The sequence below is a fragment of the Hermetia illucens genome, chromosome 1, assembly GCF_905115235.1.
Source record: "Hermetia illucens chromosome 1, iHerIll2.2.curated.20191125, whole genome shotgun sequence".
Taxonomy (NCBI): Eukaryota; Metazoa; Arthropoda; class Insecta; order Diptera; family Stratiomyidae; genus Hermetia; species Hermetia illucens.
In genome coordinates this window covers 113175664-113291183 of record NC_051849.1, presented here as the reverse complement: position 1 = coordinate 113291183, position 115520 = coordinate 113175664, and the positions used below count along the sequence as shown (strand labels likewise).

At 38.8% G+C, this 115520-nt stretch overlaps 5 protein-coding genes across 9 annotated transcripts; 2 read left to right on the top strand and 3 right to left on the bottom strand.

Moving 5' to 3' along the window:
• Positions 1 to 204: 204 nt before the first annotated feature.
• Positions 205 to 1192, bottom strand: LOC119655232 (esterase B1-like). Its single transcript, XM_038061017.1, has 2 exons — positions 1035 to 1192; positions 205 to 967 (listed from the first exon to the last, which is right to left on the bottom strand). The coding sequence occupies exons 1-2, from the start codon at positions 1064 to 1066 to the stop codon at positions 517 to 519; spliced, it is 483 nt and encodes a 160-aa protein (XP_037916945.1). The 5' UTR covers positions 1067 to 1192; the 3' UTR covers positions 205 to 516.
• A 1493-nt stretch (positions 1193 to 2685) lies between these two features.
• On the bottom strand, positions 2686 to 4266 carry LOC119658988 (esterase B1-like). Its single transcript, XM_038066905.1, has 5 exons — positions 4207 to 4266; positions 3765 to 3902; positions 3487 to 3637; positions 2867 to 3427; positions 2686 to 2756 (listed from the first exon to the last, which is right to left on the bottom strand). The coding sequence occupies exons 1-5, from the start codon at positions 4264 to 4266 to the stop codon at positions 2686 to 2688; spliced, it is 981 nt and encodes a 326-aa protein (XP_037922833.1).
• LOC119655185 (esterase B1-like) lies at positions 4213 to 82084 on the bottom strand. Of its 4 annotated transcripts, none has more exons than XM_038060960.1 (7): positions 81695 to 82068; positions 54471 to 54645; positions 6485 to 6622; positions 6143 to 6293; positions 5514 to 6074; positions 4872 to 5035; positions 4213 to 4813 (listed from the first exon to the last, which is right to left on the bottom strand). In XM_038060960.1, exons 1-7 carry the CDS (start codon positions 81712 to 81714, stop codon positions 4364 to 4366), a joined length of 1659 nt encoding a protein of 552 aa, XP_037916888.1. In that variant the 5' UTR covers positions 81715 to 82068; the 3' UTR covers positions 4213 to 4363. The 4 variants fall into 4 exon arrangements, with proteins under 4 accessions (XP_037916888.1, XP_037916897.1, XP_037916904.1 ...); XM_038060969.1 differs by lacking the exons at positions 4213 to 4813; positions 4872 to 5035; positions 5514 to 6074; positions 6143 to 6293; positions 6485 to 6622 and adding exons at positions 7073 to 7538; positions 7599 to 7759; positions 21706 to 22266; positions 33799 to 33949; positions 34024 to 34161 and having other exon boundaries at positions 81695 to 82084; XM_038060976.1 differs by lacking the exons at positions 4213 to 4813; positions 4872 to 5035; positions 5514 to 6074; positions 6143 to 6293; positions 6485 to 6622 and adding exons at positions 35926 to 36433; positions 36488 to 36645; positions 37129 to 37689; positions 39198 to 39348; positions 39435 to 39572 and having other exon boundaries at positions 81695 to 82081.
• On the top strand, positions 58385 to 71214 carry LOC119655223 (charged multivesicular body protein 6-A). The gene is made up of 3 exons (XM_038061006.1): positions 58385 to 58596; positions 70381 to 70490; positions 70556 to 71214. Exons 1-3 carry the CDS (start codon positions 58528 to 58530, stop codon positions 71028 to 71030), a joined length of 654 nt encoding a protein of 217 aa, XP_037916934.1. The 5' UTR covers positions 58385 to 58527; the 3' UTR covers positions 71031 to 71214.
• LOC119655209 (CTD nuclear envelope phosphatase 1 homolog) lies at positions 74559 to 103003 on the top strand. 2 transcript variants are annotated; one of them, XM_038060994.1, is made up of 5 exons: positions 74559 to 75656; positions 97683 to 97931; positions 98000 to 98182; positions 98237 to 98431; positions 101322 to 103003. In XM_038060994.1, exons 1-4 carry the CDS (start codon positions 75552 to 75554, stop codon positions 98426 to 98428), a joined length of 729 nt encoding a protein of 242 aa, XP_037916922.1. In that variant the 5' UTR covers positions 74559 to 75551; the 3' UTR covers positions 98429 to 98431; positions 101322 to 103003. The 2 variants fall into 2 exon arrangements, with proteins under 2 accessions (XP_037916922.1, XP_037916915.1); XM_038060987.1 differs by having other exon boundaries at positions 97674 to 97931.
• Positions 103004 to 115520: the final 12517 nt, after the last annotated feature.

Below are 115520 nucleotides of genomic sequence, written 5' to 3'. Positions count from 1 at the left end.
GAGCACTTCATTCAAGACCGTAACGGTACACTACAGTAGACTGTAGGAGGCAATGTGGTCAGCATTGCGCTCGCCCGAGATTATTACCCTGATTTGACTCAGGTACTCATTCACAGCTGAGTCGACTGGTATTCGACGTCAAATCACGATATAAATACCACTGTCGCCAGCGAGATTTGAACCGCGACCTTCCGTACGACAGCCTTGTGCTCTAACCACTCAGCTATCCGGACAATTACTATAATAGAATATAAAAATTAATGTAAAAAAACAAAAAAAAAAATCCTTTATATCCTAAAGCAATATCGTATTCAATTGAGTGGTGTCAAACGATAGGGATTTTTTGAACTTGCTAACGGCAATGTACAGTTTTTCCTAAAATTTTGCACCGTTATAACCCCGAGTCACAAAAAACCACTTCACTTTCAAATCTCTGGGATTACAAAGTACCGTTATGCAAAATGCCACTGTTATCAGTTTGGCCCCCTTATCGGAAGAACATCTACGGTGAATTTCTTAAAACAGCTTATCCTCATCATATAAGTCATCCCAAAATTGCAAAATATTGGCGAATGGATTTTGCTCGAAGATTAGTTCATGGCCTATCCTCAAACAACCATGCGATTTTTCGTTTGACTGTACTGGTTTCCAAGTGCAGGGTCCAATTCCATCGCAGTTTGGGACGCCATTTCGAGAGAAGTGGAACCACAAGCCGATAAGTTCCTCAATTTTATTCCTTTCAGAAGAACCAGCCTGTGTTTCTGGAGTAAGGAAATTAAGAAATAGGTACGCCAAATCATCCCCATGTGATACACCAGCAGTTTTTACTGACGCCAAAGTTTTCAGAAAGGGCATTTTTCGGGGAATCAAATTCAAAGACATACAAATATGTAGCAGCCTTTGCATATTTTTGTCGAGATAGAACCATACGATGCACGCCATGCCAGAAGAGTTTATAAGACAAAAACTGAAAAGACGATTTAAGTTTTTAAGTCAATATTTTAGAAATATTGAAATTAAAGAAAATCTCTTACATCAATGAATGTGTCCTCAGTCCATTTTCCATCTTTGAAATGGTATTCTTTTAGAATTCGCCCAAGCTCCTCACATTCTTCGCCACTTCGACCAGTCTTCAAATCAAATGGGAGGATCAAGGAAGGATTACTTTCCCATTCTTTGAACGCCCCAGAGGGTTTAGCTGAAAAAAAATAAATAAAAAAAGAAACAATTTTAAGAATATGAGCAATAAGGAGCCTAACAAACGAGATTAACAACTTTAAAGGTCACGTATTTACGTGGCACTCTCCCTTTCTCTCTCTCTGGAAAAACAGCTCTGAATCAACTCGTAGAGGATAGCCACTTGAAAGTCATTGGCCTCTTTCATACCAGTTTTAGTTTTTCTTGAAGAACTGTGTGCCATGTTAATGTTTCGGAAGTACAATATATTAACGTAGCAAAAATGTTGCGTTGCTTTTTTGTCTTCCCGGGATCAAAATTACTAATCAAAATGATCGCAGTTACGATTTTCACAATTGTAGAGAGTACCCACGGTGCCAGCGGAATAGAAGGATAGAAGAATAGAAGGATTCGAAGTCAGGCAACAGAAGATAAAACAAAGTTGTTTTTAAGCTTTTTGTGAAATCAAACAAACAATCTTATTAAAAGTTACTATATTCTTCTATTAATACAAAATTTGGTGAAAACTGTAAACTCCTTCGCATTACAGTAAGTAAAAACATGCAACAGGGATGTGTAAATTTTTGTTCAGTGAATATGTAGGGCATCAAATGAAAGGTCTCAATTAATACTTTCCAAAGCTGGCCGCAGTTTTGACATTTGATGCAAGAAAGGTAAAGGCAGAGATTAATAATTTCAGGTCCGCTGCCCAACTAAAAATTCTGAAAAAAAAATAAGTAGCTGCCATTATATGGTGTCTAGGCCTCAAAATACCCTCCATACCAATATGAAATTAAATAAAGTTAATAATAGTATACTACTATATTTTTTAGAAATTGACTTAAAACCCCCGTAAGTTTTTCATAGACTCATAAAGTTCTTCAGTGATATAAGCTATAATATTGATCATGATACTACTAAACTTGCGGAAATTATAGTAGATCAAAGTTAGCTCTTTTGGCAAATCTACTGCAATCTAAGATTAAATATGAGAAGCACACTAAAGTAAATAGTCTAAGATAGTAAATACATGAGCATGTTGAACTAGGGACAAATGGGGCAAATGTAGCCTCAGATATACGGGTACACAAAGTGGCGGGTATTTTGAGGCCTGGAGCAATACTATATAGCGTCATACTATATTAGCCAGATACTATATAGTGTTACTTCGCGATTTTTGCGATGCAGTATTTTCTGAGACCGGGATCGTGAGATCAAGTATTTCTTTCCAATCTGCGGCTTTCCCTCTCTTGCATCAAATGTCATGTTTTGATCCCCCTTAAAGTCAACGTAGAACGATGTTACTCAATGCATGCGTGCAGTTTCCACCTTTCTACCGAATTTCATATAAATAGAAGTAACCGTTTTTGAAAAAAATGGGTGTAACGGACAGACAAATAGAAAGTAAACCGATTTGAAAAAGAGCTTGGTTTCATACAAAATACTCTAGGAAAAAAGATTTGGATCAAATGAAGAAATAATCGCTGTAACTTTTTTTTGAATATCACTCTATCGTTCTATCCAGAAAGTGTAGGAACGTGAAAGAAGGGTTAGCCCCCTTGCATCACTCTTCAAGAAAACTACATTGAAGGATAAATTGAATAAATTTGAGCAAAAAACTTGTTTCTACCCCAGGCGAAGGACTTTTTGAGACCGTATAGTCATAAAGTGCACTCACTCCAATACTTACAATTAACGAAAAAAATTCCTTCCCTAGAAGTACCACCAACTATCACAGGAATATCATTACTCCAAGCATCACGCGCCAAGATTAGTGGTTGTTCGGGAAGTACACAATCATCGGATTTATAAGGCTCGACCACCGGATATGAGCACCACAAATATCCTTCAAGCATTTCCTGCTTAGTGAGGATATTGGCTTCCGATATTGCTATCTTCTTACAGTCGGCTTTACGCAAAAAGTGTAGAACGGCACTATCATTATCTTCACCTTTATAACCAAGATCTTTGGCAATACGTAATGACCAATTTTTAGGTGGAGGTAGCGCCCAGTTACAGAATGCTGACCCGGACATGCAAATCATTTGATGGAATAATCCTCTCGCCTTCTCTGTCAACCCTAAAAAGTGAACTGAAGCTCCGCCCGCACTTTCGCCAAATATCGTCACGTTATTTGGGTCTCCGCCGAACCTGGATATATTCTGCTGCACCCACTTCAAACCCAAAATTTGGTCCTTTAGTCCTGCATTTCCAGGTATCTTCAGGGAAGGGTCTTTCATAGATAGAAATCCTGAAATGTTTTTTTTCATAAATCAATGAAAATTTCAATATATTTTTTCGTAGCATTACCAAATATGCCAACTCTATATGCAATTGAAACGAAAACCACGTCCTTGCTTAAGAAATAATCGGGACTGTAAACATCTTTGGAAGTTGAGCCACGTACGAATCCGCCACCATAAATCCATACAAAAACAGGCTTTAGCTTTGACGGGTTAATCTAATAACGTGAATTCAAGTCAAAGTGTTGTAATTTTTAGTTCGAAGTTTGATTTCATATAAATTATATTATGTAGTGTTTAAAAGGACACATACATATGTACTGCATACATATTTCCCTCGGTTACCTCTTTTGTGAACACGTTCAAAAATAAGCAATCTTCAGCACCAATCACTGTTTCTATTACATATTCTCTTTGAATTGGTTTTGATGCTTCGCTGGTTCCATCCAGTACTGTAGTCCAAGGCTCATGCGGTTGAGGACTCTTCCAATGAAACAAAGAGCGTTATTGATATTATTTGTCACTTAGTAATAAGTTTTCTTTTAACTTAAATAAATTTTCATGTGCAACTTACATTATGAAGGGACAACAACAAATATGAATCCCAAGGTGAATGTATATGGCGTTGACGGGATGGGATGGGATGATTTCACTGCAAAAAAATCGAAATGGGACAAGCACGTTCCCACGGAAACAAAACAGCAGAGCCCACTGAAAAATTTAGCATGCAAATGGAAACCGCTATGAGTGAATTTTCCCTACGCAGTTTTCCAATTAATTAAAATACACAGGATTCATTATTACAAATATTATTATTTGAAATAACTTTGGATATGGATTTATTCATATTTCTGGTTATAAAATATAAAAGTATAATTTCCTGAATTTAAAAGAAAAGTTTTGCTATTGCCTTTAATTGGCAACAACAGCAAAGAACCTGCACACTAAGCCAATTTATTTTCATCGTACAATCCGTCCCAAAACTTTAAAATTTTGGCGAAGGGGTTTTCCTTGAAAGACGGTTCTAAATTGATTATTAAAGTTCTATGAGGGGTTTCATTAGATTCCACCGGTTCCCATTTAACAGGTGCAATTTCCTCACAATTAGGATCACCATTTCGGGCAAATTGTGTCCATAAAGCAATAAATTTCTGAATTACTTTCCGCTCAGGAGAATCAGGTTGTGTTTCCGGGAGCGCCATATTCAAAAATAAATAGCCCAAATCATCGCCATGTGAAACGCCAGGTAAATTGATTGAGCTCAATGTCTTGATAAGGCCGTAATTGGGAGAATCGAAATCGAAAACATATAAATAAGTAGGGGCCGTCGCGTACTTCTGACGAGATAGAACCGTTCGTTGCGCCGGATGCCAAAAGAATTTGTTGGATATAAACTGAAATGGAAAACGAGTTATTTCATCTCATTTCCATGTAGAATGAGAAATTTGTTACATTAATGTAATTATCGTCAGTTATCTTCTCGGTCCCAAAGGATTCCTTTTTAAGACGTTCGCCCAGTTCTTTAAATCTTTCGCTGTTAGGATCAGACTTCAAGTCGAATGGAAGCATCAATGTGGGATCGCTTTCCCATTGCTCATAAATACCTGGAGGGGTAACTGAAAAGATATGTTAAAGAAATTGTTAAGCCAATAAAAATAAGTTGTAAACCGGAAGTTCAGTGATTCAGGTATGAAATGCTTTTTGTCTTTCATATGTAAGAATATTTTGTTACACAACGATTCCAACTGTACACAACTAGCAAGTTACAGTATGTAAGAATTTAGTATGTCATGCTATTCACGTTAATGGAATGCTAGCATTCTACGTAATTTTAAGACATAATAAACTCACACCAAATGAACAACTTTGACCTACTACAACTTTTTAACTGTACTGTGCTGTACTACACAGTTATGTTCGGAGGAAAAAACTTACATTCCATCTTTGCTCATAGCCCACATAAAATCATATCTTTCGCTGCACATATGTATCTCCTAAATTTAATCTCAAGAAAGGGCAAACAGACAGACAAACCATTTTTAATAAAGTCTTGCTTTTACCCAAAACCTTAAAACAAGCGGATAAAAAACTTACGATTTCGAAAGAATATTCCCTCCCTCGAAGTACAACCGATAATCATTGGAATGCTGTTGCTCCACGAATCATGTGCCATCAATATCGGCTCCCGAGGAATTACACATTGATCGGTCACATATGGCTCAACGACCGGATATGAGCACCATATATATCCTGCATATGATTCTTCTTTACTTACTGCTCTGTCTTCGGCTGCAGCTAATTTCCTACTATCCACGCTACGCAGAAAATTCAAAATCTCCAATTCATTATCTTCACCTTTGAAACCTAAATCTTTAGCAATGCGGAAAGACCAATTTCTCACAGGTGGTGTAGCCCAGAAAGCAAAAGCTGATCCGGACATACAAATCACGCGATGGAACAATCCCTTGGTCTTTTCAGTCAATGCCAGCAGATGGACAGACGCTCCACCAGCGCTTTCACCGAAGATTGTCACATTATTGGGATCGCCTCCGAATTTCGAGATATTCTGCTGAACCCACTTTAAACCCAAGATCTGATCCTTTAATCCAGCGTTACCTGGAACCTTCAAAGATGGGTCTTTCATGGATAAGAAACCTGGAATATTTTCAACCAAGTTACGTAAAAATCTTTTTCAAACGAATATGTGGAAAATATTAATGTACCAAACAATCCCAAGCGATATGCTACTGATACAAGTACGACATCTCTACTCAGGAAATAGTCTGGACTGTAAAGGTCACGGGATGTTGATCCACCTACAAACCCTCCGCCGTGGATCCACACCATAACCGGCTTAGGTACCGAGGGATTTACCTGAAAAATCACATAAAATCAATTAGAATAAGCGAACGATGGCTACATAAAATTCAAACAGTCTCTGCTTTCATCAAGTGTGAGATTATTCCTATGGGTACGAAACAATACCACACTCATCTTCTCTTACATGAACGAATAAATCACTGAATTCAATATTTTATTTCAGAATGCGAATTTAACACACTTACCTCCTTAGTAAATACATTAACAAATAAACAATCCTCTGCTCCAGCTATTCTTTTCGAACCAAATTCAGCTTGGACCGGTTTGGGCCCTTCTCCAGTACCATCCAATATTTCAATCCAGGGCTCCGGTGGGATAGGTTCCTTTTGACAAATAGTTAAGTGAAATTCCTGAAATCTTCACAATTTTGGACATTCACAATGAATAAAAGTCGAGGCTCATTGGCAGTGCGTCTGCATATGAATTGATGAAAAGAGTGAAACTTTGCTGGTGGTACCCCGGGTATTACAAAGTCCACCACCAACGTTCAAATATACATACTATACGTTGATTCCATCACCTGTGAATGCAAAAATTTCGGTCAGTAAACAAAAGCGAAGCTATCAAACAAATCCAACTGTTCAACATTTCGAGTTCTGCTTCTTGAGTCATTCATAACAAATTGCTATGAACCTCACTTATATTCTCACAAATGGCATCACCTGTCACTTCTAACCGATATTGAAAATTTACTTAAAAACCAACTTTCCAGTTGAACCCAAAAGAAACATGCTTTTGCTTCTCCCGATAACCATTTATTAAAACAATCGTACTATGGTCAAATAAATTTTATATTAACGAATCTTTCGGGTAAAAGCTGTCCCAAACTTCCAACTTCTTCTGACCTGGCAGGTCTATCATGGTGATACTCTCACTTATATTCAAACACTTACTGGGGACATCGTCCTTACGGGCCGGTTCCCAAATTGTAGGCTCGATTTCCGGAATATTCGGATTACCAGTTTTTGCAAATTGGGTGAACATACCAACAAATCGCTGAATTGTCCTATATTCCATACTATCCTTGTCTGTATTGGATGTCAAAAGACTGAAAAACAAATAGAGCAGATCATCCGCATGACATGTTCCTTTCACATTTTCTCCAGCTGCAATTCGCCGTAACGTATTAAAGTGAGAATCAACAGCAAACTGGTACACATAGTTATCAGCACTACCGTAAGTCAATCGTGAAAGTAAGGTCCTTCGGATCGGATGCCAGAAGTCCCTATCGCCAAGGAGCTAATAGAGGGAAGAATTTCTCGGTTAGTAGAACATGTTCACCCCCTTGAGTCGGCATACCTCTAGCAACGGAAAAATAGTTGGTTCCTTGGTACCAAAATATAGATGTTTGAGGATTATGTGATCATTTCCTTTCGCAATGCCGCTTTCATCTTTCGCAATGTCCGGAACTAAAGTTTCACAATCCCTTACTATTTTCTTAATATTGCGTTTTCTCATAACTATAAATAGCAATTTGTAAGTGTATACTCAAAAAAATAGAAACCAGCGATAAATTCTGTTATTGCTCCCCAATTGTAATTATAGGCGATTATGTTCTAAATTATTCCATACTATTAAGAACTCTAGAACACTCTTGTAAATGCAGTAAACAGGTTAGAATTCCGGTTTTTAATTAAGCATTTACTAGGAAGACCTTCGACGAACTCGTTTTAAACTATTCGTGTCGATTTTCGAAACTGTTAATGTTAATTGAGAAGACTGAAAAGACCAACAAAATCTGGTCACTACAGAGAACGTCATCATAGGCCTAACAACGAAATTCTACAATATAATAAGGATTATTATGAGCGGAGAGTACATTCTTTTGATTCAAATCGAACATCTACTCTTGTTTGCGAAATAACTCCCGAGAAATTATTTAATACTAAGAAAGGTTTTCAATGAAATTAGCCAAAAATCCTCATTTTTAAATTCTATGAGACCTAAAACTGCAGTGCAATAATAATCATTGCATCCTTATTTTGATAACTCACTAAATACTTGATTCCATGGAAGCGCCAAATCCGAACGGTAAGTAATACCATAAATGTATGTGCAAAAGCCTCCAATAACACAAATTTGAGGGTCCTATCCAGCTTCTCTCAATTGTTATTTTAAAGGTTTTATGGAAAACGAAATCTTGGTTTATTTTCTGTCTCTGTCGCACCCAATTTTCTTGGAAATGGCTGCACCTATTGGGACGAAATTTGGTGGAAGGTTGGACCACCATACACGTGGGGAATCAAATGATAGGTCGCGATTACTTTCCGAAGCCGACATTAATTTTAACATCAATTGTAAAGTGTGGATCCCTCTTTTAGAAAATGATGACTTATTTTAAAGTCCACTCTTGCCAATATCTGCTCGAATAGAATTAATTATGATATATTATTATATTTTTTTAATGAAAAATCCCCTTAAGTTCATCCAATCATAAAATGCAGCAATATAGGCTTTAATATACTGCATTGTACTACCAAATTTGGTTAAATTCCTAGTATTATTGACAAATTTATAGTAGATCAAAGTTGCCTTTTTTGCGCAAATTTATTCCAGCCCGAAGTATTAAACACCAACATCCACCATTATCATATTCGTTACCATGAAGGCTAATACCAGGCCAGATTGTTGTCAAATATATAAGAAATTACAGACCCTGCGTGACACGTAAACAAACAAGACATAAAAGGTAATTTTCAAAATCACTTTAGGAAAATTATGTGTGACGTCACGTAAATCGTAGTAATGACAATTAGCCAGGACACACAAATTGTATAACAGTAGAACGAATATTAAATTGTTAACAGATGACTCTAATGGCAGTAAGGAGACCTTGTCGAAGGCGCAAAGTAGTTTTCTAGCAAAGTCTTTGCATTCGTTTCTGAAATGCACCGCCGGGTATAAAAGGACCGGAAGTCCGCCCACGGAGATGGTTTAGTTGCAGAGTTAGAACTGATTGCATCGGTTGTAAATACCCCTCGAATTGTACTAGTTGAAGCAATTGTTAAAATTAATTATGCAATATGGTTGAATAATTTAGTGTAAAATAATAAGCTTATATTAAAGTTATAGAACGGGTTTTTGTCTAGCGCTACAGAAACCAAGGGCTTGAAAGTGGAGCATATTAAAAGGGAGTTGACAGCATTAGAGCTTCCTACGACAGGAATCGCCAGGCATTAATATCGTGGAACGTGAATTTCAATGTGAGCCTGCACTGTTTATCAAAGGTCGCGAGAAAACAGCTGCAACGTCCACGGTAAACAACAACGACTAATGCAAGCTATATAAAGAATGGAAGAGTTTACTACAAAGCAACAAGAAGAATCTACAAGTCACCAAAGGGAAAAGGAAGCACCACAAGAAGAAACACAGGCAAAATTTATGGAAGAGAAGACAGTACGCCAAGACAAAAAACAGGAACAATTTATGGAAGAAATGACAGCACGACAAGACAAGACAAGGCTAGCAAAAATTACGGAAGTGGTAAAAGAACAGAACGAAGGTATGAAGAAAATCATGGGAGTAATCCAGACATGTAATGAACAATTGATTTTCCAACTGTTTGTGAGTTTAAAAGAATTATAGGAAAATATAAAGGAATTTATGAGAAAGTTGAAGGTAACTATAGAACAAAATGGCATTCGAGAAGTAACAAAGCAGCAAACGAAAGGTTCAGAGTACTTGAAGAATGGTCTCATGAAGAAGTAACTGTAAACCGGCAGGATGAAAAGCCGATGTATCAAGAAATGAGTATACAGAAGGAAGTGATACAGGGTGAAAATGCCAATAACATTCCAAAGCCGATGGAAGAGATGGTCCAAGAAGTAGAAAAATGGCAGGAACAAGTTGACAAATTGCATGAGAGTACCAGTCAGAATATCCGAAAATGGCCGAGAAGGAGGTCGTAAGTGAAGATGAATGGCAGGAGGAGGCCATACGAAAAGGTACGAAACAGCAAGAAGAAATGTATAAGCAGGGTGAGAATACCTGGCAGCATAGTGCAAAGCCGGCGGAAATGAGTATTCAAAAGGTGATAAATCGGCAGATGGAAAGTGTGAAGAGGCAAGAAGTGTTTGACAAGAAGAACTTGAGACCGTTCAGGACAAAGGTAGCAACAGGCATACGCTGGACGACAAAGAATCAGCAACAGTGTACAACTCACTTAGTGAGTTGAAAGCAATGATTCGCCAAGTTATAAAAGCAATGAACCCAACACTTATAAGGATTTTTAGAAGCGAGTATTATAACTGGAGTGGAGGAAGAAACATAACACGGAATTATAAAAAGCGTCAGAGGAAGCAGAGGAAATGATCAAAATGCATAGATAAATGGACACGGAAAAGTAAAAAGTTTTAGGATAATTACTGTGAAGAAAGCGAAGTGATAGATGATAGAAGATCGGTAAAATTGAAAATTAATGAGGATACAGTGAGCATCACAGGGTGATTCAGTAATGTTTATCGTTTGAGTGCTACGGCAGAGAAAGAGCTGACTTTCGAGCAAGTATGGCAAAACTCTGGAAAAATGGTAAAAGTAAAGGAAACAATTAATTTGGAGAAGCAGAATCGAAGAGGAAGTTGGAGTGATTTAACTGGTCAAAAGTTGCTTTGCTAAGATTTATGTGGCACGACAACAGGATCTTCTTCAAGTAGATTTCAAAAGTAAGGTCGTGGAGTCGTACAAATTTTTAAGATTGTTTTACGAACAATGACACGAGGCATCATTTTGAAGCATCATGAAGAAGTAGCAGTAAGAATTTGAATGTCAGCGAAAGTATAACGAAGAGCAGACGGTTTTATTGGACTTGATGTTTAGGATCATATTGCATAAGATTATGTGAACAGCATAACTTTGCAAAAAGGACCGAAGAAACTTAGATGGAAGTACATGCTCCTGTGTGAAATTGGAACTTCATTCGGAAGGAGTTTTATTGTCGAAATAAAGGTCGTCATCAGAGAGCAGTAAGAAAAAATTGCACCCTTCAAGTAATAGGAGAGAAGCAAGATTTGATGTAAGAACCCTTTTTGTTGGCTCGGCCAAAGTTCAATTGGTATTGCACCAGAGTTTTCAGTACAAAAAGAGGAAAATACTAAATTTGCAATCGAAATTGGAAGTACCTCGTTTCAAAACAATGAAATTTAGTTACGACGTTAACAACGTCAATTGGACAAAGCTGGACGATAATAATGATAATAATAATTTCGTGTAAAATAAAAGCTTAATCCAGTGATACAAGGTACGGAAAGCAAGAACGTAACAATATTATTTCTTCTTTTTATCAGCGAAGTTGGCTTGTGCGCAGAACGTGGAGAACTTCAATGTACCATAAAATCTAACCTCAAACGCCCCAACCACGCGAGTAATATCTGCTTGCCGTTTCACCGAGTCAAAAACCTTGGCTAAATGGCACTGTATTTGGAGAAGAAAGTAAGCAGAGTCGAGCTGAAATGCCATTATTTCAACGTCAGTATCAATTTGTGACTGATCCGTGCTTATACTTATTCTGTGTTGCTATATGGAAGTAGATCATGGAAACGAACTTCCCCTCCACTCAAACGCTGCAAACTTGGAGAAGCTGAACGTCAACGATGGCGCATAGACATGATCGACGTGCTATGCCCCATTCATGGGTAACTTGCAATTTGCCAACGAATTGTGTGTGTGTAAAAAAAGTCAAGCGACGACGGCTTTACGGTTTCTTACCAGGGCAGAGGCAATCGTCAGACGCTGCCTCACCTCTGCCCTGGGAGCAGCGTGACCGTAGCGGCTCGCAGATGTTGAATGCTCCTTTATATAATTCGTAGAACACGACATGCCTACGAATTATATTGTGTGTGTGTAGTTTCCTTGCTTCAACATCTTCAAAAGTCTGAAACATTAAAATGGCTGCCGTGTCTTCTTTCTCTAACATGGATATTGCCCTCATAGACTTTCCGATCTGGATCCGCCCACAGTGACCTAGTGAGCCGGATTTTATCTACAGTCACACCGTCACTGTTCACTTTTGACCATTCAGACTGTGGCAGTAGACTATTGCGAATCCAACGAAAACGACAACGCGTGACATTACACGAAGCTAAAAATACAAAAATAAAAAAGCGAAAACAAAGCAACTTGGGAAACCGGAAGCTGAACGTTTCAGGTATGAAAAGCTTTGTGTATTTCTTTTATAAAAACATTTAAGTGTGCATTTGTCCCATTAGTATGTAGCACGTAATAATAATAATAATCATTGGCACAAGAATCCATATTGGATCAGGGCCTTGAAGTGTGTTAGAGGACTTCATTCAAGACCGTAACGGTACACTACAGTACACTGTAGGAGACAATGTGGTCAGCATTGCGCTCGCCCGCGATTATTACCCTGATTTGATTCAGGTACTCATTCGCAGCTGAGTCGACTGATATCCGACGTCAAGTCACGATACAAATCTCACTGCACAAGTGAGATTTGAACAGTAGCACGTAATATATGCATATATTATGTGAGAATATCCACATTCAGTCTTGAATTTGCAAAGAAGGGACAACTTTGACCTATTATAACTTTGTTAATAATAGTGCAATTTCCACCAAACTGGTAGAATCATATACCCTACATGGGCTAGTGTTTGCCCACCTGTGGTGTGTAGACCGAAATGGCTATGTGGAAAATACCCAGGACATAAAACCACCACGGAAGACGAGAAAAAGGGAAAACTAACGGTGCAGGAACCCCAGTACTGGCGGCTTTTTGGAGTGAGTAAGCGTGCTCCCGGTAGTCGATTTCCGTCGACTAAAAACATGAGATCTACATGCAATGTAAGGATCTCGATGAAGTGACATCGAAAGGAGAAATTTGTACTACTTTGAAGGAGCAATTCAAGTTGGAAGAAATTGAGGAAGAGTCTATTGTGAGTTTACGAAAAGCCTATGGCTGTACTGAAACGGCCACAATACAAGCACCAGCAGAGGCAGCGCAGAAGTTGTTGGCGGCGGAGAAGTTCGGATTAGATGGGTAGTCTACCATTAGTGTAGGCACTTCGCGAAGACATGCACCAGCGGCATTTATTGATCCGATCGATGCAGCTGATGTAGGCAGAAAGGCCATATTGCCAGGGAGTTCATTAGGAACCCCAAATACCTATTGTGCGAATTGAAGGAGGGACAGGATAACCGATAATCGAAGCATACATGTCCGAGGGGATATTTACAGCGGTATGGAAGCGGCAGAAGTTGATACCTCTGCCTAAGTTTTGTAATCCTCCAAGTGAACCATCATATAAATCCATATGTCTTCTGAACATAAGGAACTCCAGACGTCCGATTTTGCCGGTTTTGCGCCGAGGTCCACCAATTCAATATCTCTAAAAGCTGTCTGGCGTCTTAACCTATGCCATCGCTCCATCTCAGGCAGGGTCTGCGTCGTCTTCTTTTTCTTCCATAGATATGCCCTTATAGACTTTCCGGGCTGGATCATCCTCATCCATACGGATTAAGTGACCCGCCCACCGTAACCTATTGAGCCGGATTTTATCCACAACCTGACGGTCATGGTATCCCTCATAGATTTCGTCGTTATGTAGGCTACGGAAGCGTCCATCCTCATGTAGGGGGCCAAAAATTCTTCGGAGGATTCTTCTCTCGAACGCGGCCAATTCTTCTTGCTAACAACCCAAGTTTCCGAGGAAATACATGAGGACTGGCAAGATCATAGTCTTGTACAGTAAGAGCTTTGATCCTATAGTGAGACGTTTCGAGCGGAACAGTCTCTGTAAGCGGAAATAGGCTCTGTTGGCTGACAACAACCGTGCAGTAGCTGTTATCGGTCGTGATTTTCGACCGTAGATAGGAGAAATGATCAACGGTCTCAAAGTTGTCCTATCTTTATTTTGTCTTCTGAACGCTGCTGCGAAAATGTTAGAGCGGGTAATTTAGGTATTCGCAGTTGTTGAGAGCCAAGGAGACCTTTCAGATCGGCAGAATAGGTTCCGTAAATCTAGATCAACCATTGATACCATCAAATTAAGTACTGACTTGGCGGAAGATGCAATTCACGGAAAGAGCAGTACCCGCAACTATTGCGTAGTAGTAACCCTGGACGTGAAAAATGCATTCAATTCGACTAATTGGAGTCTTATATGAAATCCCTAGCGAAGATTGGTGTTCCCGACTATCCAACTGCTATTATCAATAGTTATTTAGCTAAAAGGAGGTTCTGGTATGGCACAAGGAGCACGGCGTTTTGGCAGGTATTCCGTAGGGCTCCGTATTGGGCCCACTACTGTGGAACATCGTGTACAATGATGTACTTAATCTTCCCCTTCCGGAGAAAGCCCCGGTGATGGGTTACGACGACATAGCGTGCACTGGTTGTTTTTCGTAAAGCATCTCAAAGACGCTGAGTTATACACATGTGAGACAATCAGTGCTTTTAAGGATTGGCTAGAGAGGTCTGGGCTGATACTTGCGGAGGAAAAAACGGGAACGACCCTCATCACTAAGTGGCAGGAGAGAAATTACGCCTGTATTAGAATCGGAAATCATGCCATCATGATAGACGGGAAGCTCAGTCATAACCAACAGATACAGTATGTTCGCGACAAAGCATCCACTGCAAGTATCGCCCTGGCAAGGATCATGCCGATCATGCGAGGACCACGATATACCTCAAGGTTACTGAAAGCCACTGTGGTGGACTCAATCATGCTCTATGTGACCCCAGTTTATAGAGAGGCGTTACGAATGTGAGTTAACTCTAACAGACTGAGAGAAGTCTATGGGAGGTCAGCCCTGCGAGTATGCTCTACCTTTAGGACTGTCTCAGAGGATGCAGCGGTCATCATTTCGGGAATGATTTCGTAATGGTTGTAGAGACGACACGGTGAAATTAATTATAATCTTACCCAGATTCTGACAGGGCACGGAGGATATCGTCAGCACCTGCACAGATTTAAACAAGGCACCACACCGGACTATTCAAATTACGATCGAGTCCCAAAAGACCAAGAGCATGTATTCTTCAACTGTCCAAGATTTGTGAACGAAAGGACGAATCGAGAGAAGGCTCTAAGAGAGGATCTTGTACCAGAAAAACTGGTACCGAGGACGGTCACGTCAGAAGGATTGGGCTGCGGCTAACTCCATGATCGCATCTATCCAGAACAAACTGCGAAAAGCAGAGGAGACGAGAAAAGCGCGATTATGTACGCCGCGTAGAGATGAAAGGTGTCCAAGGTAGAGTGAGCGAACTCTGCCCCGTGATGTGCCATCTTATGGTGGTTCCGCGGAGCAAGGGGGGAGTCGGCCTTAGTGGGTAAAGATCCCATCAGCTGATGTGCCCAGGCCAGTGCCTTTTGAAGATTTTCGCCACCTCAAAAAAAGACTGGCTGACGGACAGACAGACATGGAATCGATTCTAATAATGTTTTGTTTTACACCAAGCCTTAAAAATAAGGGCTCGATCGCGCGCGAGGATTTCGTCCCTGATCGTGAAGTTTTATACAAGAGGCTAAAGTCTCCTAACGGACCTAAAGGACTAATTCCCTTTTCTCGAGTACAGAAGCGTGCAAGACTACACCCTTCAATGATGTTTCAATATTTGCAGATGGACTTTTACGAGCGATTGCGCCATCTTTTTAGATTTTTAAGATAGCTCCTCCCTATTAGTCAACTCTATGTCTTCTCGGGTTGGTCTATCTGATATGGCCATTAACCTGCGAAATTGTTTAAAAAACCATCTCCAAATTTTGTCTGCCAGGTTCATTGGCCATTCGTAACCACGATTTAATGTCATAAATGGTTTCATTTCCCTATAATTTACAAACTCGAAGTACTGTGCAATAACAACCACCGTCAAATCAGCAAGAGATCAGATTTTCTCTCAGTGGCAAGCAATGGAAAATCTATTGACATATGGGCATCAATTGCACCATCTATTCATCGTGTTCAAGGCCACCTATGATAGCATAACCAGTGTAAAACTCTACACGGCCATAAAAGAAATCAGTATCAGTATTGCTGACCCAGACTAATGTGCGAAACCAATTAAAAGTTGCAGAATCACTTCGAAACCAATCAACATCAATAATAGCCTGAGACAAGGAGATACCCTATCGTGCACCCTTTTTAACCAGTCCCTAGATGCAGAGGTAAATGCAAGAGGCACCAACCTCTTTAAGTCCATCAAATACTGGCCTGTGCTGTCGGTATCGACATCATGGGAAGAGCGACCCGAAACGTACAAACTGCTTTCATTAAGATCGAACAGGCAGCGCAAGATATTGGGCTGCACATCAATGAAGGCAAGACGAAATATATGGTGGCAATGTCAGCCCCGAAAACCAAACCATCAACAACATCAAATCGTACTAGGCAAACAAGAACAAAAAAGATAGGAGATAGGAGACAATTTTGAGACCGTTGGTAATTTCTCCTATCTAGGATCGAAAACCATAACCGATCGATGAAATCCCCGCCCGGTTGTTGGCAGTCAACAGAGCCTATTTCAGCTTCCAAAAACTCTTCCACTCGAAACGTCTTACCATAGCGTCAAGTTTCTTATTGTACAAGACAATCCATCCAATCCATCTTGCCAGTCCTCATATACTCCTCGGAGACTTGGGTTCTTAGCAAAGTTCCGTATATAATATTCCACATAGCAGCCCCAATATAAAACGAATTAAAAGCATTCCTGACATCTACCAATACACCTGAGCAGAACTGAGCAAAATGCTGATTGCATTGATTCGAGATACTTGAATCGTTCAATTTCCAATAGGTCGCACCCGTTTCGTTGGAGTCGTAAAATACTCTGTTGTCTTCATAATGCGTGATGCGGTTATTTCATGTTTAGAAAATCGTCTTTGTTGTAAAATGCTAAGAAAACTGCATCTGTATAGCAACGGCGGAGGACGTTGAGTGCCCCACGTTACAGAGAATCAATCAGGCATCACTGACCGTCAGAACAAGAAGACTGTATACAGAGGGAGCAAATCTAGCGGTAAAGGGGCACGGCTCATTGTTTTTCGGGTAGGAACCAGATAGGTAAGTGGCCAATGTGGTTAATTTCTTATGTGTTTCCCCATCCTATCCTAGCAGAAAACAGATACGACCGAAAAATTGATCTTGGATGCATCTACTTATTTACTCTTCACACACATGAGAGCAAAGATGGATCAATTAACGAGAATGTTGCACGTGTTTGCTTCCACCAAGCTTCCTATAGAAAAATTTTGAAGCATCATTCGCTCAGGGATTCCATTAAGATCCATTATCATTAATACTAAGTAGATTTTTCAGAAAGCTCTAACTTTGGTTCCCGCTGGAATGGGGGAAGTCATAAACAGCTGTGCAATGTAGCAAAGTGACATGATATTGATAGGTAGAATGGATTTTGGTTATGGACAAATAAGTACTTTTCTGCCGACAAGCTTTTTTTCCATTTGAGTGATGAAAATTTTTATTTAATAGAACTTCACAATTCGCTTGCTTCTACTGTTCTTACAGATGCTGCCAACTCGCAGCCATGTGCTCGCAACCAGTGGGCCCAAACTAACGCATTGGATCATATACACGGCGCTAACATCAGCCCTATGCGCGGAATATTTGTTGCGCAACTCCCATCGTGATCGAAGATATGCGATAATTTTACATCACCAAAAAAAAGCTGGATCTCCTGTTCTTGAGTCAGAGATACGGAGGTTTTGACATACACTTCCAACTTTATTATTTGGATCGCAATAGAGCGATTATTCCCACCACACCCACCACATTTCTCAGGCACTAGATGTTGTCGCATTGCATACAGTCCAGTCAAGCGGTCGTGCCATTTTGCACAATGCAAAATTATTCTGAATTTACATTGCCATTGACACGAACAAATTTTTCTTTGCCCATTTTCAAAATATACTGAAGACGTGATTAACTCCATTGAAAAGACTCACGCTAAACATTAGATCGAATTGTGAAGAAGTATCTAGATTAAAAACTCCCGAAATGTAAACGTATGGAAATTGATAACAGTCGAGGAAGCATTTTTTATCGGTGGATGCATTGATGTATGTTTGCAGTCAGCAAATTTGAAATTTTTTCAATTCTTTAAAGAGAATGGGGTATTAACACAGTTTCTCTTTTGATTTTGTTATTTTTTTTATATTTGATTATTATTATAATTTTTCAGTTTCCTTATCACCACACTTCACACTACAGTAACGGAATTGGGCAAATACAAACACAAACGTCTAGGTCAAGGCGGGATTCGTATCAGACGCACAGTTCATCTAATGAGAATTATCCATACTCAATGGGTCGGACTTTCGAATGTATTGAGGAAACTTATCCGTACACCATAGGCACTAAACCACCTGTCGATATTGCTATGATGTGTTCGGGACCAGTGAGTGTGGATACTGTCTAGTAGGTATACTGTGCCAAAGGTATGGGGATCGAAAGGCTGATTTTCTAAAACAAACCTATAGTTCAGTCAGTAAAGCTTTTAATCTCCGAATTCTTTCAGTGAAGACCGATTGACACGAAAATCGGGGTGGGGATAGAAACTTACCTTGAAACTTGTCTTATATTATCGCTTATACTGATGCCATATTTCGTGAAGAATGAACTTAAGAGAGTTTTCAGGTAAATTTCCAAAATATAATAATTTGCTATTATTAACTTTATTGGAGCAGATATCGGAATAGAATGTATTTTAATACCGGAAAGTCCCCTTAAGTTCATCCCAGGAGTACAAAATTTGACCTCAGCATAGACGATGATAGAGGACATATTTTTTAATTTCCGTACCTAACATATATATGTATGCTTTTATGCAGGGAGTAAAGTGGAAATGCGTGAAACTGCGCATATATACACAATGTTTGTTTATATAAATTGAACACAGTATCTATGTCGTTGATTTGTATGTACAGATGTTTATCTTAGGGTTTGGCAAAATATGACGGAATATTTTGTATTTTTAGCAATGGAAAACCATACATAGCGAGTTTCTCACATAAGATGAACACAAAGTCTTTATATCCGAAGCGCCCGGCTTCCGGTATCCCAACTTGTTTTAAGTTTGATCCAACTTCTCCTGCAGTTTTGAATAAATGGTGAACCCAAAGATAAAAATATCAATGCAGCTTCGCTTGGAACACACGGTTAAAAACACAAAACCTTATTAAAATCGGTTTACTGTCTGTCTGTCTGTCTGTCCGTCTGTCTTTCTGTCTGTCTGCCTGTATGTCTGTCTGTCTGTCCGCCACACGCATTTTTCTCGGAGATGGTTATAGCGATTGAGACCAAATTTGGTAGAAAGGTGGGAACTGTGAACGCTCACGCATATAGTGAGTTACATCCCTTTACGACGAATTTAAGGGGGGGTCCCCACACATGTAAAAGGGGGGTGTACATTTTTTTTTCATCAAATATAGTCATGTGGGGTATCAAATTAAAGCTCTCGATTAGTACTTTTCGAAGCCGGCCTTAGTTTTGGGTGGGGAGTGCGGGGGGTTGAAAGTGGTCATTTTTTTAACGAACCCATTCTCAGGAACTGCCAAATCGAAAAATCTGAAAAAAATCAGGGGACTGCTACTATATGGTGCCTAGGCTCCGAAATACCCTCCATACCGATACCTGTCCAAATAAAGTTAATAATAATATATTACTATAAATTTTAGTAATTGACAGGAAAACCCCCCTTAAGTTCACCTCAGAATCACAAAATTTTGCAGCAATGTAGGCTAGAGCATGATCTTACCAAATTTGGTGAAAATCGCACTATTACTAACAAAGTTATACTAGGTCAAAGCCGTCGCTCCTCTGCAAATTCAAGACTATGAATGTCAATATCACTTGAAAGTGGCTATTTTCACATAATATATGCATATTTTACGTGCTACATGCTAATGGGACAAATGCAGACTCAAATCTCTGTATAAAGAAATACACAAAACCTTTCATACCTGAAGCGTCTAGCTTCCGGTGTCCCGACTTGTTTCTACTAAGCCATCGGAAAGGGGGACTCAATATCAACAATTCGGACCACGTTTTCGAGGTAAACGCATTCAAAGTTCCAGAAGATGTTTGCGACGATTCGGAATATAAAACCTTGTTAAGTTTATAAGCAGCTTTTCGGAGCAAGTCTAACGAATAAAACAAACGAAACCGGAAGCAGGACGCTTCCGGTATGAAAGGTGTTGTGTACTTTTTATATAAAAATATTCGAGTGGACATTTATCCCATTTGTACCTAGTACGTAATGCATATGCATATATTATATCAGAATGTTAACTTCTGCGTGCTACGGACACTCAAAATATTCGAATTTTGCACTGCTGCGACAACTTTGAGTTATTATAGCTTTGTTAGTAATGGCGAAATTTCCACTAAACTTGGTGGGATCATGCTTTAATTCGTGATTCTAGGATAAACTTAAAGGCTGTTGGGTAGATTCTGAGAATAGATCCGTGAAAAAATTACCAATTTTCAGCCTCCACCCTTCTTCTCTGCGTATTAGATATCAGAACTGAGACTAGCTTTGAAAAGTACTGATCGATACCTTTCATTTGACATCCCTCATGACTATATTCGGTGAGAAAAATTGGTAACCGCTTTTCGATAGGCCTGCTGATGAGCTTCTGATAAATGCGCTCCATTCTCAAATGTTTAGGCCACAGTATATCTAATAGGAAGTACCCACACTAAAAAACCCGACAAAGCATAACCTTCGTCAAATCGTATTGGTAAGAGAAAGATGAAAAGAATATGTCAGCCATGGCACTAATGCGTGCTCACCCATATAACCAAAAGTAGTTTAACGTATTCACTTATCCATAGACAAAAACGTGCCAATCTCACCAACACATTGACAAGTCCCGACGAGATGTTAAACAAGGGTAGAGCAATTGGAAATCGTGCGTACTCGCACTGATTTCCCTTCTTGAGGGGCAAGGGGAAGTGCGATAGCTGTGTAATATCTACCTGTGGTTTAGACAGCATCATATTTTTCTAAAGTTTATCTTTTTCTATACACGCCATCATTAAACATTAACATAGATATTTCTAGCTTTGTTTCTTTTTACAGAGAGACATTATCGATTCGTTAGTTAGAATACGTTTGATAAATATATAAGTTTTACCTCAGATTTCTCAAATTAAGAGCCAGGATTTTACGCAAACTAGTTCGAGTACGGAAGTACACACCTACGTAAACCAATTACGTCACAATATTATGACGAATGTAAAATACCTGAATGACGAAAAAATAAATATTTTCCGAAATTTTTAATTTGTCGCCTCCATACCTAAACACTCCCCTGTCGCTAATGCCGTTTAGAGAGTCTCTAAAATGCAGAAAATTCGCCGCCCGAAAAATACCCTACTTCAATTGGTTGCAATAACAATATTTATCACCGTACAAACGTTTTACTTGGGTTGTATATATATCCTTCATTAGCACAGCCACCGATTATTACTGGTATATCATTACTCCACGTCTCTCGAGCCATCAAGACTGGATCCTTTGGTATAACGCATTGCTCCGTTTCATAAGGCTCCACTACTGGTACGTGAATAAAAACTAAAAGATTTTTTTTCTCTTCTTTGGTTAAAATCTGCCCAGCAGCAGCAACGAGTCTCCCTGCGCGAGCTTTTCGTAGGTAATCCAAAATTTGCTCGTCATTTTTACCTGCCTTGTAACCGAGTTTCTTAGCTATCCTGTAAGCTTGTGCTCTATCTTTAGTGCGAGCCCAAGGCGATACTGCTGTTCCAGACATCAAGATTGCCTTATGAAAAAGACCTTTTGTTTGGTGGGTCAACAATAAGTAGTGGACCGACGCTCCGCCTGCACTTTCGCCAAAAATCGTCACATTGTCTGGATCACCACCGAAGTTTTTTATATTAGCTTTCACCCATTTTAAACCTAAAATTTGATCTTTCAATCCTGCATTACCAGGGACTTTCAAATTAGGGTCTTTCAGACTGAGAAAACCTGAAATTTGAATAGATAATTATTCATGCCAAAAATTTGCTTCGAAATATATTGCAAGAAGTGTCGGTTTGTATTGAAATGAATTTACTTCAAACCTCATTTACCCAACTGGCAAGGGCACCCGCACGGAAAAATTAAAAATCAATCATTATGGCGATAAGCACTGTTTACGCCACTTCCACTCCATTGCATACTCATAGCAAAGCACTATAAAGACCGCATAAGACCCTCCTTCCACTTTCCAATTTGCATTTGTCATAGACAACAATACACTTTCACACTAAATAAGAGCTACATATATTTGACTGTCTTCGAACTAAATCCGAATGTTTTTCTAAGTCATAGGAAAATGAAGCTTTACTTGTACTATCGTTCAAAATTCCAGCCAATGGTATTGTTTAATTGCAATAGTATCGCACCCCTAATTTCAGATTTGAAATCCACTTGATGAATCACGAAACTAAGGGAGTTCTCTCCTCCATAAGTGGAAATGTATTATGAAATTGAAAATATTCAAAACTTAGGGCTTCATCATCAGTTAACTTGCTATGATAATAAATTCTGCTGTAAGTTGGGAGCTACGAATTTACTAACAGTTCTTTCTGCAAGTCGGACATGTTGACAAGAAAGAATTGAATTGGCACCACTCTCCAAATTTAATAATAATAATAATAATCGTTGGCGCAACAATCCAATTGGATCAGGGCCTTGAAGTGTGTTAAAGCATTTCATTCAAGACCGTAACGGTACACTACAGAATAGCCTGAAGGAGGCAAAGTGGTCAGCATTGCGCTCGCCCGAGATTATTACCCCGATTTGACTCAGGTACTCATTCACAGCCGAGTCGACTGGTGTCCGACGGCAAACCACAATAGAAATACCACTGCCACCAGTGAGATTTGAACCGCGGCCTTCCATACGATAGCCTTGTGCTCTAACCACTCAGCTATCCGGACCCCCTATTAATCGCGTTAAAGTCGCACTGGTCGTTTTTAACCCAACGTCGAAACAGTAATAGTAATATCTTGCTTCGGTAATGAATCTTATTAATCTAAAAATAATTTGTATGTGTTTATGGAGGATTGCTAAAAGAGCCTTATAAGCATTAGTAATCAAAATTTGTTGACTTAACGCTATGGAAAAATATTCTATTTTATTGAAAATATAGATTTATTTTAGCAAAATTGTCATGAAGGAAAAAAAATCAATTAGAAACTGTTATTAAAATATAATACTTTCTATTCAAATATGACTTCTACGCGACGCTACGTGCCTAAAAGCGTAGTGGGTATTTCAGAGTAACGGCTATTATCAAAAATTAAGGTACCTTCCGAGGAACTCAAAATGTTTCTTCGGTTCAATTTACCCAGTATAACCAAATAGGGTTAATAAACCACGAAATATCAGATTTACTCCTAATATGATATCGAATTGAATTAACTCTACCATACTATTAACGTAGTATGCCGGCCCCAAACCCAAGTAATGGAGGAGGGTTTGAGGTCACATGCTTTGTACTGCCCTCAGTAAAACAAAAATAAAATGCTGAGATCAGGGAAAGAGATAAATGAAGTATAATTGGGAGTTTCATGGTGGTTGTGGTTGTGCTCAAGCGAGAAGAGACCTTCGGGCCTCGACGTGGTGTTGCGTATCAACACGGGTGCCGTACTCCATAGTTCGGTAGAGATTTAGGTAATTCTTGCATCCACCAGTATGAATGCTAAGCCATGCACTTGGTATAGACTGGTACCGTTGTGACTTGTCTCAGCGGGGCTCTGATTGTGGTCACAAAATCAATCCGTGTCTGAAGAGGACCGTAGGATTAAGTCTCACGGCAGGTGCCTACGTAAAACACTATGGGCTTCACTGTCAGCACAACTGAAGTCGAGGAGGCAATTGAAGGAATGAAATCGGGGAAGCCGAAGAACCTGACGACCCCGCATCTGAACTCTAAAAAGCAAATAGCTGGGACCCAACACTGTGGATCAGTGATTTCTTTAATTGAGTTATTCAGAAAGGCAGAACACTGTCTGACTGGCAAGAAACTACTACTGTTCCAATATGGAAAAAGAACCGATCCGGTTACTTTCCCATACCATGAAGATTTATGAACGCATTCTTGAAAAACGTATTCGCGAAATCATTGAATCATCAAGCTGGATTTGTCAAGAACTACGGAACTACTGACGCAGTACACGCTGCGTGGTTACTCATGGAGAAATACCGTGAGAAGCATCGCCCTCTTTACATTGCATTTCTGGATCTAGAAAAAGCACTTGACCGTGTACCACACAAATTCATTTGGTATGCTCTATGACAACACTTAGTACCAGAGGAACTCGTCCGCTGGGTTCAATTGCTCTACCGACGATCTGAAAAGTAAATTTCAAAGTGTGGCGGATGTAACGAAATCGGTTCAGTGTTTCTGTTGGTGTTCATCAAGGAAGCACCCTCCTCTTTGTTGTTGTTATGGGCACCGTCACATGGGACATCCAACGTCCACCGCCCTATACACTAAGAGGTTAGATATTGTCTTCAATTTGTAGTTAAGTCTAAAATTGATAGACAAGTAGCTTACTCCAACCTACAATTTTATTTTATTGTGCATATATATATATATATTTCGGGAGCAACTTCATCAGTACTAAGCTACTGGTCCATCAAATTTAGTCATTTCGGTACTATAGTATTTTGGATGTGTTGTAGGTTTAATTGCTTCCTCATTACTCGTGGGAAAGAACTCCAGGCAAACGTAAACAATATTCGACGTGATTGAGAGTTGCTCAACAACATCAAAGTGACACTTTGTCCTTGCAATTTTTATGCGCCACCAGCTACGGAGCGCTTAGGACAGTGTCACTTTGATGTTGTTTGAAGTACCTGGTTTGCGCGGAAAGCAGTCCACAAATATACATGGGCCCCTCCACCCGGGACCACTTTCAACTAAATTGACCACGTGCTGATTCAACGCCGCCACCTCTAAACCTTGATGAACGTCAAAACATATAGGGGGGCCAATATAGATTTGGATCACTATCCCGTCGGCATGGTGCTCCGAGCTCGAATTACGACACCGACCTCAAATCCCCTTTGACAATCAAGGTGAGAGTGAATATTGAAGCCATTCACAACACAGCCCTCCGCAACACCTACAAGGGCGAAATAGATGCCGCAATAACTGCAGTCAACAGAGATCCTGGAGATGAAACATCAACAAATGATCTTCACAACCACCTGAAGAACGTTATCATTTATACGGACACAAACATACTTGGCCCCAGCCGCACAAAATAATCGGAACGGCTGGTTTGACGAATGAATGTAAGCTAGCAACGGACGAAGAATGTTGTATTCTCAAAGGACGTCGGCGCGCCCGGGGACTTATAACGAATTTCGTCGAGCGGAGAAGCTGACTTCACAGACGGAAAAAGGAGAGAACCAACCAACAAGCCTGTGAACTAAAAAAGTACAGGGAGCAACCGCATCAGGCGCGAAAGTTTTACCAACAAGTCAGCAGGATGAAGCCTTATACACCTCGATGCTCATCCTGCCGAGACAAAGAGGGAAATCTGATTTCCGACAGAATGGACATATTGGAGCGATAGGTTGAGTACTTCCATGAGCTAGTGAACAACCAGAACATCGGCGAGTTGGAGGTCCCGCCAACTGAAGACGACGAACAAATACTGTCACCACCACCAGTCCATGGAATTACAGTCGAATTACTTAAATCTCGAGGCGACCAATTACACCAAGTGATTCATCAACTTGTGCTCAAGGTATAGGACAGCAGTATCAATGCCTGCCGACTGGCAAAAAGACATTATCTGTCTCATACATAAAAAGGGAGATATCACACAGTGCAGGAATTATAGAGCAACGTAATAGCCGAGTACAACCTATAAGATACTCTCCGCTATTTCGCTAGGCCGAATAGCCCCATATGCCCAGAACATCCTTGGCCCATACGAAAAAGGCTCCACTTCAGGCAAATCAGCAACAGATCAGATTTTCTCTCTGCGGTAAGCGGTGGAAAAACTGTTGGACTATGGACAACAGTTGCACCATCTATTCAAAGCCGCTTATGACTAGCATAGCCAAGGTAAAACTGTACATGGCCATGAGAGAATTCGGAATCCCAACGAAATTGATAAGACTGATTAGGCTGGCCCTGACCAATGTGCGAAGCCAGATAAAAGCAGCAGGATCACTCTCAAGACCATTCGACATCAACAACGGTCTACGACAACGGGATGCCCTATCATGCGTCCTCTTTCACCTGGTCCTCGAGAAAGTGATGCGTGATGCTGAGATAAATGCGAGGGGTACGATCCTCTTTAAGTCCACCCAACTACTGGCATACGTTGACGATATCGACATCATAGGAATAACAACCCGAGATGTATAGTTTACCTTCATCCGGATCGAGCAGGCAGACGCGAGATCTTGGGCTGCACGTTAATGAAGGCAAGACGAAAATTATGGTGGCAACGTCAATGCTAAAACCAAAAGATCGAACAACATCGAATCGCACTGATCAAACGAAAACAATGGGGATAAGAGACTACAACTTTGAGACCGTTGACAATTTCTCCTATCTAGGGCCGAAAATTACAACCGATAACAGCTATGACGATGAAATCTGCGCACGGTTGTTGTCAGCCAACAGAGCCTATTTCGGCTTCCAAAAACTGTTCCGCTCGAAACGTCTCAACATGGGGTCAGAGCTCTTACTGTACAAGACAATGATCTTGCCAGTCCTCATGTATTCCTCGGAGACTCGGGTTCCTAGCAAGAAAAATTGGCCGAGAATCCTTCGAAGAATTTTTGGCCCCCTACATGAGGATGGGCGATTTCGTAGCCTACATAACGACGAAATCTATGAGCGATACCATGACCGTCAGGTTGTAGATAAAATCCGGCTCAATAGGTTACGGTGGGCGGGATCACTTAATCCGTATGGATGAGTATGATCCAGCCCGGAAAGTCTATGAGGGCAATATCTATGGTAAAAAGAAGACGAGGCAGACCCTGCCTAAGATGGAGCGATGGCATAAGTCAGGATGCCAGACAGCTTTTAGGGATATCGGCGCAAAACCGGGATGTCTGTAGTTCTTTATTAAGGCAGGCCTAGACGGGATACCAGTTCTTGCCCCGTTGATGATGATGATGATGTTTTCCTAGCATCCAATAGCAAAAATGATCTCGAGCAACTTGTCTAAAAATGGAATGATCGCCTTATGCAACACGGTCCCAGATTGAATTTAAACAAAACTGAATTTTTGACGTCCGATCCCCATGAAACAGGCACAATCACTGTTAGCGATCTGCCCAGAATTGAGCGATTTGAATATCTCGGGTTAACGCTATCAGCCAGTGGAGAACTGCATTGTGAAATTGCTTCACGCATTAGCGCAACCTGGATGAAGTGGCATTCCACAACTTGGTGTTCTTTGTAATCAACGTATCAACGAACGTCTCAAATCTAAAATTTACCGCAATGTCGTCCGTTCTGTCGCTCTCTAGGGTTCTGAGTGTTGGCCGACTATGAAAGACAATGAACGGCGTCTTGCGGTAATGGAGACGAAGACGTTGCTTTGGTACTGATGGCGTTACAGGTTTTGATCACATCCGAAATGAGGGTATCCGCGAATCGTTATAGGGTTGCACCGATTGTGGAAAAAGTTGCGAAAGAGGCGTCTTCGATGGTATGGTCACGCAATTCGCGCTAACGAGAATTCACTTGTGCAAGATTGGTCGGTACATCAAAGTCGATGGTGAACGACCAAAAGGCCGGCCGACACAACGGTGGCTTGATACTACTGGATGATGATTTGAAACCCTTCGAGGTTACATCCAGATCAGGCATTTGATAGAGTCAAATTGCGAAACCAATCACGACGTTACCGACCCCGGCTGTGAGCGGAACAAAGGCTGAAGTAAAAGAAAATCATAGCAAATTCAATTCATCTCTTAAGTTGCAGTCTGATTCGCACCAGAGCTGGTTTTGACAAGTCGATATAGGATCCCTCTTATCTCCCGAATGTCCAGTTTATCGTATAGATCTCCGTCTTGGATTGCCCAGGTAACCGCAATCGCTTTCTCTTTATTCTCAGTGACAGTTAGAATATGGCGGGAGTGATAACTACGAAAGTTTTTAAACTTTTAGCGCGGAAGCGAGTCCGGTGCAACTTAAACGGAACGGAAGTAGACATCGAAAACCGTGTTTGCTTATTACATTACACAATTTCCCTATTAGAAGTGTTAGTTTAAATTGACTTAAAATCTTTAAGAACGTATCATACGAACATGGTTAATAAACAACATAATTTGCGCAATCTGATATCAGTCGTGGATGTCAATATGACGTGTTACACCACCCCCATTACCGCAAGGCGCCATTCCCTGTCTTTGATAATCAACCAGCACTCAGCACCATAGAGTTCGATTAACTTTGAATTTGAAACATTCGTTAATGTGTCGGTTACAAAAAACACCAATTATAGAACACCATCTCATCCAAGTTGCGCTGATGCGTGAAAAATTTCATAACCCAGTGGCTCACAGCAATAGCAGGCAGCATGAATCCAAGATTTTTAAATCGTAGACCAACACAAACCACGAAACCATTTCGATATAACTGCCACTCTTCCAACTTAACTCGTCAGTTCATGGTAGAGGAATTTCATCCAGCATATGAACTCTTAAAACATTAAGTATTACCGTAAAGCAGAGTAGATGGGTTTGGCATACAATCGAATGCCTTCTCCAAATTGAGAAATGCAGCGTGGAGAGGACGATGCTTCTCACGGTGTTTCTCTATGAATAACCGGGCAGCGTGTATTGCGTCAGTAGTTCTACAGTTCACGACAGACTCGGCTTGGTACACGATTATTTTAACGATATCGTGAGTACGGCTGCCAAGAATGTGTACAAATATCTTCAATACAACAATAACCGGAAGATTCTGCTACCTTTCATATTGGAACCATCATTCTTCCTTGCTAGTTTGATGGTGCTCTACCCTGCTCAATAATCTGATTCAAGAGCTCACTGGGTCTACACACAACCACAAAAGTATTCCATATCCAGTGTGCGCTCTCGGTTTTCGGCACACCTAAAGAGATCATTCTCTTTCTCGAATGTCGACTTTATCGTAAAATCTTTGCAACTGACCTGGTCGGATAACATAATGCTTTCTTTACTTCCTTTTTGGCGTCTTTGTAAATTTAGTCAATTGACCGTTTAGTAGACCCCGAGGTTTGTGTAGGCCGCTTTATGGATTGTACTTTCAACTTGATTCAACGTTTCTCTGACATTCGTAGTGGTCAGCAACCGCGGAGGTGAGATCACTTCATCTTTTTTCTCACGTAGCTCGCCATCACCCGATTCGAAGGCGAGCAAAGTGCATTCCTCCCGTTGCTTTATTGGTGGTTTGATTCGCGAAGCACAAATCATCGGCCTTTGCAGTCAGCGATGGTGAAAGAATGCTGGTGTGTTATAAGGATATAGTAGATTTCCGTTTTACTGTTTGCACTTATAAAATGTAAGAAAATGAGGCAATCAGTTTAATAAGCCATGTTTTGACAACATGGTTGTAAGTTACACAAATTCAACAATATTCTCGGTACCGTCATTGCGTACTCCAAGCCCTTTTCTCCCATGACACATATTGTCACCCACATGTCCATTAAAATCGCCCCATAATATAGTCGTCGTCGGCAGATACGTTACAGCCCTTTGTGTCAAGTAGTTGCTGTTTTTTGGCGTCGTGTTGATCTATCTTGGGTGCGTATGCAGTAAAGAAATGAATCGCGCAAACAGCTGACATAAGGATAAGCTTAATGGAGTCACGGAAATCCTCAAAGATTTCAAGACAAACATTATATTGACTGCGTGGGCGACCAAAATAGAGCAGTTTATAACCATTTTGACCGCGTTCGCGTTCTATGTCGCAACTTTTAGCACCGCACCATTGAGTTCCTTGTAGAGACGAACTCCGCCTCTTCCGAAAAGCTCTTGCTCGTTGTTGCATCTTTAGCACTGGCAGGAATCTCTCGAATCTTTTCATCAATTAAAAAAGTTCACCTCTTTCGAAATTCCAGCTAAAGTATCACAACAAAATTTATTCATTTAGTTAAGGGCTTATATACATACATCGATTGATACACATCGTGAGGAGTTTGTCAAATTTTTTTTAAGAGAAATTTGAAAATGGATAAAACCGTTTTCATCATCATCATTATCAACGGCGCAACAACCGCTATCTGGTCTAGGCCTGCCTTAATACAGAACTCCAAACACCCAAACCCCCCCTCATAGACTTTCCGGACTGGATCATCCTCATCCATACGGATAAAGTGACCCACCCACCGTAACCTATGGACCGGATTTTATCCACAACCTGACGGTCATGGTATCGCTCATAGAATCGCCCATCCTCATGTAGGCGGCCAAAGTTTTAGTCTTCTATCTCCATTGTTTTCGTTTGACTAGGGCGATTCGATGTTGTTGGTTCTTTGGTTTTGGCGTTGACGTTGTCGTCATATTCTTTGTCTTGCTTCCATTAATGTGCAGCCCAAAATCTCGCGCCGCCTGTTCGATCTGGATGAAGGTAGACTATACATCTCGGGTTGTTCTTCCTATGATATCGATATCGTCAGCGTAGGCCAGTAGTTGGGTGGATTTGAAGAGAATCGCACCCTCGCATTTACCTCAGCATCACGCATCACTTTCTCAAAGAGGACGCATGATAGGGCATCCCCTTGTCGTAAATCGTTGTTGATGTCAAATCGTCTTGAGAGTGATCCTGCTGCTTTTATCTGGCTAATAAGGGTCAGCCTAATCAGTCTTATTAATTTCATCGGAATACCGAATTCTCTCATGGTCATGTACAGTTTTACCATGGCTATGCTATATAAGCGGCTTTAAAGTCGATGAATAGATGGTGCAACTGATGTCCATATTCCAACAGTTTTCCCATCGCTTGCCGCAGAGAGAAAATCTGATCTGTTGCTGATTTGCCTGGAGTGAAGCTTCGTTGGTATGGGTCAATGATGTTCTGGACGTATGGGGTTATTCGGACTGGCAAGATAGAGGAGAATACCTTATAGATTGTACTCAGCAACGTGATACCTCTATGATTGCTGGACTGCGTGATATCTCCCTTTTTATGTATGAGACAGATAATGCCTCTTTGCCAGCCGTCAGGCATTGATTCACCGTCCCATACCTTGAGCATCAGTTGATGAATCGCTTGGTGTAATTGGTCGCCTCCATATTTAACCAATTCGGCTGTAATTCCATCGGCTCCTGGCGTGTTATGGATTTTAAGCGGATGAATTGCACGGACTATTTCTTCTATACTTGGTGGTGGCAGCACTTGTCCGTCGTCTTCAGTTGGCGGAACCTCCAACTCGACGATATTTTCGTTCTTGAGCAGTTCGTCAGAATACTCAATCAATTAGATTTCCTTCTTTGTCTCGGCAGGATGAGCATCAAGGTGTATAAGGCTTCAACTTCATGACCTTTTGGTAAAACTTTCGCCTCTGATGCGGTTGCTCACTGTACTTTTCTAATTCACAGACTTGTTGGTTCTCTCAAGCTTCCTTTTCCCGTTTGTGAAATCGCTTCTCCGCTCGACGAAGTTCATGATAGCATTACTCGGTATACAGCATTCTTCCGTTCCGTTGCTGGCTCACATTCATCGTCAAACCAGCCGTTCCGACTTTTCTTGCGGCTGGGCTGATAATGTTCTTCAGGTGGTTATGAAGATCATTTGTTGATGCTTCATCTCCAGGATCTTTGTTGACTGCGGTTATTGCGGCATCCATTTCGCTCTTATAGGTGTTGCGGAGAACTGTGTTGTGAATGGCTTCAGCATTCACTACCTCCTGAGGGGATTGTAGATGGTGTCGTAATTCGAGCTCGGAACACTATGCCAACGAGAGGCCCATGTATGTTTGTGGACCGCTTTCCGCGCAAACCAGGTACTTCCAACAACCATTTCGTGCGATACTGCTAATTGAATAGTCCGCAGTCCATTATCGTTGGTAAGATATGGGAACCGACGTATCGCCTGAATACGGACTCCGTCCCTACTTGACTGTTGAAATCTCAAATCAAATATGATTTTGATATCATACTTGGGACAAGCTTCGAGGGTCCGCTCAACTGCCTCGTAGAGGGTATCCTTCTCCGACTCTGCAGTCTCTTCTGTAGGGCGTGAACGTTTATAAGGCTTATATTTCTAAAAGAGTGGATAGCCCTTCGCTTATATTTTCAAAGCCGATAACAGCAAGTTCCATTTTTTGGCTGGCTAAAAACCTACTCCGAGTACATGGTTTACTGGATGGCCGCTATAATATATGGTGTAGTGGCTCTTCTCCAGAAAACCGGTCCCTGTCCATCGCATCTCTTGCAACGCTTTTACATCAGCCTTATATTGGGACAGGATATCGGCTAGCTGTATTCGGTCTGTACAGGGAGCGTACGTTCCATGAGAAAATTTTTCGGTGGACAAAATAACTCGATAACGGTTCATCCGAAATATGAATTTAAAGGAAAGTCGTTAGTATATCGTAGTATCAAGTCGCTAGACGAAAAATTTGTCAAAATGCCAACTTGAAACAACAAAATGAAAGCGGTTTTAACAAAATGTTTACCTTTTCGAGGCGGTTAATTTTCGATTTTTTTTTACTTAAAAAATAAATATTTTTTTAAAAGAATTGAAAACCCTTCGCTCAGCAATTAGCTATTTTTATAATAAATAAGTGGCGTTGATTGGACTGGTAGTTTTCGAGTAATCATGTACACTGTAGAGGCGCTATTACAAAAACACGATTGTGAGACAATCGTGTTTAAAGTTTGTATTTTTCATTTTAAGAAATTAACTCATTTATTTACATCCAGTCGTCGATTCCAGGGGCACACAGTATTCCTTCTGTACCATTGTAACTTCTCTTGCGGGCTAAACTACAAACAGTATACCAGTGCACGGCGATGAAGGTTCGACAGTCTATGTCCAACTATGCTGGAGGAGCAAGGTAATGCGTTATAAATAGCTGTTCTACTTAAAGAATGCAACAGAAATGTTTTCAATTTTCTCCGACCTTCAAAACTGTATATAACCCCTTTAACGCTACCCGGTCAGAGCAGTGAAAAAAAGCAATGGGCACCCATTATATATTTGCACAGTGACTACTGGGTAGTGGGCGTAGTAGTACAGTTTGTCAGATTATTTTTACCTTATCCAGATTCAATACAACTTTTGAATGTGGCCTTGACTTTTCCGTAATCAGTGAATTAGGAAAGCATATTAAGCTTAGCTATATAATGGTGTCATTCCCATATCGGAAAAATTATAAATGTCTGTATGAATTTATCACGATACATTTTTCTCCTATGCCGGGTGACAAAAAATAAGCCAGCTTACTGGGTGTTCGATTCTCAGCAATTACTCAATAAGAGTCTTAATACGCAGTAACTTCCTACACTTTCTTGCAAATTTCTTCTTTCTTTTAAATGCATTACCTAAACAACCAACTCGATAATTGAGAGTGACCAATACAATCCCCTTTTTCATGAAATAGTCGGGACCATAAAGATCTCGATTCGCCCAACCAACTTCAAATCCGCCACCATAGATCCAAACCATCACAGGTTTTAATTCAGTTGTATGAATCTAAACAAGAAACATATTCTTACCTATAACCTTGCAATTTGAAAGAGAACCTAATGAATTCCATATTTGCTTACTTTTGGAGTATAGACGTTCAAAAATAAGCAATTTTCCCTCCCATATGCAACTTTGAGGACGAAACTGTATTGTAGTGGGACTGGCGATGATTTCTCGCATCGTTTCACTTTCGTCCATGGTACCGGAGGTTGCGGTTCCTTGAAAAAATAGATTTTTCACATTAGAGATTCCACTTTACCTATGGGAAATCGAAAAAAATGCAAAGCAAAAGACATGTGTTGCAAATATGTACATACAACACTTGGAAAGAATCAAATACAAAAAGTGTTCTGAAACTATAGTATAATATTGTGTACAGCTTCCAGAGAAGGTAACCCTTCGTTTGGTCCACAAGAAAAGTCAATGAAGATAGATACAGCCTCCAAAGTTCACGCCCAAGAAAAACTGAGAAATGATGACAGTGTCTTTCTAAAATTACTCATTTCTTTCGTCCATGCAAAAAACCACCACCAAAATGTATTATATGGGGGTGCAAATAAAATCGAGTGCATTGAATTAATTGAATTTATATCTTTATACAGTAGTTTTCAACTGTGTCATATAATAAAATTCAACTGCCTACATATTATTGAATAACAATTGCTCTTTCCGAAAGTACCTTCAAAGCGTCAGTAGGTTATCGAAATATTAATGACAAAAAAAATGAAATTTACATTAGGAAACACAATGTCTGTAAACGTAAGCACGTAAGTTGCTTCTGTTTTATTCTGGATCAGACTGTATGGATAAAGACTTTGAACAATTTAGCAAGATTATGTCTCATCAGTGGCAGCAATCTGTGCCAGATTCGTTCGGTAATTGGTTACAGCGCTCTAGCCAATTACTAAAAATTATAGTAATATACTGTTATTAACTTTATTTGAACATATATCGGTATACAGGGTCTTTCGGAGCCTAGGCATCATATAATGGCAAAATTTTGATTTTTTTCAGATTTTTTGGTTGGGCAGCTTTTGATAATGGTTCCTTTAAAGAAATGCTCACTTTCGATCCCCCGCACTCCCCACCTTTCCAAAAAATATGAAAACTAAGATCAACATCGGAAAGTACTAACGGAGACCTTTCATTTGATATTCCACATGACTATATTTGATGAAAAAAAAAATTACACCCACTTTTGCTTCCGTAGAGACCCCCCCCCCCCTTAAATTAGACGTAGAATTATATGATGCACTGTATGCGTGAGCATTCACAGTTTCCACCTTTCCACCAAATTTGTTGTCAATCGCTACAACCGTCTCCGAGAAAAATGGATGTGACAGACAGTAAACCGTATTTAATAAGGTTTTGTGTAAAACAAAACCCTAACAAGGTTGCTAGCATCGCTGCTTGCTTCAGGAGAACCAGATATCAGCAAAGTGTTAAAAGACAGTTACGAAATTCAGTTTCTTACGTCACCTGTGCAATGGACGAATTTTGTCATTCAACAGTTCAAAAGTACTAGAAAGCGATTTTCCGTATCCCAGGTGCCCAACGTCATGGGTCGCCCCAAAAACACGCGACGCACAGCAGTGGAGAGGGAGTGCAGACGTCTCGGGAAGTCCTGGGGGGAGTTGAAACGTTTTTATTGTGATAAGAATTATGAAACTGGATAGTTTAAGTGAAAAAATTAGAAATATCCTAAGATTCAACTTTGCCGTTCCTCTCTCATAAAAAAAAACGATTGTACCTACCGCAAAAAAATTGAAAAAAAAAATCTTATTAATGTATTCCCCAGGAAAAATTCCGGATAAATCAATTTGACAGCAACCGAAAATAACTTTGTGATACCTCAAGATAAGTTTAATTGAACACAGTCATAAGTAGTAACGAAAAAGGAATATATCGCAAATCAAGAAAGTGTAATTGGAATTAGAACAATAATTGTAATGACAGTTATTGATTCAAGTAAAAATACAATCTTGAAGAAAGAATATTAATTTTATTGAGATTCATTAACAAAATATTCTTATCGAACGAAATTTATATCAACATATCTTTGGGGAAAAAAGTATCCCAAACATCTAAACTCTCTTGGTCGGGCATGTCTATTATATACACATTTTCACCGATATTTAAACACTTAATAGAAACATCACTTTTACGAACAGGTTCCCATACTGTAGGCTCTATTTCCGGTATGTTTGGATTCCCAGTTTTTGCAAACTGAGTAAACATACCAACAAATCGCTGAATCGTCTTATACTCCATACTGCCTTTCTCGATTCCCGATGTTAAGACACCAAAAAACAGATATAGAAGGTCATCTCCATGAGAGGTGCCTTTCCTTTGCCCACTAACTATACGGCGCATCATGTTAAAATCAGAATCGAGGGTAAATCGATACATGAATGTCAACCCATTGCCATAAGCTAACCGAGAAAGTAAAGTCCTTCGGATGGGATGCCAAAAGTTTCGGTCCGCTAGAAGCTATAAATTTTGTCAACGGAAATTAACGCGACTATTAGTATTTACTATATATACCTCCAGAAGCGGAAACATTGTTGGATCTTTTGTCCCGAAATACAACTCTTTTAACCGCATGTGATTCTCCTTTTTATCTGTATCGCTTCCTTTAGCTATATCAGGAATAAGGTATTCGCAATTCCCTACTATTTTCTTAATATCAAATTTTTTAGCCACTAAAAATAATAAGATTCTGTCAAACTGTATAACATAACGATGATAATTATTGTTGTTACTGCATTTCTTATTTGGATAAATATTTTAATTTATCAAAGGACAAATGCAGACTTATCGGTAAATCCGATGTACATCGCCAAAAGCAAACATCGGCCACGACTATTAAGAAATCATATTTAAATAGTTATATATAACGGAACCACTGTATTTTAAGAAATCAGTGTCCAGGCCTGAGGAACGGGAGAAACTAAGAGGAAATGACAAAAAAATAATCAAAATGTAAGGGGAAAACTTTGCAGATGCAAGCAACCCTAGACTAGAAAGGCTAAACGTTGATAATTATAATAACCCAACTTTCCAATCAATTAATCCCAATTAAGCAACTGCATTGAAGAGGTCAATTAAGATTTGACTTCTTGGCCCGATAACAACTCCACTTAAATGGAAATGCAATAACAATACAATAAAATATCGTAAATTACTCATTTTAAAGATGAATCCTTCATCAGCACAGCCACCCATTATCACAGGAATATCATTACTCCACGCTTCACGAGCCATTAACAGTGGATCTTTCGGTATAACGCATTGTTCCGTCTCATAAGGCTCCACTACTGGACCATGAGCAAAAAGTAAACCATTCTTTATCTCATCCTCCGTCAATAATTGTCCATTGGTTGTAGCAATACTCCTTCCGCTCATCTTCCGTAGATAATTCAATATCTTCTCATCATTGTTCTCTTCTGAGTATCCAAGTTTTTTGGCAAGTCTATAGGCATAGGCCCTATCTCCGGCACAGGCCCACGGTGAAAATGCAGTCCCAGACATTAAAATTGCCTTATGAAATAAATTTTTTGTTTGTTCGGTTAGCAGTAAGAAATGGGTCGATGCTGCCCCCGCACTTTCACCGAATAAGGTAATATTATTTGGATCGCCACCGAAGTTTTTTATGTTAGCTTTTACCCACTTCAAACCCATGATTTGATCTTTTAATCCAGCGTTTCCAGGAACTTTCAATTTCGGATCTTTCAAACTTAAGAATCCTAAAATGCAAAAGTCTAGTTATCGACGCCGCACAACTTTACGGAATGCGTTACAAGAAAGTGTTAAGCTACCTTTAATTCCAATTAAAGCTTAAAAATAGCCCGTCTGAATCTGGAAAAGTATCTAAAGAGACAGCAAAGCCAAAATTAAAGTTAGTGAGGAAAGATCTATCAGCGGAAACATAATTGAGCAATAGTAGTTACTTTTACTCCAATCCATTGACAAAAAAAGTACCGTAAATCATCGTGATAACTCTAATTAAATATCTATGTCCCATCAGCACGGCAGAAAAATACATAACACTCTTTCAGTGAGTTTTATAAGAAATCCTAGCATTCAAATCGAGTTGCTTCATTATTGTTTTTTTTTTCAATGTACACAAGCCACTCCTTTGCTATACAGCTTTGTGGAACTTGAATGTACAAGGCGACAAAAGAAGTTCGATAAGCCTACTGTAGAGAAAATGACGATGACAGTTGTGACATTTACACTAATAGGAGATTCCGTTTCAACATACATTTGCATCTGGGGAATTTAGAACGCATTAAATAATATATGTATTGAATATTCAGCATTCATTGCTATCAATGAGATATCAAGATGCAGTAGTGCGGGACCAAAGTTAAGACCCACAAATCAAAAACCAAAATCGTCAAAACCAATAAAGGAATGGCTCCAGATAAAGAAGAACAAAGTTAGAAGCACAGAAGCCAAAAAATTCGGCTGCTGAGGGAAAACTGACGTTACTTTACAAAACTGGTACCTCAAAAGACTTGAAATTTCCTCACATGCCATATAAAAGAAGAAGAAGGCATTCAAGAAACAAGAGAAGGAACTGGGTCACCCCTTTCCGTCATACAAAAATGCGCCAACTTACGCTTAAAAAGTAATTAAAAATTTCATTGTATTGACGAATATTAAATAGGGCCGATAAAATTGATGAATTCCCCCAAATTATATATTTACAATATTTAACAGTGTCCGAATAGCTGAATACAGTAGAAGGTCGCGGTTCAAATCTCACTGGTAGCACTGGGATAAAAAATAAAGTTGGTGGGAAGGATAAACATAGCCAACAAAAGTTGTAAACAACTGTTGAGGATACTGTTTCCATTTTCAGCCCCAAACATCAAAGGAATATGTTCGTTAAAGTTACATATTTTTTTCCACCGTGTATACGGTTCGCCAGTTAGAAACAACTGGTTACCCACTTCCTAAAGAGTTGCAAACAACTTCGAATAAAGAAAATGCCATTTTTTTGGTGGAAACGCTCCTATACGGAACATTTTTAATTTTGGGAAACAGGTAACTCCAAGAGAAGGGAAACGTAAAATATGTAAGATAACGCCAGTTTTCAATGTTTCCTTTCAATTCTTCTGATTTCATTTGAAAATTGTTTACCTAATAAATTCTGCTGTATAGTGAAGACACATAACTTTTGACTTTTGTGAAAGTACTAAGGGTTCCACTTTCTTGTAACGCCCGATTTGGTTGCTGCTTATAATACCTTGAGGTCCGACTCTGTAGTTGATTGTAACCAACACAACATTCTTTTGCATTAAATAGTCAGGACCATAGATTATCCGATTCGCGCCACCCATTTGGAAACCACCCCCATAAATCCAAACCATCACAGGCTTCAATTCCGCAGGATGTATCTAAGCAACAAAGAAAGTCTTACCTTTAAAACTGACCTCTTTGGGATTATTTTCTTAGACCTATAAGGCAATTCATTATGGCTTACTTTTGGAGTATAGACATTTAAGAATAGGCAATTCTCGCTACCATGTGTAACGTTCACTATCATATTATATTGCATTGGCATCGGGGGCTCTTTTCCGCACCTTTTCACTTTCAACCAGGATTCCGGCGGTTGTGGTTCCTTAAAAGAATGCAATAGGTTTTGTCTGTTTGATGAAATTTAGTTCATACATATAGAAGAGAAAACAGGCAGATAAATTCCATGCATTACATGTTTAAAGGTAACTGATAGTTGTAGGACTGTGTATGTACATTTTGTTCGCGAATCTTTTTAGTATAATAGTTAGTAAAGAACTTACAGCTGCAAAATACCGGGAGTAGTCAGAGGTTATCTATCAATTTCAATCATGCAATATAATCATTTCCAATAGAAAGGTGGTAAAATGTAAATGTGTTGGGGTCCGAAAATTGCACTTTCAAGGAAGACTGAAATGAAAAAGTTAAATGCTTACATAGTTACATGTTCATGCAAACCATACCACCTGTTTGTTATTAGTGTTAGCAAAAATTGAAGTGGTTCAAATTACAATGTGGGTTTGCAAATTTTGTGATACTGTACAGATATTATACACATACTACAATATTATAAATTGACATATGTTACTGAAAAGCGAATTTATGAAATTTATAAATTTGTCTCACGCAACCAAGAATCAATCAAGATGAACGCAAACTAACCATCATTCCAAAATTAAATCGCCTATTACAGCAGGATGGTTAGAGCGTGCTTGAAAATCCTATCACAATTTACTTTTTCCAGTCAAAATAAACATTTCAGCGGGACAGACTAGACATTTGGGAACTATTATAGATAGTGGTCTATTGCAGTCAGCATTTCACTGCTGCCAAGCAAAATTCAAACACAGTATAGTACAGGAACGGAAGCTTCTGGCGCAGCAGTTTGACATCGTCCAGAAAAAGATTCCCAGAGATGACATTGTAGTCTGAATTGAATAAATTCCAATTTGGGATGAAAAATTGAACTGGAAGATATTTTCCGTTTTATTGGCTAAAAGTATCTAATTTAAACAAACACGTACTTCGGGGACCAACTGTCCCCTTCTTCAGAGTTATTACCTTCTGAAGAAAATTTTTTTTTATAGATGTTGTGATTATAATATCTTAATTGGGCTTCCATTCTTCTTCTAGTCCTTACTAAAAGTTCCGCCAAGCTCGGAAAATTGACGTGTAGTTTTCGAGATACTCCAGTTTTAATTTGTTTTATAAAAACCATAATTGTACCTTTAGTTAATTGAATAGGTCATTGTAGACCATTGAAAGTTAACAAAGTTAGCACAAATTTAAAAAGTTTAATTTTCTTTACAGGATATCTCAAATCAAGATGGCAACTGCTTTGCGGATGCGTCTAAAAATTTTAACAGCTATTCAACGAGGTATAACAATCTAGGGTTTTATTTAAACTCATAAAAAAAACTTAGCTTCTTCTTAGATAACTAAATAAAACAATAAATGAGTACCAAATAACAATAGCAACAATCCATATTGGATCAGGGCCTTGATGTGTGTTAGAGCACTTCATTCAAAACCGTAACGGTACACTACAGTACACTGTAGGAGACAATGTGCTCAGCATTGCGCTCGCCCGAGATTATTACTCTGATTTGACTAATTCACAGCTGAGTCGACTGGTATCCGACGTCAAATTTCGATACAAATCCCACTGCCACCAGTGAGATTTGAACCGCGACCTTCCGTCGACAGCCTTGTGCTCTAACCACTCAGCTATCCGGACACAATAACATTTATTTAACTTTTATGTTCAAATAAAATATCTCTAAATTTCATGTTCAACATGTCCACCTCTGTTTTACCCAAATATTCGCACTCTTTTGCGCAGTCCACTTTTTACTACTCCTACTAATTATGCTTTCTTTCAGAACTTCAACTGATGAAATTGGGTTAGGTTCGGACGTCTGGCTGGCCAGGGTAAAGGCCCACTTCGTCCAATCCATTCGTTGGGATAATTGGTGTCCAACCATTCTCTAACACTTCTCCTGAAATGCGCAGGGCAGCCATTATGCTGAAACCACATGTCTCGAAGTAGATTGAGTGGAAGATCCTCCAATAAGTCGCCTACATCACCTCTCAGGAAATTTTCGTACTATAGGCCCGTATAGGCCCGCTGTAAGTACTGTACATCACACTTTCCATTCAGAGGGCCCCAGTTCACGGGCAACAATATTAGTACAAGTGGTCTAATCTAAATCGTTCCACTATCTTGATCTTCGTCGTCATAAATGACACGCGGTCTTCCCAAGTCTGTACGTCGTCTTGAAACAGAGCCAGCTTCTCGAAGTCTTCGATAAACTCCGTAGAACACGGCACTCGACGGCCGGGATAGCGTGTTATGTATCCATGGTGAGCTTGTGCGGGCAGTGTGCAGTATCCGTAGCAAATCAACATATCAGCATATTCCTCGTTCGTGTAGGTTGTCATCTTCAACAGTTCCGTACCATAAGCGCAAATCGGAGTCCAGTAAACAAGCACAGTAGTCACAGTTAGAAGAATCAGTCCACGAACAAAGCCAACTCGAGTAGAAAACAGAAAACAAAATAATATCGCGTTTACCATTGACGGATCACATAAGCAGACAACCAAACACAAAACAGTGGCGTGTTGTATTCCCAAACCCGTTTCTGCACATTATTTTTCTCACTCACATCTGCATACATATTAAAAATTAGATTAAATAAGCGCCAATATTTTTAAATCTCATGTAGTATAAGAAGCTAAGTTTTTTCTATGAGTTTAAATAAAACCCTAGGTTGTTATATCTTGTTGGAAAGCTGATAAAACGTAGATATTTTTAGGCAAATCCGCAAAGCAGTTGCCAGATTTTTTTTGAGATATCCTGTAAAGAAAATTAAACTTTTTAAATTTGTACTAATTTTTTTAACTTTCAATCGTCTACAACGAGCTATTTAATTAACTTACATACAATTATGGTTATTTAAGTCATAAAGCATCTTATCCTACATGTAAAAATTAAATAATAATAATAAGAGCCACAGTTCAAAATATCTATCTCAATAGCCGAAAAATCCGCCATTTTTATAAAAAAAATTAAAACTCGGGTATCTCGAAAACTGTTCAGTTTGGAGTAGGGTGTTTCATAGTCAGAAATAATGGATACTACACGCCTTTACCAGATTTAAGTGGACTTATCCTGTGGCGCTGTATATAGATGGATGCAGTCGTTCGGTTCATTCATTTCTGAGAGCGGGTCCGGGAAAAAATTGTTACTTTCCGGTCCCCACATTCGCCGCTTTGCATCAAATGTCAAAAATGACGCCAGCTATGCAAAACAACTCCGTTCGCTTGTATAGCATACCATAACCACAAAGTTCTTATTATTATCTCTTCACCTATTACTTTCCAATTAAGCAATTTTAATATTACATTTAAGACTGTAAGCGTACAACAGATCGATGTATATCCACATAAAACAATTGGAGATAGGTGAACACACAAATTGAAGAAATATTAATAAAGACTTTAAAGAAGAACAATGATTAATAACTATTAACTCTTTTGTTTTCTCAGGTAAACTCGTTAGTAACAACCACCTATTAGGGAGCAAAATATTAAATAGTTAGGCAAAAATCATTAAAAAGGGCTAATTAATAAAATCAGGTTTATACCTCCTCAAATAAAATCAAAATCCAATTCAGAACGGTGCCAGCCCAAATAGAGGGCACATAACGCTGCAGTTCAATGACAAGACGGAGCATATCTAATTGTAAGCCATATTTCGCTCAATAATAACAAAAATGCTAATTACATAGCTTCAGCAATCACATATTTTTTTGGATTTTTCTTGTCTTTCTTGATGCAAAGATTAAGAGCAGAAATTCGATTGTAAAATCACCAACGACCGAGAGAGAGTAAAAGGTTGTGATCAAATTCATAAATCAGTAGTTTTAGATGCTAACTTTACAGCCCTAAAAACATACAGAGGAAAACAGCTATTTTTCATTGAGTAACGAAAACATTGATATTATTAGCACTTTGAAATACAATATAATGATTTACAATATATTTACATAAAAACTAATTAGATAACAAAATCTCCTGCTTCATTCAAATCAACTTATCCTCCGAATACATTGAATCCCAAACTTTCAAACTCTCATGCTCAGGCAGATCAATGAAAGTCACTTCATCGGAAATATTCATACATTTCATTGGCATATTATCCTTTTTGACTGCTCTCCACATGGTGGGTTCAATGCCAGCAAAATTTGGGTCCGAGTTATAAGCGAATTGTGTCCACATTCCAATCATTCTTTGGATTGTTGAGTATTCCTTTGTCCCTGGGTCTTTGTGGTGGCCAAACATACTATTAAACATATATGTTAATTCGTCGGCATGGCAAACTCCACGTACTCCTTTCCCGCACACTAAATTACGAAAATGATTAAAATTCTCAGAGTCAAAATCGAAACGATATAAATATGTCGGTGCCGACGCATATTTTAATCGCGATAATACTGTGCGATGAATACCATGCCAGAATACTTTATACGACAGCAACTGGAATTAAAATTAGTAGTAACGATGAAAAGATACGCGCGGATCTTGATTTTTCTTACATTGAGATAAGGGAATAAAGTTGGCTCCTTGTCCCCGAAGTACTCTTTCTTCAAACGTAGCCCAAACTCTTTGCACTGTTCGCTATTCCTATCTAGGTTTAGGTCATTTGGTACCAAATATGCACAATCTCCGAGTTCTTTCAAAATGCCCATATTTCTTTTAACATCTAGAATTTGAGCCGATAATACAAATATGAACAAATCTGATGCTTAGAAAGAGGTCTAAACTCGACCATATGAGATAAATAACAAAAATCGTCGTTCTCTATTATCGTTTTTTGGAAAACCAATATTCTTGATAAATCGGAAGAACCAGAGACATTCTTCATGAATTCATGGTTTTAAAGCCATTCGAAAAACGGATTTGAATAAAATACAATAAAAATCCGAGCTTCGATTTCAACTTAATTGCTCCATAGCAGAATAATTTTTTCACACCCACAATGCAAGAACTACGAATCTTCAATAAAATCAAAACCGCGAAGATATATTTTCATTGTATTCGTAGTCAAACATTTGTTAATTTCAAATACCGCCATACTGCCGTAAATGCTTTAGAATCAAGATCACAGTAAATAAGAAATTCAGATCCGTAATTGTGGCACGGTGGGGATGATATATTTTCTACCGTTATAAGTGTACCTTCAACAATCCGACTCCAATTGCGTAATTCCGCCGATAACAATTTTTGTTACTTATATTACAATTCAAAGAAATCTAGTAGAATAAAGATTAAATATTACAAACGCTGGTAAACCTTCTTATAACCTAACAATAATTTCCCTGAAGAGTGCTCACTTTCAATCAGTAACAAAACGACAACCACCACACAAAAAAACCACCAGCTAATACCATAAACACCGTAGGGTTTTGACTCAACGGCAATGAATATCTACTCACACCACTAATTAATAGTAGACTTAGCAATTGTCTAATGTGTGTCACAAAGGACTGTCATCGGCTTTAAAAGAGGCGAATCAGATGTTGGTTGCGTATCGCAGCAAATTTAACAAGAGTCATTTCCAAGGTCCGGCTGGAGAAAGCCGCAGTGCGAAACCTGCTGCAGAAAGAACATAAAATAATAGTTGCCCTTGGCAATTGGGTCTGGGCTTTGAAGTGTGTTAAAGCACTTCATTGAAGACCATAACGATAACCTAAAGGATTACAGTACCCTGTGGAAGGCAATGTGGTCAGCTTTGCACTCGCCGGTGAGTATTACCTTGATTTGACTCAGGTACTCGTTCACAGCTGACCCGCTTGGCATCCGACATCCAGCTGCAATAGAAATCCCGTTACCCTGCCACCAGTGATAGTTAAACCGCGACCTTGCGTCCGGCAGAAGTCAGAGGCTTTGTTGTTGATAAAGACTGCGTCACCATAAAAATGCCTTTATCTCTCCCGCGATAATAGTTGTCTAGTGTTTCCTATTCACTCCTCAGTGAAGTATAGGGTATCCACACAGTCTCTTTCTTCTTATTGTTTTTTCCCCTTTTTTTCCAGTGAGTTGTCTGACGCGTCCTAAAATAACGTCACAAAATTTGGCTGACTGCAGAAATATGGAGGCGGGTTTATAACGTGAAAAATAGGGGAAGTGTACGGTAATAAGTATATGCGGTGACGAAACCAATTTCACCTTTGGAAGCAGAAGCCGTGAAACATCATTGGATTCGCTTCCATATATCATATCACGAAAGAAATTGCCAGTGGTCGTGAACCTTTCAATGGACCCATAAGGGACTTTTAGAATAAGTTTCTCATCCACGATGACGAGCAGCTTAAAAGGTGGAAAGGTGACACTTCGCCACCAAAGTCAATTCGTTTCACCTTTAGTCATATAGCAAAATACCGTAATATACAGGTATGAATTACTTCTTCAAATAGGAGCGAAATGATGTCAATGTACAATGAACTTAAGAGGGACAAAGGTAGTGACATTAACACTCTCCCCGCAGAACTGTTTATTAGAGCCCTGGCATTTCTGCAGAATTTTTGCATCAGCATATTCGAAAATGCTGAGAATCTCAGAGAATGGAAGTCTTGAAGGCGACCATTGGAGGATCGTTTGCGTGCTTCCTGCTGTCGCAAAAATAACAGATAAAATGATTATGGAATGCATCAAAGAAGAAATCGAAAGCTTTATTGACTGGGAGCAGATTGGCCTCCGCTCTGGATCCTCTTGCAGCCACCATGTTAACTCTCTTGGGATCATTGTGAAACAGTATATAGCGTTCATATTCCCGCCCCGAGGTCAGACAAGGATTTTTTCCTTTTTTTTAAATGGATAGAGCATTAAGCTGTCACAACGAAAGATTGCGGTTTAAGTCCCAATGAAAAATTTCCACCATGACTGGATGTTGAAGCCGACTCAGCCGTAAAAGAGGACCTGAGTCAAGTTAAGGTTATAATTATAGGCGAGCGCAATGCTGACCATCCATACTACCTCCTAACGCACCGTTATGGTCTTCAAATAAACTACTCTAATACGCTTCAAGAGATTCCTGCGCCTGAGATTATTATACGTGCTGGACAAATTGCAGCTTAGTAAATCATATCACCATCCAATTTTCGATTTTCCTCGTCTACAAAGTGAGGCATAAAATAGCAACTGAACAATAATACCTGAAAGGAAGCCGCGATAAAAAAAAAATACTAAAGCAAAACAAAATGGCCCGCTCGAATTGACTGAAAAATACATCGATAGTAAGCCCTGATTTTTGACTGATTATAAATTATTAATTTTCACAGTGCGTATAGAGATAACTATGAAAGAAATATAGGTGTCTGGATAGCTCAGTGGTTAGAGCATTAGGGTGTCGTACGGAAGCTCGCGATTCAAATCTCACTGGTGGCAGGGGATTTGTATCGTAACTGGATGTCCGATGCCAGTCGACTCTGCTATGAATGAGTACCTGAGTCAAATCAGGGTAATAATGCTAACTACATTGGCTACTACAGGGTACTGTAATTCTGTAGTGTACCGTTACGGTCTGGAATCAAGTGCCCTAACACACTTCAAGGCTCAGATCCAATTGGATCGTGGCGCCAGCGATTATTATTATTAAAGGGGTCATCCTGTGTGAAGGTCGTTTTTTTTGGCTTTTTTTAGAAATTTTTTGTGAAGAACTGGAGAAAGATACAAATACGAATTTTTCACCATAGATTTATTAATATCTTAAGTGTACATAGTATTTTTTCTAACCCGATCGCATAGTTCGTTATTGAAATACAAAGCAATTTATACACCCATCTCCAAAAAAGGTGTTTTTCTGCTGCCACGCTAGAGGGTGCTGCGATCATCTTAGAGAAAAAAAGTAAACGGCATTTTAACCTCAAGACTTAACTAAACTTAGATCGCAATTATCCTAGTTTGCGGGCCGTAGAAATATGTTCTGAATAAGTCGTGAAAATTTCAAAGAATTTGGTCGGACAGATTTTGGGCTATGGTGACAGCAGATTTTCAACATGCAGTTTCGAGAAAAGCGCATTTAAAAAGTTGAATGCGTTTTTTAGCCAGAAAACCTTAACTAACCATTAATCTGCTATACCTAGTCCATAAACCTTAGGTTTTTTGAAGAAACACATGAACGGCCTTGGCTTCAATTCTTGTCCTTTAGTAAAGTCATTCGAACGTCATTCGGACTGATAAATACGAGCTTTATTACGGCGATCGACATAAATCTAGCATGTGACTTATCACATGTCACTATAATATCCGAATGAATCCGAATATCAAAAAATCACTTTGCCCATATATTCTACATTATATCTAGATCCGACACACGGGACACACGGGATGACCCCCTTAAACAACGAAAGAATCATTTAGGTAAAAAAACAAAAAAGGGATGAAAATGCTGTTAGAAAAGCACACATACATCAACAGACTTTGAAAACAGTGATTCAAAGAAAGTAGAATTTAACTGCTCCAGTAGATCTAAAAAAACAACAATTGACTAACAAAGGTGAACATAACTCCAAAGCTGGGACAGCAGCAAAAGGGAATATGATTGCCGATTCAGAACGGGGATCTCGTGTGGTGTATTTACTAATTATCATCGTTATTCGCAAAGACCTCTATAATTGATTATCATTGGAAACATACAAAAAAAAATTATAAAATTAAAACTTGAGCATCTATTTTATACCTGCAAATCTACTAGATTTTTGAACTTACGCGTAGTTTCAACCTACTTGGATATAGAAGTAGTCCTTCAAACGAATTTCCGCCAAGGACTAAGGGAATCTCGTTACTCCAAGTTTCGCGCGCCATTAGCCTTGGATCTTTTGGAATAATACATTGATCCGTAATGTAAGGCTCAATTCTAGGACCATGACAAATATCAAGCCTTTCTTTCACTTCTTCTGCCGAAAGAAGATTTGAACCCTTCCTACAAATAGCCTTTCCATCTGCTTTTTTTAAAAATTCCAGGACTTTAGCATCATCATTTACTCCAGTATATCCAACTTTCTTGGCTAACCGATAAGCCCAATCATGGTCTGGAGTAAGTGCCCAATACATATGAACTGTGCCAGACATTAAAATAGCTTTGTGAAAAAGTCCTCGTGTTTGCTCGGTTAGCATTAGATAATGAGTAGATGCTCCCCCAGCGCTTTCACCAAAAACCGTTATATTATCTGGGTCTCCACCAAACCGCGCAATATTATTTTTCACCCACTTTAATGCCATAACTTGGTCCTTCAATCCAGCATTCCCGGGTACTTTTAGCGCTGGATCTTTAAGACTGAGAAATCCTGAAAATTGAAAACATCAGTGGTTTCCGAAATTTCAGCTTTCTCAACGTTATACCTAGAGCACCTACGCGATAGTTGAATGTCACGAAAACAACGTCTTTCCTCATAAAGTAGTCGGGGCTGTAAATTACCTTTGTCGCACCGCCAAGTTCAAATCCGCCTCCATAAATCCAAATCATTACTGGTTTCGGGGTCGAAGGCTTCGCCTAAAGGTCTACTATGTTATTTTGAAACTGCTGGTATCGTGTAAAATGCTATCGTTTTCTAAACGCTTACATAGCAATATTTCTAAATATAATCGGAAATCGTATACTGACTGAAAGACTTGCCTTATCACGTTGCGAGATAGTCGCTTTGAAGCGGGATATCGAAATTAACATAAACATATTGTATGTAAATTTTTCAACTCAATAGATAACTGACGAAACTGGAAACTTTGAAATTACTTTCAAATTAACGTTGACTACTTCGGGAAATTTGCAAGGGTAAGCTATGTAGATATCCAGATGTGACCGATAGAATTCCTATAACAAAATTTTGTTGCTCGAACTTATAAAGCGCGGCAGCGTTCGGGTTATTTAGGTAAATAAGGTCATCGGTCATCAAGGAATAGAAACTGGTAATTAAGAGAGTCTCCACATCGATAATATCAAATACTTCGTCATATGTACAGGCTCAAAGAATAAATTTGAATAAAAAAATGATCAATAGACAGGCCCGGATAGCTGAATGGTTAGAGCACAAGGCTGCCATACGGAAGGCTCGGTTCAAATCTCACTGGTGGTAGTGGTGGTAGTTTTTATCGTGATTTAACGTCGGATACCAGTCCATATTGGATCAGGGCCTTGAAGTGTATTAGAGCACTTCATTCAAGACCGTAACGGTACACTACAGTATACTGTACGAGGCAATGTGGGCAGCATTGCGCTCGCCCGAGATTATTTTACTACACTGATTTAACTCAGGTCACTCAGTCACAATACAAATTCCACTGCCACCAGTGAGATTTGAACCACGACCTTCCGTACGACAGCCTTGTGCTCTAACCACTGAGCTATCCGGACAACTCAATTTTTCGACCGGACATTAAAGATCCTCACCGGGAGCTCATGACCTTACCCGACGACATTTTCCCCCTATGACAATATTATTTTACAAAAAAGTAGCACCAATGTTTATGTCCTTCTTGGCTATCATTATTTCTCCTTAATCCACAAAAGAAGGAGCAATTATCACAACTGTAATTCCAACAGAAAGTATTGTATTACCTCCCAAATCCAACAGATTGGGTAAGGAGAACAATTTGAAGTTACACACTTAAACATCTCGGCAAACGGAAGTTTGGCGCTTCAGGAGTGAAAGGTTCACTTTTTATTTAAGAATATTCGGCTGCACGATAATTTCACTTATATATACATAGCTCATAGTGAATATACGTTGAATATACCCGATATTCAATTCAATGGGGCACTGACATTTTATCTCGAGAGGTGTAGTAATTTGGTGCGAAAAGGACAACTTTTACGTACTATAACTTTGTTAATAATAGCAGGATTTCCACTAAACGTTCGAGTATGATGCTTCCTATTAAAGTCTATCTTATTGCATACGAATCTAGGATGAACTTAAAGGGGTTCGCAATAAATTTTCAAAGTATAATAGTATACTATTTGAGGAAATATCTTAACAGAAAGTATTTTTGGTGACCTGACTGTTTTCGGACTTCCGCACTCCTCCGTTTTGCAACTAATGTGCAATGTGCAGCTTCAGAAAGTGCTGATCAAGACCTTTCATTTGATTCCGTGAAAAAAAATACACCGCCCTTGTACACGCACGGAAACCCGAAACCCCTCCCCCTCCCCCCCCCCCCCCCTTATTCCCTTAAATTCAACATAGAATGACGTTACTCACTGCAAGCAAGGAGATTCAGTTTCCACATTTCCACCAAATTTCATATCTATAGGAGTAACCGTTTCCGAGAAAATGGTTGTAACAGACAGACACCCAGTGAACCGATTTTAATAAGGTTTTATTTTCAACAAGACCTTAACAACGAGACTGATTCAAAGCATTGGGAACATAGTAACAAGCATTGATCGGTGCAAATAAATCTAGGCGATAACAGGAGTGACATTATCCTTCTGAAATTAGCAATACCCTCAATGGAATTCTCAAATTCAGATATTTAGCGTAAGCATACAACTCGTAATCATGTACATACACACATCAAAGCTACTCCTAAGGCCAAAGTAGTTCTGAATGTTGCTAAAACAGTCACACTGCCTATCAAAGAATTCCAATGTCACCGAAGACAGTTTAAGTAAGTCCAAAGACGATTAGAAGCATTATAAACGTGGCGGGAAACCAGATACAGTAACATCACTACAGATCATGAATTGTTTCTACACAAAACTTTAAAAATCGTTTTTTAGTACCTAACAGTGCAGCGGAATGAGTCCCAGAAGTCTGCGACAATATTACTAATTATTGTTGCAGTATTATGTTTAGAAATTCAATAGCACTTTACACACAGTTTCAATTCAATGGAACCCTGCTAACATTTGTAGTGTACACATTAAGATACAGACAATCCTCTTTGCCCTTCAATTGGTTAAAAATTTTGTCGTATTGGAGAGGTGGCTCTGCTTCCTTCGTGCAATTCATGATCTTTTTCCATGGTTCCGGTGGTTGAGGTTCCTTTGAAGAATTGAATTTCCAATATTAGGACTCGAGTCGAATAATGTTAATTGCAAACAATTTTATTTATCTGATGTTATTTCTGTTTAAAACCACACACTGCAAACTATTGCTTCAGTAATAAAGGTGAGAGAAAATCACAAACATTTTGCAAAAAAAGATCACACATGTTATTTTGATGATATTCAAACGTTATAATGTGTTACGAAAGTGTATCTAATGAGAATATATACATAGAAAAGAAATTTAAAAAGAGATATAATCTGCTCAAGGAACGAACGCACAAGAAGCGGTCAATAAGATTTTCTTTTAATTAAGCAGGACACATGCATATTTGCTGCAGTTGTCTGAATTGTATCCTAGTGTAACAAAATACTTGAAAAGGCTAGCGGTTTGGTGACGCTGTACGCAAGATCAAGAATAGAACCACCATTTAAATAATAGTGCGAAAACCAAACATAACCGTTTATTATCAAAATTTTACAATTTACCACTTTCTATGTACAAAAAACTTACGTATCTCAAAAAACGATTCATTGGTTGCTCACCAGCTTATAGTTAAATTCAGGAATATAAAAATGTCGGAAGCATTTTACAAATAGTTATTATTTCACAATTTATGACATAAACTAATTTGACAAGATGATGAATGTATTTAAAAAATAAGATGACTCTAAATGTCTTCCTTGAAATAAATAGACTTTTCTGGAATAACCTCGTGCGGAAACCAACTTACCTATTGGGCGGACCCCATTTCCCGATATTATCTATTTATTACGAATGGGGAAATTTAATCTAAATTAATATGATGGGCTATTTACTGTTTATGGAAATTTATAACAGCTTCGGATATATTTTTTGTTGGCTCCCAAAATTAGATTATTAAAATTCTTCTGTAATTAAACAAATTAGAAAAAGGAACATTGGACTAGGCCAAATCATTCAAATCTCTCTCGCCTACTTCCGAATAAAAACAAACCATCCCTGCCGTAAACCAGTAGCGAGAATGTAAAATCAGTAAAAAGTAAAATGTATCTTATATGTACATAGGTATGGTACTTAATTTATTTTTGCTATGTGGATTATTAATATTTTTGATATAGCCAAACTTTTTATTTTATTTGAACGAAGCCTCTTTCCAAAAATCTGCATTTCCTATAAACCAACCGCCTAGGTTTATCCAACGGATGCCAAACACTCAGTGGAAAATACACACCTGAAGATGTTTTTCAAACCAGAAATTTGAGACGAAACAATTTAAACGGTGATAACATGGTAAAAATAATGCGAATCGAAGGGCTTTTTTACTATTTGCCCAAAACACCTTAAAAATTCAAATATCAAGCCGGGAAACGAGTAGTCTTCTTGACCCAAAAATAGTTTACAAGAAACACCTGATGTAGATCGCGGGCGTCAGATGCAGACTCCATAAAAAAGGTTAACTTTCGAGAATAGAATATTTGGACTCTCAAGCATTATCGAATGGGTTTTATAATAATAAGAACGGTACATTGCTTACCGATCAACGTGCCGCGGCGGTCAAATAGCAGGAATGTATCAAGCCGATTTCAACAGAAAAATTTGCCACAATCACTTCCGGCGTTTGGAGCAATTCCACTTATCAGCGGCGAGTAACTTCAAAAGACAATTAAACAAGTGAAACATACAAGGAACTGAAGACATGACCACAATGAAACAGGCACTATCGCTGACCTGCCGAAAATTGAACGATTTAAGTATCTCTGTTTGATGCTTTCAGCCGATGATGAACTGCGACATGCAATTGCTTCACACATCAGCGCAGACAGGATGAGGTGGCGTTCTTTGCGATCGACGCATCAATTAACACCTCAAACCGAAAATCAATCGCATTAAAATTATGTTTTGCCGTGATCTCCGGGTGTTACAATGATCGGCACCTCGCTGTAATGAAGAGGAAGATGTTGCGGTGGATCATTGAAATAAAACCTATGATCACGTCCAATATGGCGTTGCATTAATTGTGCAGAAGTTACGAGAGTGCCATCTTCGAAGATATCGTCACGTAACCCATCCTAATAAAAAACCTTTTCGCTAGATTTACTTGAACATCTAAGTCAATGGGAAACGATACAAAGACTGACCGAAACAATGATAGAAAAAGATTAGGAACCTCCCGACTCCACCCGGACCAAGCCTATGACCGAGAAAGGTAGCAGTCTCGAACAAGACAAGACCCGCTACCGATGTTAAAGGAGGAAAAGACTATTGTTATAGATCTATATTCTCTTATATATTCTTACTTAAAATTGGATATAACGCCTTTTTGCGAGAAAGTAACTCTTTGAGAACAAATTAAATATTCACAATTACATAAGAATGGTAAATATTAGATGTTTGTATCTAAGTTCGCCATCATACAATACTTATAATCTAAAAACTAGCAAGAGAAAATCCTATTAGAACTTGTCTTTACCAACACTGACAAATCCAGTTTTGATGGAAAACTCTTCTAGAATCTAAATTAGTGTTCAATTTGTCATATCAAAATACGATAATGATCGTTGTTAGTTATATGAACAATTAATGTTTTTTGTCGAGATGCTCACATATACGACAAATATACAATAGATTAGTGTACTGGCATTCATACAGCAAATTTGCAGAGTTGAATGATAAATAGCTTTTTTGCACAATTATTCAAAGTAAAATAACGAATATAAAAATAAAAACATTTTTAGATTGTTTAAAACCTACCACTATTTTACACGCATTCTTCAGCATTATAACATTCTCCAAAGCATTCGCAAATGATAAAAATCAAAGCATCATATATTCAACTAGAATAAACAAATATCACACAATTCCTTCTTTCACCAAAAATTAACATTTCATATGTTGACTTATTAGTGAATAAATATTGAAATCCGCATGCTCAAGCTATAATGCATTAATATGTCTAAGACCAATTTACTCACTGCGAATCGAAGCTCCCCAACCGGTGGTTTTGCATAAGGTATCCTTTCGAAACTGTAATATGGATCATCCCAACATGAAATTCTTTTCACTCCTCGCACAGGACCATAGACGGTTTCAACTACCAATTTTTCGCTAGTTTTCCGCCGATGTTGGCGATAGCGGAAGCCGATATATCTGTAAGAGGAAAATTTCATAGCAGACTATTTTGGAAATGAAATAGAAAATAATTCTTAAATGATTAAATGTTAAAGTAATATCCTTGAAAGCATTGACGAAATTAAAATACCTTTTAAAGACGGCAAAAATTTGGCTTCAGGTTTCATTCTCACCGCTCATACATCTTACCAAAAATGTGTAAGAAGTATTGAAAATCTTATAAATCAGCAATTCGATAGGCAAAAATCAAAAATTTAAATTATCAAAGACTTTTTACTTAATACTTTTTACAATTTCCAGAATTTAATCATTGCAAGTCCATCCAGCACTTGTATGGTAAATGGTTACGTCGACCCCATGTGGTAACCCGAGGTAATCTAAAATAACTGATACAAGATGTGCTCTTCAATTTCTGATCAACAATTTGCGCCTCTAACTCCCAACCACAGCACAACAGATAGTATCCACACCATAGTATATCTAACAGGCAGAATCCAGACTCAATAGACCGGACTTGCAAATGTATTGGGAAAGCTTATCCGTACACATCATAGTCCCTCAACATCTGTCAGTTACTACAAGTAGTTTAGTGCCTATAATGTGAACGGATAAGCTTCCTTCAATATATTCGCAAGTCCGGTCCATTGAGTGGGGGTACTACTTATTAGATGTACTATAGTTGCGGATACATTATCACGAGTTGCTATGGACACGTCCCTGCATCTATCATAACAATAGATATTGCACAAATGTTTATGGTTTTGCACATCCCAGCAGGAAACACAGGCTGAACTTCCTTAAAGATTAATTTCGGATTAACGGTAATGAATCTTAATGGAACCACTGAGCGAATAATACTTTACAGTTCTATGGGAAGCTTGGTAAAAGCAAGCACGCACAGTATTCTTGGCAATAGATCCATGTTTTCTCTTCTAAGAAATGAGGAACAAATTAGTAAATGGATCCAAGATCAATCTTTTCGAACACATCCCTTTCCTGCTGGCACAGGATGAGGAAAGAAGATTGCTGTTAAAATCTCACTGGTAGCATTGGGATTTGTATCGTATGTATGTTATCCAAGTCTGGAAAATTGTCTTGTTAACAAAAGCACTTGAAATCAAATACATCTTCTTCTGCGCTTGTGTCAGGCAAATGTCTGAGTCTGCATCAGATATCAGCCAGGCAAATGGCTGCGTCTGTGTCAGACAAGCTTCTGCCTCAGCTAAAGATCTGTATCAGACAGCAGACAGAAAGATGTATTTATCTGAACAAGACAGGTGGTTACCTCTGAATTGGACAATCAACACATAGAGTACATGCATATAAACAATTTCCTCTTACGAAATACGAATATATAAATATTTGAGTTTCTAAATTGGATATTTTCAAAGAGGCCCGGCCAAGCCTGAGTGTATCACATATAAAGCACTAACACCAGATCAAGAAGATTCAACCCCCAGCGCATTGTTCGAAATTTTATGATGGAGAAAAATCATTACGCATGTTCGACCATCTACGGCTAATACGCGTGAAAAGATCCTGCCTTGAATGTGCTGCAGTGCATGGCTGTGAGCATATGGAATCGCACAGCTGTTTATGGCTTGACATATGGAATGGGGAAACACACAAGCAATCCATTTATGCGCTATCGATACAACGACCCACCGAAAACATTAACCAGATGGATGGATGGATGGATGCTGCTCGTCCCTGCCACATGGATACCAAATGACATTCCGTGCCCCTTAGCCACCTGATTTCATTCTCCTCCATTCTTCTCGCACCATACCTAATGCACAGAATTTTTCTCATGCATTTACCATGGAAGGGCGAAGCATGCACTAGGAGATAAATCTACTGTGTTTAATCTTCTTGTTCCCAACTAGAGGCACCTGTCCCCAAATCGTTTTTCTTCCACAACATTAATCACCAACCATCCAACCCAGGAGTTGATTACAGCACTGTGCGCTACCACACGAAGCGACGCCAATTTCGTCCCCGTCAAAATTCACTGTAGACGGCATAGTAGGTCTACTATAGGCAGTACCCACACTAAAATGACCTGACTTGCGAATGTGCTGCAGGATCTTATCTGTACCCATCAGATACGCTAAACAAGGAAAAGGCATAATCTTCGTCAAATCGTATTGGTAAGAGAGAGATCGGTGAGCTTTTGCTATTCTATACTACTGCCGTGCTCACCCATCCACAGTTAGATACTAGACAGCTACCACACTCCCCCTTGCCCATTAAGGGGGGAAATCAGTGCGAGTGCGTACGATTTCAAATTGTTTTGCTATTGAGCATGAGCGAGATGTAACGAAAATCCGATCAGCTGTGTTTGACATACCGCCCGGACTTGCCATGTATTGGTGAGATCCGCAAGTTTTTGCTTATGCATAAGTGAATACGCGAAACAACTTTTTGCTAGATGGTAGACGGTGTCTACTCACAGCAAGCATATCCACATAGACTTAGTCTATCTGACTGGCTACCTATTGATATGGCTGTATGTAAATTATGAAGCATTTATGTGTGTGGCTTGAGTGGACCGTCAGACGCTTGGACAAGTCAGAAACTAGAGCCACTGACGACCATCAAATTAAGTGCAAAGGAACCAGACGCTATGAACACATCCGAAGAATGTTTCGGTCAGACATCGGATTAATGGTGACACATGAGATAGCTTATCGCCCGTTGACTAGCATGAGTTGATAAAAAATGTGTTTGAATATTTTCCAATACTATTTTGCACAATTATTATAGATGAAACTTTGATGCATAATCATAATCTAGAAAAAAAAAACAATCAAAATTAACAAGCAGGTTCAGATTTTTCATTGGGATAAGTTCTGAGAAAGAGACCTCTTAAACTTTTCGAGGCTCACATTGTGAACCTTCACAGTTTCAGTGATCGGCAATTTTTTGCCTACGTGTAAGTGAATACGTGACCCTACTTTTTGCTACATGTGTGAGCACGGCAGTAGTACCAGAATAGCAAAAGCCCACCGATCTCTCTCTTATCAATACGATTTGACCAAGATTGTGCCTTGTCCTTGTTTAGCGTCTCTGATGTGTACTGATAAGCTTCTGCAACACATTTGCAAGTCGTGGCATTTCATTCTGGGTACTATCTATTAGATATACTGTGGTATAAATTTGCAATAAATAACATGATAGACGTTGTACCATCAATCACGACCACCACATGCTTTTATGGGAATTGAAAACTGGGAACTTCCCTTCCCACATTACGTTGAAATTTCAACCTTTACCAGGAAATAATTGTATTATATTAAAAGCAATCAATTAATTAATTAATGCAAGGCGATCTTTGCCCCTTTTCTCTGATCATCAGAGTGGAGCAATAACATTGTCCATATTAGATTATTTATGGGAGACGTGACTAGACATGAATTCGTAGATGCATCGGAACGTATTAAACCGCACCTACAAGTTAATTAAAAATCCAAAATTTACTTTAGCAGCCTTTATTATCTAGGGCTAAGTCTAATGTGTGCACTATTTAATTACTTAATTACTAGCTAAAATGCATGCTTCGTGCATTTCCAATAACTTGCTTACGCTCTTTGATCGCCCGGCGTGTGATCACTATTTCCGTCGAGCTTAACGTTTAATGCTTCCTTCATTCTCACTACGTTAACTTCAATTATGCTAGTACCCAAGTTCACACACACGTAGCGCTCTAAACAGTAAGTGACCAAACTATGAACGATGACTAATTGTCAGATGTAAAATGACATTGTCAGTTTGACGTAAGTGCTAAAATGGGGTTCGGGTTGCTTGTTTGGGCTTCGCGGTAGGAGTTTTTTCGATTTCGTCGTCCAATTCTAAAATTTTATACTATTACGAAGGCTGTGTTTTTACGAGATATAAAGTATGGGCGCTCTTTTTGGGAAAAGTAAGAAGCCCCCGAGTCGAGTGACGGAGCAAGACAAAGCTATTCTGGTAATTTGCGTGTACAATGTCCATATTGATAGCGCAGTAAGGAGTGAATCATTTAAGGCGAATAATGACATTGTCACGGAAGTAGCATAATATAAAAAGAAGTGAGGAATAATGCCAACAATAACGACTTTGATATTGTGGAACGGGATTGCCACTGGCTGGTTGCTGCGATATAGATGACGGACTTTGTACTCCCGCAACAGATTTGGGCGAAAAGACCAAATTTGTCCACACGGTTCAATCTAACAAGCAAATTAAACTTTCTTGTAAATTTTTGTGTAATCGGAAGGCTAATACACGAAGGAAAATCTCTAATATATTGATAGTTGATACCAGTAGTCTCTCTTCCGCAGAATTCCCGTCGCAATAAATAATAAAATTGAATGAGCCTTTCACAGGACTATTGTTTATCAAGAGGAATAAATTTTAGCGGACGGATAACAGATGTCTAATAATAAGAATGGGGAGTAAATTGTTATCAAATTTGAATAACTCCACTCTCGCGTTAGAAAATGACATGGCTTTTACGACGAAATAATAGTTTGAGCTGCCCGATTACCATATCCGTTAAGAAAAAAACAATTCGGAACGTTCATTTATTAATTATAGTAGTTTAAAAATTGGATTCTTAACAAGGCGGAAAAGAAAACACGGTGATTGGCTGACACTTGATGTGACGTCGAGCAAGCAGTTTCAATCTTATTTACGTGAAGGCATCCGATTTGGTGTTTGTTACTTTTCAAGTAATCAATCAGTTTTTAACATAGTGCAAAATTGATGCGTGAATGGACAAATCTTCAATTTACTTCACGTTTCGACAATAATGGCCACAAGCTATATAGCAAGTTCTGACATTTTTACCTGAATGACGGTAAAACGTACGTTTCTCAAAGGTTCACAGTCCCGCAAAAAAATGGACTTCCACTGAGCGGGATTTGAACCTTGGGCACGTCGAATTTGAATAATAACAACACAAAACTCTAACGCAATCGTATATTATCAATTAAGGTCGGGGTTAAAGTTTAAAAAATGTTAACTCACATTGAAATGATCCCCACAATTTAAACCTGACTCCAAAGAAACTGGATTCCGTCGGATGATGGCGATCCACTTCTTTCGAAAATCTCTTTCGGAACAACCAAAAAACTTTTTTTGGCGGGGCTTTTGTGGAGTTATTTGTGCAGCAAGGCACGAAACAATATTTCATTGCCCTCTTTGACATTTCACGCAGAAATCAATTTTGACAGTTTTATATTTTTATAAGTAACTGGCAGTTGCCAGGCTACTGAAGTTTCTTGGCATGAGTTGTGACGTCGCACAACATGGCACGGGTTTCTCAATTTGTTTGAATTTGGTTGAAATTTTAAATTCTGATCATTTCAGACACACATTTTTTTTCCAAACGCGGTCTTTGAGAGTATTGACAGATCGCAACATTTAAGTGATTTCCGTCATTGTAAAAATAAGGCGGGGAATCTATTTGACGAAATGAGTCACTTATAGAACAATTTCCACTTTATTCATTATTGAACAGAATAAAATAGGCTGTCACCAAAACTGTTCAAAAACAAAATTTGGAGGGTTCGTAACTAATTTATTTTTTAAATAAAAAAGAAAATTTTACTTCGTTGCTCTTTCTTAAAATTATGTTTCAATTTTCCTACATTAGTTTTTCATTGACTTCAATCATCATCATCATCATCATCAACGGCGCAACAACCGGTATCCGGTCTAGGCCTGCCTTAATAAGGAACTCCAGACATCCCGGTTTTGCGCCGAGGTCCACCAATGCGATATCCCTAAAAGCTGTCTGGCGTCCTGGCCCACGCCATCGCTCCATCTTAGGCAGGGTCTGCCTCGTCTTCTTTTCCTATCATAGATATTGCCCTTATAGACTTTCCGGGTGGGATCATCTTCATCCATACGGATTAAGTGACCCGCCCACCGTAACCTATTGAGCCGGATTTTATCCACAACCGGACGGTCATGGTATCGCTCATAGATTTCGTCATTGTGTAGGCTACGTAATCGTCCATCCTCATGTAGGGGGCCAAAAATTCTTCGGAGGGTTCTTCTCTCGAACGCGGCCAAGAGTTCGCAATTTTTCTTGCTAAGAACCCAAGTTTCCGAGGAATACATGAGGACTGGCAAGATCATAGTCTTGTACAGTAAGAGCTTTGACCCTATGGTGAGACGTTTCGAGCGGAACAGTCTTTGTAAGCTGAAGTAGGCTCTGTTGGCTGACAACAACCGTGCGCGGATTTCATCATCGTAGTTGTTATCGGTTGTGATTTTCGACCCTAGATAGGAGAAATTGTCAACGGTCTCAAAGTTGTATTCCCCTATCCTTATTCTTGTTCGTGCTTGTGTTTGACCAGTGCGGTTTGATGTTGTTGGTTGATTCGTCTTCGGTGCTGACGTTGCCACCATGTATTTTGTCTTGCCTTCATTGATTTGCAGCCCAAGATCTCGCGCCGCCTGCTCGATCTGGATGGAGGCAGTTTGAACGTCTCGGGTGGTTCTTCCCATGATGTCGATATCGTCAGCATAGGCCAGTAGTTGGGTGGACTTGAAGAGGATCGTACCTCTTGCATTCACCTCAGCATCACGGATCACTTTCTCGAAGGCCAGGTTAAAGAGGACGCATGATAGCGCATCCCCTTGTCGTAGACCGTTGTTGATGTCGAATGGTCTTGAGAGTGATCCTGCTGCTTTTATCTGGCCTCGCACATTGGTCAGGGTCAGCCTAGTCAGTCTTATTAATTTCGTCGGGATACCGAATTCTCTCATGGCCGTGTACAGTTTTACCCTGGCTATGCTATCATAGGCGGCTTTAAAGTCGATGAACAGATGGTGCAACTGTTGTCCATATTCCAACAGTTTTTCCATCGCCTGCCGCAGAGAGAAAATCTGATCTGTTGCTGATTTGCCTGGAGTGAAGCCTCTTTGGTATGGGCCAATGATGTTCTGGGCGTATGGGGCTATCCGGCCTAGCAAGATAGTGGAGAATATCTTATAGATGGTACTCAGCAACGTGATACCTCTATAATTGCTGCACTGTGTGATATCTCCCTTTTTATGTATGAGACAGATTATGCCTCGCTGCCAATCGTCAGGCATTGATTCGCTGTCCCATACCTTGAGCACAAGTTGATGAACCACTTGGTGTAACTGGTCGCCTCCATATTTAACCAATTCGGCTGTAATTCCATCGGCTCCTGGCGACTTATGATTTTTTAGCCGATGAATTGCACGGACTGTTTCTCCTAAACTTGGTGGTGGCAGTATTTGTCCGTCGTCTTCAGTTGGCGGGACCTCCAACTCGCCGATGTTCTGGTTGTTCAGTAGCTCATCAAAGTACTCAACCCATCGCTCTAATATGCCCATTCTGTCGGAAATCAGATTTCCCTCTTTGTCTCGGCAGGATGAGCATCGAGGTGTATAAGGCTTCATCCTGCTGACTTGTTGGTAAAACTTTCGCGCCTGGTGCGGTTGCTCCCTGTACTTTTCTAGTTCACAGACTAGTTGGTTCTCCCAGGCTTCCTTTTTCCTTTCCGTCTGTAAAGTCGCTTCTCCGCTCGACGGAGTTCGTGATAAGTTTCTGCGCGTGCCCGCGTTCTTTGAGAATGCAACATTACTCGGTATGCGGCATTCTTCCGTTCCGTTGCTAGCTTACATTCATCGTCAAACCAGCCGTTCCGACTCCTTTTGCGGCTGGGGCCAAGTATATTTGTGGCCGTATCCATGATAACGTTCTTCAGGTGGTTGTGAAGATCATTAGTTGATGCTTCATCTCCAGGTCCCCTATTGACTGCAGTTATTGCGGCATCCATTTCCCTCTTATAGGTGTCGCGGAGGGTTGTGTTGTGGATGGCTTCAGTGTTCACTCTCACCTGATTGTCAGAGGGGATTCTAGGTGGTATTGTTATTCGAGCTCGGAGACTTCAATGTTCGGCCCAATCTTAGCTAGTGAGCAAGCGGTAACGCGAATTACATGACCATGCCATTGAAGTCGCCTCTTTCCGATTTTCCCCACTATGGATGCAACCCTATGTCGATCGCAAATTTCCTCAATTCGCAGCATAGTTTTCTCCATTACCGCGAGGCAGCTTTAATTGCAAAGGTCACCATTGGCAGAGAGTATTGATTATTGCCACTGATAATAGTGCCTGTTTCCTTGGGGAGAGCTGAAGCCGCTTTTAAATATCTATCACTTCGGACTTTACTCGTCAGATCTTGGTGGAGCAATTTAACTCTATGCACAAGTTCCTGTGGATCTAAATGATGTGGTAATACCTACCAAATACATTCGTGTGGCACACGGTCAAACGCTTTCTCTAAATCCAGGAATGCCATGTAGAAAAGGTGATGGCCCACCCCGGTACTTCTATACGAATAACTATATAGCTTCTCTATGAATAACTATACAGCGTCAGTATTTCTGTGATGAAACATGTCGCCATGGTTCTGTCGTCCTTTGGACCATTTTCCCATGGCTTGCGAGTCATTATCAATGCGGATAGTATGACCACACCATCGAAGATGCCTCCCTCACAATTTCTTCACGATTCATGCAACGCCATATTAGTTAGGAATGTCCTGCGAACGTAGTCATGGCAAATGATGCTATTGATTCAGCATGAGCACGTTTACATAACCGCAAGCTAGCGTTTATTATTCCTTGGCAGCCAGTACTAGGCACCCTAGAGGTGATTAGGAGAACAGCGTTGCAGTAAATTTGAAATATGGGCGTTTATTGCTACGACTATCACTTAATTAAGGATACTGTGATATGTAGCTATTTCATATTATAGTTTACAACTGGCTAAGAGCACTGATCCGAAGTATTCAGATCAGCTAGTTGACGCGCCATAAAACGTACTACAAAGGTGCATGTTGCGACTTAAATAAATATCCTCAAAATATCCAAGGAAGCAAAATTCGATTGTAGGAATTGGCACTTATCTCACGCATGTATCTTTATAGTCCATTTCAAACTGAACTCCATAAGCAAGTATAAATCAAAAAGAAACAAGTCGGGAAACCGGAAGCTGGGCGCTTCAGGTATGGAAGGTTTTGTTTGCTTCTTATGTGAGTATATTTAAGTGTAGAACTATCCCATTTGTACGTAGCCCGTTAAGAATATGCATTTAGCATGTCAGACTTAGTACTTCGTTGTGTAAATTTACACGGTAAAGCCAATTTTAAGCTACTGTAACTTTGTTACTAATAGTATGATTTTGATCAAACTTGGAGATAATATGCTTCATATTATGTTTAATACTACTACCAACCTTTATAACTCTGAATAAACTCAAGGGGGTTTTACTCAATTTTCCCAAAAATATGGTAATATGCTATTATTAACTTAATTTGAACAGATAGCGATATGGAAAGTATTTTGAGGCCTGGGCACTATATGGAGGCAGCTTCATGATTTTTTTTCAGATTTTTCGGTTGTATAGTTTCTGAGAATGGCTCCGTTAAAGAAATCATCACTTTGCACCCCTCCCACTCCCCGCATTTTTAACCAATCTTAAAACTAAGTCCGGCTTCGAAAAGTACTAATCGAGACCCTTCATTTGATACCCCACATGCCTATATTTGGTGAAAAAAAATTGTACACCCCCCTTTTACATGTATGGGGACCCCCCCCCCCCCCCCCTAAATCTCAACGTAGGACAATATCACTCACTGCACGTCTGGGGGTACACAGGTCTCACCTTCTCACCAAATTTCGTGTCAATCGGTATAGCCGTTTCTGAGAAAAGTGCCTGTGACAGACGGACAGACAGACATTGAACTGATTTTGTTTTACAAACAAAACCTTAAAAACAAGGTTTTCTACGAACCGTTCAATAATACCCTACAGACCTTTTACTGAAAATTACATTATGCTGGTAATTGATGGTTTGAAAGGCAGGTTCTACTCTTTCTGGTTTAAAGCTTTTTGCACATTTTTAGCCAACCAATTTTAGGCGTTGAGACCTTAGCAAATTTCTAAATCATCCATGATATAAATAAATCATTTGGTACTGCGAAAAACTTAAGGCGAAACCGAAGTCGAAACTATTGCTTAGATACAGTTTCAAAATATTACTCCGAATATTACTCTCAACATCCCGTTGTATTGAACCGAGCGGGAGCTTTTAAATCATAAAAGAGCATCTGTTTAACAGAAGTGGCTTCCGAAAATAATCAAGGCTGTTCATAAGTTATAAAATAAGATCAGCAGCATGAGCACATGTTATATATATATGAAACTTGAAAGCAAAAATGTTTACGGACCATATCATCGTGATTTCAAATGTTAAGAACACAGGGTAAACTTAACATTTTAAACCACGTTGATATACCCTGTTAAATAATTATATGTACAACATAAAAATTCTTTATTAACAAAAAACCTTTATTTTAAATTAATCTTGTGTTGTACAATTATGATAGTTTAAATGTGTTCTACCAAAAACAAAACAAAATTAATTTTAAAAGTTTAAATATAAACAAAAAAAAAGATGAAACTTAAAAATTCCTAATAAATATATATATAATATAATATATAAAACGTCTTTATGCCTTTTTGGTTTTTTAAATGATTTTTTTTTTCAACGCAAAATATAGTTTAGTGGGGAAGTATGATCTCTTTTGTTGGAAATCACCATTCCTGGCCTAGATGGCATTGAATCAATTAATGATTTCGGAAGATTGTCATCAATTGTCTACCATTCGTCTTGCAGAGTGACATTCAAATCCCTAACAGTCGCAAACTGATCTCCATTTTGGAAAACTGGTGTCGATAGTCCACTCTAAAAATTTCTGATTGTTTTTAAATCTAGACTTTTGGCTGGCCACTCCAGTACGGGTATATTTTTTAATTTAAAAGGGTCTATAGTGACTTTCGCTTTATGAATGACGACAGTGTCTTGCAGAAAAGTTCAGTTATCTCTCTAATTTATTCAGCACATTCTATAAACACATGTTGGCGTCTACATTGCATAATATAAAGTACAGGTCATCATCCATTATATCGAAATAGGACCCAAACCATTAATTATCCCCCATCAAAACTGGGTCGACGCCACGTCTCTCAGGGACACCGTAAATCACGCCAATACTTTCGGTTACGGTCGTATCCTCTTAATTTTTTTTTTTTCATCACTAAATATAACTTGATTGAATTCCTGCTTCCAAATTTGGTTTCTCTTGGCAAATCCCAATCGGTCTTTTATTGGAATTGATTTCAACATAGGTTTCGCTATCCGCGAATGGCAAATCCCAATCGTGGTTGCATTAAGTGTGCTACCTTTATCTCCCCATCACTCTTTTTCTTATTCACTGATAAACGTCGAATACCCCGCTTGTGCGTGTGACCACTTCGCTGTATAACACCATAATTACCTAGACCTTTTAGAAAGTTCGTGATGGTATTTTGTTTAAGATTAAGTCTTGTTGCAATTGCACTAACTTTTCCACCATTCTCTCTTAATCCTGTGATCAATCGACGTTCCTTTTCTGATAAGTACATGCACATGGTATTTTTAATGAAAAATGAAATTTATATGAAGGACCAGCCCAGTCGAAAAATCACTGTTTTTCTCCAAATATAATTATAGCTCAGTGGTTAAAGCACTGGGTTGTCATACGGAAGGCCGCGGTTCAAATCTCACTGGTGGCAGTGGGATTTGTATCGTGACTTGACGTCGGATGCCAGTCGACTCAGCTGTGAATGAGTACCTGAGTCAAATCAGGGTAATAATCTCGGGCGAGCGCAATGCTGACCACATTGCCTCCTACAGTGTTCTATAGTGTACCGTTACGGTCTTGAATGAAGTGCTCTAACACACTTCAAGGCCCTGATCCAATATGGATTGTTGCGCCAACGATTATTATTATTATATATAATATTAAACAAACCGCTGACAAAATATCGAAACGAAATAGCAATACGTACATTTCAATCAACTAACGGTACATATAGCGCATATTGCCCGCATGGTTTTTCTTCCTCAAAAATGAAGATCATGTCCAAAAAAGCAACTGCAGCAAATAAAAAATTATATATCAACAAATAAGGGGAAAGACACAGAAATAGGTTTTGCACATATATTTGTTTAACAGGGTGTATATTCTATAAACATTTTCTAAAAATCATTGTTATTCCAGCACAATACAATCGCGCTTCCACAGTCGCATTTTCTTTTCTAGTCAATGTCAGTGCTGCGACATCTCTTTGCCATATTGGAAAACAAGTGGTGAACGGTTTTTTCTTCGGAGTTGCTGCAGAAAAATTTACTTGAGGAATATCTTGTTTTTATAGATGAACGTTATTGATTATAAATCCAGGAGTAAGTTTTTATCCCATTTTAAACCAATAACAAGTCTGAAGCCGAACGGTTGAGGTATGGAAAATTTTATGTTTTTGTGATGTAAGGCACTTTCATTATACGTTCTTCCATTCGTGGAGAGCTAAAATTCAAAGCATTCCTTCATGCATTTCCAAACTCCCAGATGTAAATATCGAAATACTGATGACAATATGTCTGTCGTAAACAACTAAATCTTGCCTATGTCCGATGCGTACATATATATGTACGCATCTAAATTGAACATACACATTTGAATATTTCCACTTCACTGAAAACATACGTATGTATCTATCTGAAATTGACAGTACGCGTAAACTTCTTAGGTACATATAAATTTCGCCTCGAGAAACCGCGGCTGATACAAATAACTAGAGAGAGCTAAAAAAGTTAAAATAAGATACGGCCATCGTATACATATATGGACTCTTCGAATCTCAGACGATTCACTTTATTGTGGTATTGATATATACTGCTATACATATAGTATATTTATGATAATATAGTTTGATTGAAAAGTACTCAGTACTCATAGCTTGATTGAAAATTATTCATTGAGTCGCCATTCCTTAAAATATTATCTATATATTTCGCAATGTGTGGTCGCGGATCGATTCTCCCTGATGGCGGGGGAAACTATATCGTAGGCTGGATAACGGATATCGTTTGACTCGGCTCTGAATGAGTACCCGAGTCGAATCAGGACAATTGACAATATTGCCTTATTATCTTTATTACTACATGAATGGAAAAACATGTTCCCATATCTAGATGTTTGAAGTAACGGAAGGCTACCAATTTAAGGGATCCAAAAGCTTTCCTGCCAAACTCTCCTCCATCAAATATTCCTAGTCTTTCGACTAATTTCAATAGCGTAACTCTTTAAATTTGGAGCATTCAATTTCTGCGGTAAATGACAAAAATATGAGAAGATAGCATGGAATCGCTTCTCTATTAATCAGTTTGATTAACGCATTTCTGGTAGAATTCGCTGTTATCACAGTCATATATTATTCTAGGATAATATATGACTGTATGATTGCTATTTTGTCCGCTATTTCCATTTACTGGTTAAACACAAAATTCAGATGTAAGCATACATCACCTCGTGGTTGCGACTAAAGTTTGGTAACGAGAAAAAGTGAAGATTCCGCCGCTTATGTCGCTTAATGCCATCTGCGTTACTTGAAGCTATCATAATCCTTCGCCTCTTTATGGTGAAAAGGAAAATAGTTACGGGAGTTTTCCTATGTGACGGTTTCCAGAAATCGATCTTTGTTTTTCATACATATTTTGGAAGTAGAATATGTTGGGAACATACTGAACCAAGTTGCAGCAAATAAAAGAGCAAACGGCATGCTAACGCGCCTACAAAATAAAAAATTTACACACGTTGATCTGGAAACCACATTTTTCCAACTAAGGTTAACATTTTTACACACCATTCTACACATCTGTAGTTCTGGTCTGAAATATTATGTATTTTCATTAATAATTTCTTTTATTTTACTCTGAATTTTCAATGATAAATAGACACGATTTTTGGAAATTTATTTTGAAACACCGCCATTTTAATGTTTAGCAAACTAAAATTATAATCGTGGTTTAAACGATAGAGGCAGGCATGCAGAAGAAAAATACGTTTGAATTTTTGGTTTTAGATCACACATCCACCTTTTTTCAGAATGGACTTTGACTGCAAAACAATAAATATAAACAATGGTAAGTGAGACAGTTGTGCGGTTTCTTAGCAGGGAAAGGCCTGACGATTGGCAACGAGGCATTATCTGTCTCATACATAAAAAGGGAGATATCACACAGTGCAGCAATTATAGAGGTATAACGTTGCTGAGTACCATCTATAAAATATTCTCCACTATCTTGCTAGGCCGGATAGCCCCATACGCCCAGAACATCGTTGGCCCATACCAAAGGGGCAGGAAGAACCACCCGAGACATACAAATTGCCTTCATCTAGATCGAGCAGGCGGTGCGAGATCTTGGGCTGCACATCAATGAAGGCAAGACAAAGTATATGGTGGCAACGTCAGCACCGAAAACCAACCAATCAACAACATCAAATCGCACTGGTCAAACAGGAAGAATAAGGATAGGAGGATACAACTTTGAGACCGTTGACAATTTCTCCTATCTAGGGTCGAAAATCACAACCGATAACAGCTACGATGATGAAATCCGCGCACGGTTGTTGTCAGCCAACAGAGCCTATTTCAGCTTATAAAAACTGTTCCGCTCGAAACGTCTCACCATAGGGTCAAAACTCTTACTGTACAAGACTATGATCTTGCCAGTCCTCATGTATTCCTCGGAAACTTGGGTTCTTGGCAAGAAAAATTGTGAACTCTTGGCCGCGTTCGAGAGAAGAATCCTTCGAAAAATGTTTGGCCCCCTACATGAGAATGGACGATTCCGTAGCCTACACAATGACGAAATCTATGAGCGATACCATGTCTCAATAGGTTACGGTAGGCGGGTCACTTAATCCGTATGGATGAGAATGATCCCCCACAGATGGAGCGATGGCATAGGCCAGGACGTCAGACAGCTTTTAGGGATATCGAATTGGTGGACCGCGGCGGCAGGCCTAGACCGGATACCAGTTGTTGCGCCGTTGATGATGATGATGATGAAAGGCAACTCGTCAGACGCTGCCTCACCTCTGACCTGGGATTAGCGCAACCGAAGCGATTCGCAGATGTTAAATGGTCCTTTATATAATTCGCAGAACACGACATGACTGCGAATTATATTAAACGTAAATCTGCTGTAAATTCGTTTCCGCCTACAATTTTTTAAGCTTGTATACTCAGCCCAAAACGAGGGGTCTGTGGACCAAAAAAGAAGGAGTAAGTTGCTCCCCAACAAAGGTTAAAATATCGAGTGTCACATATGCAAGCCCCTTTATCGACTTGGTACCATGGAAGATAAACCATACAATTGATCTTCCCTCTATTTGGGAAGATCTACTTTCTCGTTAGAAGCCGTATACGACAGCACAAATGAAGGCAGCTGGTAGTGGTGGTAAAACTATCAACAGAAAATACTGATCCATCGGTTACTTTAAACGAAAAATTCGCAAAGATTTACACAATTGAGCGCAATATCTTGAGCTGGTGAGCGGAAATCGGTCCTGAGGCCGCTGTCATGTGATGAGGATGCTTTGTTAAAATTCTTTTTGAAGAATCTGCCTGCTTCTGTCTTAAGGAGCCGTCCTTGTTTGCGAACTACGACTTGTTGACGAACTACGACACTAAAGCTAATAATTGATGGAACTCAGCCAAACACTGTAATTGATCTATTTGCATTCATTAATTTTCAAGTTTGATTAAAGATGATCATATCATATCACTATTTTTTGTTGGTAAAGATTGAAAACAATTTCTTTCTCTCGTTCTTGCAGCAATTGAAACAGCAACGTGATAAGCTCAAACAATATCAGAAACGAATCGAACAATCACTAGAGAATGACCGCGCTCTCGCCAAGAAATGTTTGCAAACTGGTAGAAAAGAGTAAGTTGTTGAATTTTGGCTGAAGTTTGGCATCTTAAACTAACATAAATCGGTGCTTTTTTCAGACGAGCAAAGTTACTCTTGCGAAAGAAGAAATATCAAGAAAAACTTTTAGAAAACACGGATTCCCAACTAGAGAATCTTGAAAAACTTGCATCGGATATTGAATTTGCTCAAGTCGAGCAACAAGTACTAGATGGGCTGAAAAGAGGAAATGCAGCCCTTAGTAAAGTTCACGAAGTGCTCACAATCGACGAAGTCGAACGCGTATTGGATGAAACTCGTGAGGGTGTCGAGAAACAACGCGAAATTGATGAAATGTTAACTGGAGCACTAACGCAAGAAGAGGAAGAAGACGTTCTGGCCGAGTTGGATGAATTAGTCAAGCAAGAAGGAAATGAAAAAGAAGTGAAAAAAGAGGAGCCAACAGAAGATATGGATATTTCTGAACAGTTGCCAGACGTTCCTACAGACGAGCTACCTGAAAAAGAAAGGATAAAAGAGAAAACCACACCAAAGAAAGTTTTGGTTGAAGCTTAACACTTCTACGTCTGGTCCTTATGATTAGGAAAGGATGGACGTGCCTAAACTTATTTTGTTAACATTTAAATAAACTAAAAAGTATTTTTTCTTGATCCAAGTGAATGTCATGTAGGATTAGTGGATGTGTGGGGTAATAAAATATTTTGTAATGCTAATTAATTATTACATTTGATTGAAGGAACGTTTGCTTTTCATTCATAGAAGTAGAACCGCTTTATGTGCTTTGAATTTTCTGAATGTGATTTCAAGTGTTTTTCCCTCAATATTACAAGCTCAATGACGAGTATAAAAACGAATAATTTCCTAATTCCATCATCATGTGTGACGTCAATTTTAACACCATTTTGACCAAAATATTGCAGCAAAATCTGCAAATGGTGGCATCAATGCCTTGTAGTCATAAAAATGGATTGGATGAGGAAAAAAAATCCGTAGTGGTCTCTGCTAAACCAATGCCAAAAAGCAAAAACACATACGGTTTTCCCACTGCCACCAATTTCAGGTCGATCAATGCGGGAAAGAACAGTGCGATGATTGCTTAAACTGAAAACGAATATTCATCTTCTGATCGACCCTCCTTGTCTCTTTTTCCAAATCATTATCAACCAAGATCGATTGCTCGATGAGAAGCAAACAAGTGGCGTTTTCATATCGAGATGACACCATTTTTCATTGATCTCCTGCAAGGCGAGGTAATATGCATTTTACACATTTCCACATCCCATAGGAGTTTGAAAAAAAAGTTCAAAAGCTATTGGGAATTCTGCATGCCCAGCTGCAACGGTTTCATACACTTGGTACACCCAGGCCATTGCGCATAACAAGCCCTTCAATTGTTAGCAGCATTTGCAGGCTACCGTATGTATGGGATGTCAGATTTTTATCTAGAATTTTCGGTATAGTGGTTCCTAAGAACGGATCCTTAAAGCGATTGACACTTTTCCCCTTTACAGCCAATGTCAATAATAATACCTGCTACATGCTTTCAAAAGTACTAATCAACAAAACCTTAAAAAACGACAGGCCTTTTCCTGGCTAACTATGCAAAAGATTGTGGCTACAATTCAAATACAATATAGCAATAAATTTACATATACATTAATGACTGCTGATGCCGGTATCAGTAAAAACGAGACAGGAAACCGGAAGCTGATCGCTTCAAGTATGAAAAGTTTTGTGTATTTCTTATATAAGAATATTTGAGTGGGCATTTGTCCCCTTTGTACTTAGCTCATAATGTTTGTGTTATGTGTAGTTTGTCAGACTATTAACCCCCGTGTGGCTCTGAAGTTCAAAGCCTTAGATTGTTAGTAATAGTGCGATTTCCACCAAACTTGGTATTATTATACTCTATAGCATAGCCTGTACCATACTACAATACTTAATAAATATAGCAATGTACTATTATTAACTGTATTTAGTACTAATCGAGGCCTTTCATTTGATACCTCAAATATGAATATGTTTCCCTAATCCGCAAGTTCCGACCATTTACTATCGATATTGCCTATTAAATATACTGTGCTCGCAATCACGTGGTCGAGACAATAGCATACCCAAAAACCTATACTTGCACATGAATATGTGCAGAACACATCTGCACATACCAAAATGCAGGAACACTACATACAGAAGATTTACCTCCCGAAGAAAATAAAATCTATCATTGAATGATTTGCGCGTGAAGCGTTACGGTTCTGCACATCCCAGTGGCACTTCATGGAAGTATGTACTTGGTTTTTGCATCAATGATTTCAACAATTCAAACTGGTGAATCCATGTAAAATTTGTATAGTTTTCGTCGACAAATTAACCTACCCCAATTACTGCACATTGTCACCATCCATTCTAGTTGAAGAACCGACTCTACGTAGTATTTTGTATAAAATTTGAAACTTGGATGGAGAGAAGTATCTCCTGTGTGTAGTATTCTTCACTAGAAACTTGCAAGGCTGAACGCGGTGCGGTGCTCATCGTAATATGATATACTAGTTGTCATATGTTTAACTCCAAAGTCGTGCTGCACTATGTTCTTTCCGATTAGTGGGAAAAGCACATCTTAAATGTGGTCCAAAATTCAACCGTCGTCTATCATGGGATAGTGAGCTCCATTTCATGGCACAAACGGCAATGAAGTTGTCGCCCTTCCTTGTGTGACCACAACACTGCCACTTCCGTTTTCTGTCCAACAATTCTACAGGTGTCGGGCCGTTTGGCCAACAAGTTCTTCTTTAGTTATTATTTGAGGTCAGAATATTCATCGCAGATTCACATTGATAGAACTTTGAAACTTCCGACTAATAGTCGAGGTTACTTTCCACCTACTCTCGTATACGCGAAACAACCCCAATTTGATGTAGGTGTTGAGATGGAGGGCGAATTTAGCGCTGTTGATGGTCCTAACCCAGGAAGACTACATACAAGAGGAGCAATTTCAGTTTCTAGGCGGCAAGGAATATTATTGCTTGAATTTGTAGGTGGAAGAAAAGCATTACACATATTCAACGTCCTTCAATCACTTGCGCGTAGAGAAATTCGTGCATCATTTACATACTACATAATTAAGAAAACCGTCTAGGCATCATTCACAGATCTGCCAATTAGCTACCTTGTACCTAACCTACGTATATGCAATGACATTCCGTGCCGCCTAAAAACTTGATTTGCTTCTCCTGTATGTAGTCTTATTGCTCCAATCATAATGGACTAAAGCACCTTATAAGTTGTAACTCAGTTGTTTCGAGCTGGTGAAATTGGCTGTCGAAACTTAACAGTTAGCCATGTTAACCATACGGGACTTAGGACACCGCTCAAATTTTCACAAATGTCCGTAGCTGGCAGCAGTTTTATTTTCAAATGTATTTCAACTGGCAGCCCAGAGGCAATATGCGACCAATCACGCAATCCAGCAATTATGAATTATAAAATTGACCAGGAGCAACAGCAATTCATACATGCGGGTCGAGGTATTTCAATACTAGATCAATTTCAACTTCTAATTTGAGCAAAATGATCGTCCATGCTATATTATATAACACAGGTATACCGTAAAATTCATGAATCATCTTAGCAATACAGATCAGCTTTTATAAAAACCACGCACACATTTATGCATATTTGAACCTTGAGAAAATTATCGGTACAAGATAGCTGTTGTGATAGCACGAATAGCCGAATTTGGCCAGTCATGACGCGTTTTATTTATTATTATCAGCAGCAATAACTTTCAATTGACGCTATCAAATGAAGCACGACCTTCGGACGCAGTGAGCCGACCAAGATATGTGTGCTATCGGTAGTTTTCTTTAATTAGTAGTTGTTCAATGCTTTGCAGGTGAAAATATTTATTTCTCCATTGAGCGAATGTTTTTTGGTCTGGAGCTTTGTATATACTTATCGGCTGTTGAAATATACAGGGAATTCATAAATAATTTGAAAGTTCAACCGCCACCATGGCGAATTCCCCCATAGAGACACGAGCGATCCCTCTCGCCAGTTTCCAAGCCAGTTATTCTTGCCGTTTGGCACAACCCTATCAAGATGGCGGCTGCTGCTGTCAATGTGTTGCGCCGCGTATGAGCCGTGAGCCGTGTTATCTTGACTTTTCCCGTTGCTCAAATTGGTCGCGTCGCCGTCTTTCATAAGTTTGCTTTTTTTGCACTTTACAGTCGTATCGCGTTCGCTCTGCGAATCCGTACGGCTCAGTAAATTCTGTGAACTCTAAGCGAGCTCATCGTTCATACAATTCGCACGTCAGCGTTTGGATCAGAAGTAAGCGGTTAGCCAGGAGCAAAGAAGAAATTGCGGTTTTGATTTGGCATTAATTTGGACGGAAAATCGCGTAGCGGAGCTTTGTGTGCGTGGTGCGCCGTCCCCCTGACAGTATACAGACACGGATTCCGATCAGGCGAGCGCCCGGTTTGCGTGTGTGCCGCGCGGCGGTAGCTGTGAAGAAAAATCAGGAGCTCCCGAGACCGCTGCTGTGTTTATTTTTATTTTTTAGCCTATTCCGAGTGAGTTAATAGTCGGCTACTGACTAAAAATAATGCGGTAGTGTCGCACGTTGGTGGTGCGGGCAAAGCATTTGAGCAGGCAAGGCAGTCGCTTGGCTAGGGTGAGAATTGGCCAACGAGCATTTCGCCAAAATTCGCCGTCTCAGCCAGCGGGAGATTTTACCGAGCGGCTTCGTCGGGGTTCTTTGCATTTTTAATTGTGTGCTGTCAGCGGCTAATCGTTGGCGAACTCAGTACAGTGAAGGGCTCTCGCGGTTTTTCGGATTTTTGTGACCGTGCAAATTTTCGTTTGTTTGATTTGAAGCGGACGTGAAATTTCTGAAGTGACAGCGGCGCGCGTACATACAACCGCAGAGGACGCACGTACGCACGCGGTGCGTACACAGTTGGAGAGTGAAGTTGATCAGTGTGCGGGAGTGCGAGTGGGCGCGTGGGATTTGGACAGGTGTTGGTCGGAAGGAGACGACGCGAGCGAGATTCCACGGGTGCATGTGTGCGTTGTACGATGCCAATGTTGTCACAATTTCAAATGAACTTTCGTGCATTTCTGGTTCTCGCCTCGAAAGTATGGACCTGCATCTGTTACATGTTCAACCGGCAGATAAGGGCGGTAAGTATTTTTCCCGGAAGCTCGGGTTTTCATTGATCAAATTTGTCGTTTGCATGCGTGGGATTGCCTCCGGATGTGTTAGTTTTTGCGGGCTCGCATGTCACATGCTCCGCTAGCGGCACATGCTGCGAGTTCACTACGGGTGGGAGGGAGATAGCAGGCATGGTCCGATACTTGACAGCTACACTCTGGGGCTGCCATCCACGATATCAATGACTTAGTTTTTAATGGTGTTTACCCATCTAAGGTTTGCGTGACCTTGTCAGACGTTTGTTTTGCGTAATAATAGACACAAAAAGTTGTTTTCGTTATTTTCTGAATAGAATTCGCTAATCACGCTTGGAAAAGGAGTTTTCTTTTTTTTCAAAACTCCAATCCCATCACGTATAATTTTGTTTTTATAATTGTCAATTATACTGTGGAATTGCTTTAGGTTCTTTCAATTACCCGCCGTCACGAGGAACTGCAGTATCATTCATAAAATTTATAAGATGAATATTCTGGAAATGATAACGATATATTCTCCAAATTGTCCAGAAATGTGAGGGCTGATTTCTCATTTTGCATATACTCTTTGAGACATTTGAGATTATGCAATTAGCGGGGCAATGGAAGAATTCAATAAGCATAATTAGACAAATTATCTTTGCTTGCTTCAAAATTGTTGAAAGGAAATGACACGTGACAACGAAGATTGTTGCTTTTCGCATTGATGTCTTGTATATGTTGTACACCGAGACCATGTCGTGGGCACAAACCAAATCATCCTTATGCTTGCGCGAGCACTCTTGTCTCAAAAGCAAGGTGTACAATTTTTGCAGATTAATTTTCAAAAAAACTGCAATAAGAAGCAAAGATTAAAGCCTATTTGGGGCGGTTTGATCACAATCTCGTGTTAGTAGGCGCGATCTTCTGCAATAGCATGTTGACAATCGCAAGTCGTTCATCATAGATTATGAAATCAACGACTTCCGTCATGAAGATCAGTTTGATAGATATTAACGTTTTGATAAAGTATTCGACCAAGTTAGAAGCGGAGTGGGGCAGAAGAAAGTTTTAAGGTTTTGTTTTTTCCATGTGAGGAATGTAAGAGGTTTTGTGGTTTTTCATGTGAGAAAGTGGTGAGAATAGCATGATTAGTAACTTGGTGCTGTTTAATATTCAAGAGTAGAGCAATTGTAACGTTAATATTGAGCATCCCAATATGACAATTAGAAAAAAAATTATAAATGGGATTGTGTTGATACTTGCATGATTATATTGTATGCAACATATCAAGTAGTAATCAAAACGCTTATATTTTGCTGATGTAAGGAACGAGAAAACTATCATCGAGTATTACAATCCCCAGTTCCATTGCCTTCAATGATTTTCCCTTTGCAAGTGGTGTTATTTAGATACGTTAAGTGCGCAATAATTACATATCTGCTTATGACAAAGTTACTGAACACCTGAATGCTTATTTTATTGCAGTCAATTTGCAACGTTAATAGGCATTAGTGATCGCCTCTCCCAGCTGACCTTGAACTTTCCTGCTGTGTTATGTTTGACCTTCATATATTTCTCATCAAAATTTGTTGCTACTATTTAAATCCAATGTGAATCTTGTTTGGTTATTGCTGCAAACGAGCGCGCTTAAAAAATGCCACTAACATCGATTCGGGTAGAATGGATAGCGGCATATACATATATTTGCCGTAAACGCTGGTACGTTGAAGCCTATTTGTTTACCTCCATTCTATAGAGCTTCCATATTAGTGAGTAAATCCGTAGATTTCCATAATTCATCCATTCAACGAATAGTAAGTTGTGTGTGAATCACAGTGTATTTATTGCATATTCCAGCCTAGATGATACTATTATGTTGGTATGGTGAGATTCCCGGGTGTAGAATTCAATAAATTCAAATTGAACTTGAAAATTAATCGATCAGGTTCAGAAAACTAATAAAATATTTCTATTATTCAAATACAATGGGGGTGATAAAGTCGAATGTTTAAATGTTATGCACTAGACGGTTTATTTGGCTTTCCGTAACGTTGTTTATCTGCGAGGTTTACCTGATTTAGTCATTCATATTTAAATCAGAGTGTTGATCTTGTTTCATTCAATATGACCATCGCAATTATCTCAAATACCAAAGGGTTCATTTCGCATGCTTTAAAACCTATTCGGTGTGGATTGAATGTCTTTCTTCCTGTCTACGAAATTATGATCACCAATCGTTGAAAATTTTGCTACAAAGCTATGACAGTGATTATAGTGATTCGCTTCCGAGTTTTCTTGACTATTTTTTGTCTTTGCAAATGATTTACCTAGTCAAAGGGAAGTTCTTAATTTCTTATTGTTGAGTGTCAAATTATTTCTATCCAAGTTAGTAATTTCCAGTGAATGAAAAATCTATCGGATGAATATCATAGCGTCATACTATTTGCAGCGACTCCTCTCCAGATAACTTCTCTAACTTTGAAGTTGGTCATGGGATACTATAGTATTTTGGCTCTTTAATTAATTGAATCGCCCTTCCACTTACGTAACTACATTTCCGTGAAGGTACACGTGAGCTCGGTGTGGACTAATCAAAGGAGTAATTTAAACACTACCTGTAAAGCATTCCGCGAACCCAGAAGTCAGAAGAAGCTTAGCAACTGGAGATGCTCAACCAATTTATAATGAGGCTTTGACCACATTCCACGTCATATTAAAAAAATGTGCTGAGATTCTTGCAGACGCCTGCACAAAAATTCCAAAAGTAAAGTTTTCTTCGGCAACCTACATATTTATTGTCATTAATAGGAATATGGGTGATCGTTTGATTAGTGAGATTATGTCAACAGGTTCGTTGATTGTCAATGTGCTCCAGTTTCATAATTATCCCATTTAATGCCATGGAAGTGATCAGCCTACAGCAGCGGGACAGCCCAAAAACGAACATAAACATCCATAGCTAAACGAGATTTGAACCCGGGATCACGTCCAGCAACCTGAATAGCCTCAGCTTCAGAAGTTTATAAAATGCAAACTTCTAGCTAAAGCAATTGAAAAGCCCTCAAAGGACATTTTCTAATCTACGGAAACTGATCCAAGCCTAGTTCCACCATTATTCATCAAGGAAATAGTCTTTTCACTTCCCAAGGAACAACATGTTTCTCGCTCTTTGAAATGTTGGCCAAGGTAAAGTTTCAGACAACTTGTGCGAATACTTTAGCATTTTACAAGCAGGAATCCGAGACGTTCTGCAAAGAGTGGAAGAAGGCGATGATCGGTAAGATTCCAAAGAAAGGCACCCGTTTTGAGTCTGACATTGGAGGGATATCTGAGAGCTAAAACAATCCTGGAACGCATCAAAGAACATCTCGAAAGTTTTATCGACTGAGTAGGCGCTGATTTTCGCTTCGGATTCTTCTGCATTGACCATATGAACATCCCACATGTAATAATGAAACCGTGTGTGGAGTTTAGATCTTCTGCTCATTTGCTACTCAACGATTTCGAGAAAGTTATTAGTTATTATCAGAGCAACATGTGATAGCGCAAAATGCCACGTGTTGCACGTCGATCACTTTGTATATCTACGAAGCATGGTTTCTGCTGACGGTGGCAACGAACTAGATGTTGCCCGATGCGTTGACTGCGCTAAATCTGCCGTCGTTGCCTTGTCAAAAATGTGGAAGTGGAGTTATCAAGATTAAATTGAGAATGTTATGTGCTAGTCCCAATTGTTATTCAAAAGCTCTTTACCTTCGTCAAGACCCGTTCTATCTTATCATCGGTGTACGCTGGCCTGATACTATCACACTAGAAGAACTTGGTCAGCGCATCTGCCTGACACTTGTACGCACTGTGATCGGAAGGCAGAAGTGGCAGTGAATAGGTCACACATTTCATGGAGTGGAATCCTGGGGACTGGGCGCAGAACAGTAGAGCAGTGCGGGCATGTTGAGAAATCGTGGGGGGAGCAGAAGAGCATTTCGGATAACCGCGCACGATTGCGCTTATGTATGGTTAGCGCGCTATACCAAACCAAGGGGTAAATGGCAAACATATATATAAAATTTGATATATTCGTTTAAGTTCAGTTTAGTGATGAAGAAATAATACTTTGAACAGAGAATTGATGGCATTTTTTAGAGTCTTAATTTTAACTGTGTGTCCGGGTAGCCCAGTGGTTTGAGCACAGGATATCGCACGGTAGATCGCGGTTCAAATCTCACTGGTGGCAGTGGGATCCCGTCAAGTCGGATACCAGTCGACTCAGCTGTGAATGAATGCCTGAGTTAAATTAGAGTAATAATAAATAAGTAAATGGATGCTGTTATCCTGTGCCGTACCGTTACGGGCTTGAATGAAGTAACACAATTCCAGGCTCAGATCCAATTGGATTTTTGCTCCAACATTTGTTATTAATTTTAGTTGCTTTTTATTCAATAGTATTTTGAATTTTCTGTTGCAGTAAATCGACAAGTTCGAATTCAATTTAGAGCTGTATTGAAGAATAAATCAATAGTGTTAATGGGAAACAGATCCTCGGTGATGTTGTCCCTTCTAACATATCATTTCAACTGACCAAATATATTACATAAATAAAGTGTTCGATTATACTCGCTTAGTGCACTTTTTCATTTTCCGCTTGAACTAATTTGCTCAGACTGAATACCCAGTTCAGATTATGTGTAAACATATAGGCTTATTTCTAGACGCGATCACGCTTAAAGGCTTGCCCCAATAAACAGTGGCATAGTAAATATTACAAAATCTAAACTATTAATTAAGTATTATTTACGCGCTCCTGTAATTTTTGTTGTTTGATATGAGCTCGTTTTTAGTCACTTGGGGAAACTCAAGAATCTCTCAGGGCAAACGAGAACAATGATGAGATAATAAATATAACGAGACTTGAAGCGATGGTTTTAAAAGCAAGAATAGAACTTGCAACGTTGCCGCTGATGAGCAATAGTTGTGAATTTAAATATTTCAGACTTCTTCTTTTTCTTCAGCCTTTTTCCCGTTCATAAGCGGGGTCAGATCGTCGTGATCGGTTTGAAACTGATGTCAACTTTTATATATTACAATTTATCTCGTAATGGGTAAAAAGATGTTAAGCTTCGTCCAGCATCCTATATCCCATGTGTTGTATTTCACGAGATACATATACCCATATGCCCCAATGTACAATTTAAACTCATGCCTGCCTGGTTGTGATTGCAATCATTTTTTCACTAACCGCGATTAAATGGGATTCAATTGTGGACGTTATCTGATATTTACGACCGGGCAACAATAATTTATATTGGCTACAAATGTTTACCTAATGATGTCATATTGCAGGTATTATTGGATTTAATAAATAAATTGATCTCGAAATTTGGTGGCAAGTCGAATAAACTTTTTTAAAACACTCTCATTAAAAATGACTAAGATTCGCTAAATCACTGAACTGTTGAAAAATTCACATTGATAACGCGATAATTAATTGAAAATATTAAGAATAATCATCATAGGGGGCCGGAGTGTAAATAAATTTGCAGCGCGCATTCACCTCCCGGTTCGCAGAGCAATTTAGATTTTTTATCACTTTAGTACCAAGTTCACAGTCCAACCACATTGGAATTATTTTTTCTTGCTCCTTTGACGTGGTCTTTCTTGTATCATGCAAAGTCCGGTTCAAGGGTCGCAATTTTTATCTCTACGCACCCCGCGTTCATCCAGCAATAAATTTCAGTAAAAGCTGGGATTTCTCAATTTAATTATTTCGAAACTTAAATTGTTTAATTAAGCGCCAAAACTCGGGAAAGTTTCTGGACACCCATACTTAACCCATGATTCAATCATTTGTCGTACTTTATTTTTAGATGAGGGATCGCGTAAAAGCGACGAGACGTCGAGAATTCGTTGCAATTGAAGCTTACACTTGTTTCGAATCAGTTTTTGAGTGAATATTTGGGTCACTTCCGTATCACGCACAATTTATCTCTGTAACCTTCCTCAAATACTAGATGAGCCAATCAATATCAAAAGATAACTAAAGTCAAACTTACTTGAACGCAATTTTAAACATTGTGCCGTCGTTCTAGGCCACTCAATTTACACACCGCAGCGAGTTGTCCCCGTACAAAATTTCAAGTTGATGACAAACTTTGAGAATTTTGGCACGTCGTCAAAATCCCTGCAAAATCTTGGCTACTATTTTGACAATGACAGTCAACTGTGATCTATTTCAAAAGACGCCGCGTGTATCGTGCAGATACAAATGTTTGATCCACTCCTAAAATTTTACCAAATTTTGGATTATATTGGCAGAAGTTTGACTCCAGGAACCACTGAATCTCGTCAAATACACGCTGTACTAGCGCTGGTAGAAAACTAAATATAGTCGCAGTTTCGTCGATTCAATTTCGTGCGGATCTTCTTGGGTTTAGGCTTCGTGTACACGTTCATCGGAGCTGAGTCGCCACAATCTTGCCTCTCTATACAGTTACATATACATATGTGAGTTAGCTTTACTTTAAGCATGCTGAGCTCCCATATATAAGTATACGTTGTTGTTGCTATCCAAGCCTTTGGGTAGTCTACATTATCAAAAGAGTTTTCTTGGTGGATTTGATCAAGCAGTAGATGTTGATCAACAATTGCACATTTGAATTGTGGTTTAACTAGAGAGTGCGGGTCTTTCAAATGAGCAAAGGAGTCGCTTGGATAGAGTCATCATGTCATCTCAATTCGCTTCATCATCATGAATTTTATTTCACCCACACACCCAAGTGTTTACTTTTACCAAGTGGGAGTTTGCAATATCGGAATGAACGGAGTTTGGTCTACGTAACGTAATCTCTAATCATTTGAACTGAGCCGATAACGAAGCCAAAATTGTCATATCATAATTTGATGGATATTTGTTCTTGGCATATTTGAGATAACGAAGTCCACAAGCATGAAATGGATTTGAAATTTGCACTCAACGCCGATATACGAAGAACGTTTACAATAGTGTTGAATTTTACGTATCAATTTAATAGAGTAGTGTTTCGGTATTTTATTAAACTAAGGAAAGTACCTAATTGGACATTGGTGTTCTGAGTTGGAGTCCTGGTTTTGATTATACCTGTATGCTCCTTATACCGCTGCAGGCTAATTAACACAGCGTTGGTTGTAATGAAAAGGAAACTGATTACATATTATGCTAATCTCTAGAGCTTTGGGGATTCTCTGAGCAATCTGATTATAATCTGGGTGTAGTATTATAATCAGAGCAGAAGGAGGAATCATCAATCTACATGGCTACACATCCGAGAAGACATTAACAAGCAATTATAAATAATGATATAATCGGATTTTTGAGATGTTAATAAAAATGATGAAAGGTTTTTTGTTTTTCATATGTGAGAATATTTCGTGATCCGGCGATTCGATTTGTATATAACTAGTTCACAGTGTATATAAATTATGTCAGTATATTCACTTTAAGATGATGCTAACATTCTATGCTGCTTTAGGGTACCATCAGTTTACACGCAATATACAACGTACAACTTTGTTAATAATAGTACGATCTCTTCAAACATTCAATATATAGTCCTTTAAGTTTATATATAATTTTATAATTATACGATGCGGTTAAATGGTGCTTTCCGGTAGAATTTGTATTAGTATTAACTTAATTTACAATCAGTCTGATACGTGTTTTTCGGTTGAGTAGTTTTCAAAAACGAGTCCTGTCTCAATTTAAATTTGAACTTGCTGACCCGTCACCTCTATCTTGCAATCGGAGTCAAATCTGAGATCTATTTTATAAAATACTAGTTAGGGCCTTTCGTTCGACACTTTCAATTTGTTTGCATATGTCTACCTAAATTTAATCTTAATAAGTTTAGCCATTTCCGAGTAAACCACTTGCAAAACACGAATCTTCCAAATCTTCTTCAGCTGTTCTCTCGTTCAGAAGCATGCTCTTCTTGATCGATTGTGCCATTATGCTCGGTCAAAAGTTTGGTCTGGATGCAGTCGTGGGGCTCTCAAATCATCATCCAGCCTATCCAATTTTGGATTTGAGATGTTTGTTGATACAAGGAAGGACGCCATTTTGGAAATGTGTTTCAGATTCCTTCAACATCTCCAGGGTTATTTAGCTCGTACGTCGAAGTTCATTTATTCGAAGTTTTTAAGTAACAGTGGTGGCTATTTTCCATCTGCTGTTCCCATCGTATAACATTAGCTTCAATATTTTTCACCTGGTAACCTGACATCGAAGTGATATCTACCAGCAGACCACATCAACTGAAGACACGATTAGGAAGCGTCAAGGACCCCAAGGAAGATAGCGAGGAAAGTGGAATCTACCAGATAACCTGCACCTATTGTGAAAAAACATATATAGGGCAAACTATAAGAGTAATAGCAACGAGGTTCAACGAACATATCAGGGAAGCAAATCTGGCGAAAGCAAAAAGCAGACCAACATAAGCCCTCAAATCGTTGGTAGCCAGACACATCATCAAGGAGGAACATACAATAATGGAGGATAACTTAAGGGTAATTAAGGAGGTTGATGACTTCCGCAAATTGGACGCATTAGAGAGTTTCATCATCCAACAGTTGGCTTTTTGAATTAATTAGGTAGAAATTAACTAGCAATTAAGGAGGACAAGCTGGACCATAAGCAGTTCAGGACAAAAACTCACTGAGGAAGAGGACAACTGGTCCTCGAAATGCCGGTATATGATAATAAAAAACTCACTATCGAACAACTTTGGGGCACCGTTAAACACAAAGTAAGGGAGCATAGTATTACATCCAAAACAGTGCTCAGCAATTTTCGTAGCTAATATAGGAGTATAAAGTTAACTGCTGTAATAAAGGGCAACGGTACACCAACAAAATATTAATAACATTGTATGAATTATACAACGCAATCGATTAAGCCACTAAAAGGGTTTCATTCTTTAGACTAAACAAGAAAAAGTCGTAATTTGGGTCCATGTTTTTATTTTTTACAGTGATTACAGATTATTCATTATTAAAATTCAAAAATTACAGAACAAAGAAAAAAACCTAGTTCTTTTCTTATTCTAAGAAAAAGTCATAAAATATAGGATGTCCAACATTTATGGCCATGGCTTTAGGTTTAAAATTTTAAAAATCTGCGAAAAGCTGCTTTTAACTCAGAAAATGTGATCTAAAAGGTGGCAAATGGGCTAAGTGCCACGAATCTTGAGCTTTGGACGATTGGAGGAAGGTTGCCTTTTTCGGAGGAGCCTATCTTATTGGCACTGAAGGTAGCCAGAGAGAGGCGCAAAAGACAAGAACGCTTTTCTGGTAGAACTTATCAAGGAGTTGAGAGTCTTATTGATCCTGGAGGGTTCTGTAAGTGGCGAGAACTTTAGAACTATTAGAAGTTATATGCACTCATCGAGCAGAATGTGCTTCAATGCTTATGCAATACATTTTTTTTTTCCTAATTAATAAAAGACTGGTTTTCCCATTTCACATCAAAAAATTCAAGGATGATTTAATACAGTCCATAGAGTGGCCTTCAAACAATCCTTTTAATTTTATCGTTGCAGCCTAAAACCGGTTAAGGACAATCAAAAGGTCATATATCTGTAAGAGGCTCCCTATGAATTAAAGTAATTGAAACATCCAACTTTATTTGTTGATAATATAGTATAATTATAAAATAATAAAAATGCAAAAGATAACAAAAGTTAAACAGTTTGCATTTTCTCTTCTCTCAAAACTTGTTTCCATCAAATTGGCAAAAAAGCAATAACTAGTTTAAGGCAAATTTTACAAAAAGGAACTAGTTTGAGCCAACTACAAGCCCCTAATTCCCAAATATCAATGCAACACAACATATGTTCAGTGGAAAAATTTGTCAGAATTTTAAGTAGTGAAGATACGTTCAACCAAATACACCGGTTCACTCAATTTTTAAAAAGATACGCTAGTATTGTCGCCAAATGTAGATAACAATTCGCAATACCGGAGCTGGATACTTCGGGTATAAAGGTTTTGTGTTCATATGTGTGTGAAATTGCCTATGTATGTTTGAATTATTAAACCTCTCCAGTAATAAGGTTTTGTTTGCAAAACAGAAAATTATTAAAATCGGCTCAATGTCTGTCTGTCTGTCACAAGCACTTTTCTCAGAAACGGATTGACACGAAATTTGGTGAGAAGGTCGGAACTGTGGGCCCCCAGACATGTAGTGAGTTATATCCTTGTAGGTTGAATTTAGGGGGGGAGGGTGTACACATTTTTTCACCGAATGTAGTCATGTGGGGTATTGAATGAAAGGTCTCGGTTGGTGTTTTTCAAAGCCGGTCTTACTTTTGAGATTTGTTAAAAAGGCGGGGAGTGGGACGGGTGGAAAGTGATGATTTCTTTAACGGACCCATTCTCAGAAACTACCCAACCGAAAAATCTGAAAAAATTCATGAAGCTACCTTTATATGGTGCCCAGGCTTCAAAATACTTTCCATATTGTTATCCATTCAAATTAAGTTAATAATAGTATATTGCCATATTTTTGGGGAAATTGAGTAAAACCCCTCATAAGTTTATCCCAGCGTTATAAAAGTAGTGGTGTAAACTATAATATGAAGCATATTATCCCCAAGTTTAATTAAAATCATACTATTGCAAACAAAGTTACAGTAGCTCAAAGTTGACTCTCCCCTGTAAATTTACTGCAACTAAATATCAATATCACATTGAAGTGGGTAGTCAGATATGCTAAATGCAAATACATAACGGGCTACGTACAAATGGAATAGTTCTACACTTAAATATACTCACAGGAGGAGCAAACAAAACCTTTCATAGCTGAAGCGCCCAGCTTCCGGTTTCCTGACTTGTTACATTATTGGAAATGACTTCGATAAAGCCAAATGGCGAAACCGATCACGACGAGCCGACCCCGCTTGTGAACGGGACAAAGGATAAAAAAAAGAAGAGGAAAAGAAAAGGAAATGATTTCAAACATTTTTTTCTTATTCTACTTTTGATATTGGTTGAAACATATTGGAGTTAGAACTCGAAATATGTGTCCCAAAAAGTGGAAACAGGTCTTGTTCTCAGAACTCAGCCAAACGAAAAATCTGAAAAAAATCAAAGTGATGCTTCTGGACAAAATCTAGGCCTCAAAATACATTCCGTTCCGATATCTGCACAAATAAAGTGAATAATAGTATATTACTATGTTTTAGAAATTTCCCGGAAAATCCCCCTTAAGTTCATCCCAGAAGAACAAAGCAGAGGCGACATATTTATTTTTTATAAGACACCAGCTGACCCGACAGACTTCGTACTGGCTCAATCGATAAATAAAAGACCTAAACTTTTGTATAAAATAATTTTAAAACAAACAAAACGAATCCGTATTTAATAAAAAAGCATATTGTGAAGCATTCCGTCTGCGGATTCGATCAATTTCATTATGTCATGATTGCTGTTGTTGTGTGTGATGTGCACGAACTCGCTGCATTCTAAGCATATCTACTTCATTATCACTCACTAAATAATTCTGACATAGCAATACGACTATTTTCTTGATTTGTCTCTCTCTCTGGTCATCGGTGCGGTTAGCACATGAGTTAGCTCTTCGCACATTTTATTGACTGCGACGACCAAGTCAGGTCGTCTTTTCCTCGGCATCGTAAATTGTAAATAATCAAAGTGAGAAAATTGTTCGCTCACTTAGCAGTAAAGTGTCACAATCACAAAATATCAAAAAAAGAGCACATTACCTGGAATGTCACTATCACAAAGGATCGCCAAAGTGAAGAAAGTTCTCACGCACTGATAGATATCGTAATACTTCTTTCCGTGTTCTAAAGTGCAACAGGATGGATTGACATATAAGCTGGTTGTCAAATCTAATGTCAAATATTATCGTTGCGTTCAGAAATTTAATTTGTAACAAAACTTAATATCTAGTCTAGGTCTAGGTAGTCTAGTTTGGTCTTGAAATATTTATGGAAATTCAGAGAAGGTTTAAACGGTGAGAAACAAAAATACTAAAAATAGAAATTATATTTTCCAATAAAACATGTTCTGAGCTGTGAAACATTTGATGTCTTTTGTCTTTTTAGAAATAAAAGATGGTCACTTGGTTGTCAAATATTTCTAGTTGCGTTAAAAAATTTGCCCGTTTCATAGCTGTAATATGAGGTACGATGAACACAGTGAGTGATTGAACTTTATTGAATATCAATAAAGTTCAAATTGACTCTAAATTTTATTTAGAAAAAACGTTTATATGGGAAGAAGAAAAGTGCTATTTTTATGGTTCTACCGGCAATTATTCGAATTTTTCTCACCTTTTAAACCTTCCCTAAACATCCACGGACATATCAAAACCAAGATAAAATAAATCCGCTTTTGTGCACGGAGTAAAGTGGAAATGCATTAGATCAATTTAGACACGCACATATATATGTATGCATCGTCATGCGGTATAGAGAATGTTTGTTTATTTAGGATCAACACAGTATTTATGTCGTTGATATGTATGTACACATGGGTATCTTGGATTTTGTCAAAATATGACGGAATATTTTATATTCTTAGCCATGTACGAATGGTTTTTTCACCTAAGATGAATACAAAACCTTTATACTCGAAGTTTCCGGTATTCTGACTTGTTTGAATGGATATTGGAATGACGGCATTTGTGAAAAGTGATAATAAGAAGTAAAAAATTCGTACACTCTGAGAGTGTGTTTATTGAATTCCAAAAGAATTATATCGATATCTACCTCAGAAATATTGTAATAAATCCTCGAAAACATTTTTTGATGTGAGGGGTTGAACGTGGTCATTTCTTTAACGAACCCATTCTCAGAGACTATCCAACCAAAAAATCGGGAAAAAATCAATAGCCTGCCAATATATGGTATCTAGGCTCCGAAATATCTTTCAAACCGATATCTGTTCAAATAAAGTTAATAATAGTGTATTACTATAACTTTTAGTAATTGGCTGCAAAACCCCCTTAAGTTCATCCGAGAACCACGAAATTTTGTAGCAATATTCTCCAATGAAATAGTGTTCTGGAGTACTATTGAACGTCGGATGCGTTTAAACAACACTGTAACGAAATTTTCTTCTTCTTTTGATGCAGTTTTCGGTATTTCAAATCTTTTCATGTCGGTAATTAGTTGATACACAAGCATCGCTCAAAGAAATTCAATCGAAAAGATTTCCAAGAAAATTTCTAATTTTTATTTTTTTTTCTTATAACAAAACTCTAAGACTGGACATGTTTGTTTTTAAACTTTTGGACGATAGTGTATATCACTAGGTTGCTAAAGGCATTATGCTTATAACAAAGACAAATCCACAGAGACAGCACTTCGCACGCTTAAGCCGAAAATTGGGAAGTTCAAACTCGAAAATCTGCTTTTATTAGTCAGTTGGAATTTTTACATGTGTGCATGAACAAGGAACGGTTTCCTTTTCCTCACAATGGCTCCTAGTAATGGTCACCTGGCTATGGCTCCTGGAGTAATGCTGCCTTGCAGATAATTCACAATTGGTGTTCCCGTAGCGGGCTCACGATGAATGCTTGGACAAAGATCAGCTAACTCTAATGGCGGCCTATTATATGATTTCCAGCTTTGTCTTTGAGAAGTTACAGTCCGCCGCAATGACCAAAGGAAGAGAATGGTCAACAAATGGTAGGATTACAGATTTAATAAGTTTCACCAACCGATCAGTTATGAAAGTCTACTCCGAAATTTGAAGTTGCCAAAGTTCCCGCTGACAGGTGGAGTTCTTTGTAAAACCGGGAACTCTAGAGCGTATTTTTATTGCCTTTTAAGGGGGTCATCCCGTGTGAAGGCCGTTTTTTTTTGCCTTTTTTTGAAAAATTATTTTGAAGGACTGGATAAAGATAGAAACGTGATTTTTTCACCATATGTTTATTGATATCTCTAGTATATGTGATAAATTTTTCAGCTTGATTTCGTAGCTAATTTTCGGAATACGTGTTAATTTATGCACCCATCTCCAAAAAAAGGTGTTTTTCTGCTGCCACGCTGGAGGGCGCTGTGTTCATCTGAGGAAAAAAAACTAAACGGCATTTTAATGTGGACAATATTCCACGGTCCGCAAACTAGGATAATTAGAAAATATTAAAAGGTAAATTTTTGGTGGGCTTTTAAACTTAATTTTTTGAATTTTGGTGTTTTTTTACGGCTTTTTTTATGAATAAAAAAAAAACTACCTGTCCGATTGCAATTATCCTAGTTTGCGGACCGTAGAAATATGTACTAAAGAAGCCATGAAAATTTCAAAGAATTTGGTTGGATAGATTTTGAGCTATGGTGGCAGCCGATTTTCAAGATGCAGTTTCGAGAAAAACGCATTTGAAAATTTAAATGTGATTATCAACAGTAAAATTTTAGCTCACCATTAATTTGCTATACCTGGTCCATAGAGAGCACCCTCCATTTCTTCAAAAAAGTCTTGTAAGGCCGATTGTTGCTCCCTGGTGTCAATTGTGGCTCTTTTAGCGAGGTCAGTCGATCGTCGTTCGGACCGCCAAATTCGCGCTTCATTACGGCGGTCGGCATAAACCTGACATATGTGACCAACTTGACATCCCATTGTCACTAGGATTTTAAGAATGCCATTGAATCCTTCATTGAAAATAATTACAGTCAGAAAAGTGGCTATTTCTACGACCTTGGCCTCAGAATGAAGGTGCTTAGGAGCGAAAGTCCAGATCAATGCATTTAACGACTCATTGTTATTCTGGGTCTCCGCTCCTAAACATCTGTTCAAGGGATCATCTCGTGACAAATCTTCGTAGATTGGTTTGATGACTGTATGAACTTCTTCAGTCAAAGGTGCCTTCTCGTGGTGTAAACTATCCACTTCTCCTTTAGCCTCCGCTTTGCGCCATTTGCACCATCTGTCCTCGCCTGCTGGACAATTTTGATGCTGAGGATTTTCGTCTGTAGAACATTTATGGAAGAAAGTTGCCCAAATTTCTTGCTTCGTTCCTTCTATCAAATTTGCGTGTCGACGAATAGCCAGCCCAGAAAATGTTGTGAGGTCCTTATCAGTAAGTATTCCAGCCCCTTTTTCACCAATGCCTTTGTGATTCTTCTTTGCATTTCTAAGCCGCGTTCCCATTCTTTTCTCGACATGTCCCACGCATTCCTTTTTTACTACTACCTATATTTTATTATTTGCAGAAATTTGCAGTATTACCGGAGAAAACTGCAGCGAAATCCAATATACAATATACAAAACTTGTCGCAATTGGAACATCCATGTTCATGCTTGCTAAAAGTTTCTTTGCTGATGTTGATGCGAAGTCCTTTTTCTTCTCTGATAAGTATCGATTCCCATGAAATACTCGTTTTTTAGTGCGAGTATGACGTTGAACCTTAAAGCGATCTCCCTTCGTACGATCCATTTAAAAAAATCACTGAACACACAAATAGCACAATACTCACAACAAAATAGAACTGAGTATAACTTCAACGCCTTTCAGTGCTCACTCTAGACTGGATTATCCTTTTTATTCCAAACAGCAAATAAGTTTAGACAATTGATTGGTTTTTCATCTCTTTATATTTATACCTGTGTTCAAATTTATAAGGCTCAGGTAAAAAACTAACAGGTAAAAAAAGATTCGATACTCTTTCTCATGGAGTACTCTAGCCGCGGCTGCAAACTCCTTACCTGTTTAACCCTGTAATTTCGGAAGGACTCGGAATATCGGAAAATCCCTTTGCCCACATATTCTCCACTATATATAGATACAATTCATGCAAAAAAAAAAAAATCGATTTCTCCAACCCGACACACGGGATGACCCCCTTAAGAAGTCATGCCTGGTAGGATATACAAAAGCTTGCGAACGCCGCGGGCGGGAGGCTGTTCAATAGATGGTTCCAGGGGATAGTACAATGGGCCTAACAAAACGCTTGAGTGACTGAAGCTGCTGTTTCCCTCGCCGAACCGAGTGGTTTTTGAAATTATGTACTATGTTACACTGTATTTTTTGTTCACCCGATTATATTTCAAGAATTGGAGCGTTTTTTCATGGAACGTGCGCTCCCATATCGAAAAGCAGCGGTCTCAATATAAGGCTTGAAAGAGATGTGCTAGACAGGGGCTGGTTTCCTGGAGAAGAACTACTACACCATATTTTATAGTGGCCATCAAGTAAACCATGTATTCGGAGTAGGTTTCCTAGTCAACAAAAAAAAAACCTGCTGTTATCCTCTTTGAAAACAAGCTAATGACTATGCACTCTGCTCTTGCGAGGCAAATTTCAAAATATACATAGATGAAATTGTAGAATCGGAGAAGTACTACGAGGCAGTAGAGCAGGCCCTGCGCCTGTATCAAAATAATACATAGAGAGTTTTACAGCCAAGTAGGGACGAAGCCAGACGATACGTCAGCTCCCATAGCTCACACAAAACTCCTAATGATAACGGACTGCGAATTATTTAATTAGCAGTGTCGCACGAAGTAGTTGTTGGAAATACCTGGCTGCACTTCCAATTGAACGCCGTTACCTCTCAGCCTGGATTAATGTCAAAACTAAAGGGGCGGAGGGGGTGTAAATAGGAACTGCCAGTTTACAACTCATTATGTCTGGAGTATGCTAATAAATCTTTCAAATCAAAACATTTGGAAGTCTTTTTTGTTATGGATGTCGTATGCGCATATATAGCTATATTTATACATAATTAAAATAATAAACTTTGGCCTAGAAAGAAAAAATCTTCGAGTTGTTTTCATTTGACGACTTTAAATATTGTTTTTTAACCAGATTTCATCACTTCTGTTTAGTATAAATGGAGGGGAGTCGCTTGCATTTGCCAAACTGGATTCACCATCAAATATGAAGTAACTATGTAATTTTGAATATGACTTCACACCGATACTTTATCTTGTTAAGCTATAAACTTCCAGAATGGAGTATTTTAAAGATGAAAAGATAATAAAAAGTTGTGGTCAGTGCAATACCATGCACTTTGCTTGGGAGAATTTGTTTTTAATGAGGCTGAAATCATTACAAAAGCTGTTAAGTGAGAATTTCATTTAGAAATATCATGTTTGCGGTTATTACTATTTGTTTGAATTAATGTATAGAAAACATTAGAAGCACGAAAGCTTGTCTGTTAAATGAATACTTGTAAATGCTAAATAAATGCAAACGGGTATTGAGTATTAATGTAATTCATATTTCATGCAATTGTAATTTTGATATTAATTTAGAATAGTCTAGCTAATTTCAGGATGGTTTCATTGTGTCGTTTCCCTCAGTTTCCTAGTCAAGTCACTAGCAATTGAGTGAGGCTGTGACACGATCATGCTTATACAAAATTGCATTACATCCAATCTATTGGACCAGTTCTTAAGGAGCTTCTCTAGTGAGCTCAAAAGTAGCTATTTCCAATCCTTTTTTAATGAAAACTGTTATATCGCTTGAAGTTATTCTTTATGAGAATAGAAAAAAAACATTTTTTGCACATAAATTTACTAGGACGATATGATAAGTACCTGACCTAGGTCAGAAATGGCGCTGCGGATATTTTAAAAGTGATATTTGTTCTGCATACAATCTTCGACAACAATACGGCCAAAATGGTAAGCCGTTGTTTGGTTTTATGTGCGAATGATTTAATGATGATGTAAAACATAACTCTTGCTGTTTTCCAACTATGGGAAAAATTGAATAGCGAACTGTGATAACATAACAAACAGTTAAATCGGAAGGTTGGCGCGTCAGGTATGAAAGGTATTGCAGATTTTCTATATGAGAATATTTAGCAACACGATGGTTTTACACATAGCTCGTAGTCCAAATATTAGTAAATCGTCACTTTGTCCGTTATTCAGAGACGTCTGTTAAATGGAGGTAGCACATATATAATGTAATAAAAGGGAGGTAACTATCTATATGTAGTAAAAATAGGTTTTTTGTATGAAATAACGTATATGTAGTTATTCAAACATATCGCCTATCTTAGTATCCTATCAATAGCCTAGCTTAGTATCCTTTACTTTAATCTTTAACTTTAAAATAATCGTTTTTCTTGATGTTGTTGTATTTCGAAAAGTTTGTAACAGTTGGGTTGAAAATTCGTAACACTTCAAAAGAAAATTGGACTATTAGTTGGTAGGATAAAGCATTTTGAGTGAAGCAAAGTTTGTTAGTTTGAAGATTTTTGTTTGCTAATAAAGCATTGCTTTGAGGCGAACAAAATACTATTTAAGCTGTTTACTTGATAAAGATTATTCGGACTTCGCTCCAGGAAAATCAACCGTTGAGAAGTAGTTTCCTAAGTTTAAATGAGGCCGAAACACTTCAAGGCCCTGATCCAATGTGGATTGTTACACCAACGATTATTATTGTTAAAAGTTGTCTGGCGTACCTGACCTACGCCGTCGCTTCATCTCAGGCAGGGTCTGCCTCGTCTTCTTTTTCTACCATACATAATGTCCTTATAGACTTTCCGGGCTGGATCATCCTCATCCATACGGATTAAGTGGCCCACCCACCGTAACCTGTTGAGGCAGATTTTATCCACAACCAGACGGTCGTGATATCGCTCATAGATTTATTCGTTATGTAGGCTACGGAATCGTATATCCCTCAGGGGGCCAAAAATTCTTCGGAGGATTCTACTGTCCAACGCGGCCAAGACTTCGCAGTCGTCAGGCATTGATCCCATACTTTCAGCATCAGTTGATGAACCACTTGGTGTAATTGGTCGCCTCCATATTTAACCAATTCGACTATAACTCCATCGGCTCCTGGCGGCTTATGGTTTTTAAGCCGATGAATTGCACGGACTGTTTCTTCGTACGCTTGGTGGTGACAGCAGCTTGTCCACCGTCTTCAGTTGGCGGGACCTCCAACTCGCCGATATTTTAGTGTTGAGCATTTCATCAAAATACTCAACCCATCGCTTCAATATGCCCATTCTGTCGGAAATCAGATTTCCCTCTTTGTCTCGGCAGGATGAGCATCGAGGTGTATAAGGCTTTATTCTGCTAACTTGTTGGTGAAACTTCCGCGCCTGATGCGGTTGCTCCCTGTACTTTTCTAGTTCACAGATTTTTTGGTTCTCAGAATCTTCCTCTTTCCGCCTGTGGAGTCGCTTCTCCACTCGACGGAGTTCGTGTCTCCGCGCGTGCTCGCGTTCTTTGAGAATGCATCATTACTCAGTATGCGGCATTCTTCCATTCCGTAGCTGATTGTCAGAGGGGATTGTAGATGGTGTCGTAATTCAAGCTTGGAGCACTATGCCAACGAGATAGTGGTCCGAGTCTATATTGGCCCCCCTGTATGCTGTGAAATTCCAACAAGCATTTCGTGCGATATTTCTAACTGAATGATCCGCAGTCCGTTATCATTGGTATTATACTTGGGGCAGGTTTCAAGGGTCCGCTCAACTGCCTCGTAGAAAGTATTCTTCTCCGACTCTGCAGTCTCCTCTGTAGGGGCGTGAACGTTTATAAGGCTTATATTTCTAAACTTGCCTTGCAAACGCAGAGTGCATAGCCCTTCGCTTATATTTTCAAAGCCAATAACAGCAGGTCTTTCTTGGTTGGCTAAGAAACCTACTCCGAGTACATGGTGAATGACCGCTATAATATATGGTGGAGCGGCTCTTCTCCAGGAAACCGGTCCCTGTCCATTACATCTCTTGCAACGCTGTTACATCAGCCTTATATTGGGACAAGATATCGGCTAGCTGCTCAGCAGCATTCGGTCTGTACCGGGAGCGTACGTTCCATGAGAAAATGCGCAAATCGTTAATCCGTTGTCGGGTTCGTCGTTTTGAAATCCATCCTATCCGAGGCGCCTTCCGTGGTTTCGTAACATCGGTTTTCCGTGTAGGGTTGTCAGCCCTACTCAACCCACAACCTGGAGGACCAGTTGGTATATTTTGTCCCGTTTTGAGGCGCGAGAGACTCGCCTTCATCCTTCTCCGTCTGCAGTTTTTCATGAAGAAAGAACTTCCAGTGATCACCACGTTTAGGTGGAGATAGGGTTTGGTAATAGAGCTGTTGGTGTTGTTTCAGCAGGCGATCAAAGACTAGTATAGGTCATATAGCCAAACGTGGATTGGTACCCACGATGGAGCATACCAAAAGTTGATTCACCCAAGATGCGCTATCTCACAAACTAATAGTCCGACCACTGTCAAATTTGTACACGTGTCTTTAGAAGGTTAGTTGCGCCATCTGTGTGTTCCAATACGAACTCTTCAGCCCTATTTGCGCGTATGTATTTATTTGTACATTATGCCAGCAGTATTCAACATACGTACTATATGTTATAGGTACAAAATAAGAAAAAATCAATGTACGTTCATGTATATGTACAGTATTCGGTAAAAGGCAATGTTTGTTTGCTTATGGTGAGCATAATATTTATGTGTGTAATATGTACGTATAACTTGTAGTTTGAAAAAATATGAAGAAATGTTTTGGGTAGTTATGCATAGAAACTTTTCTCATATAAGATGAACATAAAATCTTTATATCCAAAGCGACAGTTTCCGGTATTCCATCTTGTTTAACGTATCCGAACCCTATCTATTCTGCGAATGCATGGATTGAATGTTTAATACGGTCGTACTCTTCAATTAAAGTTTTTTCTCTTCCGTTGTGTCGAGAAGAAGAGAACGGAATTGAGAAGAAGAGGAAAGTATAAACCCAAAAGAAATAATATTATTTCCATAGAAACGAAGCAGGATGTTGTTCCCAAAAATTGTAAACAATCCCAAATGGGTGATTTTCCGACATTCCAACTAACGATGATGAACTTCCGAGAAAATCAGTAAACTAGACTCCTACTGTCCCTTATTGAGAGGCATAATTAATGTTTCTGATGATTTTTGGTACCGCGTCCGTTATTCCGAAGGTCCGCTAAATAGAGGAACTGTTGTATTAAAAAACATATCTCTGGCCCTGCGCAACAGATATTAACATTTCATTTCTAAGGAAGTAATATTTTGACGCGAAAGAGGCAACTTCGACCTACTATAATTTTGTTAATAACAGTACGAACAAATACATACAAAGCCGCACAACATCAAGCGATCCTCAATACCTACTTGTCTGGACCCAAGACTATAGACGCATGACAGTGTGGTCTACAGAAGCCTGAATAAATGATTTAAATTTCCTTGATGCGTTAATCGCAATTTAAGTGTGCAAGCTATAGAGGAGTCTGATCAAAATCTTGCTTTTGTTAGTATTTATTTTTAGTCCATTTTTCCTTGCCTTCTTCCTCAAATTAAGAATAATTTTTCCAAGGTCCAATACTTCAAGAGAGCAATTGAGGTCAGCAACGTAGTCAAGTTTTTGAAGAAAAATGACATGTGTCATTGAGTCCCTTCATGTCCTCCGACCGATATAGTATGAAGGATGTAACCGATAAAAAGAAGAAATAATATCGGCGGCAGAATGCGACCCGGTCGGATTTCGTTCGAGCGGCACATGGCACTTTGCGCCACCAAATATCACTTTAATAATTAGAGAGTGGCATAACCCTCTTAATATTATCAAAACCCTTCATGAAATCAATGATACGATGGTACGATATGAAAGAGCATCAAATATTACACAATAATAGATAGACCATAATATAAAACATAATTTCTGGACCACCCTCTAATATAATTTGCTTATCAACTTCAAATGGAATTACTTTTGATTTACATGCCGAATGAATAAAGGCAACATAATGATGTCATAACAATAAAATGTGTTACAATAATTCAATCTATCTGTCAGATCATTCGGCAATGCAAGTCAAGTATTAAGTTCTAATTAGTTAATTTTAGGGCACTCGAAGCAGATAATGTTATCTTGTGTGCCTTAAAGCGTAATTGATATGGGCAAAGAAAAAATGTTATTTGGGAAGAAGAAATCATTTTTAGCAGTTTACACAAATATCACATTTATTTCTTTTTACAATTGATTAATTTATAATTTACTCAAAATGAAGTCAATTGATATGAACATTATTAGTTTGTACAGTACCAACCAGTCAAATATGAGCTGCTACCCTTATCACCGGTCTCGAGGCATCGATTAACGCTTGTGCAAAGGAAAACATTGGTTTTGGATTTGGACGAAACGCTTATACATTCACATCATGACGCGATGCCCAGGAACACAGTCAAACCTGGAACCCCATATGATTTCACAGTCAAGGTGACAATCGACAGGCATCCCGTTCGATTTTTTGTTCACAAACGTCCACACGTCGATTTTTTCCTTGATGTCGTAAGTAGCTATTTGAAACTACATAATAACAAAAAAGGCTTTTATATTATATATCGCACTTTTCTCAGGTGTCACAATGGTACGATTTGGTAATATTTACTGCTAGTATGGAAATTTATGGTGCTGCGGTTGCAGATAAATTAGACAACGGCAGAAATATTCTGCGTAGAAGGTATTATAGACAGCACTGCACTCCAGATTTTGGTTCGTATACCAAAGACCTATCAGCTATTTGCAGTGACCTAAATAGGGTAAATCATCGAATCTTTTTTCGAACATTCTTTACATCTACCTTTCTTTTTTAGATATTTATCATAGATAATTCACCAGGAGCATATCGATGTTACCCGCAAAATGCGATACCAATTAAAAGCTGGTTCTCGGACCCCATGGATATTGCATTGCTTTCACTTTTACCATTACTAGATGCTCTCAGGTTTACCAATGATGTGCGATCAGTGTTATCCCGAAATTTACATTTACATCGCCTGTGGTAGCAGGTAGGAAAACCATCCATTTTCTTTATTAAGTTAATTGTACTACTTCGAAAATGAGCTATTGCTTAGCAGGCAACTGAAACTTTCTGTTTTTTGAAAACATGGAAGAATAATTTATATTCCGAGTATTTTAATGGTCCTTTATAGTTGAATTTACAATGAGTTGACAAAATTCTACAATGGGTTGGTGTAATTTTTTTATATCGTCCCTCTTCGATCACTTTTTCTGACTCAGCAAGAGATTTGGGTTCCTACTTCATTACCAGCAAATTGATAATATGCCAAAAACTCTCGAAGGGGATCATATCACGGCTGTTCTCAAGATAGTTTAGCGTAGAAAAGCGAACTTCTACTAAATAATCCTTTATGTGCAAAAGGAAAAAGAAATGTTAAATCTAATTACTATTGTTTTTGTCCACCTAACAAACTATGAACAAAAAAACTAAAAAAAGCAGCTTGCAGCGATGATCCGGCGCAAAATCATGTTCAAAAATAAGGTCATTTTCTCAAGAATAGAGCCCTTCTGCTGATGGAATTATATGGTTATCCCTCATGCTTTTATACGCATTTTAGTCTATCGATCCTTTTATCAGTGCCAATTGTTGAATACCATGATAGATAAAACATTCTCAAATCATTCAGCTGCCTCCCTGGTTAACTGTTCTTCTAACGTAATCATTCGAAAAATCTTCGCCGATCAACCGTCACGCTCGCTTTTCCATTGAATCCAAACAAATTGAATTTGGATACGTAGTATTTTATGCTTCTGATATTGAGTATCACCGAATTAACCTACTTTTTTGAACCATTCCAAATGCCTCTGCATGTTTCGGTCGAACGTGGCACATAAGCTGCCCTCCTGTAATCTTCGTGGAACCGTCCGTGTGATCCACTTCATATCATCATTTTGCACACCTCATATGCTCTGAAGGCAGCAAACACCCAGAATAGCAATTACCACATTTCCATGTCTGCCAATATATATTTCAAATTATTAGTTTTATAGATCTTTTACAAACTAAACCTCAGAAACTCGGAAACCAGTGTGTACTGAAATAGAAATATATAAAGTATCATTTAAAGCGCAGCCAGGATTTCTGAATTCTTTCTTCTGATAATTCATAGCACACAAAAATGAATGGAAACTCGTATGTAACACCATTGAAAGAAAGACCGGATTATTCTCAATTGAAATTGATTTTAGCCTATTGATCTAGATAAGATAAGCGCAATGATCCATAAAATTGAGTACACTAATTTTTATCTTACATCTGATCTTTTTTGTCATATTAAGGGCGAGCAAATCCAATGCATCTTTGGTAAGAAAATAAAATAATGACACAACTCTGCAAGACAAAAATCCACTTAGATGATTGTTTGTCTATTTAATGAATCGTTTGAATTACAAATGGCGTTCAATGTGAGCCGACGAAATTGCGAAAATATCCTTACTTAGCTATAAACGATTATTATTATTTATCAAATAGTCCCTCACTGGAGGTAGACTCCACGTACAATTGGCGGGGTATAGGATTTGCGAAGTAAGGGAAGGTGACGTGATATATCGCCAATTTTTAGTTTGGGCTTTTTTTCTTTTTTCATTTATTATTTTCCTGTTTTCGTATTTTTGTTTGTTTCTAAACTGCTCTAGAAATATTAAATAACTTGGTGGCGAATGGAATATCTGCAGACCTGCTAAAAATACGGAATACTTTAAAAAATACCTATCGCAGTACGGATCGAGTTCAAAACTATAATGTAGGCTAGAGAATCAATTCAAAAAATCTGCTGTGTGAATATAGAGGGATGGTGTGTACACCATACAAAGCATTGCCCAAGGCAATAAGAAGGTACTTCCCCAAAAGTCTAATCGGAAAATACCAGAGAAATTTTCAAAGTGAAGAGTTGACAATTGAACTGATATTCACAGACAACCATTTCCCCGATATCACTGGCACATTCTCAGGGCACATTCTGCTTCCTCCTCGTTTAACAGTTAGACACTACACACCCGGCGTTCTGAATATCTGTAAAAGAGAAGATTATTAATTTCCGCATTTGGTCATTATTTTTATAATAGTAGATAGAGCATTTAAGAGAGGGCCCTAGCATTATGTGACTGCAGGAATCAAAGCTTACTTGACAATTTAATTCGTAGGGACTACACAACATTCTTCCAATCTTCTTTTGTGCAATGTTAATGTTTTTCTGCAAAGGCCATTTTCGGATTCGGACCACATTATTTTCACATATTTTATTCGATTTTTTTAATGGAAAGGATTATTTGGAATTCTTTCAAATTTTGACATTATATTAGTCATACTCCGAAAACAAAGTCACGCGACATTAGTCCACTGAAGGTCGTGAAGTCCACCAGCTGTGGGATGTGTCTAGTAACTCCAATTTTTATCTGAAACCAATTTTACATTGCTCACTTATTTTCTAAGAATATGAACCTCAATGATAGTGAAAATAGTAAAAATTAGAATTTTTGCAGTTGTTGGAAAAATATATTATTTTCAACATTTTTTACTTTTTAAGTTAGAATTCTCGCAAATCCGAGAAAATCATCTTGAAAAAAAGCCTCAGAACAAAGAAATTTATTCGAAAAGTATCCTTTCGAATATGAAGATATTTTTCGTTCTTGATTACATACAAAATACAGTAACAACAAATACAAACGCTTTGGCTTAAGCTTTACACATTTGAGAGAAACTTTAAAGTGATACCTGTGGTAAGGGAAATATGTACCAATAAAATGGCTTTCGGGATTTTGGGAGCTGAGACATTTAGACATTATATACATATGTGGATGGAAGTGTCAAATCAGCAAATTTTATATTTAAATTTTAAAATGGATTATAATGTACAAACATATATTTTGTCTTTACAGATTTTCAACTGTACAATTGGTGCTGTGACACTTAAACGAATTTCGTTTTTATTTTCGTGCTTATTTTAAGATCGTGTAAATTATATATCTAATATATCAATATATTATTTAACTATTTTCCCCAGTATCAAGATAGATCAGTCAAAATACGTTATAAAAAGTCCAGTTGATTATATTACGCAGAAAATATTATAACAAAAGAAAAATCAATAAAAATGTCAAAAAATAGAAAGTCATATTAGTCTGAATGAGCGAGTATTTGAAAATTCACAAAGGAAATGTTACTGCAGCATCAGTCTCATAAATTGTCACGATTAATTTTATATTGGAAAGCGTTTTTGTGGTAAATTCTATTTAAGAAAAATTCAAAGTAAAAAGTACAAAAATGTCAGAAATTAAATGCCACATTAACCAGAAATGGTTGTGACAAACAGAAAAGAAATGAAATAATCTGCACTTCTCGCTCAAAAGGGCCTTAATACCCCAAAGACACAAACACGACAGACGTAGCATTAATAGGATAAGGAGCATAAAAAATAGAGCAACAATTTATAAATATTGTTATATATCATTGATGACTATACTAAATGAGGTTTAAGAGGAACGCTTCATTGTAAATATTGAAATGATGTGTAGTGTAAATTCTTTTTGTTAATACGTAATCGTAAATTTACTAGCTTAGGTAAAATTGTAAGCGTTAGGTACAATCATTGTAAATGGTTGTTGTTTTTCACGTGAAATTTTTTTTTTCTTAGAGTATTTAGTAAATGTCATGACTATAAAGCAAATCGCATACTATCTGTAACAAAATTAGAAATATGATCATTTGAAATGTAAAATATAATTAGGCTTACGGATCGCGAAAAGAAAGGTAACCTTTTAATTTCGTAAGTATATATTCAAGTGGAAGGGTTGGCTTAACTGGCTGCGTACATTCATATATATATATATCAATCCGAGATCCCTCTTATTAGGTATGTACAAATCACATCAACCAATCGAACAGCAATTGAAACAATTGTTTTCAATAGTTCTTCATTACACCAGTACAAACGGATTTGTTTAATTCCTTCCCATTCGTTAGAATATGAATCTTTTTTACTTCGGTTACTTTACAATTTGTTTAGTAATCGTGAAGGAGAAGTCAGTCAACAGTTCTGAACCTAAAGTGAAAATGATTTCATATTGAGCACTCAAAATTTCAAAAGGAGCAAGAATTTGTAACAAATCATTTTGGAAACCAAAGGTTGTTTTCATAGTATATTCGTAATTGGGTATATAGTGAAATACGGATTAAACATATTATATTATAACATACGTTCCTGTGAGGATGTTTTCCTGGGGCTCATTAAAGGTATTTAATATAAATAGCAACCCTGGGAGTATAGTTTCTTTTGTTAACGTCTGGAACTCTTGTTCCATGTGCGTAGAATACATAAACATAAGTTCAAATCGTTGGCATCGAATATAATTCTTTAGTCAAAATTTGAAACCTTCAGGAGCAATAAGTTGCTGGAACTTTACTTTTACTCCCATACCATTGTTCAATATTATTAATTTCGTTTAGTTACTTTTCTAGTAAAGAACGTAATATTTACGTTTGATACATGTGTAAATGTTGACAAATAATGTAATTTAAAATGAATTTGGAAAATATAAGCGAACAAGAAACGACAAACGTATGTTATGGAATTGTTATTTGAAGGTTTAGGAAATTGACGTATCTCCTTTCTTGTTGTTAAAATATATACGGTATGCGGAGATATAAAACTATAAATTGTTCGAGTTTGATGTATAGTGTGATATCAAGCAAGGAAAGCTGTTAAAATATCTTAACAGATCTCCAAAAGAAAACACAGTTACGCCCAGATGGGTTAACATGATTTACCGCTGGTTAAGCCTAACCACGCCATATTGACCATAGCAAAGCTCCGCAGCAACAAGTAGAAACGGTATCAGTCAATACTGAGTGGATGGCTACAGCATTCATACCGATGGATATAATACATATCTAAATCTCTAAGCGCAACTCGACGCTTGAGGTCCGAAGTCTGTATCCGCGAAATAGACATAATCACAACCCCCATGAAGCTCCTACTAGGGGGCAACCGCTAATTATCAATCCGAAAACACATTCCGTAGGAACTTTCCTGGGACATATCCCGGTTCCCATGGTACCAGATAACCTCAAGACACTACCCTTTACGTACATAGTAAGTTTCAAATGTGCCATTGACACCGGCTCGGATGCCTCTTCGATGATCAAACTTGGGAATCTGGGAAGTTTCGTTGAAGCTTATGAGAAGCGAGGAATGTTATACTAAACGAAAGTGAAGCTGAAATTAAAGTGTGCATATATGGGAGCTATAGCACGTCATCTGCCTATACGCGCCTTCGCTCCCTACATAACTTTCCAAGAAGCCATTGTTCTTCGCTGTGTAGCTCTCTCGCGCGTTTCTGGAATAGTGGATTCCATTGCATTGCAACTCTCGATGTAGTCGCTGCCCTTTTATTAGTGTATGACCGAATTTAGCGCTGTTAATACATTGACAAACATCAAATTCGGCGCCGTCGTTGCAGAATTAGGTCGGCCAAAAAAAGCAAACTGTTGTGACTTACTCGATGTTCTCCCCATTTTAGGCAAATAAGAAGAGTGAAACGACCAATCAGACTGAGAAGCGGGGATATTTCGAGCAGATTTCACAGGAATAACATTAGGAACGCCACACAAGAAATCGGAGAAAGCAAAGGGGCCTAATAACATTGCGCTTGGGCTCTGAAAAACGCAGAACTAGCATCAAATACCCTGCCTCAGTGAATTCTTTAATCGCTTAGATCAGTTATCGTTTCCAATGTTTATGAAATTGTTGTAGAAGTTAAACAAGTAGCTTCTCCTTTTTACAAATAATTTTTTATTTAGCATATAAGTACTTATTCCGGGAGCTTCTTATCAGTGCTAAGCTATTAGAATAACATACGCTATCGAGAAGGTTAGAACACCATCTGTATTTTTGCCTGTCCCAATATGGAAAAAAAATTAATTCATCAGAATGTTTAAATTACCACCCTATTGTTGTTCCATACCACGATGTCTGAACGCATTTGTGGCAACCGCGACAACGTTCAAATAGTCGTGAGCTAAATCGAATTTGTTAAGAGCTAAGGAAATGCAGATGCAACTCACGCTCCGGTGAGAGGTATTGTACTCTCTGCATTATATTTCTGGATCTAGAGGAGGCGTTTGATAATGTGCTCCACAAACCAACCTAGTATGATTTATGACAACACCTAGAACCAGAGGAATTCGCGCACTGGTTGAAATCGCCTTCTCCGATCCGAAGAGTAAAGTTAGAAGTGTGGCAGCAAGGCGCTTCGTGCCTCTACCGTAGTTCTCCAAGGAAGCGCTCACTTGCCATTCCTCTTTGGACACTGTCATAAGGGACATCCCTATATACTGCTCTATGCAGAAGATGTTTCTCCGGCAACTCATAACAAATGATCTTAAGCAACTTGTCCAAACATGGAATGATCGCCTCATGCCGCCCGACCTGAGACTAAATCTGCATAAAACAGAATTTTTGAAGATCGATCCTAGTGAAACGAGCGCTGAAAATGAGTCAGTGGCATGAGCAGTTTAAGTATCAATCACCTAGTGGAGAACTGCGTTGGAAAATCGCTTGACTAATAAGCGCTACTCAGATGAAGTGGCGTCCTTTGTGATGCACACATCAACAAACGTCTTAAATTTAAAAATTGCGGCAGTGTTGCCCACCTCGCCACCCTTTATCGTTCAGAGTGTTCCTAGTAGAAACAATGAACGACGCCTCGCAATAATGGAGATAAGAATGTTGGGTTGGACCAGTGGCGATTATGATTACATCCGCCGCCCATATGGAGTTACATCAATCGTAGAAAAATTGCGAGACGGGCATTCCAGGTGGTATTGACATGTAATTCGCATTGACGAGAATTCAGATTCAGAAACAAACAAAACGTCGGCCATAACAACGATGGCTTGATACACTAGATCGGTGATTTGATACAAAGAATCAGTGTTGACTCATTGAAACTTTCATACATTCGGTATTTTAGAGGCCGATTGAAAGTTAGCTTGGTACCGATTACTTTTGGATACTTGCTAACCGGCTTTTAAGTTACCAGTCTGATGAGATTGAATACTAACTATACTCCTGTTCCTGCCATTGATGATCAAGACTGTTTTCGTCATTTGTTCCGCTAAGCCAAGTTCAACCTAGCGAATATTAGGATGTTAATGATCTGATAATGTTGTACGTATGTATGGTGGAGTCAAACTTAATATCCAATAAGGAAATCAAAAGACCTTGCAGGTGTAGACAAAAAAGCATGCACATATAAATTCGAAAGAAAAGGGCACATTTTGAAAAATATCCAACATGCACACTTTTCATAATAAATGATTGATTTATTTTATTAGTAAAATAAAAAACAGTAACAAATAACAATAATAAAAATGCCAGCAGACGGGTGAGAAATAAAGTGCAGAGGGTTTACCGGAACGATACCATCCCCATTGAGACACCCGTAGTTGAAATTCTGGACACACTAAAACAGAAACTTTCTGTCATATGCAGTCGGTTACGACGGTATGGCGAAAGTTATTCCAGACGTGTCCAGAATGCAACATACGCGAGGAACCAGCAGGAGCTTTTTCACATCTCTCAACGAATCCCAACAGAGCGTCCAGACAATACAGTTCTCGGTAACGGAAGCGAAAGAGTATTGGGGTGGACTTTGGGGGTTATCTGCCCAGCATGCTGACCATGCTGAGTGGATCACCGCCGAAGGCACCCGCCATGCCAATACGCCTGGCATGAATTTTGCGGATGTTACCGAAGAGGAAGTTCGACGTGCCATAAACAGCTCGAAGAACTGGAGGGGCCCAGGTCTGGATCGGGTGCAGAATTTCTGGTATAAGAAATTTACCAGCGCACACAGTCGGTTGGCACGCAGTATAAATGAGGTCATGAGTCGGCCGGAGGAATTTCCACCCTTCCTCACTGCGGGGATTACCTACCATATCCCTAAGAAAGACACGGTGCAGGACCCCGCAGACACAAGACCGATTACTTGCTTACCAACCCTCTACAAATTCATCACGTCCATTATTAGTGGAAGGGTCAATGCGCACCTCGAGACCAACAACATTCTGTCCGAGGAGCAGAAGGGCTGCCGAGTTGGGTCAAGGGGTTGCAAAGAGCAACTCATTATCGACTCGGTAATTGTCGGACAAGCAACTAGAGGCCAAAGAAACCTCTTCAGTTGCTATATCGATTATGCCAAGGCTTTTGATAGCGTTCCGAATACCTGGCTAATCGACATCCTACATCTGTATCGCATTGATCCGAAACTAATAAAGTTTTTGGCGACAGTCATGGAAGGGTGGCATACCACCTTATCGGTGCGTACATCTGAGGGTGCTAATACCTCAGAGCCCATCCGTATTCGGAGGGGTATCTACCAGGGGGATTCGTTGAGTCCCCTTTGCTTTTGTATGGCACTGAATCCCCTTTCATGGCTACTGAATGATGCTAGAGGGCATGGTTTTGCAATAAAGTATGACCTACGTGCTAAATGCGAACTGACACATTTGATGTACTTAGATGACATCAAGCTGTATGCTGGTACTGATAACCATCTTAGAAGTCTGTTGCGAATAATAAACATGTTCAGCCGCGATATTTGGATGGAGTTTGGATTAGACAAGTGTCGAATCCAAGCCATCCACAAAGGTCATTACGAGCCGCATGCCGGACATAGCATTGGTGACCTCCACATCGAAGCTATGACCGAGACAGACTTCTATAAGTACCTAGGAATTCTGCAAGGAACCCATGCTCGAGTTGGTGATCTAAAGGATGCTCTGCTGTCCGAATTCCTGCGACAGTGTAAAGCTGGTGCTGAAATCGCATCTCTCGGGGAAGAATAAAATAAGCGCTTTGAATGTATTCGCTACCCTTCACTGGCTTATGCAGCGGCGGATACGGAACAGCTATGTCCAAATTCCGAACGCATCATCCAAAGTCTGCCGTGGAGCGGATGAACCTGCCTCGTGACATCGAAGTTAGGAGCGTGGTTGACGTGATGGCAAAACATCATCGTCAAGTCGACTCACTGCGCGCTTATTTTTACAGCAAAGAGCAGGCTGAGTCCCTTGCATGCGGCTGTCTGTAAGGCAGACTGTGGGCTGACTCCACTTAACTGACTGATGAAGGATCGATCTTTCAATTCTCTGAGTGGGGTGAAGTCGGACCAAGAGCGGATCGATGAATGGAAGTCGAAGGCAATGCACGGTAAACACGTGCATTGTCTTTGGCAGATGGCTGTGTGCTGGGGAGCTCTTTGCTGAGACAGAGGAGTTCATGTGTGCCATTCAGGACGGCAGGGGTCGCCACCCGAGCTTATAAAAAGCTCATCATGAAAGAACGGGATGGAGAACGACAAGTGCTGAATGTGTGGTTCGGCGTTAGAGACGTTGGATCATCTCATTTCTGGCTGTACTGTTATGGCACCGGTGCAATACATCACCAGGCATAATGCTGTATGTAAGGTTATCCATCAAAATCTTGCATACAAGCATGGGCTGATCGCGGGAACATTTCCGGTTTACCGATATGAGCCGCAAGCAGTACTTGATAGTTCTGCTTACAGCATGTATTGGGACTGGCAAGTTCTGACTGATCGATATACTTGCACACAACAAGCCTGACGTACTGTTAGTTGACAAGACAGGTCGCTCCGCGTATATTATTGATGCTGCTATCCCCATAATAGCAACTTTGAATGGAAATACGCGGAGAAGAAGGTGAACTATGAGCCATTGGCTCGGAAAATCAAAGAAATTTGGCGTCTCGAGCGGGTGGTTGTAGTTCCCATAATATTGTCAGTTACAGGTATTGTACCTTCCCTTGATGTCCTGGGACTTTCGCACAGTCTGGTTCAAACCATGCAGAAGTACACCATTTTGCATACGTGTTCGATGTTGCGGGGAGTACCCGACGGATTCTCCCACTGACCTACCACCGGCCACCACCACCAGCGCCCCTTTAGTTTTTAAGTAGGTAGGATCGTCCGAGCCTAAATGCTTGGCACTTAGTGCTAGTATTAGGTAAAATCCGGCATCTGCCGAGATTGTGATAACTCGATAATAATATGTGGTCGGTGGCAATTGTATGGTATCATTCCAGTTTGACTCGACCATTCTCCAAGTTTCTCTGGATTGGTAACGGAGAAATTATGAAAGATGTACCACTTGTAATTATTTATTGGGAGCGGGGCATCCTGAATTGAAGTAAGGAGTGTGTCTGTCTTGTAAAGCAGTATACCATTATGCCCTATTTACAATGCGCATAATAAGATGTTGTTTAATATAGTTTCGTTTAGCATATGGAAACTCTTACAACGCATGAAGTAGAACCTTGCAAGATTCTAACTTTTTCGTTACGTAACATTTCTTGTTAGTGAGGTGAATTTAACAGCCAATCAAAACAAAGCAGTAATATTTATGTATATGTACTCAAGTTATCGGCCCTAAAGTGAAGTGAACAGAAGGTGTGCAAAAATTATCAAAATGGAGCCGAATGTTTGATAGAACTTGTAAAAAGTGAAACAGTAATTTATGAAAAAAATCACTTCTGGTTTAGAACCTATCAATTGAAAACGCTGCCTGGACCGGCATAGCCGTTAGGATGAAGGGTACGTTGTATTGTGATTTGTTTTCATAATTCGATAATTTTTTCATAATCACTAATGAACGATTGTATAAATTTTCATTCCAATAATTAGAAAGTGAATTAGAATTGCCATGTGTTTCGAAAGCCCACTACAATGTGGCTCCGTTTAGTTTAATTAGAGGGTGCTCGTAGATACAGTGACGGAACTGAGGGCACTTATTATTCCACTTATTACGAAGGATAAGTGGAAGGAAAACTTAACGATTGCTGAAGATCGCCTGCTGCGAAGAATCTGGAAAAATACAATTCAATCACCCTAAAGTTATGGGAAGCCTTTGCGCTGGTAATCTTTCTTTTCGTTAGCACAGGTCAAACAAGTTCAAACAGGCAACCGAATCTGTGAATTGTATTTCCATTATTTACTATATCTCTTAAATATTAGTTTTATATTTTATTGTATTGTTCGTAATACTTGTCTTTCAACATTCATACGAGTATATGTAAAAAATAATTGATCATCCAAAGGCATTTCACTCAACAAATTGTGTTCATCACCAAACTGGTCTCTCGGAACGAAAAATATCACGAACATCAACAATTCTGACTCGATTGGTCCTTTGCAGCGCCCGCATATACAAAAAGAAACCGTACAAAATATATCACCTATTATCTGGCAGGACGGTCTCAATGAAAAATTCACGAAGAGCATGCACCTGATTATAGTGCGAAACTTTCGAATCAATTACCACGCCTCTTCTTGATGAAATGGAATAATAATCCTCAGTTTTTCTGCAGTTCTTTCGCTCATGATGTTGTTTGCAAGAATTACCCTTATTCGCCGGTTGACAGATTCTAAATCGGTGTTATTCCACTATCGCACCAAAGTCAGCAAAAAAAAATATTCAGCTACAACCCATTAGAATTAAAGCGTCAAATAAGAATTGATAATTACATTGAAATAAGTTGGAATACCGGAAGCTCGGCGCTTCAGGTAAAAGGTTTTTTGTTCATCTTATGTGAGCAACTCTCGTCAACGTGCATCGTTTTCCATTCGTACATATGAAGCCAAGAATACAAAATGTTCCCTCATATTTTTCTAAACTCTAAGATACAAATACATGTATATACATATCAACGGCATAAATACTGTTTTCTTTCTAAATAAACAAATATTTTCTATTACTATTTCTATTTCTATTACGCATTTCCGCTTTAATTCGTGTACAAAAGTACGTACGTAAATTAAAAACCGCTGGTAACCGATACTTATATCTATTATATTAGTTAGTACCCACATGAGACATGTCTCCCACGAGTTATTGACACTGATATGCAAATAACTAAAAAAAGCCAAAAAAGGAAAACTAAAACGTCCCCATGGACCCCGCCATTCATATAAGTTCACTTTCTATGATGATGACGTTATACACGTCTTGCAATAAATTTACCTGAAATGCGAAATTTTTACTTTCTACAACTTTGTCAATTATAGTTGAATTGTCTTCAAACTTATTATGTCCTATATTATCGCCTCCGCTGCTGCCAAAATTTTGTATTTCTGGGATGAACTTAAGGGGGATTTTCCGGTAAATTTCTAAAACATAGTAATATACAATTATTCACTTTATTCGTGCAGATATCGGAACGGAATGTATTTTGAGGTCTAGATTTCATACAGATGCATCACTGTGATTTCTCTTTAGATTTTTCGGTTGGATAGGATCTGAGAATGAGACCTGTTTCAATGTTAGATTTCACAAAATTTTTGCCCGGTACAGAAATGAGCCAATGATATTTGGTGCTTAATTTTTTTTTATTTTAAGGGTTTTGTGCTCCTTATGCAGCGAGTGGCTCCATTATGTGATTAAGTTTGAGGGGAGGGGGTGTTATTTCTGATATTTGGTAAAATATAGGGGAGATAATACATGTGAATGGAGGGTACAACATTTTTTTCACAGAATGTAGTAATGTGGGTATCAAATGATAGGGCTCAATTAGTACTTTAGTACGAAACTGGTCCCATATTTGATATCGGGTGAAACGTGGTGGAGTGAGGGCTCAAAATATGACCTAAAAGTGTGACAGGTCTCGTTCTCAGAAATTATTCAACCGGAAAATCTGAAAAAAATCTCAATCGTGTATCTAAACAAAATCTAGGCCTCATAGAATAATAATAGCGTATTAGTATATTTTAGAAATTTAGCCGGAAACCCCCGTTAAGTTCATGCTAGTACTACAAAATTTGGCACTTGCATAAAGGATAACATAAGGTATAACTTTGGAAAGGAAGTGAAGGAAATCGTACTATTATTTAGAAAGTTATAGAAGGTGGAACTTTTACATTCTGCGTAAATTTTGTGCATTCTAAAACGTAAATGACATCATCATAACATATCAAGTCGTCAATACCGCAACAAAATGAGCTCACGCTGAAAGGGAGGTCGCAGGGAGAAGGTTTTAGTTTTTTAATCATTTATATATAATATCAATGACTCAGACAGACATGTGTATATGTAGATACATAGTATATACGTGCTAATGAAGTTTGCGGGTAGTGTCTAATTCAGATAGATATGTTTATACATTAAATCAGCCGTATTCAATATATGTACTATATAAATAAGTATGCTTTTGTGTACGAAGTAAATTGGAAATATGAGTACGATCAATTTATGTACGTGCATGTATATGTACAGTATTCCGTAATAGGCTGTTTGTTTGTTTAGGGTGAGCATAATATCTATGCCTATAATATGTACGTAATGGAGACAAAGATGTTGCGTTGGATTGGCGTGGCACGTTTTGATCACATCTGAAATGAGGATATCCGCGATAGATATGGGGTTGCACCGATCCTGGAAAAATTGCGAGAAGGGCGTCATCGATGGTATGGTCCCGTAATTCGCGCTAACGAGAATTCACTTGCGGAAATTGGCCTGAACATTGAATTCGTAAACGACCAACAGGCCGGCCGTAACAACGGTGGCTTGATACGCTGGTTGGGGATTTAAAAGGCTCGAGATTGCATCCAGATCAGGCATTTGATAGAGCCAAATGGCGAAACCGATCACGACGAGCCGACCCCGCTTGTGAATGGGACAAAAGCTGAAGAAAAAGAAGAGGATAATATGTACATATCTTTATAGTTTGGAAAAATAAGAAGGAATATGTTGAGTTTGTAGCTATACACGGATAGAAAATTGTGCATAGAAGTTTTTCTCATAAAATGAAAACAAAACTTTTATACCCGAAGCTTGAGCTTCCGGTATTCCGACTTGTTTCAAGTGCAGCCTCCGTGCTGCACTGTACGCTGAACATCGGTTGGGTTAGAAAAAACTCGTTACTTTACCCAGTGCCATGCTCGCTCATCGAATTAATAACAATAATCGTTGGCGAAACAATCCATATTGGATCAATGCCTTGAAGTGTGTTAGAGCACTTCATTCAGGACCGTAGCGGTACACTACAGTAATGCACTGTAGAAGACAATGTGGTCAGCATTGCGCTCGCCCGATATTATTACCCTGATTTGACTCAGGTACTGATTCACAGCCGAGTCGACTGGTATCCGACATCCGGTCACAATAAAAAAAACCCTCTGCTACCAGTGAGATTTAAACCGCGGCATTCTACTACGACAGCCCAGCGCTCAAACCACTTGAGCCATCCGGACACGCTCATCGAATTGAAACCGATTTATTTTCCTCTCATCCGATTATATTACTAAACTAAAAAAAATTTTGATTTTTTGAATTTTGAGATTTTTCGGAGAAAGTTTAAACTTTTTTGTTTTCCACAAAAACTCTCACTCCAACATTTTTTAATGCTTTTTGAACGTTGCATCTACTAACGGGGGTGTTTGCGAGAATAGAGAGAAACCAATAGCCACTCAAATTTTCACGCTTCAACTGTTTGCTAATTATGTTTGCATTACAATAGTGATAGAAAAAATAATGCTCTAGAGAGCAGTTTTTGCCTTGGTGTAAAATTGAGTCTTTTTGGAAAGAAAGACAGATCGAATTTCAAATTTAATACCTATATTATAGAACATGATAATACAATTTTTTTCTGCTAACTCCAACATATAGGCTATAATGACAGGTTCTTTACACTTTCAAACAGAATTTACTCATTTTTGCACCATATTCCCGAATTGTTCGGTTTTCACTATAAGATCTAGACGTCGCTAAAATTCCTTTAACAACTAGAATTACCCTAGATGATCAGTACTTCTTCAGTTTGGTTTCATTCAGAATGACAATTGTGGCAAATTGATAGTTTATGGCAATAACTGATGTACTATGAAAATCAAAATTTTTGAATTAAATCTCTTAGTTAGACTGGCTCATGATAGACTGAGTGAAATGCAGTTACCATTGTGTTGTTAATTGAAACATGACTTCCAAATGGTTCGGATGTTTAAATCCATGCGACAAAGGCTTTTTTTGTCATCTTGTTAATATCAACACGTCAGTCCACCAATTTCTCATCAGTCAGTTTTTGATGATTTGACTTATGGCCGCCTGATTAAATACTGATCGTGTAGGGTAAGTGTTCGATCATTTAATGATCGATACTTTGCAGATCCCCGCAATACGGGCACAAGCCCCGCGATCCAAAGCGCGATCCCCCATGGAAATTGTATAGCAGAAGTATACGAAGAGGAAGAAATCTTGACGCCAAACCACCCGGGCGATGTAGCATGCAGTGACCAATCCGGAGCTGCTAAAACTTTGTGAATTCAGGATAGCCGAAATATTCACCAGAAGATACGGGCCACGATAAAAGGCATACGGTTGGCGTAAGACAAGATCCAAGATTAAAGAGGAGTGAAAGCGACAAGCTAACAAACGAGTCAGGTGGCACAAGTAACGCCTGTTCAAAGGCGTATGAGAGAAGAAATTGTGTGAACAGTTGAACGAGTTAACTGGCACGCAACTCCAAAAAAAGTGGAGCAATGTGAGGAGGATTTCTGAAGCCAGCCGCGACTCCGAAAAAAAGGGAATAGATTTCTTACGGAGGATGTGGAAGCCTCAAAAAGGAAAAGATCAGAGGAAGATAAGACCGGAGGTTATTATCATCAAACGAAGTGAAAGACCATATGCTGATATTCAGAGGTGAGTGAAAGCGGACCCCGAACTCACCAATTCGGGTGATAATGTTAGTCGCATTGGACAGTCCCAGAAAAGTAGGGTTAGAGGAACTGCTATTCTTCTAGCTTTAAAGATCTAAACCGACTGGATTCTCTTCCGTCGCTTTTCCTATCAAAACAGCCCACCGCAACGTTAAAAGGGCTGCGACACTGATAGCTATCTACCTAGTACCAGCGGCAACAAAACTAAGGAGCGTCTACATCCGTACAAAGGCTCGATACTTGGCGTTCTACTTCGATGTATATTGGATTTTTCATGCCTGCACGTCCCAGAAAGAGCCATGACCTTTGAGTATACCCGATGAAAACAGTGAGGACGGTCAAAGGTGACAAAAGAGTGTTTCGATTATTGCGGAGGAAAAGACGATAGTAATCAGAATTATTACTACAGGGCGCAATACACTATCAAAGTGCAAGTCCGGTATATCCAGTCATTTCGAAGTCAGCTATTGAATATCCGAGGATGATAAGCGATGCTAAGTTGACTTCCAAAGGCTACCTAGGAATATGCCTGTCAAAAGAAGGCCAATACCATCGCGGAATTCGCGCGGATGTTGTCAAATATTAGTAGGCCGAAACACAGCCGAAAATTACCTATAGCTAGAATGGCTTACTTATAGCTTGCATGTAGTCGTAAATCTTTCAATGGTCCTGTGAAGGACGTCAACGGTCGACTTCTTATCCACAATGATGAACAACTGAAGAGGCGAAAAGAACACTTCACCACGGTTCTTAACCGTATCACATCCGGTGAAGTCCCTCCTCTTGATGATGAAATGGCTAGTCACCGTAACATCCGGATATGGACTGTTCATCCAAGCAGAAGAGAAAACATATCGGCCCAAAGAAAGTAAAGCCGCTTGGCTTTATCGCTGCACCTGCAGATCTGCTGCTTAAAGTCGTATGAAAATCTTGGGAATCCGAAACCTTTCCCAGAGAGTGGAAGAAGATGATGATTGTCAAAATCCCAAAGAAGGGAACTCGTTTGGAGTGTGACAATTGAAGGGGCATCTACGTGCTTCCTGCCGTCGCAAAAATAATAGCTAAAATAATCCTGGAGCGCATCAAAGAATATCTCGAAAGCTTGATCGACTGAAAACAGGTTTGTTTTCACTCCGGATCCTTTTCCATTGGCCACATCAATAACCTACGGATTATTTTGGAACTGCACGGAGTTCGTTGCATCTACTTTTCAACAATTTCGAGAAAGCTTTCGATAGCGTGAACAGGGAGTATATTTGGAGTGCTCTATGCAGGAGAGCATTCCGGAGAAACGAATAGTTATTATTAAGTAAGGAAGTAAGTCCAGTCAGAATCGCTGGTGCTGAGCAGATA

What these genes read in the sequence shown, in the direction of transcription:
- LOC119655232 (XM_038061017.1), bottom strand. Translation starts at nt 1,066, where the DNA reads ATGGAAAATGGACTGAGGACACATTCATTGAT. An exon ending in CTGAGGACACATTCATTGAT is followed by an intron (nt 968 to 1,034) that starts GTAAGAGATTTT and finishes TCGTCTTTTCAG; the next exon opens with TTTTTGTCTTATAAACTCTT.
- LOC119658988 (XM_038066905.1), bottom strand. Translation starts at nt 4,266, where the DNA reads ATGAATAAATCCATATCCAAAGTTATTTCAAATAATAATATTTGTAAT. An exon ending in TGAACGTGTTCACAAAAGAG is followed by an intron (nt 3,638 to 3,764) that starts GTAACCGAGGGA and finishes TCACGTTATTAG; the next exon opens with ATTAACCCGTCAAAGCTAAA. An exon ending in AGGAATTTTTTTCGTTAATT is followed by an intron (nt 2,757 to 2,866) that starts GTAAGTATTGGA and finishes CCTTCAATGTAG; the next exon opens with TTTTCTTGAAGAGTGATGCA.
- LOC119655223 (XM_038061006.1), top strand. Translation starts at nt 58,528, where the DNA reads ATGGGCGCTCTTTTTGGGAAAAGTAAGAAGCCCCCGAGTCGAGTGACG. An exon ending in AGCAAGACAAAGCTATTCTG is followed by an intron (nt 58,597 to 70,380) that starts GTAATTTGCGTG and finishes TCGTTCTTGCAG; the next exon opens with CAATTGAAACAGCAACGTGA. An exon ending in TTGCAAACTGGTAGAAAAGA is followed by an intron (nt 70,491 to 70,555) that starts GTAAGTTGTTGA and finishes TGCTTTTTTCAG; the next exon opens with ACGAGCAAAGTTACTCTTGC.
- LOC119655209 (XM_038060987.1), top strand. Translation starts at nt 75,552, where the DNA reads ATGCCAATGTTGTCACAATTTCAAATGAACTTTCGTGCATTTCTGGTT. An exon ending in TCAACCGGCAGATAAGGGCG is followed by an intron (nt 75,657 to 97,673) that starts GTAAGTATTTTT and finishes GAACATTATTAG; the next exon opens with TTTGTACAGTACCAACCAGT. An exon ending in TCGATTTTTTCCTTGATGTC is followed by an intron (nt 97,932 to 97,999) that starts GTAAGTAGCTAT and finishes CACTTTTCTCAG; the next exon opens with GTGTCACAATGGTACGATTT.
- LOC119655185 (XM_038060952.1), bottom strand. Translation starts at nt 81,714, where the DNA reads ATGTTTAAAATTGCGTTCAA. An exon ending in TTGGGGAGCTTCGATTCGCA is followed by an intron (nt 51,514 to 54,470) that starts GTGAGTAAATTG and finishes AATTCTTCAAAG; the next exon opens with GAACCTCAACCACCGGAACC. An exon ending in CTTTATTCCCTTATCTCAAT is followed by an intron (nt 44,006 to 44,064) that starts GTAAGAAAAATC and finishes TTTTAATTCCAG; the next exon opens with TTGCTGTCGTATAAAGTATT.